This window comes from Brachyistius frenatus, unplaced genomic scaffold (assembly GCF_029030835.1).
Source record: "Brachyistius frenatus isolate BFR_SWC_R1_liver_20210118 unplaced genomic scaffold, ASM2903083v1 Contig_116, whole genome shotgun sequence".
Taxonomy (NCBI): Eukaryota; Metazoa; Chordata; class Actinopteri; family Embiotocidae; genus Brachyistius; species Brachyistius frenatus.
This window is the reverse complement of record NW_027210715.1, coordinates 627,026-768,403: the sequence shown is the minus strand read 5'-3', so window position 1 is coordinate 768,403 and position 141,378 is coordinate 627,026. Positions and strand designations below refer to the sequence as shown.

The window sequence follows — 141,378 nt, the reverse complement described above, 5'->3', positions numbered from 1 at the left end:
GACCTGTACCGGTCCTTTCTCCAGGTTCTGGACCACCATGTTGGCGATTCTGGTCAGATGACCCATGTTTCCTCTCCTGGCTCCTCCCTCAGACCTGACAGTCACAAGTACACACTGAGATTACTTTCATCAAAGTAACAGGACTGCAAACACCCTGATTTCACTTCTTCACTTGGTATACCGGCATCGAGGTATCTGTGGTATTAAAATCGATGGTTATCATACTGCGCACGTGTAAAGTGGCGCGACACCTTTCCTCCTAGACTGCCTGACTCAGCAACGGGCGCCCCACACACACACACACACACACACACACACACACACACACACACACACACACACACACACACACACACACAGAGGCAGCGGAGAAAATAAAACTGATCATATCGCCATCTCCACCACCGAAAAGGTCATTAAAATCTAGGGTGGGAGAACTTTGGAAATTGAAAAAATGAACATGGGGTTTGTCCTTGAGGACGGAAATCTAGTTTGCAAAAAAATATGGACGCAGAGTGATTTCAAAGGAGGAAACACGTCACACATCTTTAAGAATCCCCCCCACACAGATCAAAGTATGCGTCCCATTTATAACTTTAACGGCGAACAAAAAAATTTGATTGTTTCAAAGTCAATCATAAAATGCGCTATTGAAATAACTTTCCACATCCCCGCTCACAAATCCATCTTTTCCAGCTCAGAGGGACGACATCGATGTGAGAGTTTAAAGTACGGACAGTCTGGCTGAGCTGTCGCACGCCTCCAGCACACCGTCAACTTTTTTGATACTTCAAACAATGTAACCGACAATAATAATAATAATTTAATAATAAAATACCATCTGCAGTGATGCCGTATTACCATGATATTTTCTGAGACGGTTACCGTGGAAAAACTCCATGGCAACCCTAATTTCAACAAATGTATTGAGCACATCGCTAAGTCATGTTTATGAGAAGATCTTTACTGTATTTTATCGTTCTCCTCCCAGGCGTCAAGGATCCTCTGAACCAGTCGACATTTCTGGAAGAGCTGAGGGTTCAACAGAAACACACAACGACTGTGTAGTCAATATTTGAGTTTTTGGGCCTCATCTGACAATTTTCAGGACACCAGACCGCTCCGAGCGCTTACATGAGCCACGAGGGCGTTATGGATGGAGGTCTGTGGGTCACTGGTCCTGCCTGTCTCCACTGCCTCCCCATCCGCCTCAGTGTTGGACGCTGCAGGGTTCCCGTCGTGGTTCTGGAGGCTTGGGCCGGGCCGCTCTTCTGAGGAAGGATGGTTCAGGATAGCCGCCACACACAGCTCCACTTGGAAGTGCAAAAAGTTATTCCAGGAGTATTTGAAGAACAGGTCCTATGCAAATGAAAAAGAGACATCAATTGACCTCAATTAACAGCGTGCAGTTGTCAAGATGTGCCGCTGTTACGTGCCAACTTTAAGCATTTTAGTCAGTTACTGAAAACATGAAACGGACATGTTGTTGTTGTTCCCCTCAATCGAAGTTATTCAAAGAAGTCGTAGCAATAATATCTGAGCCAGAAAGGACCTCTCCAGTGTCGCCATGTTGTTTAAACCAGTACTAAAACTGAGGGGTTGAATTTCCGTCCGCTGACCTGCAGTTAATGTTCATATATAAACCTGTTTCACACAAGCCACGCCCACTGCTCTTTGGTCAGTTTAGAAGGTAATCAGCACTCGTCTGCCTCATGACCAACCTTATGCAAGTCTGATGACACTTGGTAAGGTAGAACACACCAAGAGGGTGATGAAGGAGGAACATCTTCTAGCCCAAACACATCTTACGCACTCTACAATGACAAGCAAAAAGGTCCAGAGTGGAGCCAAGTCTAGCCTACCAGTAGTAGGTCCATGGTGGCAAGATTGCAGAGCTCCTGGCAGATAGTGGGCGCGCTGGTCTGCAGCAGGGCAGCCACCAGCCGAGCCATGTGCAGGCGGGCGTTCCCCAGTGGCTGCTCCAGAACGCCAACGGTCGTCAATATTGCACTTTTCTGTGTTAGGATTGAGACGAGCACATAAAGCGGTGCCATCACAAAATGTTGTTTTGATACCAATACACAAAACCACAAAGTTTCAATTCCACAAAAACAATAACACGAGAACAATAACATGGAAAATGAGGCTCCGTGACACAGGAAAAGTGCAGCGGCAAATCAAGTATCCCAATTAGTGACTGCAGTGTTTTTAAAAGACGTTTCTGTTTACTTCCATTAAACTACGAGTGTGCGCTTATATTCAGAATCAATTTTCTTTCACGGGCAACATGTGCGTTACCTTGGGGGGGTCCAGAAGAAGTTGCTGGAAGTCCTTTAAATGGGGCTCAATGGCATTTAAAATACTGCTGCTGACAGTGTAAGACCTTTCATAACCCTGAGAATACAGATCCATCAGCCCTTCCAACCTGAAGACACAAGCACACAATCATGAAATCAGCAGACTTGAAATGATCACAAGATGATCTCAGTTTCCTCCACATTTCCTCCACTTTCTTGATCGCTTACAGAACTAAATACCACAACCATTTACAATGTGACGTTATTCCACGAAGACCCAGGAAGAACGCACCCAAACAGACCAATAAAGCGTACATCATTTACAATCAAAAACTTGACAGTAAGTACTCACCCAGACCTCCTGGTCTCCAGTAAGGTAAGTAGCACTTGAGTTCCGTTAACGATGGAGGCCTCGCTCCTCTCCCCCTCAAACATGTTCTTCAGAAGCCCTGCTACACTCTCCTGCCTGAAAGACACACGTTTATGTAGCAGCAAATAAGACAGCAAACGAGTTGTAGATTTATTTATTTTTTTTCCTGTTACACGAGGAAGCACTACGAAGGAAACAAACTCAAATTTGTACTAAAAATCTGAATTATTGTCGAACAGGCTCCACCCGCAAATGTTTGTAAACACACTAGAATCGGATGTTCTTTTTGAAAGAAATCTCCAATATGTATGCTTTGAAATAGCCCACATCCGGTGATTGGGTGAAAGAGATGCTTTAATCAAAAAGTATTGTAAACTTACGATTCTAGTACAGACAATAGTGGGTCAGCCTCCACATTCTCCTGCATCTGATTGGCCTGGTCTCGACTAAGGCGGATGATGTCACAAAGCGTTTGGGACGCATTTGATTGTCTCTGAAAAATACATCAAGTTAACAGAAGACTCCATTAAGTTCTAATATTACATCAACAGAATCATAGCTTTTCTATCTGACAAAGGGAACTTCATGAGAACACGGAGACGGATAAACTCCCAGCCGGCTTTACGCTCACTCACCTCCTCATCTTTGCCAGTATGGATGAGTTCTGTGAGTCTCTGTACCAAACTTTCTTCATTCAGCCACTGGAATAAAAAAATAAAATAAAAAATAAAAATAACAAACATTAGATGCATCAATGTTTTTTAAAGGCTAGGAGGTATACCAGCGCAGATTTAGATAGCTTACATGTAGGACCTCCTGCCTCAAGGGGGCAGGCTCCACACAACTGATGAGGCGAAGCAGCAGGTCCATCATGGCAGAGGCGTCGATGTGTTTCAGCACCAGACCAATAAAGCCTTCTTTTTTCTTTAGAAAGGTAATCACCTGGAATAATACATAATGTTCAATACTTTGGCTTCTAGAAAACAGACAAAATTAAACATGTTTCATCCTTTTCATTGTACCTGTTCGGTTTTCCTGGCAATGAGATTGCCGATGGTTTTGCTGAAGAAGCTGGCCAGTAAGGGGTTGAGAGGTGGGTCCTGTTCCAGGAAGTGGTAGAGCACCTCGAGGAGAGACTCATCCGCACCCAGCTTATCATTTATGATGGACACGTCTGATGTCAGGAGCTCACAAGCAATATTGGGAAACCTTACCGGAAAAAAAATGTAAAATTACAATGAGAAGTTTCTGTGCAACTAATGATTTCAAAGTGGCATTTCTGTTATGTCTACAGATGATCTGAACCTCGATATGCCTAACAAAGGTAAAAAAAAAAAAAAAAAGTTTTAATAATGTTAAATTAGAATACATGTTGATGTTTGTGGGGAATTTCAGTGACAGCAGAATGTATGGAAATAAAGTATAAAAATATCTGCTTTTAAATTCCAATCAATTACAAAGGTGTAACAATATTAGAGACAAAGTTCTGTGTTTTTAAAATGAAATAATAAGAATGAGTTGAACTTCAAACTAAACAACAGCTGAGTTGAGCACAAACTGCCCTGATGTCTAGAACTTCAAATTAAAATTGCTGCTTTTAAATTGCATCAGTCGTAAGCCTGATGGTATTTACAGTGATCATTTTGTACATTTTAACTTTAATATATTGCATTAATTATTGCATGGGGCACGTTCCGGGTGCTATACTTGAATATTATTATTCACATTATTATACCTTGTATCTCGAAGCAGTATATAACTGAATATATTGACTCTAACAAACTATTTACTGTATTGTTTTTATGAGTCACTGTTTGTCTCAGTGTGGGGTCTCACTTGAAGCGGCTCCTCTCCTCCAGGTCAGCGGGCGGCTCTGTGGTGATGAGGCTGACCAGCTCCTGCATGCAGTGGTCCTGGGAGAGGAAGAGGAGCAGCCGACGGTTTTGGGCTTTGCACTCCTGCAGGACGTCATCCTCCTCCATCAGCTCTCTCAGTGTCACGTCCTCCCTGTCCAGCAGCTGGTCAATGTGGGAGGTGGTGTGCAAGTCAAACTTCCAAAACATGGTGGCCGCTGGGTCGGGGTGCACAGCCCTGGACCGTGGGACGGCAGGGCGAGATGGGAGGTAGAAGAAGAAAAGAAAAACAAAAGTGGAGGAAGATGAGGGAGCACACAGAGGCCCAACAGTGAGCAAAGACAATAGGAGAGGGGAGAGTGGATGTGTAGGTGGGGAAGGAAGCAGGGGAGAGAAACTGATGTAAACAAGTGTGCGAGATGGAAGTTCAAAACAGCACTGCTACTGACGGTATATCCTCTTATACCAACACAATGTACAGGCACTGTCCTGAAAACGGCATCCTCTGACTATATTAACGTAAACACTCAGTCTGAATAAGGGTGATCAAACATGATGTGGCTTTTTCCAATTAATTTTGCATCAATATAGGGCACTTTCAACAAACTCTACTGAATTTTTCATACGAGTTCGCACAAAGACAACAACATATGCTCTACTCAGATCAGATCGTTCGTGAAAAAAGAAAACAAAGAGCGGGATTAAGTCTAATGGAGATGAAAACTGGCGGCTAACTCTGATGTCGTGACGTCATGCGGAGGTGATGTCAGTCAGTCAGTAATGATGTGTTGCTCTTTATGACTCAAATGGAAATGTGGACCTGAACAGCTCTATAGGCAGGTATCTAAAATGTGTATCTAAAATATGGCTTTATTTCCAATAAGGGCAATAGTTGGATGTCGTCAAAGGCTGTACAATTACCAAAAAAAAATGAAATGCCACACAGTGAAGTGTTCACACATACCAGTGGATGAAACGTGGATATCTTTAATCAGACCTCCCCCACGGGCGAGCAGGCATTTGTGTTTGTGCAGACGACAGAGAGTGTGGCGAGGCCTGGCATTTATCAGCATGGGTCTTCTCTTAAAACGTAGGCCTCTTTAGGAGATGAGACGCTGAGAGGCTCACCATAACCTGCACGACATGCCGGTTGATAAATAATCGGAAAGATTTACGAAAACAAATGACATTATGTTAGCATATCATTCAAATGTAATTTTAGATTGGCACAAATATTGGATGTGAATATATACATCGAAGAGGTGTAATGCATTTTTTTTTCTAGCAGCAGCATTTCAGAGCATCGTGAGTCAGTTACCAGTTGGGGATATGCAAGATTCATTTGTCTACAGTCGAGAGTAATATCATAATCAACTGTGAAGCCAAATTTGACCATAAAATTGTATTTACAATACAGCTGGCTAGCGAGTGTATCAACATTTAGACCTGGAAATAACCATGAATTATTATGACCATTTCCCAGAATGACATTCAAAAAAGAATCAAGCAGTTTCATTGTTGGTTAGAACGACACTGAAAAGTACATAGAACCTCTGAACATTGAACAGTGCATGCTCATCTTTCTTTAACTTTGTAACTTTGGCACCACAACGGAGGCTTTTAATTGCCCACAATTAGATATTGCTAGATGAAGACGTCATCCTAAAAAATAGAAAAGTATTTGATACATTCATGACTAAGCAATTGTGTTTGTTTATCCTCAAGCTTTTACTGTGGCAGCTAATCTTGACAATGAAACACACCAGCAGTGACATAAACCAAATACATCTGCTGACTTTGCAAACGCTAACATATCTCTCTGAGCAACATGCTATCAACAGTTGACCATGGAAGTAAAACTGAGGCACAAAGTGCTTCCTCATTTTTTCTTTTCCTTTTCCTTTTTTTTTTTCCTTAGGAGGACTTTTCCTTGCACATACAGCAGCAGCGTCCATCTGGCATACATTTACAGAGTACACAAACGCAATAATAACCCGCTGAACGCTCCCTGTGGACACTAAGCAGGAAAGCAAATGCTTGACTTTGCATCCAAAATAGAACTTACCAGAGAAACAAGTCTCCTGGTACATGTAACCAACGATGAAAAGAGGAACAATGGTAAACAAAAGGTACACATGTGGATACTATGAACCAAACAACAGTCTGTAACTGGGCAAGTTGAGACGCCGTGACAAGAAGTGAAAGGGAATTCTATCCACATGTTTGCATGACCTCTCCTTTACTTGCTGAATGTAAAGACCGATAGCCAATGAATGTTCATCGTGTTGCACTAGAAACCTAGCAACATGCACGACCGAATGATTAACAGATCCACAGTAGTGCACTTCAGAGGACAAACAGAGGCGACAGTAACACGTCCTGTTGCTGCTTACTTTCACTCAGATGCACTGAAGTTGTAAAATTAGTGAACCAGACCAGTCTCTAATGTTTGATACACAGATTATGCTCCCAAAATATGTGAAGAGTTGAGAATAATAGCCAGTAATTTTACTAATACTAGCTTTATACAAGAGTTGTCTGTGTTTCTTCAATCAACATAACATTTAAAAAATGTCCCCTCGGGGATTAATAAAGTAAATACCTACCTAACAGATCACCTCTGTGTTCGTCAGGTGTCAAATTTAAATCATCTAAAATGGGAATTTTATATTATTGTCTTACGTACGGTAGCCAAACATATATGTGTATTTTAAATCAAGCAATGACAACAACAACAACAACAACAACAACAAAAGAAGTATCTGCATCAATCTTTTCTAAACTTTATCTCCGGAAGCGGGTTTGTTACGATGATCTCACACCAGAAGATAAACTGGTGTGCAGCTAAAGAAATGTAAACTGAGCCTTGGCATGAAAAGCACATCAACTGACTCGCAGTAGGAGCTCAGATTTCTGTTTACTTCAACTGTGTCGGAGGCACACAGATCAATAATAATAATAATAATAATAATAATAATAATAATAATAATACAAGTTAAAACAACATTCACGTTGACATCGTTCCTCGATTACAAATTAAACTGCGGGTTTACAGTGTTGTTGTACTCGGTTTCGGTGTCGTCGCTGCTGCACTCAACACCTCTGAGCGAACATCTGCTCGTTAGTCAGCAGGTCGGGAAGAAAACGAAGAAGATTTCATGAAGAACAAAACGGAGATGAAGCCGACAGGCTTCATCTCGATGGCACCAACTGGTAGCAGTTAAACGTACCGTAACGACTCGGTCACGTTAAAGTCGTCCAACAGATAAACATCCTTCGGACAAAGTTGTCCGGTCAACATCCGTCCACTGATCGACGTTATTCGGTAGTTTTGGGGCACAAACCTGCTCAAACTATTTCGCTCACGACAACGTTAGTTCCTCCTTTCCTCTGATTAGCATGTAAGCTAATTAGCTACTAACACCTAACTTGTCCTGAGCGGAGTTGAACAACTTTGTCGACGCAGCAGCAAAGTTAACAAGTTACAACGATTCACGACGATCTTTCCGAACAAAACTGACCTTTGATTCAAAGTCCGCTGCTCCTCCTTCCGTCTCCGTCAGATTGTTGGTGGAGTTTTTTCGTCAAGCAGCTACTAAGTCAGCAGCTAGCTATGAGCTAGCTGTGTGAGCTAGCACACGTTAGCCTGTGGTTTGTTTTGAAGTCTGCGACAGCACAGGCTAGCTAGCTCAACTTAGCTAACGTTAGTCAAATGTGGCGTTGAAGTCTATCAAATGAACAGCTCCCCGGCATCAATGGCTACTTGACATGAACATCAACACGTGTTATTTCAGATGCAGAGTGTATGGTTCGTACTCACGTACAGAGTAAGTCAAACGCGGAGCTAAGTTTAGCATGCAAAGCAGGAAAAACTCAGTCATATTTTTCGAATCAAAATGGCGACATGGTCACGGGAGCGCGCATCAGACCCGCGCGGGAGCGCGCCTCGACTTCAGACACTGAGCTCTGCAAAACGTCTGAGTGCGAAGTGACAGCGACGCTGTCGCTTTGACGGTTGAATCCTCACGACTTTAGACCAAACAAACCTCAGTGTTGATTTAAAGGTATCTGTGTGACGTCGCCTTCACACTTTGTGCTGTTTCAACTCTAAAACGCTCACAGATTTGACGAAATCACGTTTTAAACTTTCCTGTCACACGTGTTATGTGGGTATGAAACAAGTACGTTCACACAAACAGTCAATAGCAAATGTTCCTGTTTAAAGCAGTTCACCCGAAAAACGTGTTTTCCTTTTACCAAACTTGATGTTTATTCACGTTTTTCAGACAGTTTTCAACTAAGTACATTTCTTAATACATGTAGTCCTATGCTTATTTTTATTCTATGTTCTGTTTTCAAGTGTACAACTATTTGAAATAAACAGTAATGCTGAATAAAAGCAACTGTCCGGTTTATGTTGAATTAAACTGTAAAACATACATATGCATTTTGTGTTAATGCAAGAAGTTCGCATTTAAATGTTTCATTTAATTACATAAATGTACCTTACAGTTAAAGTATTGATGTTACTATAGTATATATATATATATATATATATATATATATATATACTATAGTATATCTATCTTATCAGATGTCTCATTAACTAACACACAACCTGAGGCACTGAACAGTTCAAACACCCTTTAAAAATAAGAAAAGCAATTCAAGCGAAGCTACATTAATTCAAATAAGATGTTTTTCAAAAGTACCTATTTCAAGGTGATAAATGAAGTGATATTAGAGAAGAACAAGTCGTTGACCATCAGTTCATAATTCATGATAATACCAATAAAAGAGATTGTCCATCTTATCAAACTTTAAAAAGGGATGTATAAAGATGCGTTTCCTCCCTGGCCTGTGAGCGTCGGAGAGGTTAGCCCACGTCTTGTGTTTCCTCCATCTCCTCATCTCTTTTCCTTCTCGACGTCCTCAGGCCGCTCGTCCGCTCCTCTGTCCCACAATGCATTGCGCGCACTCGTCGGACCATGGACCAAAGCGGTAAGCGAAACGTCGGGCCGATGTTAGCAAACTTCTTTTATGTCAAATGTTTTGTTTTGTAGTTGTTTTTTTTTTTCAATATACAGTTATCGTTATTGTTACAGCAGGTTTGTAGATGACGGGAAACCGTCCAGGCAGACTCCTCGCTTGCTGCGACATCCCGGTGTCTCCCGGAGACAGCGGTAAAGTTAGCGAGGTTCATGCTAGTCGCAACCCGGCTAGCGAGGGGAGCAATGCTCGACTCCCAACAAAACAACAAAAGTTAGGTCCTGGATGAATCTGTCGGTACGCGTGTAATGTTGCACCAGGGTTTGTGTAGGTGCTGCACTGAACTGGAAACGACACACATTTGACATGTTTGTGGGCTTGAACGCCTGCTGAGCTTGAGATGCGGCGCGAATGCTACCTGACGAGCATTAGCATATGCTAACTAATCTAGCTAAGGTTTGATAAGAGCTGATAAATAACGAACAGCATGTTTTGAGAGGATTTGATGAAATTTGTAAAAACCCTTCATAGCTTCTTGTATTCTTAAAAGCTGAACAGCTGAAGTTCTGTTAAATGATTTTCAATTGGATGTAATAACTGAGCTGGTTATTTATTACCCGAAGACGTCGTTAACTTAAAATGTGTTGTTCTTGTAAAGTATGAGTGATTTTCTCCAAAATGTTGTAGTCCAGCACAATAAAGGGACTATTAACTTGAATGATCAGGTTAAGTCTTGTGAACATGCAAATAAACACCGTCACACGACCTGTCACATGCAGTTGCGGATCCTTAGACCATTTTCCTTAAAGCCAATCCAAAACTGTTATCTAATAAAAGAAGATGTGTTAATATGTCGAAAAATGACACGAAAAGAAATCATCCATTCACTCAGATCCAACCCTTTCCGATGCTCGTTTCAATTCTGTGCAATGCAATCCTCATTTGCATTAATGCCATGATGTTGTGGGATGTTCCCTGACTGACTTCACTGAGTGTGTCCGTTTATTTTCCACCGTTGTCCTGAACAGACAATGATCTTCAAGGAAGTGACGGCTCTGGGTGTTTGGGTGGCCCGGATGTTCGCAGAAGAATCCCCATCAAACTCATATCCAAGCAGCCCATAAGGAGCAAACCTCCGGTGCGGACCCAGAGACCCGTCAGCCGACCATGTAAAAGTGAGCCCGGAGAAGATGGTAGGCACACTGTGCAGTACAGCATGCCTATCAGCACGTCACCTTTAAGAATATCAACGTAAACACAATGTCACAGGCGGTAGTTAGTCCCTGAGGTTACACCCGAGGCAGTAGCCGAGGCACGTGAACTAACGTGGACATAAATCATATGTTGGACATGTCCTCGTCTTTGGCAAAGTGTTTTTTTCTGCTGTGTGACATTTATTTGTGTCTCATTTTCTAACAGTTGATGGAAAAGTTCAGGTTTAAATGCTCCTTCTTTTACTTGGCATTCCCTTGACCGGTGATCACTAGAACTATTACAATATTACATTTATAATGAAATCAGAAATTGTAAGAAAAGTATCAATAATAGCTGATATTGTTAATAATTGTAGATGCCATTTAGTGCTTATTAACACCAGAGTGCATCACTGAATTCAATTTAAATGGCATACAATACAATACTTTAATTCCTATATCAAGTGCAGTAACAATGCATTACTTGAACATGTATTACTTGGATGTCTGCTCTTACGGGGGAAAATGTCGCATAAAATTATCATTTTTAACACTCAAGTAATAAAAGTCATGAGGACAACTCAAAGTAAACTTTTTCGGTTGTCATTTGTGGTTTTAATTGTTTCTTCAGTTTCAGACTACCAGTGCATACTATTTTTCATCTGCACAAAGAATGTTCAATCTTTTACGTTGTCATTATTGCAGAGTTATCAATAAGAGATTAACATTTGGTCCAAATCCTATCATAGACCCAACTGGAGAACAAGGCCTCGTCTTTGAGGACAACTGAATAATGCTGATCCAATCAGGCTTTCGGGGTTTTCTCATTGTGTACATTTGTGTCTTTTGATTTACAGATAAATTTGGCTTCAAGCAAGAGGACAGGTTTGATTGTGGCGCCAAATCTGGCGATGTGTTTGCAACTCAGAGGAGATTCCCACAGCAAATGTTTTGGGACTGTAAGGTATGTTAACGGCTCACCGCCCAGTATTAACGCCAAACACTTTTCTTCCTAATGTCAGGAACATAGTAGTGGATGTCTTCCCTGGTATGGGCACTGTATTTGATTTTTATTTAATAGTAGTCACCTGTGATTTTGACATGTTGTGCCTTTTCCAACAGCTACATTTGATTGGTGAAAGAGACGAAGTTCCAATTCACTTCTGTGACAAATGCAGTCTCCCAATTCAGCTGTATGGACGGATGGTGCGTTCTTCGTTCCCTTCTCTCTGCCGAAGTTCTCAGAGTAATTTTCACGTCTTAACACCTGTCCTCTAACCCTTTAGATTCCCTGCAAACATGTTTTCTGCTATGACTGTGCTTTGCTTCATGAGAAGAAAGGGGAGAAGATGTGCCCGGGGTGAGACGTTTTAACTTTTACATTTGTAGGTTAAGTTCCAGATAACAGATCAAAACGTGTAAAAGTACTAGCTACGGATCAATTAGTCGTCTTGGAAAATGGCATCAGTGATTGTAGAAGATCCCTTGAAGCTCAGCGTGCGGACAGCGAGAGGCTTTATGAGCTCTTGTAATTGCTGCTTTTCAGCATTTCCTGAAAAGCGGCAATTACTAAAACTGGTATCTTTTTCTGATGTAGCTCCTCAGATGTGTTTGTGTTTGAGTCTTTCTTTGAGTCTCTCAACCTTTGTCCCTGTGTGTTCAGTCTCACCCTCTATAACTGCACAGATCCAGTTCAGCGTATCGAGCAGTGCCAGCGTGGTTCCCTCTACATGTGCAGCGTTGTGCCGGGCTGCAAGCGCACCTACCTGTCCCAGCGCGATCTCCAGGCCCACGTCAACCACCGCCACATGAGGGCAGTCAAGTCCTCCGCAGGCCGCCAGGAGCCTGTGCACCTGCCCCCTGCATCCGAGATCCCCGAGCGGTTCCGCGTGCCTCCACCTCACTTACCCAAGAACCACATTCACCTCCCCAACCCGCTCCAGCACGGTGGTCACGACCCCTACAGCCAGCCGCCACCACCCAGCGCTCACGACGGCCCGCCCCCGCCCTCCCCTCTGGGTCCCGAGACATTCCGCATCGCCACGGTAACAACTCGTAAACACAGTAATCTCATCACTGTGCCCATCCAAGATGACTCCTCCTCTCGAGAGCCCCACCCTGGTGGGCCTGGCCCAGGTCAGCCCCCCCACCACCACCCCGGGGACTATCCCGGCCAGCCTCCTGTAGTGTCGCACTCTCACCACATGATGGCGCCACCGCAACAGCACTTCGGTCCTCCACCTCCACCCCCGCCCCCTATCAACCACCCAATGCAGCATCCTCCCCAGGGCTCCGGGACACCACACATGGTGTACAACCAGGCCCCTCCTCCCCCCATGTCCTCGGCTCCCCCACCCATCACTCCACCACCAGGGCACATCATGGGCCAGTTGCCCCCTTATATGAACCACCCGCCCCCAGGACCTCCACCACAACACAGCGGCCCCCCTGTTAACGCCCCCCCACCTCATCACTATAACCCAAACTCCATGCAACAGTTCCCTGAAGACCAGGGCACCCTTAGTCCCCCGTTCAATCAGCCAGGAGGGCTCAGTCCTGGGATGTGGCCCGCTCCAAGAGGTCCCCCACCTCCAAGGATGCAGGGTCCCCCTCCCCAGGGCCAGATGCCTGGGCCGCACCACCCGGATCAGGGCCGCTATCGCCCCTATTATCAGTAAACTGCCTACTGAATGAACGGGCAACAGTCTGTCATTCTGTTCCACGCTACTTGTCTGAATATTGTGATAGTAAACCTCAGGGTTACAGGATGTAGGACTTTGATTTTGATATTACTGCCCCGAAGCAAATGTGTATGTGGTGCACATTTTCGTTAACTGTGCTGAACTTCCCATCGAACATACTATTGACTTGAAGAAGAGCAGGAACGTCCCCCTTTTTTAATAGCCAATGGTGAAACTCTGTATATATGTCAGCTGATGTCACACATGTTCTGTATATTGAAATACATTAACTATGTCTGAATACATTTTTAACAGCAGTTCTCATCTTTGTTCCACACGATGACGGACACAGGAACACTTCAGCTGGTTTGTGATCAGTGATCAGGTTACTGAACGTTGAACGTTAAACTCTTCATCTGTCCAAGGAGTCATTTTGTTTTGCTAATTAAAAATTATTTTATGAAATAAAGCATGTGTCAAATGTAGGTGAAACAATACATAGAACCCACATCTTTTTAAAACTAGCATTAAGCTTTGGCAATGACCGCAGGTGTGTTATCTTTAGGACACTTTGTCAGTGTCTTCACTTTGTCTGGTGGTCAGTTGGTTCCCAGTTTTTCTTGGTTGGGCCACCATTAAAAACATAATATATCCTTATTTTATGGCCCACTGCAGAACCTGACCACTCTTATAATGCTTAGTGTGCCTAAAGCAAAGTCCTAATTCTGCTCGACTCTACAGATGATTCTCTCGGTAATCTGCAGTATTTTCACGTCATATTTCAGTATCAACTCAGCTTGCTTGAAACCTCTACGGAAATTATATCAAAAAGAGTTCCAGGTGCTAGGTAAATATCTACAACTTTTGCAGGATGGAAAACTAAATTAGTCGAGTACCATGCTGTGGAAAAGCAGCATTTGTTGGAGCGTTTTCTCTAAATATTTGAAAGTAACAGTTAAATGGACTAAAAATATGAATTCTCCTTCGCACTGGTGTCTGTGAGGCGATGGCGAAGCAGCTGTCTTCTTTCAGCTTTGTTCATCCTGGTTTATGAATTTAGGTAGTATTTAATGTATAGTATTTTGAGCATTTAAAAAAAAAAAAAAACAGCTAATACTCTGAGGACACCACTCTGGGTTTCTACTGCAACACATTTAGTAATTCAATATTTATCACAGTTATTACAAAGGGAAACTTACAGCAAAGTCAAAAAAGGCCAGTTACCGAAACAAGCATTTCAAAATGAAATGTATGGTAGAAATACCAAAATGGAGCATTGCACAGTGACAACACAGTGAATGGAGCACCAGATGGAAATGTCAGTGTAAACAGAATTTCCTTGTAGTCTGTAGTAAAAAGTTATTCCTTATTAATTCCTGGAGACAGATGCTCTTCTATAGTTTGGTGGCTGTTACCTGCAAAACAAAAACAGACTCATAAAAACTGGGCAGTAAAACCAGTGAGTTATAACTGTTTATACTAGATATGATTATTTTCATATACTTCCTCCATCAAGAGGCTTATGTTGCATGACTATAGTATAACTAAATATAAAAATGACTGGTGCAATCAGGTCAGACATGAACTAAGGTTGGTTTTGATTCTGCTTAGCATATGCTGACTTTACCAAATGCTGATGCACTCATTATGTTGAAATTATAGAGATATTTATGCTTTAAATATTTGACCATTTTCAATGTATATTGGAATTAATTTCTGTTTTATGACCCATCATCCCAACCCTGATGGGGTAGAGCTGAGTGCCTCAAGGAAGAAATATAAGTAATGAAAGTCCTTTTCTGTTCTTGTGTTGGCAGTATGAGTTCAACTTGTTTGAACTTTATTTTGCAAGTGATGAATCTTCAGTCACTTCAGACACAAAAGACCTTTTTCACAGCAGACATTTTGATAAAACAGATGTCATTAAGAATGGCTCGCTTCCTTTAAGTATTGCAGTGATCCATGACAGTCAGCACATTCAATTCAATTCAATTCAATTCAATTCAATTTTATTTATATAGCACCAAATCACAACATAGGTTATTTCATGGCACTTAACACATTAAAGTCCTTACAACAGAACTTTACAACATTATACAGAGAAACCAACAATTCAACAATTCCCACATAAGCTAGGAGGGAAAAAAACCTCCAAACAGGTGGGCGGCCATCTGCCTCGACCGGTGGGGGTTAGGGGAGAGCAGAGAGAGAAAAGGACAGCATAGAGATACAAAACATGAACTGTTGGTGGGTCAGACAATCACAGAGCAGAGACATGCAGCTCCATGGCCGGGGATATCTGTAAAATAAATAACAGAAACTACACAAGCGAGGGAACTGAATGGAGAGGCAACAGAGAATTAGCTAAATCTATGGGAGAGAAAAAGCACGAAGTGAACAAGATGTAATGGTGAGATATGAGTGTATAGAGTGAAAGAGTAGGAGGAAAGAAAAGAAGCTCAGCATGTAACGAAGTCCCCCAGCAGCCTCGGCCTATAACAGCATAACTAAGGGTTGGTTCAGGTCTACCTGAGCCAGCCCTAACTATAGGCTTTATCAAGAAGGAACGTTTTGAGTCTAACCTTAAAGCTAGAGAGGGTTTCTGCCCCTCCTACACAAACTGGGAGCTGGTTCCACAGGGGAGGAGCCTGAAAACTGAAGCTCCGCCTCCCATTCTACTTCTGGAAACTCTAGGAACCACAAGTAGACCAGTGTACTGAGAGAGAAGTGCTCTGCTAGGATTATATGGTTCTATAAGATCTCTAAGATATGATGGAGCCTGGTCATGTAGAGCTTCGTAAGTCATCAAGAGAATTTTAAATTCTATTCTTGATTTCACAGGAAGCCAGTGAAGAGAAGATAAAACTGGAGAAATATGATCTCTCTTGTTAAATCCCGTCAGTACTCTTGCTGCAGCATTTTGGATCAACTGCAGGTTTTTAATGAGTAATTTCAACAGCTGTTCCTCCTCAAATTAAAATGTGGCCATTATTAATACTCCTGCTTTTCCTGCTCATGTCAAACCGTCTGCTGTGAAAAAGTATGATGTGAAGCCCACAAGTAGTTCTTTTCTTACCACACAGTTTTTGTTGTCTTTGTGTTTTTCGAGTACATGCAGCACGGCGTCATGCAGCGTTGGGAAGAACATGGAGGTCAGAATATCTTCATCAAAGAACATGCAGCTGTGCAGTTTCTCCAGGATGTAAGCTGTCAACACACATGAACGGTTACTGGATATGTACACTGTATAGACATTTATTACGTTTATAACACTTAAAATGGGGCTGAAACTCACCATCGCAAGACCCAATGTAAACATCCACATCAACTCGGATGAACTCTTTGAGCGCCTGTGAAGACAAGCAACAGTAAACAGCTTTAATTACATGGCCATTACATTACAAATGGTTAAAAACATCTCAACTAAAGTCTCTCATACTTTTATTATATCCACCTTTCATTAACTTGGGGGTTCCTGTGTGGATGGCAGTGGTGGAAGATACACTCAGAGCTTTTATTTTTTTTATGTTATTTAAGTGAAAAGATTAATATCACCATGTAGACTTCATTGAAGAGCTACATTTAGATGTTTACTTATGTGAAGCATTAGTTACATATGCTTAAAGTATCAAAAGAAAAAGTAGTTGTGATGCAGAATCATGACTGTTATATTGTGTTTGTGTTACTTTAATGGTGAAGCTGCTGGTAAAGTTAGGGTTCATTTAAATTGCCAGTACTTTATATATTGCTGAGTAACTTTTAAACCCCCCATGAATGTTAATATAACAATGCCCATATATAATATAATTTGTACACTTACCATTTTCCTGCATTTTGTAAGTCTTAAAGAACGTTTACCTGATGACTGTTACACTAAGATAAATACTGTGTACTTGTGTACTGACACACTATTTTGAGTGCATTAATGCATTCACACTGTCAGGTACAGAAACATGCAGTTCACTACAAGTACCAGGATGATGCACTCAAAACAGCCCAAAAGTGTGGAACTCTGGACCCCCTCCACCCTAAACGGTCACTTGTCTTGTCTACTTAGCGGAAGAGGGGGTCCACATACATAAAAGAAATTTCAAATTAAGGCGTCTGAGGAAGCTACAGATTCTCCTGAACCTCAAACAAAAGTGTTTATTTTTTACTACTGCTGCTAGATAGAAGAATCAGTGTGTTAAACAGAGGAAATGAAAACACATTAATTTCTGGGTAAAATAAGTAAAGCTGCAGATATTTTGGCAGGTGATGTATTTATATGTTGAGGTTATTTCAGGTCAGTGCAGAATAGTGTGTGATTTGAAACAACACGACACTGTCAAAATTCCTGCGCTGCACAAGTAAGAGTCCTAACATGGAAGAGCACTATTTGTTAGTGTGCTAAGGGAAGTTTGCTGAAGACATTTTGCTGTTTGTCAGCAGCTTATTTTAATTTTGAAAGAAAGGAACGCTGCAAGAAAAAGCTGAAATGGTGCAGCTGTAATTACTGATGGAGGGCACTGAAAAACGTTTTACCGTTTTGAGTCCTTTCAGAGCAGAGATGTCCAGGAAGGACACGGCAGAGAAGTCCAGGATCAGGCTGTGGAGGTCCACTCTGGGGACGCCAATGTTGGCAGCAAGCTCGGCGTTCCAGTTCATTTGGAAAGGAAGGTCCTTGAGGTCTGTCGGCAGGTCCAGTTCCTCAATGTTCACATTTGACATATCATCTCTTTGGCAGAATAAATCCATCAACCCTTTCTGTTGAACAAAAGTAGAGAAAAAAAAACTTAAAAAATGAGATAATTAGATAGATAAGAATAAGATTGCATGTTGCAGTAATTTCGATCTGACCTCTCACCTCTATGATGTCATGATGGTTTTTCTGCAGGAGTTTCTTGATTTTCCTGAGGGCCTTGTTCCTCTTCCTCAAAACCCTTAGAGGGTTAAATCCCACCTGGAGCAAAGTGTCAGTGTCACATTCATATTGATTTATACCATGAGAAACACTGAAGCAGTGGAGAGAGACGTACGTACAGCTTCTACCAGCTTGTTCTTAAAGAACTCAATGTTGGCAAAGAAGATGGGCGACGGGATCCGGAAGATTTTGACTCCCATCGGTTCAAATATCTGAGAAAAAGGAAGCATCATGGTCTGCACTCAACTGAAAGCTTTAATTCTCATCATTTATTTTATTTAATTGAACTCACATGCAGGTAGTCTTTGCGATCTCTGTAGAGGTTGGTCCCAGAGATGTTAGCCAAGATGGAGCAGCGCGGGCTAGAGAGACATGAGCAGTGTTCAAAATATTAGTGTGTGTGGGTCAGATAAAGCACAACCTTTAAAAAAGAATATAGAGTTAATTAATAGAACTACTGACATTACCTGTTTAAACTGATCAGCTTTTAGTTTTGCTTGTTTAAGGACGCATCTAATTTTGAAGCTGCTTATTTGGTCACTGGATGAAAAGCAGCCCTCTCAGGATCTATTAGAGCTTCACACACGCTAACTACAGACATACAGTATATTGTACATTAAGGCACCAAATGGAGCCTTGACTACAGTCATAGTCCATCAGACGTGTGCTTGTTGTCTTTTTATGTTTCTTCTTATCTTATTTGTTCTATCCGTCTGTCCATCCAAGTTTGGCACAAACATTCACCTGAACTCAAAGATGAAATGATGAGAATTTAGGTCACACGTTTGTGGCCATAAATTAAGACCCTAATTATGACAATATGTCGCACAAATGGATTACAGGATAAAATGATAAAGTGATGACATTTTATATCCAAAAGAGTCAAAGGTCAACTTCACTGTTACATCCTAATTCAATGCAAAAGCAATTTTCTAGCTATTCTTACAAAGCCATAACTCAGAAACCAAAGGGAAGATTGGAACAATATTTGACACTTGGTCTGATACTGAATTGGTGACACATTTTTTTCCCACCAACAAATGGTGGTGATTGTATAGATCCCTGTGCTGCTAGTCTGAACATGTGCAGGAAGCATCCATGTATTATAATTTCTTTCTTTGCAGCAACATCCATATTTGAAGCATTGTCTATTGTCAACTTTATATTCAATCAGAATCAACTTTACTGGCCAAATTCCTTCAAAGTCTGGCCCACATATGTCACGTGAGTCTGGACAGACATGGATGTAAACTGTACCTGATCGGTTAGTCCAGGCATGCAACCACGAGGTGGTAATTGTAGTTTTTATCTCTTGTGACTCCTTCAACTTTATGAACAGTTCAAATTGGCTAAATAAAACCATTTTTAAGGACAATAAGATTCTTCTCTGCTTTACTGCATTTGGAGTGTAAATAGTGAATACATTAGTAAATTTCCTGCATGCAGTCGGTTTGCGTATTGAGAAAGTGATATCATATGTCACAAACTGTGTAATTACAATTGAGTCCTGAAGACCACAGAGAGCAGTTCCACCCCCAGGCCCACCGCCAGACCAAGATCCAGTCCGAGCAGGATGGCACCGATACACGTTCCCACCCACACCACCTGCGGACATCGTAGGTCAAACACTAACAGTAGCAAGTAAACGACCATATAATAGAAAAGTTATTACATATAAAAGCACTTCTATTTTGGTGATAACCTGTAAGACTCTTACTGAATACCTACACATTCTGGTTTGTCCTTCCTCCACAGGTACGGGATTTCTCTGAACTGCATCAGCATTCCCTTCAGGTTGACCAACACCAAGGCGCCCAAGACAGACTGCAGTTAATCAAATATTAAGGTTATGTATAAACAAAAAACCCTTAGACCTTAAAACATACAATTATAACTCCTGTATAGGAATCAACAGGATAAATTAATATTGAAATTCTAATGTAAAACAAAATTCACATAATTATCTGACATTTGTCATAATAAGAGATGACGCTTACTGTGGGAAGTGGCTCCAGCAGGAAGCCAAGTGCCACTGTTACAATCATCACTATCAGGGCTGAGATCAGCCCTGCGATCTGCATTTGTAAAAAAAAAAAAAGTTTCACATTAAAGACAACAGTAAAGGAAATAAATGTGACGTAAAAGAGAATATAAAATATTTTTTTAAAGAAATCTTTTGGGATTCAAAAGTATCTGCACGTACAGTACGAACCTCGTAAAAGTTCACGACCCAATACACAAATGGACGTTAATGATGAAGTTTGTGTTTCTGACCTGTGTTCTGCCTCCTGAGCTCTCCTGCACAGCCGACCTGGAGAGAGCCGTGCTGGCTGCAAACGACTTGAAGCTCGCACCAAATATGTTACTAATCCCAAACGCAACAAGCTCCTGAGATGAAACAACGACAGGGACTTCTATGACAGTGAACGATTTTTATTTGTTTTGGACTTCAGTGATTCTTTTTAACCTGCCTTTTCATGCAACCCGTGACAGCTCACATCCAACCTTGACATAAAAGTAAACTAAACTTTATATCTTCATAACCCAAATTATGAGGGGTCTCATACTCTCTTAAAAGAATCAGTAACCATTTAACTCTTCTTCCTCTATCAGAGCCAACAGGGATAAAGACTGTTGTTGTATATAACTCACCTGGTTTCCATCAATGGTGTAATCATGTTTGATAGAGTAGACTTTGGCCACAGAGAAGGCGACAGCAAACCCCACGATGGCTACAGGGAAGGCCTCCACAGCACTCTCCTGGAAGACTTCAACACTGGGCGCAATGGGAGACTCATACCTGAAAGATGATTGTGTTTAATTGTGGGTTTAAATAATCTGAATTACTTGATAGAACATCAAACAAAAAAATATGTACAGAGCTTCAAACTTACCCACTAACCATTTGGCCAACAACATCAACACCATATGTTTGCTCAAACTTGAAGCCGTAGGAAATCCCACAAGCAATGACAGTCTGAGAGAAAAAACACCTTTTAAGGGTAGTCATATGTCATACTTAATCTCAACATATCCTGTCTCAAACTGATAATATGTTTGTCCATCCTTCAGTATTTTTTCTGACTGAAAAAGATGGGGACTGTAATTTTGATCAAATGCCACTCAAACAGGAGGAAAGAGTGTATTTGTTTGGTACTATTTTCAGTGGCGGACTAACTAGTACAGTATTTGGTGTTCCAGGCAGCCGAACTGTGCGCTGACGGTAATAATGGAACATGTTACCCAGAGCAGCAAACAATTTATTGGACAACAATGGAGCTCTGTGGCACTGAGGACTAATAGTAAAGGAGGCTGTTGAAACATTATATAGTACTTCTTGTTAGTGGCATCAATTCATTGTTGGTTTTGGATTTTGTGTGTTACTTTCTGAAGTATATATTTGGCAGACTTATTTTAAGCAACAGTATACATGTTGGTATCCATCCATAATGGTATAAAAATCAGACTTCAATTTGTCTTTTTTTGTGTGCAAAGGTTACTTTGCTGTTACGTGGCAATTCATTTTTTTGAGAAGTTCCACCCAAATGCATTGGCTGCTTTCCTTCACTTAACTGCATTACCACAAAATTGGTGTTATTTTTGGCAAAATAAATAAAGGTATAATGATATTTGAATAATACAAAATGGATTGCATGGAGACATACTCTAAAGTGGATGATACTGAAGGAGTGTCTTTAAGGTTTTCTCACCACGATGACCTCTATGGGTATGGGAACAGGCAGCTTGGCTTTGTATCGGTCATTCAGTTCCTTCACAATGAACACCACCACTATGATCACTATGGACATCACCAGGTCACAGATGTTGGTGGAGGTGATTTGGACAAAGATCTTCTCCAAGGTCTGTACAAAAGTAGCACATAAAGATACGAGTGTGATTTAAAAAAAAAAAAAAAATCTGTTGACTCTGTTCAAAGGTTTTATTTATAAGTTGTAACTAGCGGCTTTATAAGTAGTTATTATTAGTTATTTAAAGATCAGAAATAAGCCTTTGTAAGAACAATTTCGGGTTGTGAAAAACCCATCATGCTTTGTCTTATTATTTGCTCTTCAATGCATCAGAGAGACCCATTTGTTGGCAAGTCTGACCACTTGTGAAAAAGAGCCGAACATCTGATCTGAAATCCATCAACTAACAACATGCTGTATATTGACCACTTCAGGCTTAGTTGGTAAAACTCCACTGTACCACCCTGCTGTGGAGCATACATAACATACTTTGACATAATAAAACCCAAGTTAAGACACATGAGTAAGCTGCAGAAACCATAAAAGGTACGTTCACACAACAGCGAATTATAACGAGTTATTATACACAGTGTACAGGGAGTAAATATTTTGGTATTCGGTTTTCATAAAACATCAATATGATTCACTTTTTAATTCAATTCAATCCAATTTCATTTGTATGGAAGCATATGACAACAAAAGGGCACTTAACATAGTATGGTCCCGTCAACAGGACTTTACAACAGTTACAGTGCATCATGAGAGGTTCTCCAGTAACCTTTTGACCTATATCAGCATAACTAAGGGATAGTTTAAGGTTGCCTGAGCCAGCACTAACTATAAACTTGATCAATCTTTATAAAGTTTTATTAAGCTTTATCATTTGTGGATTGTACCAAGTCACAGCTGTTTGAGGAAGTGATCTATGTTGTACGTATTACACTGTACAGACTTGTGTGATGAGTAAAGATTGCTCTGAATGCCTTGACACACAGCCTGCAGTTTACATCTAGGATGAACTCTGACAACAGAAACTGATGAGGATCTGCTCAGGAGGCCAATGAATAACCTACAACTTAATAACATTATATGATCTATAAATTAAAGGGCCACTTCACCCAAACCACAATAGAACGTCTCATTTTCAAGTAGTGATACAGTGTCTAGCCATGTGTAAAGGTTTGACTTTATGTCCCCATTTGATTACATCTTTACATGTGAGACGGGCCAGTCCAATAAAAGGGAGAGCAGTTTCACATTTACTCGAGCAGTAATTGAAATTAACTTTAGAGTGAACATTTACAAATTTTAAGTCTTTAGTTTGCATATTCATACTTTAAAAAATTTCCCCTCGGGGATTAATACCTACCTACCTACCAAACACTAGCTTCATTTCCTGATTTAAAAGAAATACTTTTCAGAAATGTGGTCATTTTTTCACGTCTTGCCACTAATAACTTAGGTTTGAGGGTTGTGCAGTTGTTTCTGCATTCAGACCATTTTTCCTCTTTGAGCGGCTCACATTTTCAAAGTTACAACCTGTCGTCTTTCCCTGTTCTCCCTTAGTCTCCTTTTCCTTGAATAATGAAAACAGTGGGAGTGGTCTTTCTCAGCTTATTTCAAATATATAATTGCATTGACAGTAATAATTTAAGATCTGATCAGATATCTGCCGGACTTACATATATGATGGAGAGTGGACCGTTGATGCCTGGAACCTTCAGCCCCAACACAAACTTGAGCTGGGACACCAAGATGTGGACTGCAGCTGCTGTGGTGAAGCCGGAGACCAGAGTGTCTGACAGGTACACAACAATAAAGCCCACCTGCAGAATGCCCATGCCGAGCTGCATGGGAGAGAAAAGCAAAGAGAAAAGAAGCCTGGTGTGAAAATTCCTCCAAGAACATGATCCACAGAGACAGAATCCAGCCTACCTGGAAAATCCCCATGAGGAATGTGACGGAGGAGGCCACCAGGACTCTCTGCTGGTCCTGGGAAAGACCCTCAAAGGCCGTGATGTTTGCTGGTGGTCCAACGTCCGGGACCAGACGGGTCACCACGGCTCCCACCATCAGGCTCAGGACTGGGAAGGAACCTGCAGGGAAGGTGGGTGTGGTGGGATGAACCAAAGTCATAAGATTCAAAGCTTTTCCAAAACAACTTCTGTAATTGATATAAATATGCTTGAAGACAATGAAATCCATTTTATGACTTGGTGACAGTTTGTACAGGAAACACTAGGGATGAGTGTTAAAATATTTTATTTATTCCGGAAACTGTATATTAGGTCAAGTGTTTCTGTCATAATAAGGAAAAAACTGAAAATAATTTAGAGTTTCTATAACCTACCTACAGAAATGTGTCTTGATGTGCCGAGGAAGAAGTACATTAGAACGGGGAAGAAAGCTGTGTAGAGGCCGTAGCTCGCAGGCAGCGAGGCCAGCAGAGAGAAGGCAAGTCCTGCCAGAGACCACAGGAAAACAAACAGAGGGAAGATTTTAATAGTAATATAAGATTGTCATAAAGTAAAATAGAACAAAGTATGAAAATCATGTTATGCTCGTAGTAAGTTGATATGTTATATCCAACACTTAATTTGAACATTTAAAATTGAACAATATTTTGTATCTTCGCAAAAGCTCATAAATGATGCAAGAGTCTATTAAGACTACTTCTCCCACCGACTTTTTTTTGTATTTCATTTTGTTGCTGTGACAATCATTTCCCTGAGTGTGAACAAGGAAGTTTGAATTACTACAATACAGTAAGTGATTTTAGATGTTACACACAACCATACAAGCATACCTACATATAACACTTTCTAAAGATAGCAAGATTCAGATTTAAAAAACGAAATATCCGATTGAATGTCAATGGCAGTAAGAATCTGATCGCACATTCAGAGTGACAGTCTCTTTCAAGTTACAGAGATAGACAGTGTTTTTAAGTCAGTGATTTACATTCTTTGGTTAATAGCAAATAATGTGGTACAGGCAGCAAAAGTAAGGAATGATAGATACACTTCTAAATCAGTAGTCAGCATGTTTCCTATTGAACCACAATCTTTCCCAAAAGGAAGCCACATGGTTTTGTTATGGTTGCCTTGAATGCTCCTCACCTTGCATGATGGCCACCATCCCGGTGCTGAGCCCAGACACCACATCACCCAGCAGCCACTCTCTGACTCTGTAGGTCCTCATCCAGCCGATGATGGGCAGAAAAGACAGCACGGCATTCTTGGCACGTTTTGAATCACAGCTGTCGTAATCACACAAAAAAAGAAACTCTGAGGACTTTTTCTCAGCTGCATTAAAAATACTATCACAAGGAGACTTCCAATCAAGAGAGCAAGTGATTATTTCTAGTCAAAGATCCATATCTACGAGAGACCAGTGCTAACTTACGACAGATAGTCTTTGACATGGTTGAGGATAGTTTTGCGCTCCCTGTAGATTTTCTCATGGTCTTCACCAAAGCTGTCCTCAGAGTACACAGGTCTGGACACCACATACTGTTTCCTCAGCGTCACCATCCTCACACCTCAGGTGTTTGAAGAAATCAACTTCAGTATGTAAAAACACTCAAGAGACACATCCGTAAAAGCACCTTTACTTGGTGTATCTAATCTGAGATCTAAAGTCAATTTCATCACGCGCTGGTTTTGTTCTCGCTTAGTTCAATCATTAACACACCCAGATTTATGATTTACTCTTTTGCAGTTTTTCTGAATCGCTAAAACACTAAACCGCATTCTCTGAGCCAAACAGTTGGTAGCCTGACCCCATTTATTGAATTTTACAATCTTTTGGCAAAACCATAAACAATGTTCATCTAGTTCAGGCCTGGCCAACCCGTGGCTCCCGAGCCGCATGCGACTCTTTGCCTGGTTTCATGCGGCTCTTACGTTCATATCGAAGTTTGTGTTTTGTTTTTTTCTTTTAAAATCTTTTTATTGATTTTGCAAATACTTTATACAGAGAGGTAGGACAGGATTACCCCTCCAAAAAAATTGGGATATACAGAATAGTACATTCAGTTGTAAGTCTCTTGGAGGTCGTGTTTGTGTTGTTTTTAATGTGCGTGTTCGCTTCGCTTGAGTTCAATACGGTATTTTCGTCAAACACGCATGTGCGTGAGATGAAAATACCGCAAAGTTTCCCAGTAGGGGCAAGATCATCTGAGTAAACAATTTGTGTCCAGTTCACTCTCAAAATGGCAGGAAAAAAATGCACAGCAAAACGAAAATATGAAGAAAGAAACAATGATGGCTGCATTTGCGAAAGCAAATCTGCCCACACCGAAACTAACTGTGCAATAGCCACGGATGGAGCGCCGGCCATGATCGTATAAGTGAACAAGTCTGTGTTTTCTACCCTGAAACACCTGAAATCAAAGCATCGATCTGTTCTGACTGACACCCATGTGAAAGAATTGCTTCGAGTGGCAACAACAGAGTACAAGCCAGATTTGAAGAGGATTGTTCAAGGCAAGGAATGCCAGAAGTCCCACTAAGCAACATGCATAGTAAAAGAAAAACGCTATTGTAAATTATTATATTTTTGTTTGTGGACTTGGTTGTGTGTGTGTGAGACAGTGCACACAATGTTCATTGTTGAAAATGACTGGCCTGTGGTCTTAGTACTGTAGGAGTCAATTTCTGTCATTATCATGTTGGTGTATGACATTTACAATAAATCTGGCTGAGCAGAGGTCTGTGTGTGTGTGTGTGTGTGTGTGTGTGTGTGTGTGTGTGTGTGTGTGTGTGTGTGTGTGTGTGTGTGTGTGTGTGTGTGTGTGTGTGTGTGTGTGTGTGTGTGTGTGTGTGTGTGTGTGTGTGTGAGGAAGGGATGGGGTGATGTTCATGTGTGCCCATGTGTATGATGTGGCTCTTTGTGGTAACACAGTAAAAAATGTGGCTCTTAGTCTCTGACTGGTTGGCCACCCCTGATCTAGTTAGACATAATTTGCAGATCTCTGACTCTTTTTGCAAAAACTCTAAACACATTCTCTCTCATTAAAACACATTTTGCACTGTGATGCACTTATGATGCATAATGGTGGCAAAAGCTGAACACAATTAAAGCACAGGTGTCATACCTTAAACACAACAATTCAAAATTGATGACACTTGTTGCAAATGATGTAATGAAACCAATATTTTCTCAGAAGCTGTCGGAGAGACAGGAAGAGTGTAAGAGGCGGGGCACGTGGAGGAAGAGGAAGGGGGGGGGGGCGAGAAAGCGCAAGACAAAACAAAGCCATTTTGAGCTGCTGTAACAAACCATGTTCTTGTTCATAGAAAGACGGTGAAGGAAGCAGGACGAAGAGTAAAACCCAACATCAGCAGATTCTCTGTGTTCACCATAATTCAGAGATTCAGACAAGAGAACAGGTAAACATTTCTTCTGTTACAGTATTGAACATTTACAGTATATACTGTATGTACAGATGTTTCAGTGCATCACTTTGCAGATTCGTAGATTTTTGTAACTAAGCGTTCACTTTGTGTAGAATTGCAAGATTTCCATGTGTGGGTGGAAGGACAGGGATGTTCTCCCAGCAACAAAAGGCCGTCATAGTTGATATGGTTCTTCAAAACAACACTATTAGACTGAGTGAGAGACAGCAGAGAGTTAACTCTGAGCTTCAGAAGCATTTAAAATGGTCATAGTTATTACATGCTGTTTATCTGATGGAGTGCTGTTTGTCAGGGCTTTGATACACACACAGTACTTAGTAGTAGAATTAACTAATTCGTGGTTTTAATTTTTTCGTAGGATGTTCGAATTATGAGCATTAAAAGTAACACGATATAAATGAATGAAGATCTGGATTAAAATCTGAAACACAACCCATCTTCAAAGCAGGTTCTGAAGATGAAGAAATGAAGCAGGAGCCTCCTTATGGGTCCCAAAATGTCAGCTATCGTGCCAGTTAATCAAATTATAATAATCAGCTGAGACTTGCACACACCCCTACTTATTGTACGAAATCTAATTCAGATTCATTCTGTCGTTTCGATAACCTGTTTATAAAACAGCTGGACTCTGCAGGCTGAATAGAGCGTTATTGAGAGACTGTTTTCAACTGTGGATGAACACACACATTTGGTGCTTTGTTATATATTTACAGCAGCATGATGGTGTATACATTATATGTGTGTGTGTGTGTGTGTGGGTGTGGGTGTGGGTGCGTGTGTTTGTGTGTGTGGGTGCGTGTGTGTGTGTGTGTGTGTGTGTGTGTGTGTGTGTGTGTGTGTGTGTGTGTGTGTGTGTGTGTGTGTGTGTGTGTGTGTGTGTGTATGTGTTCATGGTAATGACAGTACATATCACTAAGAACAACAATTTGGCTCCATGATGTGTTTTTAATAACATTTTTAACATAATTGATAAAATATTGATTTCAATATTTCAGCCATCTCACCTACCATTTCCAGCCCATCCACATTGTTTTTGTCCTAGAGAACTTAACACTGAGAACACCGTGGCAAAAAGTTTATTTATTCTCATTGTCATAGAAATATAACATACAACATTTAAAATATAATGCACCAAAACTGTCTACAAATTCACTATGTACAGTATAAAAAATATGAAGAAGCTTTTCTTACATTAAAGTAAATACTGTGTGTAAACTTAAATTCAGTATCTCATTATACATTATATAAAGTAAGTATACAGCATCATCTGTTGAACATTTACTCTTTTTTTGTCTTTGGTCTCATCAGCTCATCATCATCTCCTCACTCTGAAGTTAGAACCTGGTTTCTCGTTCTGGAGCCTGTGGGTGAAGAAGGCGCTCAAGTTCAAGTCCAGTTCAACTTAGAACCATGTGGAAGTATAAAAACTAAACTTAATGCCGACTGAGAAAGAAATCCTTTTAAATGATGCTTGGCCTCCATACTGCAGTAACTTAACGGAACATTTCAGGTAGTTTTCAGTATTTATCTGTTGATCAGTGAGTTTTGTTCCATAATGATAAACTAAATGAAACAAATAATTATTTCCCCAATGTGAAGCATGACAAGTAGGACGTGGCTGAAGTAAAGAAGATGACAACAATAGCAGGTTACTGTGGCTCAAAAACAACAAAAATATTAAAAAAATACATACTTACATTTTTATCTCTACTTCTCAAAGTGCCACCCGGGTGGTGAACTGTGACTGTTGTTATTATCTGCAGAATAAATTGAAGAGTTTGATATTTTCCAGCACAAATATATGACCAAAGAATGTGTTTCACTAGATATAAAATGAAGACTTCATTACCTTTTCATTGTCTGATATCTTTTTCGTAGGCTCCGGATGTATCTCCAGGATGTGCAGCATGGCGTCATGCAGTGTCAGGAAGAACATTGATGGTTGAACTTCATCATCAAAGAAGCAACAGTCGTGAAGTTTCTCCAGGATGTAATCTGCCGCCGAGGAGAAAGACGATAATTAGACATGGCTGATTATCTATTTAAGTCATTTTTCAAGCAAAATGCCCAACATCTGATGATTCTAGCTTCCTAAATGTGATAAGTTTGATGCTCTCAACATCAAATATCAAAGACATTCAGTAAACTGAATATGTTTGTGTTTCAGAAGGGTGTCGTGAAGCCAGTTTGGGCATTGAACAGTCCTGAGGGGAATTTTTCATTATTTTATAAACTAAACAATTAAGTAATATGTAATAAACTACTGTGAAACAACTGCCAGCATCATGAATAGTTTGTCACCTTTGTCAGAAGATCATTTTGTTTTTACATTTAAATCACTACTTTTAAATGGTACCCTGAAGACAAAGCACAAACATAAGAGCGCTCCAAAACAAGGAATGCAACAAAAATGAAAACACCTGCTCTCTAAGCAGTTTAGCGCACAGCTTATGATTTTCATCCTCGTTGTGTTACATTTGTACATTCGGAGCATTTATTTTTGTGCCTTTATTTTTGTATACAATTTATGCACAAAGGTCACCCCATCAGTTTTTATTCTTAAATAATCATATCCTAAATGAAGATGACCCACATAACACAGACTGTCCACTCTCCAGCTGGCTCTGGTTGTAAAATAAAAAATAAAAACTTAGTATGTTTTGTTTTGAGTTTCTAACAGAAGTGACACATACAAAGAAACAAAATTAGACTTCACTGATGAGTTTTGCTCATCAGATTCGCGTATTTTTTTTTTTAGTTTTTTTTTTTTACAGCTCTTATTTTACATAAAAAAAACTCCTACTAACAAATAAAGATTTGACAAATTAGTGGTGTCATGACAATCTGCATTATTAATGATTAAATATTGAGCTGTAACTGTTGCAGTTTCACACATACGATCACAAGCCACAATGTAGACCTCAACTTCCACACGGATCAGCTCCTTCAGCATCTGCAAAAAGTTAGAGATGATTCATTAAAAGAAAACAAAAGCTACAGTGGAATAACTGATGCTATTGTTGCTATGAATGAACAACACACTGTTTTAAGTCCCTTCAGGGCAGAAATGTCCAGGAAGGAGACAGCGGCAAAGTCCAGGATCAGGCTGTGGAACTCCACTCTAGGAACAATGATGTCGGTGGGAAGCTCGGCGTTCCAGTCGATCCGGACAGGAAGGTCCTTAAAGTCTGTTGGCAGGTCCAGCTCCTCCGTGTTACTCTCGTCCTCTAATTCCTCAATGGGTCCACATGAGGTATTCAGGAAGCCTCTCTGCAATGGAAAAATATTGTTTTAGTAATTTGACTTCACAGATGGCTGCAGCTCATTACAGCAGGCACAACTACATTTACACTGCATTCATGGCTACAGCCAGTTTACACCAGTGTAGTCGAGATTATTTAAAGTCAGAGCAAATGTGAAATGTAACAATTTACACAGTTGGTGTGTTCCAAATGGCGAACTTGTTTACTAACACTCACTATTTTGAGAGGATAAGTGCGGTCACACTGTCAATGAAAAAAGATGCAGTGCACTACAGCTGCTTGGATGATGCACTAAAAACAGGCCCAAAAAAGTGGTGCTTTAGTTAACAAACAAACAATAATCACTGTATATCAGATATGTAAGATCAGCAATGCACTTTTGACAGTGTTTGTTCGAAAAACACATTGGAAGAGAAAAAAATCTGAACTTTTAAATGTTTGCCTCCTTGGACAGGAACCATCTCCCATTCACCCACCACCACCACCACCACACAAACACATTTACAAGGTACTGGCACAGCTTTTACATTTCAAAAGATACATTCATAGTCTAGTCTAGGTCATATCTTGCACCCTCTCCTAACAAAATGCCGTCACTTAGATGTAATTATAACATCACCACATTAAAAATGTATTGTTAAAGAATAAAAACTTTTACTGTGCTGACCTGAACAGAGTAAACTGATCAAAGCAGGAAGAGATAACCATGAGAGTGTAGATATATATATATTTTTTAATCACTTTGTGAAAGTGTTGTCAGAGTAAAAGTGTGTTCTTTATATCAACAACATGATCTTTTCTTACTGATGTCCACTGCAGGTCACCCTTCTTCAGAAGTTTGCGGATCATCCGCAGCGCTTTGTTCCTCTTTCTCAGCACTCGCAGCGGGTTAAACCCGATCTGAGAAGAGAGAAGTGCACCTTGAATCATAAGTAGAGAATGAGTTTGTTTTATTTGCCTGTTAACAACATGACCTTTTAAAGATGATTTTACGGCATCTTTATTGGATATATTACATCCCATGCATATTGTGGATATAAAATACAATTCCATTCTTTTACTTTGACACTCGACAGCCAGGTGAGACTTACAGCTTCCACCAGTTTGGTCCTGAAGAACTCAATGTTGGCAAAGAAGATTGGTGATGGGATCCTGAAGATCTTCACTCCCTCTGGCTCATATATCTGGAGACATCACGATACCCAAATGAATGCAATGTCATTGATAAGAATAGTTTATCTGTTCAAACTAAGATGCAAACATTTAACAGAGAAGGAGGAATGCAGGGTTGATTATTTATGAGCTCTCAGGTAAGACTTACTGTATAAAAATACAGGCCCTGCTTGTGGAGATTATAAAAATAAAATTCTGGCACTTTAAAAACACTTTTATAATGCCTCAACTCCTGAAGAGTCTAAAATAATGAAATAAAAGTAAAGTTAAATGAAACCTGATACTGTCATGGGCGAATGGAAAATCCTTACATACCCTGGTGGACCTTGATAAATAATAAAATATTATACAATAGATGTTTTCAAGGAATACTTTGGCACATTGGGAAAGCTTATTACCAGAGAGGTGGATGAGAGGATAATTTTTTTTCTCTCCAGAGCATGATATCAATCTTCTCATCGAACTATCCACCATCCAAGTATTTCTTTAGCAGACGTTACCATAGACACCAAGCCAACTTACATCGATGTAGTCCTTTCTGTCTTTGTAGATGTCAGTTCCCTTTATGTTGACCAACACACTGCACCGTGGGCTGAAACATAAACAGACATAAATACTTCAAAAATATTGCTCTGAGATTGTGGTTTAAATTTAAAATCAAAAGACTCACCTGTGTTTCAAAAGGTGAACTTGTGTACTAACACTCACTATTCTGAGTGTATAAGTGCGTTAACAATGTCAAGTACAGAAACACGCAGTGCACTACAAGTACCAGGATGATGCACTCAAAATGGTCCAAAAATTAAGTACGTAACACTGGACAATTTCCACCCTAAACGGTTGCCATCTTGGCTACGTAGAGGAAGGGGCGGGGCTACGACATAAATCATTTTTTCAAATGAAGGCATCTGAAGAAGCTGCAGCTGTTCAAAAAGACATTCAATTTAGACTGTCCAGATACTAACAACTGAGTCCTGAAGACGACACTGATCAGCTCCACACCGAGGCCTGCAGCCAATCCGAGATCCAGCCCCAGCAAGACGGCTGCAAAGCAGGTACCCAGCCACACCACCTGGTGAGACACAGAAGAGTTCTTTAAAACAGCAATATGACTTTTCTAATGCCAGATAACACAACATGAACATAGTGATTCCTCAAGTGCGGAGATTTGTGTCTTTAAAAAGTGTGTGACGTCTTACACAGTCTGGTTTGTCCCGCCTCCACAGGTATGGGACATCTCTGAACTGCATCAGCATGCCCTTCAGGTTGACGATGACCACAGCACCCAGCACGGACTGTTAAAACAAAGGGTCAAAGGTCAGATTCCAAAGATTTAAATCATATAATGACGTCCGAGTGTCCGTAGAATTTGAGGTTTACAAACCTTTGGTAGTGGCTCCAGAAGGAATCCAATAGCCAAAGTGACGATCATCACTATCAGAGCTGAGAGTAAACTGGCCAACTGAAAAGTACAGATGAGATATGGAACTGCAAAAACTACTGACATAACACAACAAACGAAAACATAATATGACAATTTCTGTTGCTTTGGTTTATAAATTCGGTTTAAATGACAAATATTAGCAGAGTAATACCATACATTGCTCCCGAGAAAACTCTAGTGTAGTGTTGTTTTGAATTTTTGCTGGTTCTCAAAACCAACAAAGTTTTTTTTAATTGAATTTTTTTAAATTTACCTAAGCCACTCTTCCATGCAAAAATGTATTCAAAGTTTTGAATTTGATACATCAAGTGGATATCCTCATAAATGTCAATCTTTTTATTACAAAATTCCCTCTTTTTTTCCCCAATCCACACCGAAAGAAATGATTATACTGAGCAAAACCTGTTTCAGTGTTCATATTCACACCTGAATGTTGTTTTAAGACAGACTGGGAAAGTTGTAAAACTATTCTTTAGTTGTAAATTGACACATCATACTGAGTAGTTACTGAGCAGTTTTTCACTACTTCATGATCAGATAATTAACCTGAAGTAAAGTAAAGCATCAACATGCAAACAACTAACACAACTACCTAAGAAGAAGCTACTGAGTTTTTACAAATAGTTCCTTTACAACAAACCAGACGAAAGGGTAAAAAAATTATGAAGTGATTGGTAATGAATGCGTAATAGTTTGTGCTGCTTATCAGCTGGTTAACAGTTAATCAGAATGTCCTTATGAAAAAAATATATTGCTATTCCATTTCACAGATATGAATGATTATTATGATTCATTAGTAATCTCCTAGTCTGTTCTTTAGCCATTGATCAACTGTGAACTCCATGAATCTGAGCTGTTCAGGAGCTCCCCATCAAAACACTTTATTAGTTATCAGTTCATATATGATTGATTCCTCCCTCATTCCTCAAAAACTTTGTATATATTTTGTGCAGGATCTTGTAAAAGTATTATCCAATGAGGGAATAATAAAACACATGATTTACTAGTTTACCTGAGTTTTCCCACCCGTGCTCTCCTGCACTGCACTCCTGGAAAGAGCTGTGCTCGCTGCAAAAGATTTAAAGGAAGCTCCAAAGATGTTGCTGACTCCAAAAGCTATCAGCTCCTACAGCCGGGTCACAGGGAACACCTCTTTATCGCATAGATCACACACCGGTCCTGATTAAACCTGGAGCTTTTACCTTAATGTTGTGAATGTTGCAATGTTTTTACATACCTGGTTTCCATCGATGGTGTAATCATGTTTTATAGAGTAGATTTTTGCCACAGAGAAGGCCACAGCAAAACCCACTATAGCCATCGGAAATGCTTCCACTGCCGTCTCCTGGAAGATGTGCAGGTTTGGGGGCATCGGAGACTCATAACTGAAATTATACAAGTCTGTCAGACTGATGTCTGTTTCTAATATTAAACTCATTGATTTGACATTTACCTCCAATGATAATATGACACAAAACGTTCTTCTGAGAAGGTTTTTACAAATTGGAGACATCAGGAAACTTATCTTTCCTCTAATAATATATATTTTAACAGTGTAAACCTGTCGTAAAAAAATTCCAGTTCAGTGGTTAAACTTACACCGACTGATTTTTGGGGCATTAAGGGGAAAGTGGTAACAAGCTATAAATACAACACTATATCCTATATTATAATCATAAAGTAACAGTTAGCCTACTTATACATCCAGAACTTGCAAAGTCGTATTTGTTTCCACCTGACAAATTTAAGTCTAATTGTCAATCTCCTGTTCACTCTGCTTTACTCCACCAATGCCGAGAAGAAACATTGTGTTGCTCAATTGCTTCACTAAATTTAAAGTTGCTAACTTTGTCTGTGTTGTTTTGTGCTGGGTGGGCAATGTTTTCTAAGTTTATTCAACCTTTTTTGTAATTGAAAACAGCTACATGCTACTGCTAAAAAAATATTCTTTTGAGAGTGATGAGACTGAACCAAAATAGTAAAAACATTTTTTTTTTAAAAAAAGAGCTGAAAGACACTAAAAACCTGTGTAAAGATGGGGGAAATGTAGAATCAGGTGCTTACTCTCGAACCATACCTTTCACAAACAGTACAAGTCGTTATCCAAGTCGATTTTTGCAGCTTTATCTTTTAATTTAATGAAAGGACCAGCTTGCCTAAATCATAAGAAAGGCTTTTTTTTTCAACGTGATTACAGAATAGCATGATAGTTACACAGGGATGTACTGAGTAATCCTTTCACAGCACAGAAAACAAATGTTTAGTGGGTCCTTTGCTTTGATTATCACCTCTTACCCCTTTGGAATATGGCCAACAACATCAATGCCATATATCGTCTTGAAGTCGAATGCATATGAGACTCCACATGCAATAACAGTCTGAAAAAGAAACGACAGATATGACTAAGTGACAGCTGGAAATTGTAAATTTAAAAGTTGAAAAATGAAACACGTTCATTAACTGCGAATTGTTTCTTTGAACTGACATGAAATCTTTCTTTTCAGTACCATTAATGATACCATAAATCAGTTTAATGATTGTTAACTTGGTTGGGACTCATAAAAAGTCCCAACCAAAATGACTGTTTACTGTTACTGTTTATATGATTAATAATCCTTTAACATCTCAGGTTAGGACAACATTAATAGGCTTTATGTCGCTGCTCACCATGATAACCTCTATTGGGATGGGCACAGGCAGCTTGGATTTGAATCTCTCATTTAACTCCTTTACAATGAGCACCATCACCATGATCACCAGGGAGATCACCACATCACAGACATTGCTGGAGGTGATATTGTTAAAGATGATCTCCAAGGTCTGAAAAATTAAAAAACAAAATAAAACAGGAGTCCAACCCACAACCTGCACCCTCCATGGCTGTGATAAGCAGACAGAAAGCTGGTCTGTACTCACATATATGATGGAAAGCGGTCCACTGATGCCTTGGACCTGCAGACCCAAAATAAACTTGAGCTGGGACACGAAGATGTGGATGGCAGCTGCTGTGGTGAAGCCGGAGACCAGAGTGTCAGACAGGTACATGACAACAAAGCCCACCTGAAGTATACCCATTGCCAGCTGGAGGTGACAGAAAAAACAGAGAAGAGACAATCCTGCTGGTTCAAACTGAATTACAAAATTAAAAAAAATCAATAACAGACAAAATAAAGTAGGAAACAATAAAAAAAGAAAAAAAGAAAGAGAAGTAAACAAACAATATCTTATTGTGCTAACCCTTTTTACACTACACATCTTATTTGACATCAGCTATCAACTTTTTTTTTTAAATCATACTTAATTTCTCATTTTAAACAGCCTTTGGGTATTGTCACCCAATAATTTAATAATAATAATAATAATAATAATCTTTTGAGGCATTTTTTAAGAATGACATTTGGATATGTATTTGTTTTAAATGTATTTCCTCATGCTCCTACTGCTATGAAACTCACTCATCTGAATGAGATGCATTGAATAGTGGGAGCAGAAAGTAACATACACGCCATGGGCACTACTCTTTTCTTTTCTTGGTGGATGTTTTGGGGCCACTATATAGAGTGCATATACAGTAGATACAAATACAATGGGGTAATATTTGATAAATATAGGGTGCCATGTTGTAATTAGGGGGTGGGTTGGGGACAGCACAGCACAGTTTTCGGTGGATAAATCATAAATCACTTTACGGTTCACGCCTTGTAGAGACACAACGTGACACTGACATGAAGGTCCTGAAATGGACAGGTGCGTGTATTACATGCTTTGGCGTGATACCAGGTTGCTTCACTATCTCCACCAAACTACAGAATGGTCTGGTTGCATCCATATTTTTTTCTTCTATTGGGGAGAAACACCTTGGCTTGTTTTTATTACTTTAGACCAATAGCAATCGTTTTGGGCATCAATAAGTCTAGGATGCAGTAACGGTGTTTGTGCAAAATAATCTTGGGTGGAACTTGTTTTAGTGTACACACACAGCTAGCAGAAGGAGAGGACAATCTTGACCAAAATAGTGAGCCAATGGAAAGTTTACACCAACATTCTACCTCAGTGATGTTTTCTTTCACAAGATTTTGTCTTTCTTATTGTTGTAAGTGAGGTGGCTTCAGATAACTTTGCTGCTATATAAATACAATTCACAAAACTTGTGTGTAACTCCACCACAAGTTCAGTTTAATTTTACCTCTATAATACTTTTGAATTGAGAAAGATAAAAGGGAATTTCCCCGGAGAATGTTGACTCTGTTGAAGAGATGAATCGAGTGATTACTGTGAGGTGTTTAACCTGCATGATGCCGGCGAGGAAGGACACAGAGGAGGCCACCAACACTCTCTGCTCATCTCTCGTCAGGCCTTCAAACCCAGTGATGTTGAAGGGTGGACCTTCGTCTGGGACCAGCCTGGTGACCACCGATCCAATCATCAGACACAAGACTGGGAATGGACCTGCAGGGGAAAAGGGAGGATGGCAGATGAATTGAATTGTAGCATTTTGAGAGCAGCAATGGAAAGAAGGAGACTGGCCTTACCAACTGAGATGTGTCTGGAGGTGCCGAGGAAAAAGTAAATGATGACAGGGAAGAAGGCGGCGAAGAGTCCATACCAGGGTGGCAGAGAGGCCAGCAAACAGTAGGCCAGACCTGCAACAAAAACACAGGTTTACAGTATGATACTACTGTTCACTTCACTTCACTTCACTTCACTTCACTTCACTTCACTTCACTTCACTTCACTTCACTTCACTTCACTTCACTTCACAGTATTTTAACCACGTGTTATGTTCAGGCTACAGTAGTCATGGTCATTAAACATGCCATGACAATAAAAGGAATACATTCTTTAAGGTAGTTTGTTACTAAAACTTGGTAAAATATCATGTTTAATGTCTGCGTAGTTAAAAAGATGAGTGGAACTTATCACTACATAGGCATAGAGTGATGCTGTCTCCATTGAGACTGTTATTACAGAAGAGCACACAGGACTGACAGAGACTTTGTCTCATGAAGCTTAATATCAGCACACCAACAAGCCTGCGGTGGACAACCAGAGGATCAGGAGGCTCCTGTCCAGGAAGAGGAAGTAAAGAAAGTGGATTCCTTATCAGTCAAATAAAACAAAAACCTGTACAAGTCTCAACAACAGTCCTGTTTCCCTTACTGTTCCTTGGTTATGATGTTGAACAAAAAAACATATTTTTGCAGAACATTGTGAAGTTGACCTTTGACATTTTGGATTTAAAATACATCACTTCATTATCTCAATGTTCAATTTTGTCATAATTGGAGAATAAATTCTTGGTTTATGGCCAAAAACATGTTTTATGAGGTCACAGTGAGAACTTCACCTTTGATGAAAGAATTCTAATCAGTTCATCCTTGAGTCAAAGTGAATGTTTAATTTGAAGATATTATCTCAAGGCGGTCCTGAAAATGGGACTGACAGAAAGACATACGGACAATCCGAAACATAATGTGTCACCAGTGTGGAGGTTTCATAACCAATATTGAGATCGAGAAAAATAATAATCCTATGAATGCAAAAAAAGAAAGACAGATCAAAAATAGAACTAGAACTGCACAGACCTCAGACAAGGCCAACAATGGACTCTTCTATGTGCAAATCTGCAACTGCAGCCACAGTCTGTTGATAGTGGCTGTATATGTTTCCCATGGAGCGCTCCGTAACAACCGCTTGCTCTACTAAATTTAAGCAAATGTGAATCCCAGAGGATTACCGGCACCTATGTGACATGGAGTTCTTCTTTTTCACATTCTACATTCAAGTTTTTTTGAAAATCAGATCAGTCATTTTTTTAGAATCTGATTGAGAAAAAGACAAAACAAACCACAAAGAAAACTGCGGAAATAAAAATAACAGCTCCGGGTTAATAACCTTAACCTACTTCTACAAATAATTATACTATTCTAAACAAGTGTTAACAGCTCATATAACAGAGGAGAGGCTAACTGTGTCAAATTTGATCAGATTAGACATAAAATACTCAAAGTGTTAATGATAAAATAGAAGGAGAAAGGTAGGTAGGTAGGTATATACTTTATTAATCCCCGAGGGGAAATTTTTTAAAGACGAGAAGCGAGACAAACAACTTATAATGAAACAGGAATAGACATGACATAGTGAACACACAACAAACAACATTTCATTTACCTGAGACTCAAACAAACAGAGGGTAGGATGGATAAGAAGTATGTGTGTGTGTGTGTGTGTGTGTGTGTGTGTGTGTGTGTGTGTGTGTGTGTGTGTGTGTGTGTGTGTGTGTGTGTGTGTGTGTGTGTGTGTGTGTGTGTGTGTGTGTGTGTGTGTGAGAGATGGTGTGAATTTCTGGAAATTTCTGCCCCTGACTTCAAAGTAACAGCCCCATTTTTCTGATCCATCTCCTCCCGTAAGAATGTTCAGTTACAGACTCTTTTTTTGTTGTTGTTTAATTCATACCAATAGTACATGACTACAGTTGCATGGATTACTCCCAGTTCTTAGATCACACAGTGGGAATGATGCTACTGATATCATTTTAATTTCGTAGTCAGATATTCTAACGGTGAAATGATAACTTGTATGAACTGAACTCAACCAACCACAGCAAAAAATCAAAATCATGGTGGGTGAAAATTTGACCTTTGTACCCCAAAATGAAAATATAATTTGTTGAGAATGTTTTGACACTTCTAACACTGTAATAGTGCAAAGACACATCATCCACCCACGTTTGGTCCCAATCTGATTGGTTCTGTCAGAGACATGATGTCACTGCATTAAGTTTAAGTTAATATGCCTCCATTACACCAATGTAATTCAAAGTATCAAACCATTCATTCATATGCAGTAAACTTGACTCTTACCTTGCAGGACCGCCACCAGGCCGGTGCTGATACCTGACACGATGTCACTGAGCAGCCACTCTTTAAATTGATAGACTTTCAGCCAGCCGATGACCGGCAGAAGAGAGAGAGCTGCGTTCTTTGCTCGTTTGGCATCACATCTAAGATGATACATAAACCAAAACATTGTGTCCATGTTAAACAGGAAAACAGAGTTGATGGACGGCTGCATTTAATGAAATATAGATGGAACAGATTTCAGATTTTGACAGTTTAAATGAGATGGTGATTGATTTTTGACTTTGAAAGAGGTGGAATGTGACTGAGTAGAATTAGAGGCATGGAGAGGCAACAGACAATAAGCAAAAACTGTGGGAGAGACAATTGAAGGCTCCGCCTCCCATTCTACTTCTGGAAACTCTAGGAACCACAAGTAGACCAGCGTACTGAGAGAGAAGTGCTCTGCTAGGATTATATGGTTCTATAAGATCTCTAAGATATGATGGAGCCTGGTCATGTAGAGATTTGTAAGTCATCAAGAGAATTTTAAATTCTAGTCCTGATTTAACAGGAAGTCAGTGAAGAGAAGATAAAACTGGAGAAATATGATCTCTCTTGCTGAATCCCGTCAGTACTCTTGCTGCAGCATTTTGGATCAGCTGCAGGTTTTTAATGAGTAATTTGGAAATCCTAACAACAAGGAATTACAATAATCTAGTCTAGAAGTAACAAACGCATGTATTAGTTTTGTCTAGTTCAGTCTAATGCAGTTCCTTTGATCCGTGTAACATCTTCTAATCGCTGTTATAAAATCGTGTGATCAATCGTATCAAAAGCAGCACAAGTACAAAGACAAGTCCATTATCTGAGGCTAATAAAAGATCGTTAGTAACTTTCACCAGAGCTGTTTCTGTGCTATGATGAACTCTTAAGACTGAACATCTTCAAACAGATCATTCCTTTGTAAATGATCACAAAGTTCATTTGCAACAACTTTTTCAAGGATTTTAGAAATAAACATCAGGTTGTAAATTGGTCTGTAGTTTCCTAAAACAGCTGATCAAGAGTCCTTTTTAAGTAAAGGTTTAATTACAGCCACTTTAAAAGCCTGCGGTACATAGCCGGTTACAATAGATAGGTTGATCTGATCTAATATGGAAGTATTAATTAAAGGGAAGACTTCCTTGAGGAGTTTAGTTGGAATGGGATCCAGAAGACAGGTGGATGATCCAGATGAGGAAATAATTGTTGTTAGCTCGGATAGCTCAACAGGAGAGAAATGTTCAAAGTATAAATCTGGTCTCTGTGCCTAACAACACATCAGTGACAGTAACAGGAAGGGCCGGCCCGATTCTCTCCCCAAGAAGAAGTTAATGAAGTCATTACTGCTGAGAGCTGAAGGAATAGAGGACTCAACAGAACTGAGACTCTTTGTCAGCCTGCTACAGTGATGAAAAGAAACCTGGGGTTGTTCTTGTTGTCCTCTATTAATGATGAATAATATAAAGTTCTGGCCTTACAAAGAGCTTTCTTGTATAATATTAGACGATCCTTCCAGGCAGGTGAAATTCTTCTAAATTAGTGGAACTCCATTTCCTTTCCATCTTTCTAGTCGCTGCCTAGCAGAGCGTAGTTTTGAGTTGTACCACGGAGACAACTTCCTCTGGTTCATGACTCTCTTCTTCAGAGGGGCGACATCATCTAGACTTGTAGCAGAGATACTGCAGTGTTTTCTGCCAGATGATCCACTTGTGTGGGACTAAGATCAATGTAGATGTCTTCCACTGCTTTAACACACGGCATCGAAGAGGATAAACATGTAACTGCTTCTTTAAACTTGGCCACGACATCATCTGACAGACATCTACTGTAGTGGGATTTATTCTCACATGCTGTGTAGTCCATTATTGTAACTTCAGATGTTAATAAGAAGTGGTCCGACAAAACAGGGTTTGGAGGAAATACCATTAAATTTTCAGATTCCATATTACAAAAGCAGATGGAGGGTGTGGTTACCACAGTGAGTGGGTTTATTTACATATTGAGAAAAACCAATAGAGTCTAACAATGAGCTGAAAGTAATTATGACTAAGTTTAGGTCTCAGGTTAATCGATAAGCTTGAGTGGAAGATTGCTGCCACTCCTCCTCCTCCTCCTCCTCCTCCTGAATCTCTAGGAATATGATAATTAATATGACTGGGAGGAGTTGCTTCATTAATCCTAACATATTCTTCCTGTTGCAGCCAGGTCTCTGTGAGACAGAGCAAATCAATCTGATGATCAGTTATCAAGTCATTTACTAACAGAGATTTAGACGAGAGAGATTTGATATTTAATAGTCCGCTTTTAATTGTCATGTTTTTTTGATCCATTAAATTGATAGGATACATGTTTATAGAATTTGTATTGATACATCTTTTGTTGAATTTTTTTTAATATAGGTGGTCTGGGTACAGACACAACCTCTATGGGATGTTGAAGGTTTTGGGTGAGTGACAGCTCTGAAGAAGCTGCAGAGGAGCGTGTAAGACTGCAGCTCTGCATCCTGGCCTCAACCCTGGATGTCAGGTTTTAGGGCTGTTTCTAGAAAGAAGAGCTGCACCATCTAAAGCAGGGGTCTCAAACTCGCGGCCCAGACGATATTTCATGGCCCCCACCTTAACATGAAAGTTTAATGTTAGTGCGGCCCGCGAGTTTTCTATGAATGGCACTTTCCAGTGTTGTGTGCGGAGCTGAACGAACCGACCAATCACGGTGGGTATTTGGCTCTCGGGGGCGGGACATCGACCGGGCTGATGCAATCAGAGCAACATTTCTCAATGAGTGAAAGTGACAGCAGCGTTGCCATGGAGAGTTTTCTTCCGGGCCTGGCTGGCTGCCTCGTTTCTATTCGGCAAACGTGGACATCCGTCCCAGCGCGCTGCGTTCACGACACTTCAAAAAATACGTTTTTTAAGTCGCTGCCCAGCGGGACATTACACGTATATATGTCTCTCTCTGACAAAATAAATCAAAGTGATGCGTACGCGGCGAGATAAAAGAAAGGAAATAATGTAGTCTAACGTGGTCTGCAGTCACATACCGACACCTGTCCGTCGGCAATAACAGTCCCCGATAACCCGGACCAATTATAGGGTCGCACCGTTATTTGGGGGGGTCATTATTTTGTTATTTGCATTGCCTCACACGATGAACACGACATATATTTCTAGATGACGTCATAAACACGACAGTGACACCAAGTGGAATTAAAATATATCCCACAACCCCAAACATGTCTTTTTCAAAGCCTGCAGTGAAGAGAAAGGTCGGTGATGAGCACAGACAATCCCAGGGAAAGTGGGAGATGCAATATTTCTTTGTTGAGCACAGGGGCACCCCGACGTGTCTTATTTGCACAGAGAAAGTTGCGGTGCACGAGGAATACAATCTGAAACGTCATTACACAACCAGACATGCTGAGGAGTATGCAAAATACCAGGGATGCTGTGCGAGAGGAAGCGCTGCCAGGTCTCCAGCAGCAAGGAGTAGGCAAGAGAAGCCATGTTCAGAAGAACAGTTCATGTTCTTCAATGTTCCATTCATGTTCAGGACCATTCATGTTCAGAAGAACCCATTGAGGTTAAAGAACTGTTAATAAAGACGTTTAAATCTGAATACAGCAGATATAGAAGACTGAAGAAACCACACAGAGTTGCTGACGAGAGAAATCTAATTATTATTATTTTATTTATTACTGATTTATTTACTTATTAATTCTTAATTTGTTTATTTATTTTTTCATCTTATTTTGTGTTAAAAAAATAAAAATAAAGACATTTGAGAAGATTGGAATTTTTTAAACAAAGCTTTTCTTGTGGAGTACCCGATGCGGCCCAGCCTCACCCAGACTCTGCCTCCAGCAGCCCCCAAGTAAATTAAGTTTGAGACCCCTGATCTAAAGTAAGATGGATGCCGTCTCTCCAGAGCAGACCAGGTTTTCCCCAGAAAGTATTCCAGTTGTCAATGAAGCCCACATTGTTAGCGGGACACCACCTCGACAACCAGTGGTGAAGTGAAGACGTATGGCTAAACATGTCTACATAGTACTAAAGCATGTCTTGAAGCTTTACTGATGCTGGCACATCTACATGAGAATAGGTCCCTGCAATTACCTTTACCTTACCTATTTTACAAGATAGACTGTAACATTAATTTAGCAAATACTGGGACTATTGAAGCTCTACATGAGCCTCAGCCAAAACCTGAAGAGTATTTCTGTAGTTTTTAAACTGTTAACATCTTTTCTTTTTTTTTAGGTAAAAATTTCAGTGTTAATGAGACCTGTTCTGAAGTCCCAAACCTACCAAACCTTTAAGTAATTTAAGGATCTAAATATTTATTCCCGATATTTTCACATACAAAACAGTTAAAGGGTAAAAGAGAGTAGCCAATTTGCAAATACAGTTGTACTACTAGATCCATAAGAAATGAAATTGCAGGGCTCAGTGTTGGTGAGGGCAAAGACAGTAAATCATCTCCCGGGCAGGGAGAATATTACCCACTTTTTAAGTAAAGCCGAGTAAATGTCAGTTTTAAAAGCTCATCATTAACATCAGTTAACGTCTTGATACAAACAGTTTGCTACAAGGGTTTTACATGCAATAAAATCTTTAAGACAGGTGCTTCAAATTAAAAATATATTGAGTATTTTTGATAATTTCTCAGTTTATTTTAAAAGTTTCAGGCCTGAGACCTTCATATAAAAAAGTTTTATGTCTGTGAATAGTCTCATGTTGGATTGTAGACATATAAGGACAGATAGCTGCTGCATTTTAGGTTTTTTCACTCTCCACAAACTGATATGATATTTTTCAGGTTAAATAAATGACTAAATACATTAAACTACAAGTTATTTTTAGACTTAAAATAAATGGAGAGAGAAACAAACATGTCTTTAAAACTTAACCATAATCATCATGACCTGACTTTACTTTAAACTGTAAAATCTTAGTTAAACAAAGAATATATTATAGTATGATGCTACAACTCTCAGGTTTTGTATGCAGACAAACTATAGTTGATTACAATGAGTACGTTAATTTAAATAAATAAAAAGTTTCCGTTTTATATAAATTTTTTCCAAACTCTTTAGTAAGTTAATATTCTTTTCGTTTATAAAGGATTCAGTTTAAAGGTTATTTGGTTGTTAAATGTTAATTAATTGTTAATTCTTCAGTGATCATAAGTCATAAATTGCACAGAAAACAAAAGCATGGCATGTTCCTTACGTGAAGTACTGTTTGACGTGGTCCAGCATGGTTTTGCGCTGCCTGTAGACCTTCTGGTGCTCCTCAGCGAAGGACTTCTCAGAGTACAGCGGCCTGGCCACCACATACTGCTTAGCTCCCGGTCGCATCATCTCGCCTCTGCTGCCTGGAGGGCCACTGGTTCCTCTCTTTGTGGCTCTGAGATCCATTAATCACATTAGATTAGGAAGATGATCCTGTCTTGCCTTTGAACATCAGTTATCAAAGAACATTAACAGCAAACAACAAAGGTCCAGACCTCCTAATACAGGCAAAGTACACAAACCAGGTCAAGACCTGCTCTGTCCTGGGAGAAGATTTATCTGGCTCCATTTGAGCTCTAGAAACAAATTAACACCAGAGAGGGTTGTTTTGAATTTTAGCTCTGAAATTTGTCAGCCTCCTGATTTTCTCAAGATCAACTTTTCTTTTCAAGGTCTAAATCACTCCATGGAAATATTAACAACCTTCAACTGGAGCCCAAACAAGAATCTCTGGTTGGAGTTTCTCCATGCCCTCATTTAAAGACAGCAGCTCCTCACATACCTGACGGTGTCCTAATTTATCTCAAATCCAAAAGTTTCCACGCTCTCCTCCTCCTACCTCCAACACTTGGAGATCAACTGGTGCCTCACCGGGTTTTATCATTAATAAATGCCACCCCTGTTGCTTATCACAACTGTAATTATTAACAGCAATTATGATGAAGTCTCTGTTTTGTACAACTTGCTGGATGCACGCCTTATCATTGTTCTTGCTGATATCCGTAACCCGCAATTTTCAGTGCAGGGAGGATGTGAACAGGACAGACAGGACAGCTCATTGTTATAAAGTGGAAATCAAGTAGTTTTTCAGGTGTGTGTGTGTGGGTGGGGGAGGGGGGGCTGTTCTGAAGGTTTGCAGCAGTGGTCCGTACGCTTCAGGGGTGGAAATAGTTTGTGAGCTGCAGGAGCCAAAACTGTTTGAGGAAAAACTGCTGAATGTAAGTATTATATTTCCAACATGTATTCCTCACACGTGGGATTAGACACTCTGGTACTCTGATAATCATGTCTGCAAGAAAGTTAGAACATTACAATTTAGAATTCATGAGCAGTAGTGAAAGAAGTGATGAGATTCTTCACTTTACTAGAGTTCCCACTATAACAATGTGTAAATAATGGAATATTATTATATATGACATTAGTAGATCATTATTAGTGAAGCATCAGTGTGTGGGCAGCATGTTATTGTTGTTCCAGCTGGAGGTGGAGCTACTTTGACCTACATTATAAACAGTTTTACTGTTTGTAAACTGAACGCAGATCTGAAGTGTTGTGAGATGGCTATACTCTTTGTATTTTAAAAAGTTAAATTATCCATTGTTTCAAATCTTCATTTTATAAGTGCAATATGTCCTCCTCAAATATAGTGAAGTTAAAATTTAAAGTATCACAAAATGAAAATACTCAAGTACAAGTACTTAAATAATCGTACTACAATACTTGAGTCAATGAACTCAGCTACTCTTCATCGCTGTTCATGAGTCACCAGCACCAATCAGTACCAACCAAACTGACAAGAAGGAGCAGGTTTGTGTGTGTGTGTGTGTGTGTGTGTGTGTGTGTGTGTGTGTGTGTGTGTGTGTGTGTGTGTGTGTGTGTGTGTGTGTGTGTGTGTGTGTGTGTGTGTGTGTGTGTGGTGGGGGGGGGGGTGGGGGTGGGGGTTGCCTCTCACTGGTTTAATTGCATTCAGCAGGAATGCAAACATTCGAGGAAAGTGTGTGAATGACCTTATCGAAATGTCTGCTCAGAATTAAGTGGCAGTGATGTCGACTGTTTGTAGAGGCTCAAACTCAGTTCAGGCACAGTTCGTGGGAAAGGTGAGAGTGTTTGTGTGAACCCACATACATGAATACATCCTTTTGTAAAAATCTATGTTTTATATATTTTATTTTAATCAACATGTTTTAAACCAGCAGCGATGGTGTGACATTTTGAATGCTGTCCTGCGCACTCTTGGGTTAACCCTCGTGTTGTCCTTGGGTCAAAATGACCTGTAGCTGTGTTCAACCAAGTTCTATTTTATTTCTATGTTTTCATATTTTTTGGGATCATTGGTGACAAGGATGCTGTGAGGGTTTCTTTAAACAAAAAAAATCCCCAAAAACATAAAAATATAGAAATAAAATAGAACTTGGTTGAACACAGCTGCGGGTCATTTTGACCCAAGGACAACACGAGGGTTAAACTGTGTGTCTGCGATCGGGTAGTTTCGGCCCCCCCTTGCTTTGTCACACAATGCTGAGCGATAAGCGACAGCGCAATAATTTATATCTGATTAATGTTGCAGCAATAGTCTGATAATTGCATCAAGGTCAAACACTTTCCATTTGGTTGAAATTTATTTCCATTAATAACAGAGGCTGAAGAGCAGAATGATGAATTCATGGCTGCGTGGGTGTGTTGTGTTCATGTACTGTATGGAAAGAGTTTTGGGACAACATTTTAACAAGTAAACAATACTCACATACAAAAGAGACAATCTCCAGTTTTAATTATGATTTTCAGTATTATTTCTTGTGCAAAAACTTTGAGGAATGCATTATGTGTCATGTTTTTCTGCTCAGTCATTCAATGCAATCTATTGGCTAATCAGCTACGGCAGTAATCAAGCAATAATTCAAAAGCTAAGGATTAGGATATCATTAACCAACTACACCAGTTCAACAGGTACAGGTTAAAAAAAACAAAACTGTTTACAACCACTACAACCACAGCATAATATTGCAGTTATACTGTGTGTGGGATATTTTCTTAGAAATACTGCGAGTGACCGCTCGCAGCTCGGTGGAGTGGCAGCAACATATCCAGTTCTCCTCATTTTAGTTAATTGCTAACATCAGCATGCTAAAAAACAATTCGTATAATATTGAATTGCAATGATAACATTTTCTAATTCATACTATACATAGAGTAGAACTGAGACTGATGGGAATATCCATTAATGTGTGTTTACCTTCTGGTAAAAGAAAAGACAAAAAGCACTAAACTGATATCATACTGTAGATATCTGTATCTGATATTACATGATAACCCACACAGTCATCGCTGAGATATTTCAGAACCGAAGTTGATAAAAACTGACTGATTATACCAAGAAGTAAAAAGATGTAGAGACATGATTTGATGCAGTCTAAATAATCCTGATAAGCTGAAGTCCACTAAGAAAGAATTTCACAAACCTGTGTGGGTAGTTTTGATTCGCTACTCAGCGTTTTATGACCCATCACCTCTGAAATATGTTTGATTTTCTGATAGTCTCATGCAACCAGAAACATTCAGCTGTTCTATTTGAACTGGTTGAAAAGTAACGATGCATTGTATAATTCTCTGTGTATTCACCAGCTCTGACTTTTTGAATGCAACACGAGAAACACCATAAAAAGTGAAGCTATTTCTTATCAAGATAATTTGGACCTGATGGAAAAACATGAAAAAGCAATGTGATAACTGCAGTGTGAACTTTATAACATATGTGATTCTACCTGTGAGTCCTATCTGGTTTTTTTTTATCAGACAGAAGATAATGTGCTTTTCTAACCTGATAACAAAAAGTACAACAGTGTCAGTACGTAAATGTCTTTTGCTGCAACCTCACCAAAAGAGAACATAATTAATGCTTAATACGTTTGTTTCTTCAAAACTTCGCAAAATTCTAGAGAACAAAAATATTTTGCACACAGTGTGCTAGACTGTCCTGCAGGCGGGAACAGAGTGTAGAGAGACAGATAGGGGATGATGTGCATTCAGACAGAAGTAGGATGGTAAAATCTGATTGATGTTGCAACACTGTGGAGGTCTCTGTTCTAAAATTATGGCTATAAGACTGAGGGAAATGTACACTTTCTTTCAGACACCTCTGAAGGGAAGAGACTGACTACTATGTAAAAGTCAAAATAAGGCTTTTCACCAACTGCAGTCCAAGAGGAAAAGTAGAGAGGAAAAACACAAACTATAGAAACAAATATCTGACAACCCCAAAGCTTTCTAATCATGGCATTTCCACGGTGTGCCGAGGAGCGAAGAGTAATACAGTGAACATCTTTATTGTCACCCTAATGCGTTCAAGGCTTGTGGCCTTCATCATAAAGGTTCTCTTCACACTATAAGAGGAGTTCTTATCTCTTCAGATTACACATTTCTAACAGAAAACACACATTTCAAACTGGGGTACGGAGTTAGACACATACCAGCAGCTAAAACTCAGTGTCTGCTGCATTGGTTTTAACAATGTTTGGGTCTCCCAACTTTATACATAGAAAGGAATAACCAAACCACTGGAGTACCCTTCAAAAATCAGTCCAAGAACTGAGTTGTGGATTTAATTTAACCAAATTCACTTGTGAAGCTTTCACTCTATAATTTGTTCTGTATCATATCATACAACTAATATTATTTATTAACAAATACACAAACTGTTGTGGAGTATTGGTGTATTCTCTGTCACAATAAATTAAGACAATAACTTATCTTTAACTAGCTCATAAAATGTTTTTGAAGTAAATATTCTTTGAATTTTGAATTAAATGCTGCAATAGAGCTGCTTGCAACATTCATGACATTCTTTTCTTTCCTTTTCTCTCATTTCTACTGGGATTCTCCTTGAAAATGGACATCTTATTTAACTAAGAACAATCAGGCAACATCAGTGAATTTACTCGTTACCACATTACGTTACAAGTATAAATAAATACTTTTATATATGTCTCCTGCTAGAGTTTCTAAATTAGCAGGTTAATTCAGTTTGCATTCACACTACATAGTGATGTCTCAACAGGATTTTAGTTTGAAGGTGTAAATTTTGGTGCATATTCTTGCTTTGACTGACATTTTCCCAAGTTGACATTTTGACTTAGTGTGAAAAGCGCAGGTATTAATAATAATATTAATATCTCTGTTTGATTGAAGTGTCCCAGTAAACCATGACAGTGTTACAGTGAGTCAGCATGCATAATATCAGGACCCTGGAATTCAAACATTATCCATTTTCTCATTTTCATGTGTGCATGTCAAAACATCTTCTGTAAAACAATAGGATTGACACTTTTGTTTCCACTCTGTCCTGATAGTACCACAGAAGATAATTCAGAATTATCAAGGTCAGGTGGAAAAACATCACGAGAACCATAAAGCTCAACCTTATCAGATCTATGAAGAAGCGTTTGCAACACTTGTTGCTACACTGTAATATGTTATCTGTTCGGGATTTTGATTTGACAGATAAAAAGTTGTGACAGATGTCACATTCAAGATGCTCAACACTGAAGTTAAGGTGAGTTACAAATGTTTATATTTCACTGTCTGAAAACTGGATTTGACGAAGGAGTGCGATCAGGAAATCCATTAAAAAAAAAGCTCCTTTCAGTACTTTAAAAAAAAAAGTTTACATATAGCCGACACTATCAGCAACCACAGCTTCACACATGAAAGGTTTTTTTTTATGACACAGGCTTTAAACTCATTATGGACTATATGTAGTGACGACCACAGGTGGAGATAAAGCAGGTATAAAACAAAACTATGTACATATTAAAGATTCATCCTGCAAACATAACTGATACAATCAAAGATGAAAGACAATGGACTGATAATGGATCTCAACAGTGGATTTTTCCCAACTAACAATTCTGCATAACTCACTGCAGTTTCTCAGTAACAATTATTAAGTTAATACTTCATAATGTTTTCAACCAAACCCCCCTGATCCAACAGATTTACAGCCACATGAGGATGCGGAGAAAGTTTAAATCCTGAACAATTAAAATGTCACCGACGGATGCAGACTGGTCACTCAACTGGAGATCGGCCTCCAAGCGTCTATTGTTGCTCTGATAAGTTGTTCCTCTCCACTTTATAGCTTTCCCAACTCGCTAGAAACTGCTGAAGTATGTTACAGCAAAAAGTCCATTCACCAAGTCACCACAGACTGCTGTGGTGCACATTTATGGTGTGTTTTCCTGGAGTCGGTGTCAGAGGTCAGAGCACTCTACCGTTAGCGGAACAATGTTGACACTGGACCCTCAGAACTTTCCACCCAGGAATGACTGACAACGAGTGGTACAAAGTTTACAGGTTCACAGGGGTCCTCAAGAATCGATAGTAAAGTAATACAAAGTTCACTGTGGCTTTAAACATGACTGTAAGGTTATGTTGAAATTCCCATCCTAAGATAAAACCATGTTCAGACTAAAGCTATACAATTAGAAGCTCATGTTGTGGGAACAAAGTTCAAACTTACACAAACTAAAAAGATATTGTAGAATCTTCAAGTAATCCTAAAACATTTCTTTAATGAAGCAACACAACAAGAAAAATATGGAGTAAATGTTTAATCAGCAAGACACAGTCTTCCAAACAATTGAAATGGATATTTAACCATCTCAGTGTTCCCAGTGCTCCCTTTAAATTTCTCTTTGAGTAGCTTTAACATTTTGTTATGTAATTTTGATAAAACTGTTAAAGGTCTCTAGTTTCTGAATAATAAGGAAGGAAACTTTTAAGGAAATAACTCGTAAACTTGCAGTATAACCAATTTAGTCAGTTTAATAAAACTTACCATGCAAAATTTATAAATTCATTATAGGCAAGCATACAATTCAGCAAATACAAGTCTTCCAATACTATAATAATACAATAATACATTGGACATGTCCCGATCATGTTTTTTAGCTCCCAAGTTTTATTTTATTTCTATATTTTTGGGGATTTTTTTGTTTTGTTTAAAGAAACCCTCACAGCATCCTTGCCACCAATGATCCCAAAAAAATATAAAAATATAGAAATAAAATAGAACTTGGTTGAACACAGCTACGGGTCATTTTGACCCAAGGACAACACGAGGGTTAAATGCATTTAGTGGAACTGAGTTGATTAAAATGTTCCAAGTTCCTTGAAGGAAAGTTCCTGTGATATAAACGCTACTTTTTTTTCTCTAAAATGTGCCTGAAAGCAGCCAAGAAAGAAAACCTTGAGGTATTGTTTTGATTTACTTTGGTCCTTTCCCCTTTGAGGACTGTTTTATTATCTCCACTTGGACATGATACATGTTGAGCTCATACAACCGGGCAATTTGCTGTCATTTGCATTTACCTGCTTACAGAGAGGTTGTACACACCTGGCACTAACATGCATCCATGATCTGACAAGTGGTCAGCTAGAAGTACAGGTGTGAATGCACCCAGGACACACAGAGGATCCGGTCTGCTCAGACCACATTTTAAGGTGGTCAGGGTCACATAGGGCCACATTCTTTGAGCAGTGTGAACGCAAATGTGTTCTGACCACATGGAAGGAGCACCTATTCAATGATGCGTCTGAATAAGCAGAAATACTGAATGCTCTGTACCACGTTCCTGTGTTTGTGTTCGCGTCCACACCGGACAGTTTGCACAGTTCATTTATCCACCGCAGCGCAGAGCCTGACCCTCCAGAACCCGCTGGAATAAAAAAATAATCTGAGCCTCAACCACTGTGATCAAGTCAGGCTTGACAGTTCATCTTGTGAATTATGAACTCTGGTGTTCAGAGGTTTACAAACGTGAAATACGTCATTAATGTTGAATAGACGGAGTATAAAAATTAGGCCGCGTCGAGCAAGGATGTCTTATTTTGTTTAATGCCTGTTGCTTTGACTCGGGAGCTGCATTTCTACACGTGTTCACATGTTTATTTACGTGTATATTTACATAATGCACGTGTTGAATTGCACAGAGTAAGATCTATTAATGTTAAGATAAGATCTTAACTCTACTACTGCATGTTGTACTTTATCCAAAATAAAGATAAGGAATTTAATTTATTGCAGAAAAATACAACATGCGGCCTGGACAGCAACTGTTGAAACACGCAACACATCAAAACATAATTCCTGCCATTTATCACTTTATAGTTTTAAGTAGCCCCATCATGATTGGGGCCAAAGATCAGCACATCTACCAGGGAAAATGAAATGTTACAGAAATTGGGAAATGAGAATATTTTGAGGAGGCAAAAAGACAGATAGAAGAACCTGTAACAACAATAACAACAATGTTCGTCTAATTCAAGAGCAGGAAATGATGTTTTTGCAGCCACACATAAAGCCTTCAGAAATACCGTATCTCAGACTTTGATATCACACTTGACCAAAGATTACTTCATGTGATCTGAACTCTTAAGCAGTTCAATCAGTGTTGTTGCAGTTCCTTCTGTTAACCAGCAGGCGGCTGTTAAATGATAGGAAATTGTTCCAAAATGCTGAACACTGGAAAACTGCAACACTTTTTTTTTTTTTTAAATCAGAGGTTGCACAGTTGCAGGTACATTTTACTACGTCACACATTCTTCAGTTCCCCAATGAAAGTCAATTGAATTAATTAAATTGTAGCAATATAAACTTTCCTTTTGTCTGCTGTAACCATCCATCCATCCATTATCTATACCCGTGTTATCCTGAACAGGGTCATGAGGGGGCGGAGCCTATCCCAACTCACTTAGGGCAAAGGCAGGGTACACCCTGGACAGATTGCCAGTCCATCACAGGGCCATATAGCGACAGACAGAAACAAAGACCATTCACACCTAAGGGCAATTTCTGGAACCACCAATTAACTTGAGATGCATGTTTTTGGATGGTGGGAGGAAGCCGGAGTACCTGGAGAGAACCCACGCAGGCACAGGGAGAACATGCAAACTCCGCACAGAAAGGCCCAGGACCGGATTTGAACCCAGAACCTTTTTGCTATGAGGCGACAATGCTAACCATTGCACCACTGTGCCGCCTCAGGAGTTGGGATGCTCAACTGAATTTATCCAGCATTTTACACCCGGACCATAACAGTAACGACCGAGTGGTCTACAGTAGAGCCTATGACACAAGCAATTGTCCTTAAGTAAGTACTCTAACTGGCAGAAGGGGGAGACAAAAATCTACATGTGGTAACCTTTGGGACTGAAAGCTGAAACCAACACTAAAATGCCAAAAATTGCAATGTAATTTTTTTTTTTAGGTTGCCTCCAATCTTCATACATGTTAAAACTCCCGACCTTACAGCAGAAATAAACATGGGAGATAAACTGGCTGACCCTAAATAACAGGAAGTGACGGGGTTTGTGGGAAATAGGTTCTTATCATGAGTAGAAAAAGTATTTAGATACTTGACTTTAGTAAAAGCACTAATACAGCAATGTAAAAATACTCCATAAAAAGAAACTGCCTAACCTGCTGTTATGTGGGTGCAGTGGTGACACAATGTTTCACTACGTGCTCTTGAAGGTGATGCAGGAATGCTGTTGCACAAGTCGGCCAGATTTGGAGCACCCCTGCCAAGAGCCTCAGGAGGATATAAGCCCAACCCAGCTCGCTGCTCCCTCTCTCTCCTCACCTGGACCCATCCCTGTCGGTGTTCACACGTTTCTTCTTCTGTTTGATTTTTCCTTTCTTTTCTTTTCTACAATACATTTTCTAATCCGCTATCATTGCTGTGTCCATTCACATTTTTGTCATGACCCAAGAGCCGGGTTACAACACTAGTCCTGCATGAAAAATCTTATTTAACTAAACATACAGAAGTGTTACTTGCAAAATGTAGTTCAAGTTTTAAAGTAAAATAACTGATTTGGTCCCTCTGAGTGACTATATATGTCACTCATGTGTATATATATATATATATATATATATATATATATATATATATATGACATGATTAGATTATTAATACTGAAGCATCAGTGTGTGAGCAGAATGTTAGTGTTGCAGCTGCTGCAGGTTGACCTAGTTTGAACTCCACAGTTTTATAAATAGGGGACACTAGATACATCTGAGGGCTCATGAGGTGATTATTGAGAGTAAAGAAAACAAACAAAAGTTTTCATCCACATATCTGATTTCAGTTTTTGTACTTTTTCTCTGATCTTTGACTTTTGGTGAGATATTGACTCATTTGAACATTTATCAAAATAAAATCACCTGAGAAGTTTAGAGAGAAAAATCTTTGTTTAGTGAAGCTGTTAAAAACTCAGACATTTGAAATGTGACCATTTTAATACACACTGCTTTTGTAAAACATCAGAAGATATAAAAGTTGGAAAGATTTATTTTTAACTTTGAGCCCAGGTTTTTTTTCATGTCATGGACATGGAGGGCAGTGATCTTAGTGGTTTCTCTGTATTGCTCCAGTTCAGAAGCATGGTCGTCTGTGCTGAAGACATTAACTGTTGATATCAGTGTGGTTCACAGCTGTCATTAGTACCATGATAATAACAATGTTGAAGATTATTTAAAAACTGGTCATCGATGTTCTTCAAACTGACAAGCAGTGTATATCGTCACCGCTAGAGGGCGATAAATAACCATCAATGAATAGTCCAATTCCCCAGCATTGACCTGGCAACAGGTACTTTTCCATCTCACTGTCTCTCCCGTTTTTTTTTAGGTCCTACTTTCTATCCTCCACCTCATCCAAAACCGGGCGCAAATCAATTCAATTCAATTTTCAATTCAATTTCATTTATATAGCGCCAAATCACAACACAGGTTATTTCATGGCACTTAACACATTAAAGTCCTTACAGCGAGATTTGACAATATTATACAGAGAAACACAACAATTCAACAATTCTAACATAAAAGCTAGGAGGGGAAAAAAAACTCCTCTTTAAAAGAGAAAAACCTCCAACAGAGGGAAGAAAAACTCCCTCTTAACAGGAGGAAACCTCCGACAGAACCAGGATCAGAGGTGGGCGGCCATCTGCCTCGACTGGTTGGGGTGAGAGGAGAGCAGAGAGAGAAAAGGACAACATAGAGATAGAAGAGAAGAACTGCTGGTGGAGACGACAAGCGCAGAGCCGAGACATGCAGCTCCATGACGGGACATCTGCAAAAGAAAGAAGAGAAACTACACAAGCGAAGGAACTGAATGGAGACAACAGACAATAAGAAAAAACTATGGGAGAGAAGAAGATGGTGAGGTATGAGTCAGTTAAAGAGTAGGAGGAAAGAAAAGAAGCTCAGCATGTAACGAAGTCCTCCAGCAGCCTCGGCCTATAACAGCATAACTAAAGGTTGGTTCAGGTCTACCTGAGCCAGCCCTAACTATAGGCTTTATCAAAAAGGAACGTTTTGAGTCTAATCTTAAAGCTAGAGAGGGTTTCTGCCCCTCGAACACAAACTGGGAGCTGGTTCCACAGGGGAGGAGCCTGAAAACTGAAGCTCCGCCTCCGATTCTACTTCTGTAAACTCTAGGAACCACAAGTAGACCAGCGTACTGAGAGAGAAGTGCTCTGCCAGGATTATATGGTTCTATAAGATCTCTAAGATATGATGGAGCCTGGTCATGTAGAGATTTGTAAGTCATCAAGAGAATTTTAAATTCTATTCTTGATTTAACAGGAAGCCAGTGAAGAGAAGATAAAACTGGAGAAATATGATCTCTCTTGTTGAATCCCGTCAGTACTCTTGTTGCAGCATTTTGGATCAGCTGCAGGTTTTTAATGAGTAATTTGGACATCCTAACAACAAGGAATTACAATAATCTAGTCTAGAAGTAACAAACGCATGAATGAGTTTTTCTGCATCACGCTGAGGAAGGATTTTCCTGATTTTATTAATATTACGTAGATGAAAGAAGGCAGTTCTGGAGATTTGCTTTATCTGGTGTCTGAAGGACAAATCCTCATCAAAGATGACTCTAATTGTATATTGTATGTATATTATATATATAGATATATACTGTACCGTATGTATATATATATATATATATATATATGTTGACTGTGTTTATTGGTTTGTTGTATATAATATATATAGATATTTAATGTACTGTATATATACTGTATGTACTGTGCATTTTATATTTTATATTTATATTTTTTATTTTATTGCTTTTCTATTATATTATTCTATTCTATTATTATTTTATTCTATTGTTTCTATTATTGCTCCTGTATGTATGCTGCTGTGGCGAAAAAATTTCCCCTCGGGGATTAATAAAGTATATACCTACCTACCTACCTAAGGTTCCTCACAGTTTTGGCCAGGCCGGGACAACGTCATCTAGAGTAACTAAGTGATTACAGAAAGAGTTTCTGAGGTGTTTAGGACCAAGTACAATAACTTCTGTTTTGTCTGAATTCAGAAGCAGGAAGTTTTTGGTCATCCAGGCCTTTATGTCTTTTAGACAGGCTTCAAGTTTTCCTAACTGATTAGTTTCATCTGGTTTTATAGAAAGATATAGCTGAGTGTCATCTGCATAACAATGGAAGTGTGTGCAGTGCTTCCTGATGACATCTCCTAATGGAAGCATGTACAAAGTAAAAAGTATTGGACCTAACACTGAGCCTTGTGGAACTCCATAACTAACTCTTGTTTGTCTGGAAGATTCATTGTTGACATGGACAAACTGGAATCTATCTGATAAGTAGGATTTGAACCAGTCTAATGCAGTTCCTTTAATCCTGGTAACGTCTTCTAATCTCTATAATAAGATCGTATGATCAATCGTATCAAAAGCACCACTGAGGTCCAGAAGAACAAGTACAGAGACGAGTCCATTATCTGAGGCTAATAAAAGATCGTTAGTAACTTTCACCAGAGCTGTTTCTGTGCTATGATGAACTCTAAAGACTGAACATCTTCAAACAGATCATTCCTTTGTAAATGATCACAAAGTTGATTTGCAACAACTTTTTCAAGGATTTTAGAAATAAACAGCAGGTTGGAAATTGGTCTGTAGTTTCCTAAAACAGCTGATCAAGAGTCGGCTTTTTAAGTAAAGGTTAAATTACAGCCACTTTAAAAGCCTGCGGTACATAGCCGGTTACAATAGATAGGTTGATCTGATCTAATATGGAAGTATTCATTAAAGGGAAGACTTCCTTAAAAAGTTTAGTTGGGATGGGATCTAACAGACAGCTAGAGGATCCAGATGAAGAAATAATTCTAGTTAACTCAGAGAGCTCAACAGGAGAGAAATGTTCCAAGTTTACATCTGGTCCTACAGTTGCTTTCAGGGCTGCTGTACTTAACATCACATCAGTGATGGTGTCAGGAAGGGTCGGCCCGATTCTCTCCCTAATAGTAAGAATTTCATTAGTAAAGAAGTTAATGAAGTCATTACTGCTGAGAGCTGAAGGAATAGAGGGCTCAACAGAACTGGGACTCTTTGTCAGCCTGCTACAGTGCTGAAAAGAAACCTGGGGTTGTTCTTGTTGTCCTCTATTAATGATGAATAATATAAAGTTCTGGCCTTACGAAGAGTTTTCTTGTATAATATTAGACTATCCTTCCAGGCAGGTGAAATTCTTCTAAATTAGTGGAACTCCATTTCCTTTCCAGCTTTCTAGTCGCTGCCTAGCAGAGCGTAGTTCTGAGTTGTACCATGGAGACAACTTCCTCTGGTTCATGACTCTCTTCTTCAGAGGGGTGACATCATCTAGACTTGTAGCAGAGATACTGCAGTGTTTTCTACCAGATGATCCACTTGTGTGGGACTAAGATCAACGTAGATGTCTTCCACTGCTTTAACACACGGCATCGAAGAGGATAAACATGTAACTGCTTCCTTAAACTTGGCCACGACATCATCTGACAGACATCTACTGTAGTGGGATTTATTCCCACATGCTGTGTAGTCCATTATTGTAACTTCAGATGTTGATAAGAAGTGGTCCGACAAAACAGGGTTTTGAGGAAATACAATTACATTTTCAGTTTCCATGCCATACGACAGAACCAGATGGAGGGTGTGGTGAATGTCTGCCTGTCTGACTGACATCTCTCAGTGGATGTCCTCACACCACCTGAAAATCAACCTCGACAAGACCAAGCTGCTCTTCCTTCCGGGGAAAGACTCTCCCACCCTCGACCTGACTACTACCTTGTACAACTCTCTGTTATCCCGACCCTGACTGCTAGGAACCTCGGAGACACTCGACAGTCAACTCTCTCTTTCTGCCAACATCGCTGCAACGACGCGTTCCTGTAGATACATGCTGCACAACATCAGGAGAATACGTCCAGGCTCTGGTCCAGGCTCTGGTCCAGGCTCTGGTCCAGACACAAATGACACTTACTGATAGAACTTTGTAGTTTGGCTTTCTTGAAGAAATTGTATTTCCTTGATTCCTGTTGTTCTGGGTTTTGTACCCTCATGGTTCAAATGCACTTATTGTAAGTTGCTTTGGATAAAAGCGTCAGCTAAATGAAATGTAATGTAATGTTACCACGGTGACGGGGTTTATTTACATCCTGATAAAAGCCTATAGAATCTAATAATGAACTGAAAGTAGAACTGAGGCTGTCGTTGTCCACGTCAACATGAATGTTAAAGTCTCCCACTATCATCACTTTATCTGAACTCAGCACTAAATCTGATCAAAAGTCAGAATTCAGTTAGAAACTCTGAATAAGGAGAGTCAGACTCTCAAATGATTTATAACTAAGTTTAGGCTTTGGATTAATTGATCAACTTGAGTGGAAGATTTCTGCCACTCCTCCTCCTCGGCCTGAATCTCTAGGAATATGATAATTAATATGACTGGGAGGAGTTGCTTCATTAATACTAACATATTCTTCCTGTTGCAGCCTCTGAGACAGAGTAAATCAATCTGATGATCAGTTATCAAGTCATTTACTAACAGAGATTTAGACGAGAGAGATTTGATATTTAATAGTCCGCTTTTAATTGTCAGATTTTTTTTGATCAATTAATTTGGTTGGATCAATTTTTATTAAATTTTTATTGATACATCTTTTATTGAGTTTTTTTTAAATATCGGTGGTCTGGGTACAGACACAACCTCTACAGGATGTTGAAGGTTTTGGGTGAGTGACAGCTCTGAAGAAGCTGCAGAGGAGCTGTAAGACTGCAGCTCTGCGTCCTGGCCTCAACCCTGGATGTCAGGTTTTAGGGCTGTTAAGAGACGTGGCCATATTTCTAGAAAGAAGAGCTGCACCATCCAAAGTAGGATGGATGCTGTCTCTCCGGATCAGACCAGGTTTTCCCCAGAAAGTATTCCAATTATCAATGAAGCCCACATTGTTAGCACGGTTTAATAAATATATATATATTTTTTTACGTGTGCCATTTTATAAGGTGCGCAAATGCACTTTTACGCACTGTCTTATAAATGAGGCTCCTGGTCCAGCAAAGAGCTGCAGAGTGAAGAGGTTCGTGGGAAAGTGAGGAAGTGAAACTATGATTCATTGCAGTTTCTAAGGTTGCCTCTTCACCACAAAAGAGCTGCTCTTTGTTAGGTGGTGTGCTGTTGTTGAGATCATTATTATTTGAGTTATGATTATGACTCATTGTTTCATCACTGAAGCCTTGTTTACGATAAAGTTGGTGCTTCAAAACAAAGTCTGCAAGTAAACATAGATTTTCTTTCTTAAGGAGACAGAAGTGAAGGTTGGAGACTACCTCCAATCTGTCACTCTATTGCGTTCAGTTTTTATTTTTATCCTAACAGATGAACATGATTGTGAAAATACCGCAGGAAATAGGCCTGTATGAGTAGCCTATCAGTAATACAGTGACCCCTCGCTATAACGCGGTTCACCTTTCACGGTCTCGCTGCTTCACGGATTTGCATCGTGCATTGTGTTCTGCATTCTGATTGGCTGAACAGTCTCTCCGCTTCTTCTCTACCTGTTTGTCAATAACGTTGCGGTTTAATATGTACACGTACGTAAAACAGCTTGCCAAATTAAAAATAATCGATGGTGGCATGTCGGTTTATAAGAATCTTTTTGCCCAGAAGAAAAAAGAGCGACAACAACTACCGATAACTATGTTCTTCTCTCGAAAAACCACACCTGCACCGCCGGCTTTAGAAGAAAGAACCGCTGCAGAGCGGAGTCAGGATGCAGCGGCTCAGTCAGAAGAGCAGTGAAATACACGAGTCACTATTTGTCCTACTGTACTTTGTACTTTGTATTTGTTTTCATAATCATTTTTCATTTCCTCCCGTTCTAATCCAATGACTCGGGTCGCAGTGGGGCGGTGCCGATCTCAGCAATTTGAAGCCTTCAGTTCGTATTGATGATTCAAATTATTATTTCAGTACAGTAGTTATTTGTAAAAAAAAACATTTATACAGTACTTTTATTTGTTAAACAAATGCTTGGGCCTGTAAAAAGGTTTTGTTCTTTGGTTTCAATGTATTATGGAGTATTTCATTGTATAATAATTGTAAAAAAAATAAAGGTTACTACTTCACGGATTTCACCTATCACGGTCTCTATTTGGAACGTAACCCCCGCGATAAACGAGGGTTCACTGTATTGTAGTATGAGTACAGGTGTACTGACAGTGGAGAGCAGTGCTCAGGGAATTTCAGTGATTTCATCATCCTGTTATCGTTCATAAAACTGACATCATGTTGACTTGTTCGCTTTAACACAATTCTCATGAGGACTGCCTGATTTGATCTGCTCTGTGCCCTAGATAATAACTCATTCTGTCGTTTTTAGTCGATTTATAGCAAAAATACAGTTAGATTATGTTGGACAGATTATTACAGTTTTTTTTACCTGCTGAAATACTTTTAATGACCCAATGTTACCATAAAAATAATATAAACTGACATGGACCAACACACTACTTTAGTTCATGAGGCCCAGGGCAGCTGAATAGAAACAAACATATGGCTAAAGCGAACGGAAGAAGGAAAGTATTGCGAGGACACGCAAAAGTCATCCTGAAAAAAAAAAAAAAAAAAAATCCCCCTTAACCCTTCAGAGTAAGATCCCAAAGAAAGCAGCGACAGACATGAAGACTCATGCTGCACTGCTTTAACAGGATAAGCGCGCTCCCGCGAACAACAGTCAGTTGGCTGACAGACGATCACATTTTGACACGACGACTGTGGAAGGTAAAGTTTTCTCTTTGAAGTTTCTTTTACTTTTTCGTTTATGTGGAGCACAAACAGCGGCTGGCGGTGTCACCACAGGACATGTTTGCGTGTTCATGGACAGGCTGCCGCTTCCTCAGTCTGAGTTTGGGTACGCAGTTTGTAGTCTGAGCACGAAAAGAGATCTAAAACAAACAGCGGGGCAAATAGTCCATTTAAGGTTTTTACTGAGGGTCACAGTGGTTCAGAAGACTGAAGTTAATGAGCCGGTCGGGGCGGCAATGATAAGAAATGGCAATGTACTTCAATGCTTTCTTTATAACCTCCTAAAGGGAAGATACACCAGACCGTCCTTTACAAAAAGAAAGGAGATCATGCTGTCCCACAATGATTTGCGGCAGCATATAAAACATATAAAGAGACTTATCACTCAACCCTTCGCTGAAGGATAAGTACAGAAGTTATGTTTGTAACTGTGGCTATGTTCATGAAATCATACTAACGGGGCTTAAGGTCAATACGAGTGGACAGGAGGGTGGGCGTGACGAACAGTGACTGACAGCCTTTTACTTTTTGATACCAGTTCAGTGATCCACAGTGACACGCGGGAAGGTTTATACAGAAAGCGCCGGGATTCAAATCTATTTATTTCATAATGCGCAAGTATGTAGCCTCATTGTGTAGTTTTGTTACTTTCACGTCAGTGATTTTGTTTTGAAAACACAGACGGGGGTTTCCAACTCGAGTGTGACGCAGTTTTTTTGCCGAGTGCTCCACACTGGTAAAGCCAGCCGTCTGTAGATTTTCGTTGCACCAACAGTATTGTAGTTACGGTAAAGACGGGCCGAAATACTGTATAAAGATATACTGTATATATATAAACTCATGGTAGTGTAAAATGGAGCAATGCTTATGAGTGACGCAAATGAAGGTCCTGGAAGATACATACATACATACATACATACATACATAGATAGATAGATAGATAGATAGATAGATAGATAGATAGATAGATAGATAGATAGATAGATAGATAGATAGATAGATAGATAGATAGATAGATAGATAGATGGACAGACTCCGTCTGAGAGCAGGAGAGGGGGGTGAATTTTTTAAAAAACTTTTCAGTCCTGCGGCACATCAAGATGAGCCGATTGCTGCAACTGCTCCTCTCTATGTATATAAATAAATATGCGTATACATGTATACACACACATATATACATGATTTGTTTGGCAAATCCCACATTATAAAAAAGTAAATAGTTACAGTATATTTCTCTGACCTTTGACATTTTACCAAACAAATTTCTTAATAGGTGAGTTCCCTGTTGTCAATGCATCTGCTTACTTCTGTTGTCTTATATTACTGGTTCAACTTTTTACTGATATCTTACTGGACCACCTTGGAAAAATCACACTTCAAACTCCCCTCGAGACCAAGATTTCCACAGTCCTTTTCTCTGAACTTTGACCTTGCATAAAGCAAATTCCTCAATACTTTAGTACCTCCTCGTCATGGTATCCGCTTGCTAATGTGTTCTTCTATGACTGGTCCTATTTTGGTGACATTTTACTGCACCAACGCAGAGAAATCACCCTTCAAAGTCTACTCCGAGCTCAACAGATACAATACTTTTCCATCAACTTTGATCTGTCACAAAGCAAATTCCTCAATAGGTTAGTTCCTCCTTGTCATGGTGTCTGCTAGCTGAGGTCTTCTTCTATGACTGGTCCCAATTTGGTGATATTTTACTGCACTAGAGGGTAGAAACCACACTTCCAAATCCCCTCTAAGGTCAACAGATACTGTACATTTCTATGAATTTTGAACAAGTGTAGCTGAGGATATGGCAATTGAGTGATGCAGTGAGCAGGCTAAGCTGAGGGACAAAGGCTGGTCCAGAGGAGTGGAGCGATATCAGTAAAAAGTTGAACCAGTAATATAAGACAACATAAGTAAGCAGATGCCTTGACAACAGTGAACTCGCCTATTAAGGAATTTGTTTGGTAAAATGTCAAAGGTCAGAGAAATATACTGTAACTATGTATTTTTTTTTATAATGTGGGGTTTGTCAAAGAAAACATGTATATATGTGTGTATATACATATGTATGTATATTTACATTTATTTATATATGTACAGATGAGCATTTGTAGCAATCAGCTCATCTTGATGTGCTGCAAGGTTATATATACATGTTGGAGTCAGGATTTTAAGACAGATTTTTACTCGTTTATTTATCTTTCTTTCTTTGGGTGATGAAACAACACGGTGAGAGTGCACAGAGAGAAGATGTGTTTTTTCCATGACAATGCTGCACGTGACTTTTTTGAGTCTGAAAACAGCACTGAACGTCAGCAATGATTAAACTGCTTCCTCTTAATCTGAAAGGTTCAGATGCCCATGTGTCTGTTGATAGAGCCATGTTTATTATACAGAAATCCACATAGATACATATAGGCCTATATTAACCAAATAATTCAAGGGGCATTGAGGAAAAGTGGGATATTTAAGCTTTCTTTAGTTTTACAGTTTGCCTGGATGTTTCTGTTGTGTCTTTATTTGATGAAAGTATGAAGCAAAACCAGCAGGAATGAAATAATCCACAATAATTTGTTATCAAATCATATCTACAGCTGTGCATAACAACAACTCCTCATGATATCTTTGATTAAATCAGTGTGACCTGCACAGCAGAAAGGATTGGATGGATTAACCAATGAAAATGATTCTTTTTTTTTCCCCCAGAGTTACCAAGATTAGAGGATTAATCTTCTGTTCCATAATTAACTGTCATTGTTGAGCAAACATGTTAAAACATTTCAGCTTTTTTTGTGTGTCATATTTGATGGTAATAAAAGAATCTTTGAGTTTCAAATTGATGAACAGACAAATTATATTTTAGAAAATTGAATGTACCTGCAGAGTCCTCCTCCAACAAATCTCCTGATGAGGTTTAAGACAATAACTTAAAAAGAAACCGGAGGGCCTGTGTGGTGTGTAATGGTGCATTAACACTCACTGTTTTGAGAGCAGAAGTGCTCTCAGACTGATTAGTATGGAAACATACCACATAGTGCACTCAAACAGGCCCAAAATTGAAACGCAGGACCCTTTCCACACTCAACGGTCGCCATTTTGGCTACACAACAGAAAAGGAAGAGGGTCCACCGACGTGAATAATTTTCAAATTGATGCTTCTGAGGAAGCTGCTGCTGTTGTTCCTGAACACAACGCAAAACTTTATTTTTAACTAAGTACAGCCGTACTGCTGCTGGACAGAAGATATCAGTGTGTTTATTGAGTGCGTTCATCAGAGGGCACAAAAACTCGTTTATCTCCGGGTAAAATAATTCAAATCGTCAGACGTGTTGGTGGGTGATGCATTCACATGCTACGGTTATTTAGTGCAGAATGTCAGTGTGGAAATTCCTGCTATACACGAGAGTCCTCACACTATTTGTATGTCATTTGGAACACAGCCAGACACTTTTCTTAAATGAATTACTATGAGAATAATCATTATGGATTTATTTGCTGATCCTCAGATTAATGATTAATATCCATCACTGTTTACTGCGGTGTGTTTGTGTTGCTGACAGGCAGCAGTAGTAACACTGTTAGTGTCTGGTGAAAATCTCAAAACAGCCGACCATTTTTCATCAACAATAATACAGCATTCACACACACCACCACGTGGCAGAGAAAACCATCCTGTAATTTACAAAAAAAAAAAAAAATTGTGTGGAAAGTTTACAGGAAATCAGATGGGAAAATACAGTGGCTGTAAAATAGTGTCATCAGAAACCTTCTGAGAGAGCATCTAATCTAATCATGCAGCTTATCTTTTCACCACCAGAGCGGCCGAAATCCCCAGTGACGACCTGTGTGCAGTCTGTGGTGTAGTGTAGTGTAGCGGAGATTCAACTTTGCAGCATACATGTTTGTTACAGTAACTGAGTGTTTTCAGGGTTTTTCATGACTTTGTTCACCGACAGGAGTCGGGTCGATAAAGAGCCACCATGAGTCCTCCGGTTTCACCTCGGAGACAACTTCCTTTAAAGACGTCGTAAGTCAATATTTTTTCTCTTCATACTGACAAGCAACATGTTAGTAACAGCAACCTGAATCTTTCACAGTCAGAAGTGTTGTTGTTGTTTATGCAGCATTGGAGGAAGTAATCAAATTATTTACTTTTGTAAAAATACTCGAAAATACAAAACCAAAAAATTATCTGAAGAATTGTCAGGAAAATGTACTTGACTTGTTCTAAAGTGGAGAAAAATGTCCATATGTGTATTAATGTTTAGAAAACTGCCTTTAACAATTTGATATGAAGCTCTTAGGTCTGATTATTTCATTGTGGTTTTATCTGCTGATAATTTATTAACTGTGTCCGTCACAGTTAACCAGAGCTCAAAGTGACATCAGATGGGAACAGTTTTAGTTTTCTGACATCTAAAACATAAAAAGCAGCAAATTGATAAAGATAAATAATCAATAATAATGTTTTATTCTGAGGTTTTTTTTATGTCAGTTTCAAGAAGATGTTTTTGTGCATCATGCCATAAAAATTATTATTTTCTTAAAATGTAAAGACTTAAAGTAAAAGCTATGAGATCAATAATGATAATAATAATAATAAAATATGGTGAAAAGTATTTCCTTTGAAACAGTCAAAGTATAAAATACTGAAAATGGAAATACCCAAGTAGAGTATTCACAACTCACACTAAACATACATTGAGCTAAATGTACTGAGTCACTTCTGTATTTTACTAAACAAACACACACATGTAAAACTAATAACTGCATAAAGTTTTAGATTCATGTCCTTTATGTATTTTACTGTGAAACACTTCAGGCAGGCAGTGAAAGCCGTCATCTCTCTCGTTGTCCTCTCGTCTCTTCAGGATCTGTAAGACACTGGACACTCTTGAACACGACTCTGGACTCAGCTGTTTGTCCTTGAAGAGCGACCGCTCGAAGCATGAACCCATCATGTTTAAAGAAGTCTGTCCTGATGTCCAGCTGAGGTGAGCTGATAAAACTATTTATGCAGAACATTTCAGTTTCAAACCTGCAGACACGATGAAATATGTGAAACAAAAGTGTACATTTACAGTGAAGGCTTCAGGTGCACAAGAACAAAACCACTAAAATTATTTCTTTATAAATTAATAATTATTAAATAATAATAAAACTTGAATTGTATATTTATTTCAAAATGACAACATTTACAGAAATAAAAAAGAAAAATGGGGCCAAAGTTGGGTTTTTTTAACAAAAGAATTAGGGTGTACATTGATAAAAAAACAAAAAAAATTGCTTAAAGAACTGTAACTTGTAAAAAGAGGATTGAATATGTATATTTCTAAAAGTCAAAGTATATATTCATTAGCAGTGCAGTTATTAAATATAATTGAATAGAGCTCTACCTTGTGTTAGTCTGTGTGGACACACACAGTGTGAGCTGATTCTTCATGGTTCCTCCACAGAGTGGATCAGCACAGCTCCGAGGTTCCCTGCAGTCAGTCCACCCAGCAGTGTCAGACAGACCTGGACTCCATCTTTATGGTCTGTATATGGACAACAGCTGCTTTCACACCTTCCGTGTTCAGTCATGGTGTAGTTTTTATATCAGTGCATTGTGATTTATGTCGTCTTGCGTTCCAGGTGGTGGAGGACGACGTTATCACGTTTGTAAAGAACGAGCTGAAGAATATTCGGAAGCTTCTGAGTCCAGATTACCCAGAATGCTTAGAGAGTCAGCGGGAGGATGAGAAGGTGTTGGATGGTGAGGATGAGGAGCAGAAGAAGAGCAGCAAAGAGGCATTCCTGAAGATCATATTGCACTTCCTGAAGAGAAGGAAGCAGGAGGAGCTGGCTGACTGTCTGCAGAGCAGTAAGAACGTTTCTCTACATATTTCATCTGCAGGATAAATGGCAGGACTTTTAAATACCGTCCTCTGTGCACATTTACGAACTCGTTTACGGTTTACACTGGCTGGTTTCAGGCTAAAGATGACACAATGTTTATCCAGAAAACATGACGGAGACAGTGGATTTCTGTTCGTTAATCTTCAGTGAACATTATTCACCAAGTCTGGTTCCATTTACCCTCCAGTATGCATCAACTTTTGTACATCAGTCAAGAGGACAAACCTTTTTCTTTAGAAGAGTTTTTTTTTATATATATATATATTCTGCACTCGAATGGTTATGTGAAAATTGAAAAACAGGTTGATGTAGTTTGAGCAGGAATATTTGAAGAGTTTGATTTATAATACCTATAATACAGTGTGCGTTATAATACAGTGATGCAGGTCATTGATTCAATAACATCTTAAAAATGATCGTGAAAGTAGTTTACTGAACAAGTCAGCCTGTTAAATATCAAACGTGGGATTAGGGATGTTCTGGCTGCCCTCTGCAGAGTTGTTGATGAGGTTTTGGGTTTTCTTTTGTTCTGGTAGACTTCTGATGGTTTGCTTTGGTACAGTCTAAGATGTGAAGCTGGAAGTACTGAGAAGGATTTCCTGCCCAACTTTTGAGGAGCACCCTGTGTTCCTGTTTACAGCCCACAGAGTGAACCGATCAGAGTTCACTAAAGTTAAACCGTGTTCATGAAATCCTTTGAGCAAGTTTTGACTTTTTCAATTCAATTCCAGTTTTATTTATATTGTGCACATTTACAACACGACAGGTTATTTATTTAACACAGTTCAGTCCTTAACAACAGAACTTTACAACAGTATACAAAGGAATCCAACAATTCAACCATTTCCATGTCATCGGCTGGGAATCAAATAAAATGGGCTCATTTCCTTGTTTTTTCATTTGTTCATTTGTTTTTTCTGGTGTTAAGAAGAAAACTGGTTATATTGTACTCGATGGGCTGTGTTTAAGTTTCTCACTGAGTATCCTCAACAGTGTTCTTTGTTCTTTCAGAGTCTCCTTCCATGTGCCAGCTTAACCTCAAGTCCAACCTGAAGAAGAAGTTCCAGTGTGTGTTTGAGGGCATCGCTAAATCAGGGAAGCCGACGCTGCTGAATGAGATCTACACCGAGCTGTACATCACAGAGGGAGGGACTGCAGAGGTCAACGAAGAACACGAGGTCAGACAGATTGAAACCGCATCGCGGAAAGCAGACCGACCAGAAACAATAATCAGACAAGAAGACATCTTTAAAGGTTCACCTGGACGAGATGAACCAATCAGAACAGTGCTGACGAAGGGTGTGGCTGGCATCGGGAAGACAGTCCTAACACAGAAGTTCACTCTGGACTGGGCTGAAGACAAAGCCAACCAGGACATTCAGTTCATGTTTCCATTCACTTTCAGGGAGCTGAATTTGCTGAAGGAGAGAAAGTTCAGCTTAGTAGAACTTGTTCATCGCTTCTTTACTGAAACCAGACAAGCAGGAATCTGCATCTCTAACGAGTTAAAAGTTGTGTTCATCTTTGACGGTCTGGACGAGTGTCGACTTCCTCTGGACTTCCACAACAATGAGATCCTGACTGATGTTACAGAGTCCACCTCAGTGGATGTGCTGCTGACCAACCTCATCAGGGGGAAACTGCTTCCCTCCGCTCGCCTCTGGATTACTACACGACGTGCAGCAGCCAATCACATCCCTCCCGAGTGTGTCGACATGGTGACAGAGGTCAGAGGGTTCAGTGACCAACAGAAGGAGGAGTACTTCAGGAGGAGATTCAGAGATGAGGAACAGGCCAGCAGGATCATCTCCCACATCAAGACATCCCGAAGCCTCCACATCATGTGTCACATCCCGGTCTTCTGCTGGATCACCGCGACGGTCCTGGAGGATGTGTTGAAAAGCACAGCGGGAGGAGAGCTGCCCAAGACCTTGACGGAGATGTACATCCACTTCCTGGTGGTTCAGTCCAAACTGAAGCAGGTCAAGTACGACGGAGGAGCTGAGACAGATCCACACTGGAGTCCGAAGAGCAGGAAGATGATGGAGTCTCTGGGAAAACTGGCGTTCGAGCAGCTGCAGAAAGGAAACCTGATCTTCTATGAATCTGATCTGACAGAGTGTGGCATCGATATCACAGCAGCCTCGGTGTACTCAGGAGTGTTCACTCAGATCTTTAAGGAGGAGAGCGGGCTGTACCTGGACAAGGTGTTCTGCTTCGTCCACCTGAGTGTTCAGGAATTTCTGGCTGCTCTTCACGTCCATCTGACCTTCATCAACTCTGCCGTCAACTTGCTGGAAGAGAAACAAACAACATCCAGAGAAGAGACACATTTCTACCAGAGTGCTGTGGACGAGGCCTTACAGAGTCCAAACGGACACCTGGACCTGTTCCTCCGCTTCCTCCTCGGTCTGTCACTGCAGACCAACCAGACTCTCCTACGAGGCCTGCTGACACAGACAGGAAGTAGCTCGGGGACCAATCAGATAACAGTCCACTACATCAAGGAGAAGATCAGTGAGAATCTGTCTGCAGAGAGAAGCATCAATCTGTTCCACTGTCTGAATGAACTGAACGATCGCTCTCTAGTGGAGGAGATCCAACAGTCTCTGAGATCAGGACGTCTCTCCACAGAGAAACTGTCTCCGGCTCAGTGGTCCGCTCTGGTCTTCATCTTACTGTCATCAGAAAAAGATCTGGACGTGTTCGACCTGAAGAAGTACTCGGCTTCAGAGGAGGCTTTTCTGAGGCTGTTGCCCGTGGTCAAAGCCTCCAACAAAGTTCTGTGAGTTTGTTAAGATTTTGTTCAGTCCCGAAGCTTTAAGTGTGCTGATACTGACTGAACCTGAAAAACTGTTGTTCCTTTTTCTGCCTGTTTCTGCCTCCTCAGGCTGAATGGATGCAACCTCTCAGAGAGAAGCTGTGAAGCTCTGTCCTCAGTTCTCAGCTCCCAGTCGTCCTGTCTGAAGGAGCTGGACCTGAGCAACAACAACCTTCAGGATGTGGGAGTGAAGCTGCTGTGTGATGGACTAAAGAGTCCACAGTGTAAACTGGAGACTGTCAGGTAAGATCTCTGATGACAGCAGTCATTGCAGACGGCAATGTGTTTATGGGTTGTCTTGAGGGAATTTCTTCAAATTTGCCACACATGTTACTTCCACAGAGGTTTGTGTTTCGTATGTCTGCAGGCTGTCAGGGTGTCTGATCTCAGAGGAAGGCTGTGCTTCTCTGGCCTCAGCTCTGAGCTCCAACCCCTCCCATCTGAGAGAGCTGGACCTGAGCTACAATCATCCAGGAGACTCAGGAGTGAAGCTGCTTTCTGCTAGACTGGAGGATCCACACTGCAGACTGAAAACTCTCAGGTCAGCAGTCATCATGCTGTTCAAAACATTGACCATTTCAATCCTTATCTACATGCTCACTGAACGTGGTATAATGGTGCGTTCAGACAGCTTGGCAGTGTGGGGGGAAGTGGGGAAGTGATTCTGATCTGGTAACCTCTGAATTCCTAGCTGAGAGCGTTCACACGACAACAACAAAGACGCAACATGGCAGTGCCAGGAAATCTGCTCTATTTCTGCTGTCTGAGTACAGAAAAGTGAAGTGAATCAAGTATAGCAGGGAAGATGTCGAAAGACAATTATGTAATCAGCCAAGATCTGAGTAACGCGGAAACTGTGGAAACACATTATTGATCATAACAAATAAACACCTTCTGACTTCTGTCACCCTCGGTGTCTTTTTCAGGACTGAACCTGTTGGAGTTGAGTGGTTGAAGCCGAGTCTGAGGAAGTGTAAGTGTGTTTTTGGTTTGTAAAAAAATATAAAGCAAATAGTTTTTAATGTATTTGGGTCAGAATTTTATTTTCCATCCAAGTCATCAATAACCCAACAAGTCTGTAATATAGTTTACCATTTAATAATTGGTACGAATTTACTTGATTAAAACCCTACAAGCAAATATAATGGATTTAAGAAGATGCTCATTGCAAAAAATACCAGAAACAAAACAGGAAGTATTAGTTTATAATAATCCGAACTGTTTGTGATGCTTGTCGTCCTCTCCATTAGATTTCTGTGACCTCACGCTGGACCCAAACACAGTTCACAAGTTCCTCAAACTGTCTGAAAGCAACAAAAAGGTGACCGATCTGAGAAAGGATCACGTGTACCCCGATCACCCAGAGAGGTTTGATTACTGGCCTCAGGTGCTGTGTGAAGACGGTCTGACCGGTCGCTGTTACTGGGAGGTGGAGTGGGTTGGGAAGGTTTACATCGCTCTCAGTTACAGAGGGATTAGGAGGAATGGAGACAGCGATGGCTCAAAGTTTGGGGGCAACGATCAGTCCTGGTCTCTGACCTGCACCGATGGGGGATATAATGCCTGGCACGACAACAGTGGGACCCTCATCCCTCTCGCCTCCTCCTCCTCTGTCTCCAACAGAGTGGCAGTGTATGTCGACTGTCCTGCTGGCACTCTGTCCTTCTACAAAGTCTCCTCTGACTCTCTGATCCACCTCCACACCTTCAACACCACATTCACCGAGCCGCTGTATGCTGGCTTTGGTTATGGGGTGAAGTTGAACTCCTCAGCCTTTCTGTGCCCGCTGGAGACCAGCAACATTACCAGAAATGCTCCCGTGGTTTAAAGGTCCTCCCTCCCTCCCTCCCTCCCCCTTTCTCCTCCTCTCAAATGAGATTTTGAGTCTCATCTTGTAAAACCACTTTTTACATTAAGAAGTGAGTCTTGAGTCACTGCAACGTAAGTCTACCCTCAGTCTGGCTCCGAGTTTTGGTTGTTCAGTCAAATTTTGTGTATTTAACTTATATTCTCGTCACTTTATCTAAAATAACATCTCTTGCTGTTACAAGTGTGTGTAAATATAGTCAGATGTGTAATGAGATACAAGTATGTGTGAGTGGAATGACTGAAATAAATGAGTGTAAAGAGAAGTAATAGTAACCAAATATAGTCACTCCTTCAACTTTTTCAACAGTTTTTCAACTTTTCCAACAAACGTTTGGAAGTTTTGGCGCCACCTGGTGGCCCTAAAGTGCAATGTATTTATTCTATAACTCAACTGTCCATATGTTAATAAAATGCAACGATATGCTGATCTGAAAATTATTGCACTCTAACTACACACAAACAAGCCTGCAGCATTTAACCCTGTCACATCAGTATAATTATTAAAAGTAACTGTTTTACACTTTTAAATGGCCACCTTTTAATTTCCTCTGCAGTCTCCCATGTCGCCTGCAACAGAGGACAAATATTATCAACACAAACCTGACATGAAAATTACAGTTTGCCAGGAAACACAAGTCAACCATTGTGCTACAAGTCAATCAATAACAAAAATCAGGTGTTGATGACACCACATCCTCACTGTGTAGGCTCAGCTAGCTGATGAAGGTGAGCGCTAATAACAAGTTGGGTGGTCCCTCCCCTCTTTAACCTGGAGGATGCAGCATCCATGATTTCTAAAAAGAAACTAAAATTTTGATTCGTCAGACAACAGGACAGTTTTCCACTTCGCCTGAGTCCATCTTAAATGAGTTCGGGCCCAGAGATGCATTGTTGTCTTTTGTTTTTACATTGCCAACATGTGAAAAGACGCTGACCTTGACCATTGAACCCCAAAATCAAATCAATTTATCCCTCAGTCATGTGAATGTTTGTGGCACATTTGAAGAGATTTCCTCAAGGCGATCATGAAATATAATGTTTACAAGATTTAAACAACCAGATGAGATATACAGTGACCTTGAACTTTAAACTTTGACTACCAAAATATAATCAGTTCATCCTTGAAGCCAAGTGAAGGTGTTTTTGGCAAGTTTGAAGAAATTCCCTCAAGGCATTCTTGGGATATAACATTCATGAGAACGAAAGAGACAGATGTACAAACCGAAAAATATAATGCTTTCCGACGGCTGTTTCCATTCTTCTTTGTAATGAAGAGCTTATGCACTGAAACCTTCTATAATATCTCTCTTTACACTGTTTGATTACGTCATGCATTGATATTTTCAGTCACCTGTGGAGGAGTTGCTCCTCTGTTTTTCTTCAAAAATCGCACTAATGTGCAATTTCCAACCCCATTTACTGATGTCTTTGATCTAAATGCAGATTCAATTCAATTCAATTCAATTCAATTCAATTCAATTCAATTCAATTCAATTCAATTCAATTCAATTCAATTCAATTCAATTCAATTCAATTCAATTCAATTCAGCTTTATTTATATAGCGCCAAATCACAACACAGGTTATTTCATGGCACTTAACACATTAAAGTCAGCAAGAGAATTTTAAATTATATTCTTGATTTCACAGGAAGCCAGTGAAGAGAAGCTAAAACTGAAGAAATATGATCTCTCTTGTTAAATCCCATCAGTACTCTTGCTGCAGCATTTTGGATCAGCTGCAGGTTTTTAATGAGTAATTTGGACATCCTAACAACAAGGAATTACAATAATCTAGTCTAGAAGTAACAAACGCATGAATGAGTTTTTCTGCGTCACGCTGAGGAAGGATTTTCCTGATTTTATTAATATTCCGTATATGAAAGAAGGCAGTTCTGGAGATTTGCCTTATATGGTGTCTAAAGGACAAATCCTCATCAAAGATGACTCCAAGGTTCCTCACAGTTTTGCTGGAGGCCAAGACAACGTCATCTAGAGTAACTAAGTGATTACAGAAAGAGTTTCTGAGGTGTTTAGGACCCAGAACAATAACTTCTGTTTTGTCTGAATTTAGAAGCAGGAAGTTGACTGGATGTCTCCAGTCATCACCGTTCCTGTATAACACCAGTCAGCTGAGAAGTCTTTGTGACTGAACTTCCACCCAAAAATAAATCCTATTTGAAAGTGAATAGAAAGGCCATTTTCTGTTTCCCATCTTGATACAAAATCACAATCAACTGGGCCTGCTCTCTTTTCATGAAATGCCACAGAGCACAATGTTGACTGTATCACGCAGTGCACTTGTGGGAAAGCATCTCCATTGTTTCTTCAGTTTTTTTAGTGTGTTCTTCCATCTAAGAGGTAATTCCAGCGACCACGGAGTGAATTTGAGTGAAGACCACGTGATATATGGAATGTTTGTCACATTATAGTTTACTGTAACTTCTGTAAGTATCTGTAAAAGGTGATATATTGATGAGGCGAAACATTTTTAATAATAATTTCCCAAAATGTAAAAAAACAACAACAAAAAACGCTGCGAAGAAATGTCATCTTTTGTTAATCAGCGCGCAGCAGTGACAAAAACCGGAACACAAGAGGGAGCGACGTCACTCCAACACGTCAGAGTGAGTCTGCTTTCATCATCCAGCTTCAAACAACCAAAGAGCCACGAAATTAGGGGAGCTCTCACTCTCTCACTACTCTTGTGTACAGAAAAGTATTCGACCAATTTACTGTAGGCCGAGACTATCACATTCATGCAATCACAGAATCCGTCTAAATAAGAGTTAATACCATTTAAGTATTTCAAGATATTACAGATCTACCACCCTCCTATTACTATGGCATTTACCTCAAGTGTACATTTTGATATTGTCAACATTATTGCTAACATCAAAGTTCACTCAACTGCCAAATGTTCACGTGAACTAAAAATACCCTGATAAGTCAGATATAAATTGCATTTGCAAATTTCCCACCTTCCGTTTGCAGGAGGTTCTGAGCAGCCAGTTTGAAGTGCAACTGAAGTTTTGTGTATTCATCATCAGTGTTGGGGAATATCTAGTCAAATGTAGCCTGATTAAATAATACATTTAAAAAAAATCAGTTACAGTTACTGAGAAGAGTGTATCTTCGGCTACATGTAGAATATAACACATTCTGCTGCTTTGCATCTTTGCACATTGCAGCCTTCCATTCATTCTGAGTCTCGTGTTTTGATTGGTTCTCTGGTTTGAATCGCACCGCCTCTTGTTTGTCAATCAAATCATTGGGCACACCGCACCAGGGTGGGTGGCCATGACCTCATCAAACGAAGAGATATGTAAAGACTTATTAAGGAACCAGTGTCTTAATAAGTCTAAGAAAAGAGTTCTGTCAGCACACAGCGTGGAGTCGACCTGAACGTAGACGTGGTTCGAGGTGATGGGAACTCTTTTCAGTTGTTGGTTGTGATTTACATATGCATATGATTCTTTTGTTGGTCGTGCTTAAAGATCAAAACGTCACGTTATATTGAATGACTTTTAGTAAATGTTTGACAGTAATCTGTTTAGCAGCCTATTACCTACTGTAAATCTGTATTTTTCATAAAACTATTCAGCTTTATTGCTTTGTTTTAAAACATTTTAAAAATATATACTTTTCAAATGGGGCAATATGTAATATACATTACTAGTTACAAGTAACTAGTAAAACTAGACACTTAAGTGTAAGTATACTTTAAATAATGGTCAACACATTCCAGTTGGCTGGTCACTCAAAATGTACTTGTCGCAGTTTAACAGGAAAAATAACATAAATACACAACAGAAAGATGTGAATGAGGCAAACAAAAGAACTTTACTTACTTACATGATTTGTCAGCGAGTTGAGGAAGGACACAAGAAGAAACACCTCAGAGGGCAACAGACCAGAACTGCGACAGCTCTGAGGTTTGGTGCTCATCCATATAGACAACTCAATATTTATCCACCAGAATTGGATTCAAGGCCGCAAAGCAGTTTTATTTTTTTTTTTTAAAGAGCAGTAAAGTTGTGAACTAAAAAGTAGAAACAACACAACCAAACATGCCTGCTGGGTTGTGTGATGAGCTGTACAGATGAATATCTGCTGGGCGAGGAGGTAGCACTGGGCAGACATCTAGATAACCTGTTTCTCTTAAACTCAGGTATGAACAATATCTTTCCATTCAATTTTAAACCAACAGCCACACTTTAGACTCATGGATAATCAGAAAAAAGTTTAAATGCAAAACCGCAGTGATAGGGGTCCTTTAATTAACACATACTATAATAAAAAATAAGTTAAAAACTGCAAAATGTATAATAAAATAATAAACAAATAACTATATAAATTTATTGGAAATATGTGACAGAAAGCCATCAAATACCATTTTATATTTGGACCACAAACTGGCCCAACTGCAAGGGGACAACGCATGCGCGAACGTCGTTGCAGGCCGGAAGGTATCAGATATTTCCCACCAGAGTAATTCATCCTTTCAAGATAAACTATCTTTGTCTTATCGTAAGAGGTCGTTACTGTCAGCTGCCCTGAAAGCACGTCGCCCTTGTTAAACTTCAACCAAAGACATCAATTTAGAAATCCGTGTTGTCCTTTAGGCTGCATGCTGCATTGATGCTCAACGAGGAGGACAGAGGTAAGAGACCTGTCTTTGCTAGCATCTCGGTGTTAGCTTCAATGCTAAACTGTGACTAGCGAGAGGAAGAGCTCCGCTGTCACAGAGGATAATCCCGACATGACCGCTTAGTTCATATTTGTCTTGGATTCACATTGAAAACGTAATTTTATTTTATTTTTTTATGTCACTGCACCTCATTTATCTCGACAGTATAAGTTGGTTTGCTAACAAGTGAGAAGAAGCACGAGCCTCAACTGTTTGTGCGTCAGATTGAATCTGAACATGAAACCTGACGAGTCGCGTTTATTTGATTTGATCTCTCAACGGAACTTATGAAGATGGAGGGAAACCAACCAACCAACAAAACGACACCAGGACATCCTTTTCACAGGGCTTATTCTACAGAGGAAATAACCTAATTAATGATCGCACTCAAAACACAAAACCACGTCTAGATTTAGACATGAAGTCGTACTACACATATTTTAAACGGATGTCAAAATTGTCTTGAGTGTGCTTGACAACTAAAAACCTGGAATAAGTTCACTGTACATGCTTTACCAGTCATCAAGTTTACATTAACACTGATGGGTTTTTTTGCCCTTGCAACTATTTCTTCAACCGTCAACACCTCTTTTGTTGGTGTCGGAGTTTTCTGTTGTCACATCTCCATCTGACGGAAAATACAATTCATTTCTTTTAGAGCTGCAATCAGTCGATTAATTGACTAGTTGAGCGACAGAAAATTAATAGCTAACTGTTTTGATAATTGATTAAATCGAAAAAATGCATATATTTTCTGATTCCAGTTTTTTTTTTTTTTTTAAATGTGAATAGTTTCTGGTCCCTTTCAACCTCTGTGATACAAACAGAATATCTTTGGGTTGGAGACAGCTGGCTGCTACAAAACCACAAATCTTTGGCTGCACTTTTGGCTTTGGGAAACACTTGTTGACATTTTTCACCATTCTGACATTTTGAAGACCAAACTTGTGAAAAAAAACCAAAAAACAAATGGCAGACTAATTGACATTGAAAAATGAAGAATGAAAATACCACGTAAAACATGAAGGCATGTTGGTTTACAAGATTTTTGAAAGAAAGGTTTGCTCTGTGCCGTGAAAGATTCTGTTCAGACCTGCCCAGAGGAAACTCTACGTGCTCTCAGCAAACGTTTTCCCAGTGGTAGATGAAATATGATGCAACCTTTGCTGGCCAACGACCAAATATTTACTACAAATCAGATAAAACATTTCCTCAAAACTGATGGCTCTGCAAAATCGACCCAAGTCTGTCATCAGCACAGAAACGAACACAGGCCTGGCTGGTTGTCGTCGCCGCTGCTTGTTGAATTACATGTTTTATTTTTTCTTCTCCTCTCCCCTCTGAGCAGAACAAGGAAGCACAGACAGACGGATATTGGAGCCGTTTAAGGAATGAAAGCACACCAGTCAGAACAAGGACAGAGATGAAGTCGTGGGAGAGATAAACTACACAGGAGATAAAGAGACTCTGATTCGCTACAATCATCCCCGCTGCCTCAGTCATGGAGCAAGAAGAAGAAGCAGCAGCAGCAGCAGCAGCAGCCTCTCGGGAGGACGCAGACTCACAGCTGACGTACAGGATAGAGCGTCCGGTCTACGACGAAGCGTTCATCCGGACGAAGCTTCGCCACCGCAAAGAAGACTCGTCGACCCTCCGACAGAGGCTGGCAGAGAAGTTCCAGTAAGTCCGGAGACTGAAATGTTTCTGTCCATTTGTCCTGCTGAAGTTCTGTCGAACACGTCGTTGAATCTGTGCAGACACATCCACACCAGTCAAAGAGGAAATATTTCTGCAGGTCTCAGGTCTGTATAGTTTTTAATGTATTCCTCATCAAATTAAATCCAGAAGACAATAAAAAGTCGCTGATTCTGGGAGTTAAGTACTATAGATTTAAAAAGTCAAAAGTTTTTTCAAAAGTGCATTTGATGAATCAATAAATTGAACTGCTCATTCAACAACAGTTTTGATGATGGACTTTTAATTTAAGACATCGACTGAACAAAAATGCCAAACATTTTGTCAAATGTAAGAAATTTCAAGACGTGAATGTTTTTCTTTTTATTCCACCATTATATAGAATGAGGAACGAACCGATTGATCTAAAACACAAACTGATCACATGTTTTAGTCTGTAAAAACGTCAGGAAATGTGAAAATGCATGCTAACAATTTCCCACAGCACAGTGACATATTCAAACTTGTTGTTTTGTTGAATTATTATTACAAAGACGCTGAATGATCAACGATGTAGAACTGCATTAGAGAAGCAGAGCCAAAATAATATTTAATTATTTACTTGTTTACTCATGTAAAACATCTGAAATCTCTAAATTTTCAACATAAAAATCTAATTTTTTTTTTAACGATTGTCAGTTTCTAGCAGGATGTTAAAATGAACAAATATCTCTTGTCAGTGTTTACAATGCACAGTGCAAACTTTCTAGGTTTACAGTCAATAAGGAGGCAGGTGAGTGCAGCAGAAATATTCTCAGTAAGTAAGGAAGAGAAGCACGTAGAAGAGCTACAACCCAAAAAACATCAAACATCAAATAAATATTTTCTGTGATGCGACTTGAAAAGCCTGCATTATGTTTTCATTATGGCAAACCGATACAAAATGAACATTTTCCGCCTCATTTCGTAGGTGTTCGTCGAAGAAGGCGAAGGCGGTAGCTCTGAACTTCCTGCCCATTCTAACGTGGCTGCCGTCCTATCCGGTGAAGCAGAACCTCTTCTCAGACGTGGTCTCGGGTCTCAGCACGGGAGTCGTGCAGCTCCCTCAAGGTCAGTCCGCTGCGGTCCCTGTAGTGTTGTTACAGTAGCCACCTGCGGTAACACAAAGGGTTAAATGGGGTGAAGGCCCGGCTGGCCGGTCCCGCCGAGCCGCTTTCGGCTTCACGCGGTGTTTGTTTTGCTATCTGTACTCTGACTTTGTGATGCAATCGCTTTGCTGCTGGGACTGTTTGCTTTACATCTCTCCCTTCCCCTCGTTCCACAGGGCTGGCCTACGCCATGCTGGCGGCTGTTCCTCCGGTTTACGGTCTGTACTCCTCGTTCTACCCCGTCCTGCTGTACACCTTCTTTGGCACGTCCAGACACATTTCAATAGGTGAGAAATTAAGTTCAAGTCTCAGTTAGAGGTTTTGCTTTTGGGTCGTGAATCTGTCCCTCCAAGCTGAAACCGGTGCCGCCACCTGTGGGCGGTGCCAGACTGGACTCACTTTTTCATGGTTCCCAACAGATTTTATTTTTTACAGCAATAATCTTGTAAAGTGGCCCTGTTATTGCTGCAGGTATCTACAGTGGTGCTTGAAAATCGATTTGCATAAATATAACCCAAAATATCATCATTATTTTCACACAACTCCTTAAAGTAGATTTAAGAGAACCCAATTGAACAGATGAGATAAAGATTATTATGCTTGGTCTGTTATTTATTGAGGAAAATGATCTAATGTTACATATTTTGTGAGTGGCAGAAGCATGTGAGCCTTCCCTTTCCGTGTCTGGTGTGACTGCCTTGTGAACAGAGTTACAAGAGTGACAGTAAAGTTTAGCTTTGAAAAAAACAACAACCTGAAAGTGAAAACAGTAATCATCGGCATTGAAATGCTTGAATTGTTGTTGTATTGGCACTGAAACACATATTGACCAAAAAAAAAAAAAAAAAAAAGTTCCCATTAAAATAAAATACACTCTTAAAAATTACAATCTAGCAATCCGTATATCTTATTTTATTTTGCAGCCTTTCAATGTCAATCTTCAGATTTTTTTCCCTTCATGTTTGTCTGTTTGTTTGACGCTGCGAGATCTCCTGCCCTCTGAGGTGGTTTGTGATGTTTGTGTTTGCTGGTGCTGTCCGTGTGATACTGCAAAACATTATATGTTAGAACGCGTTCGGACCTTGTGCAGCAACGGTAACATGATCCCCAAACTCCCAGAGAACAAAAGGCATCAGAGGATGGGAGATCTAACATTAACCACGGCTTAGCGAGCCGACATAATAACTGTTGTTGCCACTTCTTCCAGTAGATCATCTGTCAATAGTCATCTTGAGTCCAGCCCGGTTCGATGTGAAAAACAACCATAGAAAGAAACCAATGTGGGCGCTGTTCCGACTTCCAGCCAGAATCCGTTTCTTGTCATATTCAGATTGTATCCAGATTAATTTTTGAAAATCTGGGAAGCAAAGAATCACATCAAATTCGATTTTTGCAAATCGCAATCGATCCGACTGCACCGACTGTTGCTCACAGCTTCAGTTTTCTTCGCTCTGAATGCAGTCTGGTAACTTGTAGCTCATATTAATGTTTGCACAGCCACCGAGGGCGGACCAATCAGCGACCAGTGTCGGTGGTTACCCGCTGTTGTCCCGTCCCTCCTTCACTGTGATTGGACGGCTGGTGACAGTGACGAGCGCCGTGTTATATTTTTCAACTCTTGCTGACCGAAAAAAATTCCCGAAGAATAAAACGGTCGGCACCTTGTTAGGCTGCTGGCGCTCATTAAAACAATTTAATGAAAATGCTGGAAAAAAACATGATGGTGGACACAGGGCCGGTTTGGGCACATGCTGATTGGTTAAAATTAACCAGAGGTCGACACCCATCACCAGCACAGCTACGTGTACATCGTTACCGCAGCAACCAGTGCAGATAGGCTGGTGAACCCTGGACACACAAAATCTGGTCCTCTCACTTGCAAATATCAGTCCGTGCAGTCTTTCTTAAAGATCTGATTTAAGAAACAAATCAGATTTGCATGCAGTCTGAGCAAAGTCAGGGAGGTGCAGGAGAACTGGTGGTCAGGGTCATGTCAGTCTTCTTCTGACTGGACGGCAGGTTCAGAAGGAGTGATGCTTCCTATAAGTATGCAAATTCTATGTACGTCCTGTACTCCTTGGCCCCCTCAAATCCCATCTATCTCTCCACGGCAAAATGGTGACAGAGAGTTGGAACTGAAAAACAAAAGATTGGCACAGAAACCTGAGAAATTTAAAAATACAAAAAAAACTGTCACTGAAAACAGTTAATTGACCAGATTGACACCTGAAAAGTACATCGTAATGCAAAAAAAAAAAAATCGCAAAATAAGATACGATTTCTTAGATTGTTTTCATGACTTTTATTTTGCAGAGAAAGTTTTTGTCAGCGCCAAAACTTAAACTAAGTATCACTTGTAGCAGTTGATCAGAGACATGTAGCTTTGCAACCTCCCCACTCCTCCAAGAAGGACCAGCAGCACAGAATGAATCGAGTTTCGAAGGAAGCAGTTCATCTACAGAGGTGAGCAGCTCCCAAAACAACAAACAAATGTCTCCGGTTAGACATTAAAAGTACGTATCGCAGAAACAAAATGCAAATACAATTCAGTGGTTTAACCCGGACTTGTTAATTCACAGCAGGAAAAACCAGCGGTGTAGAAAAGAAAACGGCTTCTCACTGCTGCAGTGAGAGGTTCCTGGAGGTTCACATACTTTTGCCACTCCCAGATATGAAATACTGGATCATGTTCCTAAATAATAAAACTAAAAATGAGATGAGCAGGAAATATGTTCATCCAATTGTGATAAGCGTTTTCTCAGCTGACGTGAGCAGCAAGGATTGAGAAACTTTAGTGACCCCGCCCGTCAGCCGTGACACACGAGTACATCTGACAAATGGGAACAATAAAAGAAACCAGCTGATCGAAATTAAACGCAACAAGAAGCAGCTGACTTGATTGCAAAATGGCCTCCGCCCAACATCTCCCCTGGACACGGTGTGGAAATGATGATACCTCAAGTTCTGGCAGTGAGAGGGAATAACTGGGCTGCTCGCACGCACACACACGCACACACACACACTCGCACACACTCGCACACACTCGCATACACACACTCGAAGTTCAGGACTCCACTGAACATCACGACACCTCAAGGCAGCAGGCCTGAAAATAGGAGGAGCAAAGGTCAAGCATTTCCACGATGAGCTGCACCGACTGAAGGTTGCATCAGTGCGAGTTTGCAGTTGTTTTGCAAACTCAACACATGGAGCACACGTGCAGAAGCAAATACTAAATACACTGGAACTGTGTGTGTGGGGTTTTTTAACATGTTGTGTGTTCATCCTGGAAAACTGACAAAATATACTCTAAACAGTCAGTATGTACAAAAAGAAATCTATTTGATAAGTTATGGATGGTGGGGAAACAGAAACCCCTTAAAAGACAAAAATATATTTTTCTGTCTTTTTTTTTCTCGATTATTTGGCAACGTTTTATAAAAATACTTGAATGACAGATAAAACCTGTAGGTCTGAATGGATTCTCATGCTTACTCACATTTATATGCAATAACAAGGGTTGGAGGCGGGAAAACATTTCTGGCTCCAGTTCAGATCAATGAAAAATGTCCTCATTTAAAAGCCACCACCTCATTCTCATATTCAGAGGTGAAGCCAAATTGCCATCTTTCTTTTGGGACTCATTTTAGACCACCGTTTGATCAGCACACTTGGGGAGGGGATTGACATATGTTTTTCTACCTCGGGGTCCAAGTCATCTCAAATGTCAGTTCAACCTTTAAGTCCCGCTGACCAAACGGGCACGATAAACCCAAGCTGTTCAACCTTTCGAAACTAAAGAGTCGATCTGAAAAAGAACACGGCAGCGCTCCTTACTGGTGAATGGCCTCTGTCTGACATCTGGCCTGATTGCAGGTTGCCGTGGAAATGAGGATCTCTTAACTGCTGGCAGAGAGAGACAGAATAACTGGGCTGCTGTTCAAGTGCTGGGCAACATGGCCTTTTCACTCACAGGGATACGACACATGATGGAGTGCAGTCTCACACACACACACACACACACGCACACACACACGCGCGCGCACGCACACGCTTGCATATAATACTGTCCAGAGCCTGGAAAGATGACTGACATGAAGTTGGACAGATGGCTGTTAAAGTGTTTGCGTCTGTTTATGACCTGCAGGCACCTTCGCTGTCATAAGTCTGATGATTGGAGGCGTGGTGGTGAGGGAGGTCCCGGACTCCAAGTTTATTCTTCTCCCTGCCAACGGATCCAACATGTCTGCGGTCCTGGACGTGGAGACTCGTGACTTCAGGAGGGTCCAGGTGGCCGTGGTGCTCACTACCCTGGTGGGAGTCATCCAGGTCAGCCTCCAAACATCCAACACACTCAGCCAGCAACCGCAAGCTGCTGTTCACAAAGACAAAAGGGAAGAGATTGCTCAGAGTGTTTCACACCAAAAAAAAAAAAAGAGTTTACCCAAGAGTTTACCCAAAGGAGGATTATCGGCCTGGCCAATTTTCAGGGCCGATATTTAGCATTTTTACAATTATCCATATCGGTATGTTTTTTAGGCCCTATGATAGGCTGGCGACCTGTCCAGGGTGTACCCTGCATTCGTCCGAAAGTGAGCTGGGGTGGGCTGTGGCCCCCCCGTGACCCTGTTCAGGATAAAGCGGGTATAGATAATGGATGGATGGTACGTTTTTGTATTCAATCACCGATAAAATAAATCAATTTAAAAATGCACTGCTTTGGCTCCGATGCAGCCGTCTCTCATTCTGCAGTCACCACCTCTGGGTGTTGAGCAATGTCCCGCCCACAGCTTTATCTGATTGGTTACAGCTTAGAAGTAATGGCCTATCAATGCTGTAGGCTTCTTTTCTGTGAAGAAGGACCTGTGTTTTCAAAGGTAAGACAGCAGATAAAAACATACGCTGAAGCTGCCAAATCACGTCATATTTGCTCTTTTTAAGAGTTTAAGACACACGTTGGGTTTCATTAAAGTTCGTCTCACACCGTAGTCACTTGTTTTTTCAGGTAATGTTTGTTAGTTTATTTTTTTTTTGTGCTGTCGTGTTCAGCCGACCACATGACAGAAAAAAGAAGCATCACACAACATAATTGAAGACTGGATGGAAGCTAACGGCATTGGTGACTAGCAGGGGGGGTTGTTGGGGCTGAAGCCCCCCTAAACAAACATGAAGATTACAGAACAGCCTTTATGTTTTAATTGCCGTAGAAAAAAAAAACACATTTTAGAATCATGTCTCAAACATTCTGCTCGTTATTCCAAATTTTCATTGGATTCACTGGATTTACATTTTTTTTATTTGAAATGAAGCCGTCACCTCGCAGCTTCGCTACTTCTTGCTTTCTTAATTGTCGTTTGCTTTCTTTTCAGATTGTCTTCGGTCTTCTCCGGTTCGGCTTCGTGGCGATCTACCTCACGGAGCCTCTGGTGCGAGGCTTCACTACAGCAGCATCCCTGCACGTCTTCATCTCCCAGCTGAAGTACCTGCTGGGGGTGAAAACGCAGCGCTTCACTGGACCCCTCTCTGCTGTTTACGTGAGTTTCTAGCAGCTCCTGGAGTGTTTGTAGGAGGGAGGAAGGATTTGCATTTACAGTATATCTGATAAACGCAACAAGTGAATGGCTTTTACATCATCATGCCTCTTATCACCCCAGAGCGTCACAGCAGTGGTCACGGACATCACCACCACCAACGTCTCCACCCTCGTCCTGGGCCTCGGGTGCCTCGTTTTTCTTTATGCTGTCAAAGACCTTAACGAACGTTTCAAGAAGAAGCTGCCCATTCCCATCCCCGGAGAGATCATCGTGGTTTTAGTGTCGACGGGCGTGTCGTACGGTTTGTCGTTGTCCGACAACCACAAGGTGGACGTGGTCGGGAAGATACCAACAGGGTAGGTGCTCGCTCTTTGTCAGGGGAGTTTATTGAGGCGAACATCTGGATGTATTGGAGAACTTGTGTTTTATATTTTTGCTGTCGGTTCTTGTTTCCAACTTTAAACCGTAAAAAGAACCACCACAAGATCTCGGCTGAAAAATCCTTGACACACCGAGGTGGATGAGCTGAAAGTGTTTTCTTCCGTGTTCTCAGGCTTCTCCCTCCTGCCGTCCCAGAGTTCTCTCTGTTACCCAGCTTGGTCACCGACTCCTTCGCTGTAGCGATCGTTGGATTCTCAATGGGCATCTCACTCGCCAAGACCTTTGCCCTGAAACACGGTTACAGCGTGGACGGCAACCAGGTGAGTGTGGACATGTAAGGAGCTGCTGACGAGCTACAGATAAACTCTAGCAGTTTGTTTGCATGCACTTAAGTAACCGGGGTTACAGTTGTTCTGCTTTAAGAACCTCATTTTTTTTTAGACATTGTGTAAAACAGAACATGATTTTGTTTTCTATAATCAGGGTGGAGGACTAGAGAAACTTGATCTGTCCTAGACACAGCTGATTTCTTGCCATGTGAATTGGTAAATAAGTGTCCGATCATGTAAACATGTTCAATGGAAAATATCGCTGACATGGCAGAGCAGAACAGCTGGATGAAAGGAGAGATCATTTCACGGAGTGATATGTTGTTTGATATTCAAATGAATTCCATCTAAAGAGACTAAGACTAAGTGTCCTTTACAAGTCTAGATGAGTTAGTTTCAAAGGCTGCAAGTTGAACATCAGAAAAATTGAAGCATCTGCATTTTCTGTGAGGACAGAAACACCATCAGTATTTATCAAATCCAACTTAATCTGAGGTTAAAATCTTTTTAGACTTTCACCTTAACCTTTAAGCCTGTTTTACACTTCTCTGACTGTACTTTTAGTTTCGGCCCAGACAAAGTGTCGTGTTACATTCCTCCAGTGACAGCAGCGACTGGAGACGTCATGTTCTCAGGTTGTCCGTCTGTCTGTCTGTCTGTCTGTCTGTCAGATATGCGATATCTCAGGAACACCGATAGAGAAGTTCTTCACCTTTCACAAAACCTATTTGTGGCTGTTAACAATGACCAGATTTCACACAAATGTCAAATAGGAAAAAAAAATGATGAAGTGATGACATTTTATATCAAAAAGGTCAACTTCACTGTGACATCATGTTGTTCTGCTTAAACACTTTCCTGCTGGTTATTTAATGCCATAACTCGGGAATAAAAAAGGGAGGTTGGGACATGCTGCGATTTGTGTGTCTCACATTTGGTTGGAAACTAAATGAACTAAAAAGCAGCTTCACACACGTGTGAAACATCTGTGTCTTTAAATGGCAGAAACATCCATATTTGAAATATTGTCAACTGTGAATCAGAATCAACTTTATTGTCCAACAGTCTTCGCTACAGTATGAGTCTGGACAGACGTGGAAGTAAACCTGACAGTTTGGTGGATACGTACAACTGTAAGGCAGTAAAATGTGGTTTACATTGTAACTTCATCATGTAAAAAGAACATGTTTTCTATCATGTCGTTTTTAGTTTTATTTAGAGTGTGGGTTCAAACAGCTGTCAGATGATCACCAACACACACTGTAACAGTAACCAGGTTTCTACAGTGAACGTCAACGTGCGAGCCGATTATCTGCGTAACCTGCTTATCCTGCATGAACTGTATAATGTATAATCTATAATTTATAAATGGGTAAAGTCTTCATCAATGAAGCTGTTTTTCGAGTAAAGGTGAAACATGACGTACAGCAACATGTTAAACAAATATTTGTGTAGCGTGCCTGTCAGTCACAGTATCACTCTCTCTTGTCACACTGTTGGAAGCAGTCCAAGTCATTTTCTGGGAAAGTTGGCATGTTTCAGACTTCAGATCTTTTTGATGTCTTTATCCATGACAACTGTAATTCTTAGCTGTCTGGAAGTGAAAGGTTTTCTCCCTGATTCTCTCTTATTTGAATTAATATACAGTATGTTAAAAGTGTCTGATTTGGCTTGAAGAATGAGCCTCTAGAAAGTCTCTATTCAGTCAGCAGGATTGATCTGTCTGTGCTTGAGGATGTAATGAAGCCTCTCCGGAGTTCACTGTGTCAACATCTTTCTTTATTGACACACTGTAGTTCGCTGGGGTGTCCTGGAGCTATTCAAACACGTTTCCAAACAACATCCCTTTTTCATTCAAACTGTCACGTTTTCTGCTTTCAGGAGCTGATCGCTCTCGGCCTGTGTAACTTCATCAGCTCTTTCTTCCAAACCTTCGCCATCACTTGCTCCATGTCGAGGAGTCTGGTGCAGGAGAGCACTGGAGGGAAAACACAGGTGACACACACACACACACACACACACACACACACACACACACACACACACACACACACACACACACACACACACACACACACACACACACACACACACACACACACACACACACACACACACACACACACACACACACACACACAGAGTTCCACTGCAGGAGTGATTACACTGATATCTAAATTGGTGCTATAAAACCATAATTATCGCCTCGCTCTGTGTGTTCAGATCGCCGGGCTGCTGGCGTCTCTCGTGGTGCTGCTGGTGGTGGTGGCCATCGGTTTTGTCTTCCAGCCGCTCCCTCAGGTGGGTGAAGTTGTGGAATTAATGACCCAGAGCTTCCAGCTTCCTGTCACAGGTGGAACTGGACAAAATCATATTTATTTTGACCCGTTCTGCTGGACAGACGAGGGCTGACAGCTCCACTGATTCTGTTCTCGGTGTGTTTCTGGTTCCCAGACTGCGCTGGCTGCCATCATCATGGTCAACTTGCTGGGGATGTTCAAGCAGTTCAGAGACATTCCTAATCTGTGGAGGACCAGCAAGATCGAACTGGTCAGTACTTCAAATCAACAGGAAACAATCCCATGATGACCTGAAGATGCAAAACGAGCAGGTTGAAGTCTTGTTTTGTGTGAGCAGGCCCTGTTCACTCCCCTGTGATGGACAGGTCTGATTTAAACTGCTCCCAAAACAGCCTGTTACTATTAGTAACATTAGCCAGAACATCAAAATGCAACAAATTATTCAGTGGAGTGCATTTTCCTCCACTGATTTAACCCGACGCTGTGTATTTTACCAGGTGATTTTAGACATATTGATGCACCTTTTCAGGTTCCTGGCAGCTGTTGTAAATATGTAAAAGACATGTGTTTCAAGAGAGAAGAGTTAGTGCTGAATGAATTTGGCTATTCATGTTTTGAATCCAATAAAGAGTTAATTTCCTTTTTATTCAGGAGTCTAACTCTAAACCCATCTGGTTCAGAGGGAATCTTGACAGTAAAGGAAAGTCTGATCTAATTGGGTCAGTATATGTATCATGTACAGTTAATGGGATATACGAATTTAAAGGTTTGCTTCCCTTTTCTGCTTATTTTCAATTAATTAATAAAACAATTGCCAATTTGAGCCTCTAAGGTGCTGAATGTAGTAATTTTAAACATCAATATTATCAGATTAAATGTGATTTCTTTCAACCATAACTAAACACCAGTGAGACGTAGCGACCTTCTCTCACATGCCGGTTGATGGAGGACGTTAGAGCGGTGCGTGTTGTGTTCTCCCTCAGCTGTGAAGCGTCATGTCGTTGTATTTCTCTTTCTTCTCTCTCAGGCCATCTGGCTGGTAGCCTTTGTAGCATCAGTGCTGCTGGGTCTGGACTACGGCCTCATGGTGGCCATCCCATTCGCCATAGTAACAGTCATCTACAGGACACAGAGGTACAGCTGCTTGTCTTTGGCTGGAATATTCATTTATTTTTGTTTTCATCATATTGTTCTCCTATTTTACCTAAATAAACTCAATGCCACCTGTCAGAGCACGGACATACCTTTGCACGAGCACGTTTGGATGCTTGAAGCTCGCTAACAGAGGAGCTTATTGCCATTTCCTTGAGATGTGGACACGGTGTGTTTCTAAGCTTTCTCCTCGTCTTTCAGCCCTAAAAGTTCCCTCCTGGGCCACGTTCCCAACACCGGGCTGTACTGTGACGTGGACGAGTACGAGGAGGTGAGTCTGTGAGAAGACACAACAGGATCAAAGTTTCCCACCACGTCCACTTGGCCTGAATTCAGACTATTTGGGATTTGTGTTTTTGTTCCCAGGTGGCTGAATACAAAGGGATTAAGATTTTCCACTCCAACTCTTCAATCTACTTTGCTAACAGTGACCTTTATGTGAACGCCCTGAAGGAGAAGGTAATCCTAGCTTCTCTGTGTTTGTGTGTGGATATAAGGGTGACGCAGAAAAAGACACCTATCCCTTTAACATCTGTGGAGGAGAGGAACATTAGAAACAACATTTTATCCCCGGACTTTAACTGCTGCTGTTCCCCAGAAACACGTAATTATATGGATGTGAAAACAATGTGGTGACGGATAGACTGTTGAGGATGTGAGCAAACAGTTTTATGGTGAGAGCAACAGGAGGAGAGGAGGATGACATGCAGAGAAATAAAACTCCTTCATCAGGGCCTGGACCTTTTTTCATTACTTAGTGTCTAGCTGGATAGAAATTTATCTGCAGCCGTTGTCTTAGCAACAAGTTTAGGTGTACAGTTTGAGGTGAGTCTCTGGACCCACGTTAAAAAAGTCAAATAGAACAAAGATGCAGAATTACACTGCTGTGAAAAGTATTCAAACCCTCCTGATTTCTTGAAATTTTTTTGGTGTATCATGTAAAACTGTTAGATTTTCAAACTAAATTTAACATAAAACAAAAGGCAACCTGAGTAAACAAAGGATAATATTATAGAAGCAAAAAGGTTTCCCAACACCTAAATCACTGGTGTAAAAAACTTCATTAACTTTCTGATAAGTGAGGAAGAACGAAAGCATGATGTCCTTTTAGCAGATCTATTCTTTGTGACCTTCCAGACGGGAGTGAACCCTGAACTCATCCAAGCTGCCAGGAAAGGCTGGAAAAAGCGGAAGGAGAAGACAAACAGTGGCTACTCCTCTCCAATGAAGATTTGTGCCAAGGTGAATGACCCTTTTCCTTTCTTCTCCTCCTGGTTGCTTGTTGTCTGTCTACACTGCCGGTTTACTGACAGTGTAGATATAAAGCGTGTTGTGCACTTGACCTTTTTTGTCCATTGTGTGTGGGCTTGTGTAAAAAAGTTGTTTCCCAGTATGTTACCAGGGAGTGTGAGACCCTCAAGAGGTTTTAACAGTTGACGTTTCTCAGGACTTTGTGGCCCCAAAAGAAAAAAAGAAAGAAACTTGTGCACTTAGAAATTCTGTTAGGAGACGACACAAAACTGTATTTTGTCCAGCCCTTTAATATCACTGTAAACAAACACTTTCTTTCATGTGTCTCCAGTACAAGGAGGAGGCAGTGACCCATGAGGTTTTACCGGAGAACCATGTGATGGAGGTGCAGAAGAACGGACAGCTGGAGGACAGACGCAGTGACTCCAACTCCGAAGAAGCCGTCTTCCTCGAGCGTCTCTGCGCCGTCCACTCCGTCGTCCTGGACTGGACGTCTGCCAACTTCATCGACTCTGTGGGCGCCAAAGCCATCAAACAGGTGCCTGTCTGTTCTTTAGTGGACTGTATTGATCAGGACGACTCACAGAGCACACGGAGAGGAGCTAAATCTAGAATTCTAGATGTTAAATGCTGCTTTAGTCACAACTGTGTGTGTCTGTGCAGGTCATCAAGGAGTATGCAGCTGTGGATGTCCGGGTGGTCATAGCCGGCTGCAACAGTAAGTAAACATCAAGACTTTCCTCATTATTTCTTCGAGTGTAATTACAATAATTTTGTGAGACATGGAAATATCTACAGCTGTGCTGTTTAATTCAAATTTTTTTTTAAATTTTTTATTTATATAACGCCAAATCACAACATAGGTTATTTCATGGCACTTAACATGGGAGGCTGTGGCTCGCACACTAATCGGAAGGTTGGTGGTTCAATCCCCAGCTCCTCCTGTCCACATGCCTAAGTGCTCTTGAGCAAGACACTGCACTCTAAGTTGCTCCTGATGGCAGCACCTTGCATGGTGATCGTCTCATTAATGTGTGAATGGGAAAACCATGTTAAAGCGCTTTGAGACCGAAAGGTGATAAAGCGCTATACAAGTACAGACCATTTACATTAACGTCCTTACAGCAAGACTTTACAATATTAAACAGAGAAACCCAACAATTCAACAATTCCCACATAAGCTAAGAGCGAAAAAAAACTCCTCTTTAAGGAAGAAAAAACTCCCTCTTAACAGGAAGAAACCTCCGACAGAACCAGGATCAGAGGTGGGCGGCCATCTGCCTCGACTGGTTGGGGTGAGAGGAGAGCAGAGAGAGAAAAGGACAGCATAGAGATAGAAGAGAAGAACTGTTGGTGGAGACGACAAGCGCAGATCAGAGACATGCAGCTCCATGACGGGACATCTGGAAAAGAAAGAAGAGAAACTGCACGAGCGAGGGAACTGAATGGAGACAACAGATAATAAGAAAAAACTACAGGAGAGAAAAAGCATGAAGTGAATGAGATGTAAGGGTGAGATATGAGTGTACAGAGAGTTAAAGATTGAGAGGAAAGAAGCTCGGTGTATAACGAGGTCCTCCAGCAGCCTCGGCCTGTAACGGCAGAACCACCTGACCCATCCTCACAGTAGCATTTGAATATTTCATTTGTATTGAAAGAAGGTGACTGTTTGTCAGCAGAGGAGTTATCTGGTTGAACCCTTAGAGATGGACCGAGTGACTTCAGCTTCCCAGAAATGTCGGTGCGTCGTCTGCGACGAAGCGTTGCGCGGATAATCGAAAGTTGAATTTGGGTCGTAAACATCAGAACTCGCCCTTTCTGACGAAGCCCGTCGTCTCCGTACGATAAAGTGTTTTCAGATAGTGCAGTTTTGAAATCTCGGCTGCCCTCTGTCCGGTCTCCAACAGAGGGCTGACATTACATCCCACTTTGTATGAAAATAGATGACCGTAACGTATATGCGGGTCTACACTACAGCTGAGTTATTAGCACATATCACAGTTTGTATGTTATGAGCGTGAGTCCCTGGTTTTGGACCCCCGGAGTCATTCATGACATTTATTTACCTTCAGGCAGTACACACATTTTTTTCCAAATTGCTGAGTCATACAGTGTCCCACAAACGTGGTTCAGATGTTGTCAAATTCTAGACAATCACCTCTACACAATTATAAAACAATATCTCTGCTGACTATATCTTATGGTGAAATACATGTAAAAATATAACAATTTAAGAATTTATGATATTCCTCCATATAAAGGCTAGCATTCAAAATCTTGTAAATAATGAAGGCTCTGGATAGCCTGGACTGTCCTCTGAGATGTAGGACATGAATACAGCATGAATGGTTTTCCCCTAAAATGACCAAGATATGAGCTTCAAAGTGAAGGTGGTGAAATCACGTTAAAATAACGTTTTCTGGTGGACGATCATCAAGTTCCTTTATGGAACAAAAGAACCCGATGATTCATATGTGCATGCTGCAGTATGAGTTTCTGCTCTGACTGATCTTATCTCTGCTTTGATTTACAAGGAAGCCTATTGGCTGAGCTGGACACCTTGCAGTTCTTCACCGGGGACACGACAACACGCATGGTGTTCCCCACCGTCCACGACGCCGTGCTGCACTGTCAGCACTCCAACGCCCACCGGCCCGCTGCTCCGACCACCGAGGTGACCTGACCGGGAGGAGACGACCTGCAACCGGGGACTAAATCCCACGAACGACGTCCTCAAACTGGACGGGTCCCCACCCCACCCCAAACCGAGCGTAGGGAGCAGCGTGTGCCAGTATAGAGGAACTGTACAATCACTCATATTGAATAGAGGAGTGTTCATAGCTCAGGTGGATGTTTTTTCGTTCTTATGAGGCCGCTCCGTTAAGAGTCCGACGACCTCGGTTGATTCCAAGTACCAAGAGCAGCAAGATTCAAGGTTTTCTGTGACTTTTTTTTTTTTCTGATCACAAATTGAAAAACAGAATTTCCAGCTGACATTCCTGCAGCCTTACACCTCTGCATCCTCTCAGCAGAGCACACCGACATGTCGAGTGTTGAAAAGTTGCATTGTTATTGTCTTTTTGCAGTTGTGGTGAAGTTGTCACTGCTGTGGGGTAGGTGAGGAAGGGGAGAGGGGGAGGGGGGAGGCAGGGAGGGGGGCATTTAACGGTTAGCTGCTGTAGCTCTTTTCTAGTCATTTCTGGAAGGCTGTGGTGTTAATGAATGAGAAACTGACCATCTCATCATCATGCTGGTACTAAATGTACGTGGTTACAGACTAGTCAGGATGGATGTCAGCGTTACTGTCAGCTGTGTTTCTATGTAAAGTATTTAAACCATCAGAGATGACATCACTGGTCAGTTCACAGTATCATGTTACAGTACAATTGCACTACTGTTGAAATGAAACCCGTATAATAGATATTCTGTTAGTGGACATTTTAGTATAATGCCATAAAAAAAGAGATTAGTTGTGCCGTTACTGAATAACACAGGATGCCTTCGAGTTGCTTTATGGTTATTTTACAAAGCACTGAGACTCAAGTCTGGAATAAACTTTATTTGTAAGTGAACAAGAATGACAACAAAAGGGCAATATTTTTTTGGACTCCTGTTTCTTTTGACAGCAAAAAGCCAAACAGGAAACTATTTTTCACGCGCACACACACACACACACACACACACACTCTCAGTTGTAGGTCATGTATCTGGGGGTGGCGCTGAACTTGGCGTAGGACTTGATGACCTTGTTAACGGCCTCCAGGAAGTCTTTCTCTGTAGCGATCTTCCTGCGAGCTCTGATGGCGAACATTCCCGCCTCTGTGCACACACTGCGGATCTCAGCACCTGGAGGAAAACACACATCAGATTCTGCTTGCAGAGGCTTTCAGGATGAACAGGAAAGGACACGCAGACTTTTGAGCCGTTTGTGTGTAACGTGGTCTTCAGATCGAGACTTCAGTCCCACTAAACGGGTTAAACTGCATTTGTTTTCAAGATATTGATCTAAAAAACTATGTTGTACTTTTCATGGCTGAAATATAAACCGTTAAATGCAGAACAACTCTTAAGTCCCTTCTGCTGGTACCGGTTCAGCTTGACTCTCAGGTTTTTTTTGTTTTTCCATTTGGCAAAAGTTGTTGACAGAACCTGATTCTGTCGTATCACCTTCGTCGAGGATCAAAGCGAGCTGAATCGATACTAAAAGATGACAGGAAAACTGCAGGCCACTGATTGGTCAGAAAAAAAAGGTCGTAATCACCGCATCACTGTGCGCAAGACGAGACATCCTGCACAGACCCACGTTTTTAACAAGCCAAGCGACAACTTTTTAATTCCGAACACTTGTTTAAAGGACACCTGTAAAACATCCTGTGTTCAATAGGGAGCTTGTGGCTGCCAACAAAAGGATTCAGCGAGTGTGTGTCTTATTAAAGATGACGTCAACGCAGTTTCATGTGATGTTGATACAGTACCCGCCTGCATTAAGGGGTACTATCTGCAGTGGGAAAAGCAAGTGGAGTTCAGACAGTACTCATGATTTCCCCTGACTCATCATTACTGGCCTGAGAAAACCGTATTTCCAAAACATATTCATGAGTTAATGAAAGCAGCACTTTGGACAGATGTGGTTTTCATTGGCGGATGACAGAATGTCATACTGCCCCCTTGTGGCCACACAGCAGCGCTACACTGGTGAAAACCAAACTGAGGGCAAATTTGAACTCGCCTCCAGACTAACTGAGTCAGTTAATAAATCAGCAGCACTACAAGCACAAAGACGGGCGACAGAACGGAGGGATTGACTGCTGCTGTGCGAGTCTCACCTGTGCTGTTGGGGCAGAGACGAGCCAACAGCTCAAAGCGAATATCTCTCTCCACACTCATAGAGCGCGCGTGGATCTTGAAGATGTGAGTGCGGCCCTGCAACACACAACAAACGGAGGTGAGGTCACAAAAGAGTAAACACGCATGCATGTAGCTATTTTTAGAGAATATACCTCCAGGTCAGGCAGGCTGAACTCAATCTTCCTGTCCAGACGTCCAGGTCTCATCAGCGCCGGGTCCAGAGTGTCCGGTCGGTTGGTGGCCATCAGCACTTTGATGTTGCCTCGAGGGTCGAAGCCGTCCAGCTGGTTGATGAGCTCCAGCATGGTCCTCTGCACCTCGTTGTCTCCACCGGCACCGTCATCAAAACGAGCACCTAACAGGTTCCAAGGGTTATATGGTCATACTCATAATCTTAAAGAGGGGTTTGGTATCTTAACAACAACAACAACAACAAAAAACAGCCAGTATTTTCGTGAAAAGACACCAGGCAGAAACTGTCCATAGAGAAAGAATGTTGCACCAAAACCTGCAAAAATTAGATGAATATTTACAAATAAATGTCTCAGTTCTCTTGATGTTGTGAGCACTATTTTAGCCACTTTTAAAAAAGTGATCACAACACACGTTCTGTAAATAACACAGGAGAGTGGAGCGAACTTTACCCCCGATGGCATCAATTTCATCAAAGAAGATCAGACAGGCCTTTTTAGTCCTGGCCATCTCGAACAGCTCACGCACCATCCTCGCTCCCTGTGAACAAAGACAAGAACAGAAAAAGGGACGTTAATTGTTTTTTTAAGTAATCAACACACAATCTAAACAGCCGCTGTTCGTTTGACTGCTGAGCTCACCTCTCCCACATATTTCTGCACCAGCTCTGAGCCGATGACTCTGATGAAGCAGGCGTCTGTTCGGTTGGCCACGGCGCGGGCGCACAGCGTCTTTCCGGTACCAGGGGGCCCAAACAGCAGCACTCCTTTAGGAGGCTCAATACCCAGATTGACGAACCTCTCGGGCTGGTGAGAAGAGGAAAAAGACAAGTGATCTTCCACAGGGCAGAGAGGAACGGCTTCATTCATGCCTCGCTGTTCTAGGAAGGAAAAGGTAACGGTGACGTGGATGTTGGGAGCGTTTGTGAACACTCACATGGAGCAGCGGAGTCTCAACCACTTCTCTCAGCTTCTCAATCTGCTCCTTACAGCCACCAACATCACTGTAGGTCACATCAGGCTTCTCCTCCACCTACAGCACGACGTGTGGACAAAAGAGTCAATACTCAAAGACAGATAACATTTGTTATTAAGCTCAACGAACTAGATCCAGTTGTACTTTGTGTTTATGAGAGATTCAAACCTGCATCATAGTGACAGTGGGGTCGATCTTCGGAGGGAGAGGAATGTGGATCTGGTACTTGTTCCTGTCCACTCTGGAAAACACAGAGGACACTAAACTGAGTGGACCGTGTCACCGGGTATTTCAAATAAATAACACTTTTACAGATATGTGACATTTCAAATAATACGTCGGCCTCACCCAACTCTCATTCCCTCCTCGATGTCAGTCGGAGCCACCTGGTCGCTCAGGTCCACCACAAATTTGGCAAACTGCTTGACATTGATAATGTATTTGGGATCCTCAGAGTCTGCATTGATGATCTTTGTGCATCTGTTAGAAAAAAAATATACATTTGAAACTACACATTGGATATATTGTACATAAGAGGGGAGCAACTATCATGGCAGAATATTGTAATTTTGTGAGGTCACATAGATTTGACACTATTTTCACAAAGGGTGGATGTTACGAGAGATTTTCAAATGAATCTAGAAGGAAAGAGCCAAATCTGTTTTAATGCAAACATTTAAACATCTTTTAATACATAGTAAATTCACCTATAACATCAGGAAGAAAAGCCAGAAGATACAAGAAGCAAAAACAGTCATATCTACACTTTTTGCCAAAATAATACCGTTTCAACGGTATAATATAGCTTGCTTTACCTTGCTACCTGCAGTGGCTGCTCACTCTGCAGAGTCTGTTTGTCAGCAGCCAGATCCCAGAGTGCAGGTGGAGCCAGGCCTGTGTCTGACTCCTTAATGCCTGTCAAATAAAGAAAGAAAGAAAAACACAACACCACTTCAAGCACAACCCAGCATCTGAAAACATGGGTTTTACTGAGGAAACCCTAGAAACGGAAACCCATTTCCCCGCTGCCTATTGTGGTAGAAGTCTATTTCTGGTTTGATCACCGACCTGTCAGCTCGTTGATCTTTTTGAGCAGCTGCTGAATGTCATCTTCCACTTGTTTGATCTGTCTGGAGTAGGTGCTTTGACCCTGGCGAGAAACAGCAAGCAGCCAATTTAATTAACTTATAAGTTATTATACCCCCCCCCCCCATATCGACACACACACACACACACACACACACACACACACACACACACACACACACACACACACACACGTGTCCAGAGGCTCTACTTACATATGTTTTGAGCAGAGCGATGTCTCCTTCGTCCAGAGCTGTGATGGAGGCGGAAACAACACAAGTGAGTTTACACTCCGGTGGGCCGCCGCCGCCGCTGCGTTGTTGTCGCACGGAGCGGCGCGGTGTTACCCAACGTCGGCCAAAGGATTTACATGAACGGTTTTAACAATGAGCACATTGAAAGTTACGGTTACTAAATTAGAGCAGTTATCTGAGCGAGCGGTGAAACCGGGACCGTTTGTTTAACGAGCCGAGCTAACGTTAGCCGAGTAGCGAGCTAATGGCGACGTTTCCCCTTAAGCAAAGAAATATGATTCTTAAACAACCCTGTTACATATAATATATACCTCTGATAGGGCCGTCATCCTTCTCCTCTTCCTTAGTCTTCCGTTGGTCGTCTCCCAAATAGTCCGGCATATTTAGTTTAGGGAAGAAAACGTGCCACCGAGAAACTGAGCCGCTAAACTGTACAATTACACAGCAGCTTTGGGTTTCCGCCGCGATGCGCCATTCACCGGAAGTACAAGTCGGAGCTATATTAAGGATGTACCGCCTTTAAAATATTTTTGTCAAGTAATAATAATATTTGTCCTTCTTAAATATTAATGACTATATAATTAACCGTGTTACCGTGGCTGGGTTTCAGGCTATCGCACAAAAAAAAAAAAAAAAAAACCAAGGCCAATCCGGAACCTTTAAACAGGAGCCATCGTGACAGCACGGAGTGGTTGCCTATGAGACAGCAGAGCTCGTTGTCGGAGTGGGGCTTGTGAAGGGAGGCCCATGTGGTGTGTCTATGAGCGGGCCACGAACTGGAGCACTTCAGAAAGCTGTCCCTTGAGAATTTAGGCACCTGGATGTTCGTGTAGCCCGTTTTTCTAAGATGTTGTTAGAAGCGTTGGACGGTGATGAAACGGTTGTTTTTAAAGCCGCCGCCGGTGAGTACTGAAAGAGGCCAAAGGAAGGTAGCTGGCTAAGCTACCGATGGTAGATATTTACTGTTGCTACATTGATTAGCCAGGAAGCACCAAGGTAATATTATCAGCTAATTTGAAGCGTGAAAGAATCCTTTACTTTCAAAGCTTTGCTTCCTTTCTGTTTTAGTCCAAATGCTGTTGACTGTGTTGCATAATGTGACCGAGCTGCTGCCCCTCATGGCTGCACTGATTTATTGGAGCTGCTGTCATGAGCGACCTGGAAGTTCTTGACATTAACACGCTCATTTGGCATTTGATGGCCTTTTGTCTCCGCTCATTACCAGGCTGTTACCGATCATTGTTTCCAATGAAGGTGAAACCAGGCGTGAGTTTTAAACATTTAAACTGAACCATGATACGACTTACCTGTTTTAATTCTGCTAGTTTTGCTACAGTTTGCAGATAATTGGCAGTTTTAATCTTTTGCTACCTAATATACCTTTTACTTTGATGTGTGTCAGAGTAAAGAAGGACATTTAACACGTCACCTTCTTAAGACACGTCAAAAAGTGCCATCTCGATCAAATACAATGAAGCAACAGATGTAAAATATGCCGTTATTATGTCTAACAAACCCAAAGGAAACAGATCCTTTGGCCTGTGTGTGACCTGTCGTGTATCCTACAAAATGCAGAAGTGCACACAGATGTTTAAGGGTGCGAGCTTTAAGAACTCTTGAGCCCCCTGAAGGCAAATGAACAAATACTTTATAATTCATCTAAAACCAGCAGAGAACTGAGTGCTTGTAGCTTTAGTGGAAATTGATCAATTACAAAACGTCTCTTAATTGAAATGCTGCTATAACTCTGTTGTATGGGAGTCTGCATTTTGCTAAAGGTTTGCGTGATGTCCAGCTAATATACGCGGACAAGAGCAAGTATGTCAACCCTTTGGAATTACGTGGGTTTTCTGCATTTACTGGTCAAAATGTGATCTGATATTAGTCTAAGACACGCGCAAAAAAAATAAAAATAAACACAAATATGTCTGTGGTAAAAGTAGGTGAACTCTTCGATTCAATAAGTGGTGACATCAACCTCAATGGGTGTTTCTGTTGGCTGCAGATCAGACCGGCACAACGTTCAGGAAGACTTTTGGAGCTTTTCGTCCATCAGAACCGCTTTAGCTCAGCCAGATTCTTCACATTTCTGCCGTCAGCGGCTCTTTTAGATCCTCAATTGGATTAATATCTGACTTCTGATTGGACCGTTCCTTCAAAGTCATTCTGTTGTAAATGAGCTTCCACGTTCAGGATCTTTCTCCTGCTGCGTCACCCGACCAGCCAGCCTGACGTTATCCTTTGAGACACCTTGATAAACGTGGGGAAATGCTGCCTCATGCTGCTCATTTTGTCTCCTTGTGCGTTCTGTCGTGCTTCTCTCAGCCGGGTTTCATTTTCTAGTGAAAGTAGCCAAAAAACAAAATCTTCTTTATTCACAAAGAGTTTGTTGAAATGTGGACTGCTGAACATCTAAAAAAAAAAAAAAAAACTCTTTCAGAAGACTTTGTAGCCTTTTTAGAGTTTTTTTTGCAAATCAACAATTGTTGATGGAAAGTCTTCAAATATATATATATATATATATTTTCTTGTGAAGCACCGTCCACGACATCAGAGGCTTCTTGTGAAGAGCTGTTTGGTTTCTGTCATCAGCCGAGGTTCTGGGGGCTCGAGTAGTTTTTGACCTACATTTTGAAATTTAGAAATGGCGAACTAACTATGGGTGAGAACACTGCACTGATTTGTGTGTTAAAATAGCTTGAATGTGTTTGGACATAATTGTTACAGAGAGAAAGATCTGATCGTAGCTTTAGACAACTTGACAGGCGCGTGCAGAAACCTTCAAAGGGTTGACCTCTTTTTTTTTTTTTTTTTTCTTGGTACCAAGACGTTTGATAACTTGTTCCAGATATATATGAAAGTTGGCAGATGCATAACAAGAAATCATAGTACTAATTTGGCTGCATACATTTCAGGTGGTTTAGAAAAGAACTCTTAAATTTACATAGTATGTCCATCATTTCTATTTACACTGTAACAAAATAGTTCATATTAAAGGCATAACTCTTAAAAAAAATAAAAAATAAAAGGGATCCTTGTTAAAAATACGGGTTTAATTTACAAAGGATTTTTTCAACTAATATCTGATTTAAAAAAACAAAAAGAACAACCGTAAATATCAATAGTGACTTCAAACATCCTGTATCACACAGGCTGTGTTTCAATATTCTTGTCCAAACTACCTGAGGAACAGTGTTTGTTGTCTTCCTCCCGTCTCGGTCGCCACGCAGCCTCTGTACAGGTGCAGGTGGAGCCGGTGGGCCGATGGTTCGAGGCCTTCCTGAAGAGGAGAAACAGGAATGCGTCGACCTCGTTCCAGGAGCTGGAGGAAGAGGAGGAGTCCTCCGAGGAGTCGGAGGACGAGGAGTTTCAGCTGGAGGAGTATTCCATCCTCCGAACGCTCGACCCGAAAGACTGGAAGGTAAGAAGTTCCTGAAACGCTCATCAAACGTCACGTTGTTCACGTCACACAGCAGTCTGACTGAGGCAGGAAATGTCCTTATTTGGCGTTTTTTTTCTTCTTCTTTTAAGCCATTTTAACAGCAGTTTCAGTTTTTACCTTCTCCGTCACTCTCCTGTCCTCCATAAAGCAGATTACTGTAGCGAAAAGAAACATGTCGGCACAAAAAAAAACAAGGTGCTTCATGTTACGCTGCTCATTCTTGTGTTGTTGGACAAGCAAATACAATTCTTCCTTCCTCCTGAAAAAACAGAACGCTCGCGAAGGAAGGATTTATTGCCGGACTGTAATATTAGAGTTTCTAGGATATACACAGTCAGTAATATTAATTAAATATTATTGATAAGTGTTACCAGCTGTATCAGTCAGACTTTGTGCAGTCAGATGGCGTGAATGAGGGTAAACAGTTGTGTAGATAAAACAGTTGTGTAGATAAAACAGTGTTCCACCTGCACAGCGTGGAAGAAACCTTGAGGTGAAAAACTGATCACAGCAAAGAAAATGTGCTGCAGAGAGAGGAGATGTTTTAAAAGCCTTTATGGAGTTAGGCATGTTAGTTAAAACAGAGCGTGAATGAAACACTGAGTCTTCTGCTTCTGACATTCAGCTGCAGATGGTTTGATGGAACTTCTCATATCTGACAGCAGAGCTAATCTGATGCTACTTTCTTGTTAAAGAGCCATCAAGGTGTTTTAAAAACAGCCATATGTATGAATGCACTGATGTACAACTGAGCAGCTTCATGTTAACATGTTTCATAAAGTGATATTTATCTGAGGAAAAGAGGCTAAACAAGAGCACGCTTCCTGCTGTCGAAGGCCTGATGTCCACGTTTGTATGTATATAACAAAGTCAGCCAGAGAGTTGACGGAGGGAAAGTTTCCAGGAAGACGAGGACATGTAGAACTGAGCGTCATCAGCTTATTAATGGTGGCGTATCTTCTGTTTATGCATCATGCGGCCAAGAGGCCGTTTGTAGAGACTGAGGACGGAGTAGTGACCCCTGAAGGACTCCGCACACGGTCTCAAACCTTTTAGAGTGTTAGTGTAGCTTCCTCTATTACACGCCGTTCGTCTTTTGATGATTTTTCTGTTGTGTAGTCGCATCAAAGATCTACTACACTTCAACGTTTCTTATTTCCCCCCCTGAACGTATCAGAATCAAGATCACTATGCCGTCCTCGGGCTCCCACACCTGAGGTACAAAGCCACACAGAAACAGATCAAAGCTGCCCGTGAGTGTTCCTCCTCCTCCGCCCTCATGAATAATCTCCGTGGTTTGATGTGATCTGTCGGCGTCATCATGTTCTCGACTCTTTCTCTACAGACAAATTGATCGTGTTGAAGCATCACCCCGACAAAAGGAAAGCTGCCGGAGAGCAGATTGTAGAAGGAGACAACGACTATTTCACCTGTATAACTAAAGGTACATAGAGCTGCGGATCATTATCATCAGAGCTGGCCGGTGTGACCCAAAATTAACATCATTTTCATAAGATTCTCAGGGTTTTGTGATTTATGAGTGTTTTATTTTTCATATTTATTTACTTTTCATGAGTTGGGCTTTATAGTTATAGGTTTATAGTGGCCTATTATTCTATTAGGAGTACAGTGACTATGATGACATTTGGATCTCATCATATATATTGCATACTTTAATAAATAAGTCTGAATTGTTATTTTCTTCCTTGATCTTGAACATATTTAAAAAATAATATTTTAAAGACTTATTTTAATTCATCACACATGTAACGTCATGGGGGAAACAACTGTTTTCGGTCCGAGTGCAGGAAACTGAATCACTAACTTCTTTTGGTTTTTGACAGATGTCTTAAAACTTCCAAACAGCAGACAAAAAGCTCTGCTGCATCTCCGGTCTCTCTTTGTTCATTCTCCATCTCTGTCCTTGAATGTCCTTGAATGTCCTCTCCTGACGGAGCCTCTCGGCCGTTAACACACGGTTATCCTCCTCTAGCCAGTTTACCCAGCATGCTGTTCAGCAGTGCGGTTTTGCGAATGTTCAATTATTAGGCGTTACAAGTTGCTTATGTGTCACAAACTGTTGTCGTTAAAGAGAGTTAGTTGTGGGTTATTAATTGTTGTTATAACTGTTGATGAGAAAGTTATCCATTTAATAGGAGTCTCCTCTCATTTTATTCATCACGGTGCACTGTAGCGCTTAACATGGCAAAATGGTGCCGGGATGGAGCTTGAGGTCTTGACAGCAGATGTATGAAAAATGAATATCAGGCATGAATTAAAAGCGGATTAACCGGTATACCACCGGCACTGATTGTTATGAACATTAGCTTTATTTCTAGAATGTCCTGAACTGAAGGTCACACTTATCTCCGTGTGTTTGTTTGAACCTCAGCTATAGAGATCCTGTCCGACCCGGTGAAGAGGAGAGCCTTCGACAGCGTGGACCCCACCTTCGACAACGCCACGCCTTCTAAGAGCGAAGGCAAGGAAAACTTTTTCGAGGTGTTTACTCCCATTTTTGAGAGAAATGCCAGATGGTCTTCCAAAAAGCACGTCCCCAAACTCGGAACCATGGAGTCGTCTTTTGAAGAAGTGGATAATTTTTACTCTTTTTGGTAAGACGTGTTTTTTCTTTTTATTTGCCTCAAATTAAGGGACGTTCATTTGAGATAAAAAAAAAAAAAAAAAAAAAAGACAAGACAAATTGTTAAACTGTCATTTTTACTGTTAAAGGTACAACTTTGACTCCTGGAGGGAATTCTCCTACTTAGACGAAGAGGAAAAGGAAAAGGCTGAATGGTGAGCTGAATATCACTGCTGTCCACTGTACTGAAAAGTATTTCCGGTCCCGTGTTGGGTAACGTTTAGCGTCTGATGCACGTGTTTGACTTTGTTTTCCCGGCAGTCGAGATGAGAGAAGGTGGATCGAAAAGCAGAATCGAGCCTCCAGAGCTCAGAGGAAGAAGGAGGAGATGAACAGAATACGAACACTAGTTGGTACAGTCTCACAGAGCCAACACGCACTGCAGCATTTCATTAAACACCTGAACATGATCACAACGCCTGAAAATGGAATTGAAAAAACTCCAATCAATCATGCAGTACACGGTCCACCAATCAGAGGAAGTCCCTTCTGAATATGAATGCAACTGACTGTTTTTGTTTTGCTTTCACTGCAGATACGGCCTACAGCTGCGACCCTAGAATAAAGAAATTCAAAGAAGAAGAAAAAGCCAGGAAGGAGTCTGAGAAGAAAGCTAAAGCTGAAGCCAAAAAGAGAGAGCAGGAAGAGAAGGAGAGAGTAAGTGGTCTGAACACGGACCATGTAAAGACGGACGGCAATATGTTTTCATCCGATCAATCCTTCTAAACGCATCTCGGGGAAACCCTTGATAGAATTTTTATTAGATGTGGCACGATTGTTCGTTTCTCGCAGCAGCGATGTTTGTGGGATTGAGTCAAAATAAACTACAGTGTGTGTGTTCATGTTTGAAAAGAGAGCAGTTCCACAAAGTTTGCCCGTTTACCTTCAGGTAGCCACTTTCTTTCAAGTCGCATTCATTTGGCAAATGTTCACCCGTCCGTTTTCTGTGCGTCCGTCAGGCCCGACAGGCAGAGCTGGAGGCGGTTCGTTTGGCGAAGGAGAAGGAGGAAGGGGAGGCCAAGCAGGCGGCCCAGCAGGCCAAGAAGGAGAAGGAGATCCAGAAGAAGGCCATCAAGAAGGAGAGGCAGAAGCTCCGGACCACCTGCAAGGTCAAGACTCCCATTTTGGCTGTTCAACAGCGATGTAGTATCAAGAAAAAGTATTTTTTTTGAGATGCGTGTTGGCTTTAATCGCTTTTCGTTCATATTTTCTGTCTTTGCTTTATCCACAGAACTGGAATTACTTTGCCGACGATGAAGCGGACAGTGTGAAAATGATGGAGGAAGTGGAGAAACTGTGTGACCGGCTGGAACTCGCAAGGTACAGTAAACTACTAGATTATGTCTCGCAGGAATTTGAATCCTTAAAACAGAGCGGTGTCAGTCGGCTGCTGAAGAGACTGACGGGGTTCAAATGGTATTTTGTGCAAGTAAATGTGTGATTTCAGCATAAATTCAACATCTAAAATACTAATGAATCTATCTGCTGCTTTTAAATTGTTCAGAGAAGTCATGTCAACGAAGTGCAGAGACTTGAGCCTGATCAGTCCGTCAGTCGGAGGCAGTTTGAACTGCAGCCTGGTGTGTTGGTATCCTGGATTTTGCCAGGTGACTAAGTCCATTTAAAAAAAGAAGAAACAATCAATGATCCCACAGTAATCAGCCTCTTTTTCATCAGGTATCTACGCGTTTGTCATTTTTCATAACATGATTGATTTGCAGTCTTAATGAAAATGAAACTGCCACCGGAGAACATAAATAAACACATCAGAAGCTTTAATGTGAACACTGATCTGCTGCCAGTCACCAGAAGTAGATTTTCTCATGTGGGTGCTGACGATGACGATGATCATTGACATTGTTTATAGAAAGTCAGTATGAATATGAAGCAGTTCGGGATTAAAATGAAACTCTATCATTTTCTTTCCTTTCTTGTTGTGGATGAAATGATTTGAACGAGAGGTGTGAAAACACTCTGAGATCTCGGTGCGAGTACATGAGCTGAGATCCTCTTTGTCTTGTAGTGCTTTTGGAAACAGAGCTGTGGGATGTGTGACCGTGTTTCTGTTGTCTGTTTCCAGTCTGCAGTCCCTCAATGAAATCCTGGCCGCGGGCTCTAAAGAGGAGAGCAAGGTAGCGGTGGAGAAGCAGGTAAAAGGACGTTTCAGGTTTCCTTTATATGTGATCCAGGAGATGCACAAACACCTGAAACGAGTTGTGTACATTTCTCTCCAGAGGCATAAACATGTTGTTGTTTCTCAGGTGCTGGAGGTGAACGTCCAGCTGCAGAGGGAGAAGGAGGCCGAGGTCCAGGCCCGGCAGGCGGCCCGCAGCGCCGATCAGGCCAGCGGAGGAGGAGGAGCGGGGGGGAAGGGCTGGAACGAGGAAGACCTCCAGCTGCTCATCAAAGCCGTCAACCTGTTCCCCGCCGGAACCAACGCCAGGTAGCCACTCGCAGTTACAGCGGTTAGAAAGAGGGCTGTGACCTTCATCAGAGTCTTCATCAGGCTGGATGATGTGGCGACGTGTGCTGCGACAAAACGTCGCCTGCTACACTCATTATCAGAAATATTCTTCCAACATTGTCATTTTCAAAGAGACTGTGATCTTTTAATAGGAATAATCAAACAGCCCTGCTTTGTTTGTTGAAAAGTTAAACTATTAAAAGACATTATTTCCCTTTTGTTCTTCCAGATGGGAAGTTATTGCCAACTACATGAACTTGCACTCAACCAGCGGCATGAAGAGAAACGCCAAAGACGTCATCAACAAAGCCAAGAACCTCCAGCGACTCGGTGAGCTCTCGTATGAAGGCCGTCAGATTCACTCCGTTTAGCAGTCTTGGTTAAACGAACACTGTTGCAGCTCAGGACTTGTGAAGCCACTGCTGCCAGTTAAAGGTGCAATACGGAAGATGTAAAAAAAAAAAAAGTTTTACATCTTCCAAAAATGACCTAAACTCATCTGGAGAAGAAATAGCCGTGTTGACGTCATGTCAACGACACGCAAGTGTGTTATAGAGGCATCTAAAGAGGTTAGCATGCTAACCAGCTAGCCCCGTCATCCTGCCTCATAATCCCACCCTGAATCTCAAGACATGACGGTGAACGACTGAAGTGTCCCGTCTGCCCTCCGCAGAGGAAAGTAGCTGTTCTGACCTTGTTGGAGCGAATGATTTAAACACCGTGATGGCGAAACGGAAGCAACACGTTAATGTTTCTTTCCACCACTAGAAACGTCTCCGTATTGCTGAAGTCAGTCTCCGGGTGTCGGGTACACATCAGAGCGTCCTGCAGGCTGATTTTTGTCAATCAGCAACCGGCTCCATAGAATTAAACATTAGTTATCAGCTATAAAAACAAACAAAAACAAAAAAAACTAATGGCAAAGGAAAAATAAGCAGACCAAACTGCCAAAACTCTGAGAGCCTGACTGGATGCTAAAGTGACTCTTAACATTCAAAAGTTAGATTGAAGCTGGAGCTTAACTTTTACTCATCACACCTTTAATGTGAGTCCAGACCATAATGTGGACTTCTCTCTGGTCTGCTACATGTCAGGTTACAATAAACATCACTGCTAACACTGATGTAAATATTGGTAATAATGATACAATACTGTGGGAACAATATTGCTTTAAAGCAAATATAACATTATTTCCAGACCTGGAAAACCTGTGAAGGATTGTAAATATGATTAAAATCTCTCGGCCAGTTCCAGCTTGACTTTAACTCTTACTTTATTTTTGCTGTGAACCAATTTCCGACTGTCAATGGATTTTTCCAGACTAATATGTGTTGTTCCTGTTCCTGTTCTTGCCCTCAGATCCATTACAGAAAGACGAGATAAACAGAAAAGCCTTTGAGAAGTTCAAGAAGGAACACGCTTCCGTGGCGCCCACCATAGACAACGCAGTGCCCTCAGAGAGATTTGATGGTACGTCTTGTTCACCTCCTGATAACCTCCACGTAGAGTCAGCAGCTTCATTCTTGATCTCTGCTCTCAGCCAGGTCACTTTTACAGCTGCAGCATCAAACGGTAAATAAATCACATTTACACTTCTGTGCTTGGTTGCGACTGCGCAGCATTCAGTGTTGCTCTGTCACGAACTCGGCTGCAGTTTAAGGATATGGATCGATTTTAAACCAACGTTTTCTGGGTCACCGTCACGTCCTCTGAAAGGGGTTTAGTGTAGTAAGATGTTGTGTGGTGGTCGCTGTACGTTTGCAGTAGATGGACTCGGCACGTGTCCAGTTTGGAGAAGGGATCAGCTGTACCACCAAAGCTTAAAAAAAAAAGGCCCACCTGAGAGAAAAATGCAGGTGTTTGGTAACATTTTCAGCATCTTACTTTGCCATCAGACGATCCTCTCCAACAGGCAACTGAAGCCGTTATATTTTGTTCTCTTCAAAGCCAGACTGATCTGACAGAAACAGTCATTTTACCTCACAGAACACAGCAGGTGCTGCTTTGTGTTATTGTGACTTTTTGGGGATTTAGTGTTTTAAATGGATCTGAACTGAAACGGGACAATAACACAAACAAGCTACCCAGATGAAGCAGCGGTGGACCAGAAACTGTTTTTGTAGAAGGAAGTCTGCTGGCTTCAGTTCTGAATCGGAGTAAAGTGGTAAAAATATTCTAACTGTACATAAACTTGTCATTTCATTGAGGAGTCTTTTATTTGAGGTGGTGCTGACTTTGTCCAAAGCAGCACAGCTGCTGACCCAAATCTACCGCAGATAATATACTGATACTACGTCATGCAGTCTTAGCAGAGGTGGTTTCTACTGCGATTCTCACGTCAGTGTTGCATCTTGTCAACAGATGATTGTCAAAGATCTCAATAATCGTGGACTCAGCATCTTTTGTGATAATCATTCCCTTGTATTGATTATTGTGCAACAGGAGAGACATCAGAACACCATTCCGATCACAGTAATGCTTCCACTGCCCCAGAGCATGCTGGGAAGCCATCAAACACGCCTGCTCTCTGACAGGTGGCTCAGACAGTTCAGCTGAACCGGAGTTCATTTTAAAACTCCTCAGTGACGCCAGTCAGCTGCTAAAGCTCTGAGCTGCATCCTGGAAGTGGGATTCACTGCTGCTCAAACAACAGTATCATTAAGGGCTTGTTTTGCGTAGTTAATGTAATTGTGTCGGTGCGGTCCCTCAGCCTCTGGTAGTGATGGCAACGCTGCCGCCTGGACCACAGAGGAACAGAAACTCCTGGAACAAGCCCTGAAGACGTACCCAGTGAGCACACCCGAGCGCTGGGAGAAGATCGCAGCTGCTGTCCCCGGGAGGAATAAGAAGGACTGTATGAAGAGGTACAAGGTAGGTTCATGGGCTCCGGGTCTTTATTGTAAGTGCTTTCTCCAGCTAACAGAAATATTTGTACAGTCAGTTTATTAGGTACTTCTATCAAACATGATTGCCCTGATACAACAGTACTGCAGTATTCTCTTAACAGTTGTAGTATTTGCAGTTTTTTGTCCAACTGTAATAAGAGTAAAATAAATAGGAAACACCTCGGTATAAAGCAAAGAAACCTAAACAACACTAAATGATACTGAACCCAGAATCCTTCTGGCGGTCTGACATCTTTCTCTGTTTCTCTGGCAGGAACTGGTGGAGATGGTTAAAGCCAAGAAAGCTGCTCAGGAACAAGTGGCAGCCAAGAGTAAAAAATGACGAGAACCACAAAAGGATAATAGTATCTGTTATTTTAACATTATTGTGTTGGTCTTTATTTTATAATAAAAAAGTAAAGGAGGAAAACAAGACTTCATTATTGTGTTTGTTTCCGTGCTGTACGTCTGCTGGTTCCTCAGCGGTTCTGCTCAGCTTCTCATCCAGAACATCCCGCTGCGGATCTGGTTGTAGTCTGGCAGCTGTTCAATCGGACCTGACACACAAAAACAACTTGGATTTAATGCCGCTGCTAATTACTTCCAACAGGAGTTTGATTTCTGGTGGTCTGGACATCAGTTTTATCACTGTAGTCAAAGTGAGGCCAGATTAAAGCATTTATATATTCTACATTAATATAAAAACTAATGAACCTACATGTACAGTAGGAATCTGAGTCAAATAACATTCAGCTTGTGGCCAAATATTGTTTTATAGTTCTGTTAACAATTCTCTGATACAAAAACAGTTAAAAGGATGACGTGTGTCAAAATGCAAATAGAGAATGGAAAAAACAAAAAAAATGTCTTTGCAGAGGATCAAAGATAGTTAAAAGACAACTGATGATAATTTGGACATAAGAGACAGAACATGTTGTGAAAGGACTGAATAGATTGTGTTTGTGTGATCAGCTGCAGGACTTTCAGCCTCCCAAAGTGACACAATGTCATAAAAGCTGCAGTTTGACCTTTTCCACCTCCATGTGTTTAAGGATGTTCAGCCACTACATACAAGGTAGTATGATAAGTGTCCTCGTCTCGCAGGTCTGCCTGCTACAAACTGCACTAAAATCACCTTTCTCTATGCGTCACGACAAAAAGCAGCAACATACCGACTGCTGCGACGGCCGGCGCTCTGTTGTAGATGTACTTGGTGCAAACGTCCTTGATGGTGTTTGCGTCGATGGCCTGTGGACACATTACACATTATTAGACGGTTCTCCACCACAATTCTCCCACTTTTACACCTTTATTCTGAGTCCTCTTACCCTCCGATGAGAAAAGCTTGATCACTTGGAGCAAAGAAAGCCGACCCATGAAAAGGGAATTTACTAATTTTTTACGATGTACTTAACGTTAAAACTGAACGTTGGTGTCCGAACTGGAAACCAGTTTGATGCTAAATGTGCTGTAACTCATTTTGGCCATTTGGGGGCAGCAGAAACAAACAGCCATGTTGTCTTTTAAGTTGATATGAGCATGTCAGCAGTCGCCCGTGTAGCCGTAGTTCTGACATGTTCATTAGATAACCGTCTGTCTGCGGTCTTCGTGTCTAAGAGGTTTACGTTTCTCAATTCTTATTTATTTATTTTTTTTATTACCAAACGCGGCACCGATTCCACTTACGTCAATCCGGGCCTCCAGCTCGTGCAGAGGGATCCTGCGACTGTAGCACAACATCTGCCTGCCAATGTCCTCGCAGATGGGGGTGGATCCTGGAGACGGCAGATCAACGTGTTGACACCACAGAGCAGATGAACACGTGCGTCTCTTGTCATGCTGCCTTACCGTCAAGATGCAGCAGCATGTTGGTCTTCAGCAGATTCTTGGCTCGAGCCACCTCGCTCTCCGTCACGCTCGTACAAAGAGACATCCTGACAACACGCATGGAATTCAATTTAATAATGTTGTATTTATATACACTAAAGTATTAAGCTGCATGAATCCAGCTTTTTGTGGTGTAAAGGTTTCTACTGTGCGTGTGCGTGGACTCACCACTCCATCTGAGTGAAGTGCATCATGTCGTTGATGGTGCCGGGCTCACACACCATGTAGAGCCCCCACAGGCCCGTGTCGGTGTAGCAGGTGTTGAAGGACTGGAAGCTGTGGCACAGGTTTCCCTGACAGGCCATCTGAGCCAGTTTACTGGACAGATTCTGGCTCGCGAAGGACGCGATCCGACAAGAGACGGCGTGAGACGGGGGACACGGAGGAACACGGCGTAATTAACTGGTACTTTCAACTTCACGGGGTTGTTCGAGGGTTCAGACTTTTTCCAAGTAAATCATTAGGTTTCGGTTAAGAAGCCAGCGAGTACATTATCTAGGACGTTTAAGAGCTTTAATACAAGACATTGACAGGTAGTGTCAAAAGAAGCAGCGCAGAGTGACATCACTCACTGCAGCGGTCAGAAGAGCTGCCTGCTAGAAGACGTACGTAGAAACTCGAGGTGTCTACATTTATGCCGAATCAGCAGCTTTCTTCAGCACTCACCACGCCTCCGCCGAACGAGCGGTCCCAGTTTCCAATAAGCGTGTTGGCCACCATGAGGGGGATGGTGTCGGGGTGAGACCACCCGACCGCCTCCACGGCGATGGCGATATGAGCCAGAGGCATTTTGTCGTCACGCACACGGATCTGAAATGGAAAGTTGTAAATACCTCACGGAAAGCAACTCCGAACACGTCATGTTGTGATCGCGTGTGTCAAGACTTCTTCCTTACCTCACTTCCTGTGAAGTGGCATGCGGGAAGCGCTGGGGCGTCACCTTGATATCTGCCGGGGAGTTTTCCAAAGTGATACTTGGCCAAATCGATGAGCTCGTCTTGGCAAACGCCTGATCGGAAACAGACCACAGAGAGTCCTGAAGGTCAAAACGACCTCTAACTGACCCCCCCGACCCCCCGCTGTGAATTCAGAACTAAGGTTTTGGTGCGAGTTCACGAAGAACAGCCACGTCAACTTATTTGAATTAGTCTTAAATCTAAAAATATGTATCACCACATGCTGATAATAACATTTCACCTCATTAATGTAACATGTGAGGAGACAAACAGCTCTGACCTCCAGCAGCAGCCAGCACGATCCTGGGTCCTTTGTAGTGGGTGGTGATGTACTCGACCAGGTCTCCTCGGTTGATCGTCCTGCATCACAAACACACACACAGCTGAGTCGACGCGTGAAAGGAAGGCGGCCGGCACGTCTGCGGGCCGAGCGGCCGGACTGGAACCCAGCACAGGCGTGCGTGTTTGGTCTTACTTGATGTTCTCGGTGGGGCCCAGGATGGTCCTGCCCAGCGCCGTGGCCTGGTACGCTGTCGCGTGCAGGTAATCAAAGACCACTTCCTGCAGATTGGTCTCCACTTCCTGCATCTCTCTCAGGATCACCCCTCGCTCCCTCTCGATCTCCGCCTCGCCCAGCGTGCTGTTCTGGATGATGTCGGCGAGGATCTCCACAGCTGCCGGACAGAAAACAGACAACATTTCATGATGTTGTTACGTTTCACAGATTCTAGGTGTTTTTTTAGATGGCGTGCGAACTCCTCCATGTTCATCAGATTATGTTATGTTTTTAAGATCTTATTTAAGTGGGAAGTGAGACCAGCGGTCTCATCTCGGGTTTAAAAACTTGATAATGACATCAAATGATTGATTTCATTTTCACAAAACTACGTTGTAACAAATAGAAGCCACCTTGTTTAAAACTAAACTTCTTTTCAAAGCCTTCAGTGGTTAAAGCTAGATGACATAAGTGAAGACATTTTATTTTACTGCACTGCATTCTGGTCTATGAAGATAAATTTGAAAATGAGGATTTGTTCAGATTATTAGGAAAACGAGGACAAAGCGGTGACTCCAGAAAGCAGCAGTCTCTTTCAGGATCAAATCCGGTGTGCACATTACTGCAAAGAAATTGCACCAATTACATCTTCATCGTTGTCATGACTACATCTCAACGTGGCCCAATGTCACTGTAACATTCAGCTCGTCTGGCTGTCTACCTCGAGGAAGGTCTTTAGAGAAAGCTTTGGCGTAGTACACAGTCTGCTCCCGGGACGTGTAGGCGTTAAGGTGAGACCCCATGTTCTCAATCTCCAACTCCAGATCCAGCTGAGAGCGCTTCCTGGTGCCCTGTCACACACACACACACACACACACACACACACACACACACACACACACACACACACACACACACACACAGAAAGAGAGAGAGAGACAACGTTTTACATTATTAATGACAAGTCACATTATTTATTTTCCTAAATTATGAATAATTACATTTCCTTAACTATTTATTCATTGAACCAGCTGAAAGATTCCACCGTGTCCGTGTGACTTTAGATCCACATGCGTTCAACTATTTCCTTCATAATTTTTCATGAGTAATTAACAGACATTGGGCCGGTAAATCCATCCAACAGAGATAAAAACGTTGCAGTGCTGTAACCATCTCACCTTAAATGCCATGTGTTCCAGGAAGTGTGCCGTGCCGTTATTTCTCTCATTCTCATAGCGACTGCCGGCGTCTATCCAGAGGCCCACCTGGAAGAAGGCAGTGGTTCATATTCAGAGACTCACACATACACACACACATATATATATATACATACTGTATATACATACAATGCTGCTGCACCTGAACCTAAAATAAACTCCTGAGGACAGGTGCCCTTTTGTGATTGAGACACTGAACTGTGAAGCTGAAATGGAAATAAATGATTTAGACACTAAAAAACAACCTTTGAGTTGTTGACTAGCAGGGAGGAGTTGGTCCTGACTGATAGAAACTCTGGTGAGCCCAATGCCTTACACCAATCATGTTTCTCACAAAACAACAATACAAAAACTCTCTCTGTGTGTGTGTGTGTGTGTGTGTGTGTGTGTGTGTGTGTGTGTGTGTGTGTGTGTGTGTGTGTGTGTGTGTGTGTGTAGTCACCGTGCAGGTGGTGAGCCCAGCGTCCTCTGAGGCCACCCGGAGTCCGTTTTCCAGAGTGGTCACCTTTGTTTCCGGGACGTTGAGCGCCACCTGGTGAGCAGCCTGAGACGTCAACAGTCTGCGTGGACCAGCTGAGAGCTGCACGAGGAGGACAGCCAGTCATGATGACGCTTCGTAATGACGGCGATGACGTCAGCCGTTATCCGCCCGCTGTAACGAACCGAACCACGTCGCCGGTAGCTTTCTTGCACGACGTGGACTAAACGTCAAACACGACTTTACACATTCATCTTAGAATAACCGAGCATGGCGCGGCTGGTAGCTAACTGTTAGCAATAACAGAGAGCCGCGCTGCGAGGTTTTCCTTCGTTAAACGGAGCACTGCTGACTGTCAAGGAACTGTCGAGGAAGTTCTGAGTTCAGAATATTATTTTAAACACATTATTCTTACCCTGCTCAAAGAGTTTGTCTTCAGTAAACGTCTTTGAAGGAGATATCTCCCCGCAGATGTGAGGTGTTGTAAGGACGCCGCCATATTGTTTACTTCGAACACTTCGCAGGTGCCGTTTTTTATGACGTAACATCCGCCGGAAAAAGAAGTGATGATTTTGTTTTAACAGAATAAAAACCGGAGGACTGAAACAAAAGCTTAATGTCCACAATAAAAAAAAAAAAAACACTCATACAGACCTCGAGACGTTTTTATGGCAACAGAAAAATGCGGAAATGAGAAGCAAAAATCTATGAAAGATGTTTCCACTGGCCTCGAAGGGGATGATATATAATATTTATTATCGACTGACAAACTGTTACACAGGTCCGTGAAAAGCGGAAAAACATTTGTAATACTTCAAAAGGAGGTGACTGGGTTGTAAACAAAGATTTGTAGTATCTCCAGTGCCGATGAAAGAGTGACTAACCGGTGACTGTGAGTTTACGATGTCCATTGTTGCATTTATTTTGAAAGGGTCTCACAGTTACAAGGCGGAAGTGTCGGTTTAGCTTAGCTTTTCTTCAGAGGGTCTCAAGTTGGTCCATTTGTCAACTTCTTGGTCACAGTAAGTGGAAAAACGGAGCAGCATTAAATATCGTCGCATGCAGAGCAGAGAGCCGGCTGCTGCTTCCAGACATTTGAGGGTATTTTTTTAGTCCAGAGTTTGTTTGGGTCTCTGCTAGTTTAATATTAAAGTTCAGCTGGCTCGTTAGCTGCTAATGGTGTGGAGTTCAGCGGTTATCTGAGCTTCTGTCTCCGGTGTGTCTTCCAGACAAGAAATGGCGGATGGCGGACATCTAATGGAAGATGGAGAGATCTCCGGGTCCGGCTCGGATCCTGAGGTGGGGGCCGCCGCACAAGCAAAAGCTCGACTTCGAGCTCCTCCAGCTTTCCGCGGCCAGTCCTTCCAGAGTAGAGTCGCTGCCGAGCTCCCATCCGCCGCCTACCGCAGCACCGGCAGGACGGCGGAGTCCAGCGACAGTGACCCGGATTCGTCGGAAGAAGAGGCGGATGTTTGGCGCCGGAAGCGCCAGAAAGTGTCCAACGACCCGCAGCCGCCTGAATGCAACGCCCGGTTCAGGCCGACCCCCGTGGCCGCCCCTGGTGCCCGGGGTGGCCGCAAGGTGAACAACATTTGGGGCTCTGTGGTCCAGGAGCAGTGTCAGGATGCTGTAACTGCAGAGATCGGCGTATTCGGAATGGAAGGTGTTAGCATGGCCAGCAGAAACGTGGAGACTTATAACTTTGTCCTAGCCCGTAAGATAATGGAGAAGGAGAGGGAGAATGAGAAACGGTCCAAGGAAGAAGGAGACGTGAGCATGCCTGATGCTGAGGAGGGCATGAAGGACCAGGAGTCCGAGGAGAGAGCAGGAGGAGACGCAAAGAGGAAGAGGTCAGCTAAAGAGAGACTGGGGCCCGTCGCTGAGATGGACATCAAGGGCCGGTATGAGATCACAGAGGACGACCCCGATGATAAGGTGATAGATGAGATTGCGCACAGGCTGCAAGAGCCGAAAAAAGAGCTGATAGAGCGAGTTGTTCAAATTGTTGGGAAGCAAAAAGCCATCGAACTTCTCGGAGAGACCGCCACGCTGGAGGAGAGCGGAGGTGTGTACACCTTGGACGGCAGCAGGCGACGGACGCCGGGCGGGGTGTATCTGAACCTGCTGAAGAACACACCCAGCATCCCCAAGGCCCAGGTCAGGAAGATATTCTTCGAAGAACAACGGAAAGACCTGAAGAGCAAAAAGGCTGCCCAGAAGAGGAGGCGGCACGTGGTGGCCAAGAAGATGAAGCAGGCCATCGGCACGCTAAATCTGCAGGAGCACGACGACGTCTCCAGGGAAACTTTCGCTAGTGACACCAATGAGGCCTTGGAGTCGCTGGAGGAGGCTGCAGAAGAAGAGGAAGAGGAGGGTCAGGGGGAGGCTGCTGTGGGCACTGAGGAGACACCGGTGGTCTACAACTCTGCAGACCTGGAGGTCTTCTGAGAGAATCTGGTCTGAGATGTCAATGAAACACTGAAAGCCCTGTTAAAGCAATGACTCCAGAGTCACACTGTGGCGAACAATCCTCTAATTGTTTTTTTTTTGTTTTTTTTTTAATCTTGTCAAAAATATTGTCTTTTTTTTTGTACAGCATGACTTCGCTGGTTTCAGCATCTGTGATTCAAATGTTTTTTTTTGCCTTCTAAATCAAACTGACTGAACAAAAACTCATCTGATTTTCAATTACAGCAACCTTTGTAGTAATTTTCATTGAGATAATACAGTCTTGATTTATTAAATTCATCCCTGTGACTGTATCTGGGAAATGATATAAGAGTGACTCAGATTTGTAAACTGCGCCTTAATGTTGCTTTCTATAATAAAAATATGATTAGAGGCTGTTTGTGTTCTTAAGCATTGTGATACAGATTCAGCCCCAGCATGCTGTAAGGCTGAATTATTGGCTGGAGATTCATAACAATTCTGTTTTGTGTAAATGGAAAGGAAAAAAACCTAAAGGCAAGAATATTGTTGGACAGATTTTGTAGTGCAGTAGTCTTTCCACTAGATGGCAGACAGACCATTTCCTACAAGGACAGGCAACCTTTTGATTTGACAAAAGTACAGAAAAGGATGCAGGGCATTACAAAAAGTAGTTAAACGTATATTTGAGAAAATCTGCACTGGAAAAAGGTTATGGTTGAAGGAATACAAACATTATATATACAAACGGGCTGTACGATAAAAGCTAGATTGACCAATGAATTAAACCAAGGCAAATTACATGAATACTACACTTGCATGAATACAAAAGTAACTCTTAATACATAATGAAATGAAGTGTGTAAAGGTTACAACACGCAGATTTTGCACATGAATTAGAAATCTGTTAACGTCTTAAAGCAGAGAAACTGAACCGCTTCAGCAGATTGTTGCGAAAACAGCCGTCTAGTTTAAACTGCACCCACATCCGTCTGCTCAGTGAAGCTGAAACATTCAACCGTAGAAACGAGAAGAAAACTCAATTTGTTTTAGTAGAATAATGATTTGACCCCACCAACTTTCATGAAAACCAGGCCTGCAGATAAACAGACAAGTGGACCAACCCCCCCCGCCCCAAAAAAACAAAACAACAACTGAAAACATAACCTTTGTGGCAGAGGTGATTACATCCCACCTAATGGCAGGAATGGCAGACCTGCACTTCTAATTATTTCTCATTGCATTTACCAGACACAGCAAGCGGATGGCAGCAAAGGTTTGTTTATGTTTGTGGCGTCAGTGTGAAGTTGACACGAGGGCGGTTTTCTTTCTTCAGGCTGAGAAACAAGTTTGGATGAATGTTTTGTCTTTGAGGAATTTCTGAAACGTGTGATCAACTTTCAACATCTATAAAAGTTGGAAGACATGCAGTCCGTCTGAAACATTATTTAATGTTCCTTACATCTAAATACTGAAGATAAAATTACAAATATTTTTTTAAATTTAATGTCTGTTTATGTTTATGCAAAGACTGTTATTTAAGCTAGTTGAGTTTAAAAGCAGTCCTGGTCTGGATCACAAAATCCCTTGAAACCAAACTCCTTTTAAACCAGAAGAAACTAAACTACCTTTTATTTATTTTTGTAAATATTATTCTTCATATACTGTGTTGAATTGTATGCAGCCTGTAGACACATTCGGTATTTTTGCTGGACACTGACTAAAATACTTTACAGAAAGTTATATTGGCTTTACCTTTACTTGCATTTATAGCATTGGAAGTATATCAATGCAGCACCGTGTCTGCCTTAACTATAGTATGAGCCAAACTACATGTTTCTTACCATAAATCTACCTATATGTAATCTATAGAAAATTTTGGGGAATTTTGTAAAATAAACTGAATCTCGGGGAAAAAAAGAGTAAAGGTGCACCAATCATTTTTGGGGGGTTTCTCCAGTGTCAAAGGAACATCATCTATCATCTTGTTCATTTGTTGCCGCAGGTCGATAACTTAGCCTGTCTTTGGTTTGGTGGGGATAGCTACCATACAGCAGGTTTATCAGAGCTTGTTTTTTACTTGCTGCTTCTGCAAACAGGGTTAATGAGCGAACAAACTGTAAAAAACAAAACAATGAGCTAAAAGAAGGCAATAAATACCTACTAAGACGGAGGAATTGCACAGTGAGGTGATACTTTTCTGGTGCTTCATCACGACATGGTGAACTTTGTCAGCATGAGGTGAAAATACTGATTAGTGCAGCTTTAATGTTCCACCTACAACAGGAGCAGTAAACTAGCACACAGTTTACCATTCGATCTTTGCTTTACAAATCAAAGTTTTTACTTGAGCTAAACATATCTCAGTAAACAATTGCCCCCTGCTAAATCAAAGTGAAAATATACAGTCGCTCAGAGCAGCTCTGGGGAGAATGAAAAGGCTTTAATGGTGGCAGTGGATTTGTCAGCTGAAACGCCTTGGAGATGATCATTATCTCTGCTCATGGCTGACACATGAAAGGCCCGGCGTTCTGGCAGAAACACGTTTGATAATCCCACCACTTATGGCTGTTTTCATATTTGCTGGCGGATACGTCTCATCTGATAAGCCATTGCTGTGTACATCATGATTCCATGCGTCAATTAGGCGAACTGATTAAGGTCCACAAAAGGTGCACGGATCAGGTTTGTGCCGTTGAGTTTTGCTGTCACCTCATCTGCTTGTGTGCAGGGTTTATTATATTTGTTAAGAACAAGGACGCGTGCTGCTCGTGTGCGGGCAAACACACCTCGGTGTGTTGTTTTTAATGGTAAAGGTGATTATCAAAGTCATGTGTGAGTTGCAGGAGGTGACTGATGTTCTGCCTTGTCTTATTCATGTGGAATTGTTATATGCAGTCTCTTGTCTCAGGACTTCTGTATCTGTCACCTGGCAACGAACTTGTTGCCTGGATACAACACGCGGTTTCTTATTTCCATTGGATCAAACAGGACCAGAGTTGAAAGACTTGTATCTCTGGACGCGGTGTGGGGTGCGGTTGCTGCATGATGTCAGCATTCAGAGCGGCTGTCAACAAATATTGTTATTGCAAAAAATGGATTTGTGTTTTTGTGTGTGTGCAGAAGATTAGCATTTTTTTTGAGAGACACTGCATCTCTGAGCATTTGCTCTTTGAGATCCACAATCATCCAGCTGTGTTAAGGAAGAACAACTCCCCACCTGTGATGTCACAAATCAGAAAATCAGAGGAAACTGCTTTTCCTTTCCTCGAATGATGATCACACTTGCAGAAGTAAAATTCAATCTAAGTTTATTGGTGCTCCTCTGCTGACCCGTCACAGCTAATCTTAGAGATGTTGACAGAGAGACATTGAATGTCACCACCACAATTACAGGACAGACAGGCTGTGGTTTTCGTTTTGTCTTTCTCTCCCAGGAACACGTGCTCTACTGCCAGTGGTCACAGGAACAGCACTAAAGGTGAGTTAGATAACATCATTGAGAACACGCAGTGACTCATCACTTTCACTGAAACAAAGGTGATCCAGATAGGAGGAGAGAAGATACGATGGATCACATTCGTAAAGTGTGTCAGCTTTGGGAATGATGTCACTTCAGACTATCTCTGATCTGTACATGGCCTATGTACAACTTAACCCAACTATGCACAAATTTCCAGTGTTCTAATGTTGGTGTGCTTTTCAGTCAATGGTAATGGAGACAGACATGTTGTCTAGTTTTGTGTAGTGATCTAAATTATAATTCTGCACAGGTCTGAAGCTGAGACCTGAACCTGTCCTGGACCTGCATCTTAAAGACCCGACCCAATGGAGCCTAACTGGTACTGTCCTATTTGAAACTACTGTCCCCGAGTGCTCCCTAACATCTGCTTCCTTTATTCAGGTTGAACAGGTACATGTGTTATAGAGGATCACTGGTACAAATTAATTTGATATGAAGTCCTCGTATTCATAGAATTTACACTATTTCATTACTAGATCACTAAATGTACTGGATTTTAAGTTGTATTGTGTTTAGTTAGCCAAAAGACATGTCTGGCATTGTAAATGAAAGTGAAAAATAATTAGTGGATCTGCCCCAATGATCGGATCCACTCCAAAATCTACTGGGCTCTTCAGTGGCCAGTGCATCTCCCTTCCACCAAGTTTCATGAAAAATGACATGGTAGTTTTTTTTTTTTTTGCTGACAGACAAACCACACTGAAAACATAACCCAACAAGTTCAGGCACCAGAACTCTAGTTCACACTGTGTCAGAATGCTTCCAGTTGATCTATTTACACACGTTTGAGCAAAGAGGAGGAACCAAATCATGGATCAAGTTTGGCCGAGGTGAAAGCTTGAAGGCCTTTCAGCCTCTATGCACATGGTCATCAATCTTCTCTTCATTGTAGATGGTTGAAAAGGACGGTGGCCCGCCTTTTTCAGTTCACATCTCTCAACCACCAGGGAAAACAGTTTGTAATTTCTCAACTACTGGTGAGTACATAGTTTATGAATGGTATTACTGAGACAATATTATGATTTGTTGTTGTTGGAATTGCTCAATTTCACTCATCAACCCAAAGAACTTGTTAAACTTTCCAACTTACATTTGAGATGCATGAGGCTTTGCATTAGTAGCCCACAAACCAAAAGATGTCAAAGTGTACAAAGATCTTATTTTGGTGATTACAGATTCCTCCAGCATGAAAAGTGCATAATATGAGTTTTACAGTGATGTACAGCAGAGTGCTGTTAAGCTTCTGTATTAAATTACATTGGTCTTTGTTTTATCTAAAAACAATTATGGTATTCCTTCTCTCTCCTGCTGATGCTCATGTGCTGTTAGTGTGTCCTACATCGCTTTCTGCTGCCAATCAAGATGAGAGATCGAGGTAGAGTCACACTGACGAGAAAATTTCAAGAAATTTTGCAAGATGACTGTTTTTGACAATAATTTCTGTAAAATAATAAAATGACTATTACTATTGCATCTATTCTTTTAGATGCAGAGTGTTAATTTTTTGTGAGGGATATGGCATTTTAATGAAGTGCATGTATGCCCAGTAGGGAGGGGTTTTCAAATTAAATAATTTTAGCAGACTAAAGGCCCTAAAATGAAATAAATAGAAGTTAAAAGGTTGCAACGCCCCCTAATTTGAGAAGTCCATTTCTCCATTTGAAACACAGGCTCTTTTAAAATTGGGGGAGAAGCGGCAGGGATCACCAAGACATAACAATTAAGGAATGGTACAAATGTTTAAAACCCATAAAATAGTCAAAAGTAGCTGCACAGTTAAGAGTATAAAAGACTAAAAGTCCAATGTAATTTCATTAAAACAAGCTAAAAAGAGTTAAAAGTCCAGTTTAAAAAGGAACTACTTAAAGATAAAAAAAAAGAAAGAAAGTTCAACACCAGGTAAAAGCAAGCCTGCCACGGGAGGTGAATAGCGCCCTCCTGTGGCGACATTGGCCACTTCTGTCCTGCCACCACTCACGATTGGTCCTTGAGACGAACAGAACTTTTGCGTGTGCAGGGGATCAGTGGTTACAAGCAGCTTCAATCAGATCAGAAAAGAGTGCCCAATAACATGCCTGATAAAATTGTAGATTATGAAAACATGCAAGTAAAACACCACATGCTAAAACCACACAATGCAAATAAAAACAACCCATGCTAGACCAAGAAAAGCAAACAATTTGAATCACAGCAAAAATGTAATACAAACAATCTACACTGCAAAAAATGGCTCACTCTCTGCCTGATGACATGTAAACATTAAGCATTTATTTTTGGCCTCTCTGGCGGCCTTAGCGTCTATCTATGTGTAGCTGAGAGTTGATTGTCAGAGTAATATACACTGACAAAATGTGGAAACAAAGAATCCTCATAAAGAACTGTGCTAACATCGCTGCTGTTGGTCCTCACTATCCCAGACAAATGAAGTGGTATTTTTTAAAATATTCCCACTTTGCATTGTAGTGGTGCAGCAGCCCAAATGATGTGACAATCTCGCCAAACGAAGCGTGAAATTGATCACGGGCTGACAAGAAATCCTCACAATCAGTTCAAATAAAGTGCCGTCCTTTCCAACCAACCATGAAATTGATCACGGTGGCCAGAAATAATAAGAAGAGGGAAATAATAATGTAAAACGGAAGGCAATAACAGCGCTTATTACACGTGGGAAATAATGAAAGGTCTGTCAAAGAGGGAAATGTGTGAAGTCCATTCCAAGCTTTCAGTGAAGTTGGTGATGCATTTCTGTTAACATTAACAGTTTACACTAATATTGGCTCAAGTGACACAAAAAAAATATCTCAGAGAATTACCACCTGACGTTCCCCTCAACGTTGTGAAACATTTGACCTTTTTCAGCTCATTGTTTAGGTTTTATGGAGCAGAACTAAAGTGTTTTGGTTCACTCTCACTTGTTTCATGGTGCAGCAGGCAGACAGAAGTTCAGATAAACCCACCGTACACCTTGCTGTCGACAGGCAGGTGAACAGTGGAGCATCTCTGAGCCAGATATTTTTCTCAGGAGTTGTGAGATAAGATAAGATTTCATTAATCCCCAGGTGATCCCCAGGCTCTAGGTGGAGGAGATGGGAAGGGTTTCCCTGGATGGTGCTGATTTTCTCCTTCAGTGAGAAAATCACTCCAAAACTCTCCACCGCTGCCTTCAGACTGTCCAGTTTTAGTCCAACAGCAGAGCTGACCTTCCTCACCAGTTTGTTCCATTTGTTTGTTCTGTTCGGTTCTTTCGTGTGATTCCCCACCTTCGATGCCGCCTCACCAATACGCCACAGCAAAGAACAGGTGCAGGTTACCACAGACTGGCAGAACATCGGATCGAGCCTCATTAGAAAGAACTGTCCTTTCCAAGAGGACCTCACTGTTGTCTGTCCAGTCCAGTTGAGGGTCGGGGGCTTCCTGATCTGTATTAAGTCCACCATCATCTCCTCGGTCTTGCTGATGTTAAGCTGGAGGGTTTATTTCCCATGCTGTCGGATGAAGCTCACTACCACCTCTCTACTCCCCCCTTGTCCTCACTGACGTAGCCCACATCAACGCAGTCATCAACCTCTGGAGGTGACGTGTTCCAGAGTTGAAGCTCTGGTAAAGAGAAATGGCTATTGTATGGTTCCTTGGGGTGCGCCGGTGATGCCCACCGCCTCATCTGTTAGGCTGCCCTGCAGCTGGATGCTGGTAGAGACCAAAACAGAGTTAAAAGAGACGTACTGCTGTACTTCACAACTTCAAATGTGTGCTGATGTAATGCCTGCAAACAAGCAACTGTTTGCTGAAACATACACAAGGTCAACTTTTTAAAGTGATAATACCTCGTGTGAATGTTTTGATTACAATTTATAGCACTGCCCTCGAGTGGCTAAAACCACAAATCATGCAGGTTTAAATACAAATGATGTTTGTTCTTGCTCTTACACAACTTCTTTATGGAATAGCAGGTACCACTGATACTTATTATCACTCTTCTAATCTTTAGTTACTTATGAATAGTGGGGAGATTTTTAAAATATTATACTTGTATCAGTGAGTTGTCCAGCAAGACTTTTAAAATCTAATTTTAAGCTATGCAAATCATTATCTGGTCTGTCTTTTAGGTATTTGTTGGACAAAGTTATGATAATAACTGAGTGCTTCATCCTCTCATATAAATGAGTCACATAGGTACAGTTGGTGCCTGGCTTCATCCTTGTTTTTTTTTTCCTCCTTGCAGCTGTTCTCCTGCAGCTCATTTCTAGAATCTTCGAACTACATTACTTATAATTGCTATGTTGCGTGCTGTGAGCCTCTGATGTGCATTTAATCTGGCACATCCTCTGTGGAGGAGGGGAAGCGCTTTTGGTTGATGTTAATTAGGCTGGACACAGTGAGTGAGAGTCCGTGTCAGTGTAAGCAACAATCAGGAAGACAGGGAGCAAAAAGGACATTTTAAAATGATAATTATGCTGCCGTGTTCAGGTTTAGCAGGAGAATATAACTATGAGTAGGTACAAAGCCACTACGTCCAAATGTAGCTCCATTGCCACTGCTTTCTTTTTCATACAGCACTTGATGAACTATAACTGGCATCTTTTGAAGCGTTTGCTTTTCAGTGATGTTCTTCATGGCTTGACGTGGGTTGCCTTTTTTAGTCACGGTTAAGCAGCCAACTATGCCAACACTATTTCTGACTGTTTCCTTTCAAGCGCGTGTGACGTAACTTCAATCAAAGCTTCATCCTGGTTATTCAGGCACACAGTGGGTTAACTACTCTGCTGTGAGGTGGGACGAACTTAATTCGAATTTCATTGGAAGGAGAACTGTTATATGTTCGCTCATGTTAGTTTTTATAAAATATTACAAACCAACTGTGAGTCAGTGTTTTTTCGTAGGTATAGCTCAGTGGGAGGAGCAAAGCATTAACCGCAAAGGTTAGAGGTTTGAATCCTGTTGGTGATGCCTATATTGTAAGACAAATTTGGAAAAAAGATCTCATTGGGATATCAAAATCATAATATAATTAAGTTAGAGTCTTTGATGAAAAGATAAACCATTTAAATTAATGTCATCTTCATATTAGAGGGATATGTGGCGATATAATCCCTTGGCTTCTTCTTACAAATAATTGCTCTAAAGGTGGAGTCCACCTTTCACGTGCTGGATTGTGATTGTCTACCAAGTACAAGGTAATACATTTTAGTATTTTTTGTCATCAGATAAGTAAGTTGAAGGCTACTTGTGTGCAGGGTTGGGAATGTTCCTTTTGAAACTCAACCTGTTAAAATTTAATAAGTAATGCAACTATTTCAATTATTTCATCCAAGTAATGTAACTTATTACATTTGATTACTTTTCTGAGAAATGTTTTAAACTGGACGATAAAGTTGAAAACTTCTAAAAAATAAATAAAAACTAGGTATTGTGAAGCTCGCAATAGTACTCAACACTGATGACTATCAAACTTTAATTGAAGGTTCTTCATTATAACTTGAATTAATATTGGAATGTTTTAATGTCAAAGCACCACAATTAAAACAAATCACAAGTGTTTAGATCACAAAGGACTGTAGTGAAAGAAAAATGTTCCCATAATCTCAAACCAAGTCTACATTCAGGTCGACTCCATGCTGAGTGAAGACAGAACTATTAACAGAGAACTCAGTTTTTTTTTACACTGGTTCCTGAATGACTTTTTAAATACCTCTTCATCTCATCTGACATGGCCAAACCCCTCGGCACGGGGCTTCGAGAAACACAGTGATTTGATTGGTAGACAAAAGGTGACGGGAATTCAAGTGAGAACCAATCAAAAACAAAGCTCACTAATTGAGCTGGTACTGCCAAATTAATGGAGCCTGTTCAGAAGTATGATTAACTTCTATCATAATTTCTATGAAACAGAATTCCTATGAAACAATGCAAGGCAACAGCATGACTATTATTCTACATATAAGCTTTTCACTATATTCAGATGTAACCTCTTTGTAATCACCAACATTGTGAATAGTAATTCTGACTTAATTACACATTGTGATTTAATTACACATAACTAGTTACTCTTTAACACAGCTCGTGTGGTTTGCAGCATGATGTCAGATTGCAGCTGCAAATATTTTTGACTCACTTATTCAAATGTAAGTTTGCTTGGTTGTGCAGTAAACAGCTGCTTCTCTGTTGTGATTGTAGCCAAATTAACCAAGATTGGAAATGTACACATTTACTTTAAACCGTTATGCACGAAAAACACAAACACACAAAGTAAAAGGGTCCAAGAGCAAAATCTTGTCAAAATGTTATGAAAAACCGCCAATTTTTGGGTGGAAGCACTTCTAAGGTGACAGGTTGTTACGTGTGTATTCTGTGCGCTCTGGCAGGATCCTGCCTGCAGCTACCAGCTGAAACCCCTGATTGAACACAGCTGCAGTCATTCTGCTGATTGGTGCCCCAGTGGACAAGAGGCTGGGGAAGCCAGGCGGACAATCCCCGTGGGCCAGCTTGCATGGTACATTTTGTGTGTAGGTGTTTTGGTGCTTGGTGTGCCAGTGCGTTGGTAGGTGACTAGTGATAGTGAGATGAAGCCTCATGAGGCATCGAACCACTTCAGCCAATTGGTTCCAGAAAGGGTTCATTTCTCGAAGCTTCATGTGCACACGAAACCACCTACTGGCCAAGTGTATAATGACAGGCAGCTGGATCTGAACCACGTGATGCATTGAATGTTTGTGTCTGTTATGGCTGTTGGGAATGACTATGAATTACAAAAATGTATGACCAAATAATTTCTGTACATAAATTATCACATATGTGCATAATAAAATATCTTTTGAATGTATTCTGTGTGTGTACATTTTCCCAAAATGGTAGTATCATATGATATGGCAGGTTGTGTAATCATGTTTTTCGGTCACTTTAGGAAAATGGCATGGGCTTAAGCAGACAGAAGACAGTGGAAGTGCTTGTGGAACTAGGAAGAGGGGACTGAATATGCTTGTGTAACTTGGACAATGATGTACAGGACAGGGGACATTTTATTCATTTTTATTCAGAAATAACAGTTTCTCAACAGTTTTTGGTTTTATGGATGTCCACATGTCAGAAGTAAGGCTAACAGCAGCCACCTTTTCCACTTTAGCCTTCTCCTTCTCCTTAGCTGACTCATACTTGGCCTCCACCGTGGCCTTCAGAGCCTCAAGGAAAAAATATATAGTGCTGAACTGTGAGACACAATAAAGTACTCATTTGTTTCATGCATGCACCCATACATACCTGCCCTGTAGGGAGGACATAATTAGGATCCAGTTTGGACACAAATGCCCTGAATCCAACATCATCCACAATACTGAAGGGCTGTGTGTCCTTCACTATCATGGAGACGAGGGCTTCATCCAGCTCTGGTTTTCTGGTGGCTGGTTAAAAGAGAATAAACACAGTGTCTGTTACCTGTCTTTATTTGCACAATAAACAAAAGTGAACAGGGAAAAATTGTGATGGTGCATTTGTAATATTGTAATGACTTACCTTGGCTGGGTGAAGCTCCAGTTTCCTCCTTATTCTCATGCAAGGCACGGTAATGCCTCAGCATGGATGAGGTGTTGTTATTGTACCCCAACTCCTTGGAGCACAATAAACACCTCACCTTTGAATAAAACAAGAAACTGTGAAAAATACAGTTCTTGATAAGCAAACCTAATGTGTCTGAAATAGAGTTAGATTTAGCTTATTAGGAGTTATTAAATCAAAGTGTTCCCACACAGGGGAAATCCTCCTCTTCCTAGCTGGCTCCATCTTATCACCTCCTTCTCTCCTCACTCTCCTACATCTCCAAACTATCTCTCTCTCTCTAACTTCTCCAAACTATCTCTCTCTCTCTCTAACTTCTCCAAACTATCTCTCTCTCTCTAAACTCTCCAAACTATATAAACGCTATCCAAACTCTCAACTGACCTCAACTCTTCACCAACAACCCACATTTTGAATGGAGCCTGAGGGGTTTATATTGCTGTCAAACCTCCCGGCAAAATCTGAACCACTTCCCGAAGCAGTCACGTGGTACAGCCGGCAGCGAAGCTTCGGACGTCATCATTTTTGGCTCCTCCCCTAAATGAAGCAAGCCTCGACACGCGCTTCGAGGAAACGCCCCCTCCGTTACTCGACACACGCTTCGAAGCGTCGGCACATCTCGTAACATCACTATAGGTGACCATTTAGCTTCATTGTGTATTGTGGTAGATTGAGCATTGCTGTAGTGTCACTTTTCCCCTTTTTGGGAAAGTAGTTTTAAGTTTGTGCCTTATATGGTTGTTTGATTTATTGTTAATAAATCTCTTTTGTTTATTCATTTGTTGCCCGTGATCCTTTTTTTGCTAGTTTATTTATTTACATTGTTACTCCCCGCCTCCCCTAGACATCAGTCGGGGAACGTAACACGGGTAACCAAGATTCTTTATCTGTCTTGCAGCTGTTTTATTTTAGATTTCGGTGGACTTTGAGAACACTGAGCCAGGTCAGCTCGGCTCTGGCCTCGGCTACTTCCTCAGGAGCCGGCTGGCAGCTGCCTCGATTTGGTGTCTCTGGAAAGCGGACAGGTCAATCATGGCCACCATCATCGCTGTCAGTCTGCACAGCAGCCGAGTGAGGAGTCGGATCACTCAAGCAGTGAAGAGCCACGACTTTCTGCTTCAGGGTCCGTTTGATTGTCACTCTCAAAGGTTGTACAGACAGAATGCTTCTGCTGGGAAGCTCTCTGGAGTAACATTTCTTCAGTTTGGTAAATGCTTACTTTACACAGTTCTCTGTTTAAAATAAGATAATTTCTTAATGTTCCTCCTGAAAACTTTGATCATCAGTCCAGCTGTTTGGTTAAATCTTGGAGTTTGTTAGAGGTTCAGGGTTGCTCATACTGTACTTAAATGGGATTGTGTTTATAAGAGAAGGGTCCACTTGATGTGGTTTTCATGACTTTGAAAATGAAATCTGAGTTCACGTGCTGTTTTTCAGAATGGTGGAGCCAATAGATATTTTTTTTCTTCTCATGGATCTGTTTTCTACCCTTTTTAAATTATTTGAAACTGAAATACAAAAAAAAATATATATATATATATATTTTTTTTTTAGCAATTTTGTATCCTTAATTGTCCTACCATTCAAAGGCAACAACATTCTTGTGTACAGTGATGAGTGTGAGGACTCGTACTGAATTGTAGTATCAGTAAACTCCGGAACATGTAGTGTTATTGGTATTTGAACACTATTGTTTGGTTCATGTTTAGCACATTGTTTTTGCCTACTGTTAAGTTCAATTTATTTCCTCTTCCTAATCATCCACTCAAAATGACATGCTCTTTGGTGTTGCACAACTTCTGTTGGCAGTTCCACTGGACAACAGGGGCTAATTGTAACACAGCTAAAAGACACCTCACAGCTCACATTTTGAGAACGGTTGTGTGTAATGGTAATGAAGCTGGCAAACTAATAGGACGATACACGTACTGCACACACCGTCCTTTTTGCTGCTTTGGATGTTCTGGACCGAGGGGCTGGCTCCTCCACCATCTCTTCACTCCTTTCATCTCCACTGGCTCAAAAAGGGGGTGTCTCTCCACATGACCAGTCCATCTAAGTCAAAATAACACTATCAGGTGAAACGACTTCATTTAGCTCAGAAAGTTACAGCTTTGAAAATACTAGTACCTTTAGTGTTGTTGATTCCAAAATGTCACTGTGGAATATGCTGAAGAATTTTTTCCGAGCGTCTTGCATGAGGCATCCGGATGTTTAGCGCACTTACATAATTTTGAGCACAGGAACATGCTGAGTCAAGCTGGGCAATTCAGACTCCCATCTTTCAAACTGCTGGAAGCTCTTCTGGCCTTTCCAAATTTAGACCAAATGGATCTAATTCCAACAACATAAACAATCATTTCACTGGGTTTTTAACTTTCAGAAAAATTTACATACCATCTTAGCCACTCCTTTTCCAATGTGTATGAAAAAAAAAAAAAAAAAGAAGCTTTTTTTTACGTTAATGAGTATCAAGTGGTGAAGGTTGCAGTAATGCGTTTGGCCACGATGCCAAAATCAGTCTTGTGGTATCCAATCTTACATTCATTATTTGGCATGGTGTTGAAACCATCTGTTAAAATGTAAGAAAAATCAAGACTACAAAATTTCCCAATTCTCAATATTCTGATTTCCACTCGCACTTGTTGCACACCAGCCACTCTGTAGCAGGTTAGTTGTATCAAGTAGTTTTCTTTATTTTAACGCTCTCACAATGTGTGTGCAGAGGTGGTGGAGAGTGGGTGTGAATGGGTGTGAATGTGAGTGAGCTTCTCACAGTTATCTAAAGACCACTCACTGGCGGCTATCATCAGCGCTGTAACACACATACAAGCACTTGTGTGTGAGAGACGAGGCCGGCGGACTCAACAGTGCAGGACAGACATGTTGGAGAATGAGAAAACCCCGTCAAGTGTGCAGAATGACAGATGGCCCCGGGAACACCATTAACTGCCCAATTCAGAGCCGAATGAGGGTTCATTTGCATACAAATAGTATGCCTATATGAATCAATGATGGATGAGCACACTAATATAGGCTCCATCACCATTTCTACTTTTTTCCTACTTGAAGGACACAAGGAGAAATGCATTACAGAAAAATCCAACGGAAATGGCAAATTGATACTGAAATGATTTCAGTGAATGTAATATCAGCTTTGTTTGTCGGGCCAAGGAACTCCACAAGGTAACATCAAGAAAAAAAAAGGTTTTTGATCATTATTGCTCTTTTCATTTTGAACAGGGGTCCATCGGTGCTAATTATCTGAGATTTTCTCAATCAAACAACTTTCTAACAACAGAATTTTTTTTTTTTTTTTTTTTGAGGCTTCAAGTACTTATTGTTAGCTAAACCAGTGCCATTATTCATCCATTCAGAGGAATATGTCTGGGAAATAGGCGATGTCGGACACTGAATTCCAGACCTCTTGGAAAGTTTTACGTCAGGCCTAATTTTTATTATTCACAATTGTGATGTAGTGATTTTTGTATGTGATATTATTTCAACCCAAAGTTGGACAGGGACAAGTTGCAGTACTCTGTTATAGGTTTATACAACTTTGAAGCATTTTCTTATTATTTTATGTATTCATCCACATTCTGTTTAGAGGCTGATCAGCTGATCGTAGGTCTGTTGGTGCTCTGATACCGACCGCAGGCAGATCCCCCATTGATTTTGTTGATAGCAAAGTGAAAGCTGAAGCTACAGTGTGGATTCAATCGAGACTAAAAACTTTGGCCTCACTTTAATTTTTCACTGTCAGAGTTTTTCTTTCAAACAGTACTAGCACCTAATATTAACAAACCACAGCGCAGAGAGCACCGAGCTCTGGTTGTGAACACTGGTCTGAAGTCAGTACATCAGAGAACCACGTTGACACTCAACTGACAGTCAGAAGCAAATGTGCTTGTTGTGCTACTGAAAATTAATTTAATACTAGCAGAGTCCGAGACTCAGAGGATGATGATCTCAGACAGATTAAATTTGCATTGAAGAAAATGGAGGCAATTGTTGGACTGCAGTTTGAACCCTCATGCTAGCAGGTGAGCTACTGTGGTTAGTAAGCTTGTTAACTGCTTTGCTGCCTACAGGATGAAAAGCTAACACACTTTATTTACAACACATACAGTATTTTAATCGTTTACTCCTGTCTCACGACACAGCAGGGTTTTTTTCAGATTTGGTGATGTGACAGGTTCCACGGTCACAGACTCTTTTAAAACGTTTAGCCTGCTTTGAAAAATTTCCATCAGTTTGTACATATGATTTACAATAAAAAAAAAATCACAATGTTTTTGGGACTCATCTTGTTGTTGGCAACACATGCTAAATTAATTAGAACGTATGCCCATCTACATATGACCAAGTGACCCAGAATAAAATGGAATTTGAGACCGATATAGCCAAAGATGTCAATTTTATTACAGTATAAAAACTAAAACTTATATCCAGTTGACTAGATAATCCAACTAAATTACACAGGAGGTAATGAAGGTTTGGAATAACTATGTGCTTAATACAAAAATCAAATCAACCATAAATTAACAACCAAAGAAATAAAGAATGTGGGGCTAAACTGCACTGTTAGGGAGGCTGGTGGAGAGTAATGTGTACAACAACAAAAAAAAGGGAAAATTAGGCAACTGTAAAGTAGCCAAGCAAAAATGAAACGCCACTGCAAACAAACTAATTGGAACTAAACCAAACTGTTTTACAGCACTACAATATGCTGCAGCTGAAGAAACTCAACAAAACATGCATAAAGACTGCCACCATTTATTCTCCCTGGCAGCACGACTGCAGCCACACTGGAAGGAAATCAAATTGTGGAAAAAAAACAGTGGCTCGCTTCTCTTAGAAGTATCTGGTAAAATAACTTCCAGGCCTAACACACATCCCTGTCACTTCAGCTGGAAACATGGAGGTGCTTGGAGACAAAATCACCACCAAACAAAGGCCTCAGCTTGAGCTCAAATGTGCAGGAAAGAGGCCCAGGTGAGCTTCCTGCCTCCCTTTATAGTCTCTGTCCTCCCTTCCTGCCTGGGTCCTAGTGATAGACTGTTACTTAGCCCTCCACATACACGATGATTTGGTTTGTGTTTTTACAATGTGACACATAATATCAGTCTCCAGATGTTTATAGTGTGTTGAGTTCATATTATTCTTCATTTTTCTGAGCCCCCCACCCCCCAGTCGACTGACATCTCTCTTTACAGCTCGCTCTCTGCTAAATGTTTTCGCTCGGACCAAGCGGTGATGGATGGTGATCTCATTGGTCTGCCAGGTGACTTGGCCCTTCCTCTCTGGCCCTCAGATAATGGGCTTCTATTATATTGTTGTGTGTAATCGCCCAGACTCAGAGTACCTGTAATGCTCTCGGCAATGCACGTCTCACATTTGTCTCCGACATCAGTGAGGATACAGGTCGCTGCTAATGCACGCTGGGAGATGGCATGGAAAAGTGAAGTTCGGCGTTTCCAATGTGTCCAGACCGGACGGTGACCTAGAAAGGCTCTTCCTCCCATTTGACTTTTAGAGACTGTAGGGACCACAGGTAGGCCAAAACTCTGAGAGCTCTATGAGGATAATATGAAATATTTGAGAAAAGAGGGAGGTTGGTCAATAAAAGCTTTGTGAGTCAAGGGAAGAATTTAGAATTCTTGATTTTACAAGAAACCAATGAAGAGAAGCTCATCCAGAAATAGAGAAATATGATCTCTTCCTACATTCGGTCAGTACTCTCGCTGCAGCATTTTGGATCAAGTTATTGGGACATCCTGATAATAAGGAACTACAGTACTCCAGCCGAGCGGTATAAAACGCATGGACTAGTTTTCAGCATCATTGTGAGACAGGATGTTTCTAATTCTAGCACGATTGCACATGTGAAAGAAGGATGACTTGCTTTAATAGAAGTTATATATAAGTAACATTGTTAGAGGTGAGTTCTGGTGGCTGAATTGCCCTGCAAGGTGCTCGCCTGCCATCAGGATCAAATTTCAAATTTATTCAAATTAGGAACTTGTTGATGTTGAGTTTGAGTTTAACCATTAATTGAAGTTCCCTCATAAGGTCAGTGAATATGCTTTTGCAACCTGGTATCACGGTAAAACGTGAAATAGCCACGCTTTGGTCTGTCTTGGCGTGACAGTTACATGGCGTGTCTATTTCACGCTTTTCCGTGATACTGGGTTAGCTTTTTACTTACATGAAGGCAGTGCTGCATAATCAAGTTCTCACCTCAATGCTTCACTTTTATAGAATCTAATGGTCTTTACCTAAAGTAACTGCTTCCTATTAATTCCAATGAGAGAGGAGAGCAGGTACAGTACATCTACATGTTCAACACAATTAAGGAATCATTTTTCACACGAATTGCTCCTAATCCAGCGACTCCTCTGTTTAACATTAATTGGCTCATTAAACCACTGCCAGCAGGCTGACACCAGTGTGAGATGAATAAGTTCCATGTCTGTGATGTGGAGAAATCCTCACAGCTTCAGTGCAGCAGTAGTTTGGCTGTCATAGAGGGTCGTAAGAGAGATGAGTAATGCAGGTAAGAACCCCTAAATTCAACTTTTTAGCACGCTCACCCTCAATTAAGTAGAAGAGCTACAGTTGTGAGGTCAGAGAAATATTGTTTTTTTCCTCACATGAATCACTAGCTTGCACTAAAGATAGCTCATAGAGCAAGCACACCAGTCTGCAAGAAAGCCAGATTAGCTGCTATATTAGTCACTGGGTCTCCACTTCAGTCACACAAGTACCGCTGATTGCTTTTGTTTTCTCCCCCGGAAAATAACTAAAAGCCCATAACAGTGAGTGGGAACATTGTTTTACTTTACAGGGCTGAACAACACAAGCTGGAGGTTGAGAGCAAGTAAGGCTCCACTGCCTTAGTTAAACTGTCACTCTTTCCATTGAGGATGAAATATTAATATTATGACATTCATTTCCAGCATTGGGAGTCATTTTTAAATCCGCCAGGGTTCCCAAACGAATTGCCATGTTACTGTTTTAAAGGGGCATTCCCTTAACTTTCCAAAACAAGATACGTTTTCTTGTCATCATTTCTTGTCTTAATCAATGCAAACAGTTTTATGATATCATCTGTGTCTCTGAAGAAATAATCTTGATGATGTCATTAGGGTATTTTAAATTAAGGAATGTCTGTGTTATGATTCAGCTTGTATCTGTTTGTGTATTTACAGCTGTTGTTTTCATTATGGGACTTTTAGAATTTGCCATTTTACATGTTACGTGTTATTTTTGTAAGAGCATCTAAAGAAAAATGCTCCCAGTTTTAAAGTTTCCCTTCTATGTCTGAGCACCACCTCAGTTCAGTCTGTGTCTTTATTTCAAAAAACAAAAAGCTGCAGAAGAAATAAGTTACTCTGCAAAAATATACTGTATCATATTTCCCACCAACAGGAAATGTTTATTCTCACTCAAATCATTAAATTAAGTAAAAACTCTAAAGAGTAGAAACTCTCCCCCTTTGTCTTTCAGTTTAAAGGAAATATTCATGATGGAAACTTACTGTTTGAGAAATTAAGTCTTTGCTGACCATAATAATGAAAACAGTGACGAAGCCGACTTTTACATTCAGTCCCTACTCAGATACACTCAAGAGTTTAACCACTGCAAACAGCTCTTTATATTCTTTCTACTGACTGAGGTACAAACTGACTCCAGCAGGAGCAGCTGCAGCTGTAGGTTCTTGATGTCAAATGAAGAAATTACTGTAAATGGAAAGAAAATCTGTTTGTCAGCATGACTGAACAGCTGTCAATTCAACTTTGTATCTAAAGCCCAGCGGGGCAACTTGCATTTTTATACCTAATCAGTTTAAAATGACTTCCAGTGTCCTAAAACAAGCACAGATTTAAAATATTATAAATAGATAATAAAAAAAGAAATAATTTTGGTGGACTAGTGGGACAGGGATTAAAAGATTTTCGCTCTGGCTTGATAAGACACTTGGCACTTTGGTCAACTGCAAATTAAATCTCATCTAAACAGTATAAAAAAAAATTGGCAGGAGACGTAAAATGAATCGAAAGTGTTCATTTTATTGTAATACTTTAGTGATTGACAGTACTAGAGGAGTTAATGGAGTGTTCACAGAGGGCATGTATCTGGTCATCACCCACCAATAAAATCAACACAGAAAGACCCATCTGGAGCCTGTCTGGCAGCGTGGTGTCGAGCTGCAGGTCTGAGCTGACGGTGTGGAGCTGCTGGCGCTGCGATTGGACGTGCCTTCTTAAACCTGCTTCAGTAATGTAGCCCCCTTAGTCTCGAGGAGCACAGTGGAAAATCCAAAGTGACTGGAATTATGTAAAGTAACACACTACCGTCTTTTTATAGAGAAGCACTGCCTCCCATCAGCATGGCAAACGGCCACCATAATTGGGCCCCCCAGATTTCCACGTTCGGTGTCATTGCATGTGTGGTTCTGGATAATTGAGGTGGTGATGGAGAGGTTAGAGGATTCGAACGGGCTAATCAACACACATTTTGCTGCTCACTGTTAATAGCAACCGTTCCTTTATCCTCTCTGTCAGCAGCAGGAAGTGCTCCAGCCCTGACACCCTGTTTTCATGCTGCTTCAGCATTTGGCCCGCTTGTCTGATGTCATCAACTGCATGGGATATCACTTTCTTGTCTAATGGTGACATGTTTTTACCACTTCTTCAAACAGAACTCAAGCTCAATGTCTTAAATCAAAGTTTTTGTGGACATGTGTGCCACAGGTCTGACATTTTCTAACCAGCATGAGCGCAGAGAAGGAGACAAAGTCTGTTTTTGTGTGTGTCGATCTGGGCCACTGGGATCTGGGAAATCCTCATGTTGAAGCATGCGACCTACATGTGACTTGTATTTTCAACATTCATGACAATAAGTAAATCTTCATTTACCTGAGACAGCTGTAGTAAAATTACTCCGTGGAGGGTGAAAACAAACAAGACCAGGAAAGAAGACGAACACGGATTTTTGATATTCAAGGAGACACATCAGCTCAGTTAAACTCAAGCTGGAAAGTGATGGAGACATGAAAAAGAAAGAAACAGATGTGGTCGTGCATTACCGTCATTCGCCTTCAGAAAGCTGCTGTCAGGTCAGATTGTCACCGGATACAAGTGACGACAGCAAATGTATAAATAAGGTACGATAGCAGCCTTATTTACACCTATTCTGACTTCCATTGCATGTGTCTGAGCATAACCTTGATTTAAAATGATGTGCCAAAGACATCCACACATGTACACACACATGTGCACGTGCGACAACGATCTTGCTACTTGTGCACCATATACCTGAAACATCTCCCACCAACAGCCTCGTCGACAGTGTCACTGTCTCTTTAATCCCGTCTGCCTGCAGCTCTGCACACATTGCTGCTGCTACTATTCATTACTGCTGCACGGAGCACTTGATAACTGAACACTGATACACCACACAGCCTATTTATTTGCACTGATAAGATCATTTGCAAGCCTAGAAAGCTTCAGAGTGTCATTCAAGATTAAAAAACAACAAAAAACAACAACAGTGTGTCGTGCATTTGGGCAAAAAAATAGCTCATCAACTGGATGAAAAGTGTTTTCTTAAAAGTCCATGCTGAGCCCGGTGGACTCGACCAAAAAATACATAAACAAACAAAACTGTGCTGATGGGAAACGCCTATAGAAAATATACATAATCGTAATATATAACTAACAATCATGTTGGTTATGGCTTCTTTGTTTACTCCAGCATGCGGTCTTACAAAATGATTAACTGTACATTGGCCCAAATTTAAGACAATACTAATTTCCTGGACATCAAGTATGAAAAAGAGGAGGCTCCTTTTATATTTGAAGACTAGACAACTACAGTGCCTTCATAACGTATGCTAACGGTAGTGACATTTTATGTTTTTGCTACTTTAGGCGTTAGAGTTTAGATCAAACATTACAAAGGGAGGCAGCGGCCTTTATCTTTTATTGCCTAAAGAGCGACTTGAAATTTCATTGTACTTTGTTTCGTGAACTTACTTTTCAAGGACAGTGTATGTGTCAACAGCATCATTTATTGCTCTTCAATGGAGTGGTTGTCAACCGCCCCCACCCCCCCTCCAGGAATAATTAGGTTGTTTTTTGCAATTTAGAGGGACCATTATTTAATTTAATCAATCAATCAAACTTTATTTATTTATTTTGCACTTCTCGGTGCAGTTCAAAGAGCTTAGAAGATGATTGACAGGTCAATGCTAAGACAGAACACAAGAACAACAACAACAAAAACATGTCAAATCAATTTGAGACCAAAGAGTAGTCAATTAAAAACTAGAAACTAAAAATAGATGTAAACAAATCAAGGATAAAAATGAGGACAATAAAATACATTTAAGAGATAAACACAGTGATAACAATGAGTTAAATGGGAGCGAGGATAAAAGATTAGATAGAATAGATCAATGTTATAAAGTATGTAAAAGTAACCATATAATAAGATATTTGTCTTTTAACAGGACAGTGAGCCAAAACACACCTCCAGGATCTGTCAGGGCGGTTTGACCTATAAGCAGAGTTACAGATCACATGATCAGTAAACCTCAACAGAACCGAGCTGGTTTGGGACGAGTTGCACCACAGAGTGAAAGAACGGCAGCCAACATCCACTCAGCATACGTGGGAACTCCTTCAAGACGGTTGGAAAAGCTCCAGGTGGTGACCTCATAAAGCTGGATGAGGGAAAGACAACGGTGTGCAAAGCTGTTATTAAAACAAAAGGTGGATACATTGCAAGAGTAAAATAGTGTAAAATATGAAACATATTTTGATTTAACACTTTCTTTGCTTACCACAGAATTCCATGTTCAAACTTGTAAAATGGTCCATGTCTTTTCTCAAATATGCCCAAATTAACAACTGGTTTTCAATGTTAGACGTGAACTTTTCAGAGCCAACTTTAAAGACTGATGATGATGTGTTCAGATTTTTGAAGAAACATTTCATTAAAAATCTGAATTTGACACAATGCACTTCAATGCTAACAATACAATATATAATAATTTTACATTACTTCAACCCGTTACTGTTAAATGAACACAAATACTGTTTGTTATGCACTGATATAAATTAGATCACATATGCAAGGCATTATTTTAGTAATCATTTTAAAGCCTAGTGTCCTGCCTCAGAGCAAGAAAAGGTACCAGAGTTTTAGAAGTCTATCCAAGTGGTTTATGTTTTGATCATGTGGATGAGTCTCTTTGACACAGCAGATAGCAGACATCTCTTTTTGGTAAGGAGTCTTTTCATGATTACCTTCAGTCTAAATCAGCTGCGGCTGCTTGCTGAGTGGAGCTCTGATAGCTGGAGTCATTGGGAGGTTAGCAGAAACAGGGTCGTCACAGCGGACGAGCGCGCCGCCGATCATCCGGGAGACATCACAGGCAGAAATGAACAGTGTTGACAAGCTGCGTGCTTCCTGTCAGACTCTGCTGATTTGGAGTTGAGTGAAGAACATTGATTCTGCTTTTTATCAGCACTGCTGCTGATCTGAAGGCTTTATGGATGGAAGAAATGATTCTGACTCCCACTCCTACCAAACAAAGGCCAGGGTCGGTTTCAATGGCTTTTCACTTTTTGGTTGGGTAAACAGGTAACAGTTTGATCAAGTTGTATTATTAAGCTCATGAGCAACTCTTACAGGGTTTCTCAGCTTTGTCGGGCAGGTCAGTCTTGTTGCTAGGAAACATCTGAATAGATTTTTGACCTTGTGCATTTCTTTGTTGCTGTTAGCATTGCTTATCTGCATTGTTAAAACACCTGCTTATGTTAGGGCTGACTAGAAGGCTGACTCAAATGGTCCATTGCAAAATATGGACCATTAAAGCAGAACATCACCTGAAATGGCAAAATGATATCCTATGGGCCTTGTTTTTGTAAAGAAAGTCTAAACATTCAGTGCTAAGTCGAATTCATTTGATGTCATGTTTAAAAGGTCTTTACTCTCAAATACATTTCCCTTTAATGACATTGTCAAAAAGAAAGATATACATGCCAAAACTGTTGTCAGGTACTTCAAAGTGGTTCTCTGGGTCTCTAGATAAAATATAATACAGTTAATATTAATATTATGAACAAACTCACACAAAAGTAATTTTGCTGTTACTGTTTAATTAACTTATTTTTGTCCATGTTTATGCTCTACATTCATTGCAAGTATGAATGTGTTGTACAACAAAGGATGCTCACCTGTGTGATAACATCCTTTTCAACATGCAAAAAATAATAAGCCAACCTCACCTGAGGCTGGATATGTGGTACTAGTCAAAGGTTGGGACACAGCAACTCAGCAAGCGAGCAAAGCTATCAATGAAAAGTGAAGGAGGTGATGAAGATCTAACATTTAAAATATATTTTGGTTTGTTTGACACTTTTATGTTTACTGAATAATTATATTTGTGTTATTTCATGGTTTCGATGTCTTCAGTATTGTTCTACAATGTAGAAAAGAGCACAAGTAGCCTCAAGAAAACCCCTCAGGCGTGTGGGAGTTTCCAAACGTTTGACTCATACAGTATAAATCATGCATATGAATAAAAACAATGAATTCAAGTTATTTCTAACACATAAAAAA

At 40.9% G+C, this 141,378-nt stretch overlaps 10 protein-coding genes across 19 annotated transcripts in view; 5 read left to right on the top strand and 5 right to left on the bottom strand.

Moving 5' to 3' along the window:
- ppp6r2a (protein phosphatase 6, regulatory subunit 2a) overlaps positions 1-8,463 on the bottom strand; it is a 15,306-nt gene extending 6,843 nt beyond the window's left edge. For 2 of the 8 annotated variants that reach the window (XM_069713155.1, XM_069713150.1), the window contains exons 1-13: positions 8,042-8,462; positions 5,485-5,654; positions 4,504-4,758; positions 3,690-3,876; positions 3,472-3,609; positions 3,303-3,368; positions 3,048-3,160; positions 2,650-2,763; positions 2,299-2,425; positions 1,863-2,015; positions 1,135-1,359; positions 968-1,032; positions 1-94 (exon numbers count right to left, since the gene is read on the bottom strand). The exon at positions 1-94 is cut by the window's left edge and continues 22 nt beyond it. In XM_069713155.1, the coding sequence (XP_069569256.1) occupies positions 1-94; positions 968-1,032; positions 1,135-1,359; positions 1,863-2,015; positions 2,299-2,425; positions 2,650-2,763; positions 3,048-3,160; positions 3,303-3,368; positions 3,472-3,609; positions 3,690-3,876; positions 4,504-4,730 (1,509 nt within the window). In that variant the 5' untranslated portion in view covers positions 4,731-4,758; positions 5,485-5,654; positions 8,042-8,462. Of the gene's footprint in view, positions 95-967; positions 1,033-1,134; positions 1,360-1,862; positions 2,016-2,298; positions 2,426-2,649; positions 2,764-3,047; positions 3,161-3,302; positions 3,369-3,471; positions 3,610-3,689; positions 3,877-4,503; positions 4,759-5,484; positions 5,655-7,750; positions 7,992-8,041 lie in introns of those variants that run through there. The other 6 variants (XM_069713156.1, XM_069713158.1, XM_069713152.1 and 3 more) reach the window with 5 other exon arrangements.
- cbll1 (Cbl proto-oncogene-like 1, E3 ubiquitin protein ligase) lies at positions 7,826-13,852 on the top strand. 3 transcript variants are annotated; one of them, XM_069713173.1, is made up of 7 exons: positions 7,826-7,892; positions 9,457-9,521; positions 10,538-10,684; positions 11,560-11,666; positions 11,825-11,908; positions 11,989-12,062; positions 12,366-13,852. In XM_069713173.1, exons 2-7 carry the CDS (start codon positions 9,509-9,511, stop codon positions 13,378-13,380), a joined length of 1,440 nt encoding a protein of 479 aa, XP_069569274.1. In that variant the 5' UTR covers positions 7,826-7,892; positions 9,457-9,508; the 3' UTR covers positions 13,381-13,852. The 3 variants fall into 3 exon arrangements, with proteins under 3 accessions (XP_069569274.1, XP_069569271.1, XP_069569272.1); XM_069713170.1 differs by having other exon boundaries at positions 7,829-7,892; positions 10,538-10,702; XM_069713171.1 differs by lacking the exon at positions 7,826-7,892 and having other exon boundaries at positions 10,538-10,702.
- Positions 13,853-14,777: 925 nt separating this feature from the next.
- LOC138629481 (chloride anion exchanger-like) lies at positions 14,778-25,568 on the bottom strand. Its single transcript, XM_069713209.1, has 19 exons — positions 25,441-25,568; positions 25,155-25,294; positions 24,386-24,496; positions 23,971-24,131; positions 23,718-23,882; positions 21,997-22,149; positions 21,181-21,263; positions 20,939-21,086; positions 20,561-20,674; positions 20,284-20,361; positions 20,015-20,110; positions 19,785-19,891; positions 18,579-18,648; positions 18,406-18,498; positions 18,230-18,325; positions 17,908-18,129; positions 16,679-16,733; positions 16,460-16,590; positions 14,778-14,798 (listed from the first exon to the last, which is right to left on the bottom strand). Exons 1-19 carry the CDS (start codon positions 25,566-25,568, stop codon positions 14,778-14,780), a joined length of 2,172 nt encoding a protein of 723 aa, XP_069569310.1.
- Positions 25,569-27,127: 1,559 nt separating this feature from the next.
- Positions 27,128-45,578, bottom strand: LOC138629480 (chloride anion exchanger-like). Its single transcript, XM_069713208.1, has 20 exons — positions 45,448-45,578; positions 40,199-40,338; positions 37,868-37,978; positions 37,624-37,784; positions 36,252-36,416; positions 36,003-36,155; positions 35,631-35,713; positions 34,573-34,720; positions 34,348-34,461; positions 33,276-33,353; positions 33,091-33,186; positions 32,857-32,963; positions 32,414-32,483; positions 31,810-31,902; positions 31,523-31,618; positions 30,498-30,725; positions 30,354-30,408; positions 29,305-29,450; positions 29,153-29,212; positions 27,128-27,133 (listed from the first exon to the last, which is right to left on the bottom strand). The coding sequence occupies exons 1-20, from the start codon at positions 45,576-45,578 to the stop codon at positions 27,128-27,130; spliced, it is 2,241 nt and encodes a 746-aa protein (XP_069569309.1).
- A 16,650-nt stretch (positions 45,579-62,228) lies between these two features.
- On the top strand, positions 62,229-73,471 carry LOC138629448 (NLR family CARD domain-containing protein 3-like). The gene is made up of 10 exons (XM_069713142.1): positions 62,229-62,354; positions 66,335-66,405; positions 67,250-67,372; positions 67,835-67,913; positions 68,013-68,241; positions 69,288-71,061; positions 71,167-71,340; positions 71,465-71,638; positions 72,024-72,070; positions 72,348-73,471. The coding sequence occupies exons 2-10, from the start codon at positions 66,359-66,361 to the stop codon at positions 72,923-72,925; spliced, it is 3,225 nt and encodes a 1,074-aa protein (XP_069569243.1). The 5' UTR covers positions 62,229-62,354; positions 66,335-66,358; the 3' UTR covers positions 72,926-73,471.
- Positions 73,472-77,439: 3,968 nt separating this feature from the next.
- On the top strand, positions 77,440-94,878 carry slc26a5 (solute carrier family 26 member 5). The gene is made up of 18 exons (XM_069713159.1): positions 77,440-77,627; positions 79,003-79,334; positions 80,299-80,438; positions 80,653-80,763; positions 84,624-84,805; positions 85,846-86,010; positions 86,131-86,366; positions 86,564-86,711; positions 88,602-88,715; positions 88,944-89,021; positions 89,175-89,270; positions 90,048-90,154; positions 90,374-90,443; positions 90,539-90,631; positions 91,310-91,414; positions 91,755-91,961; positions 92,087-92,141; positions 93,958-94,878. Exons 2-18 carry the CDS (start codon positions 79,156-79,158, stop codon positions 94,104-94,106), a joined length of 2,235 nt encoding a protein of 744 aa, XP_069569260.1. The 5' UTR covers positions 77,440-77,627; positions 79,003-79,155; the 3' UTR covers positions 94,107-94,878.
- An 89-nt stretch (positions 94,879-94,967) lies between these two features.
- On the bottom strand, positions 94,968-99,253 carry psmc2 (proteasome 26S subunit, ATPase 2). Its single transcript, XM_069713181.1, has 12 exons — positions 99,090-99,253; positions 98,740-98,777; positions 98,507-98,588; positions 98,254-98,353; positions 97,787-97,918; positions 97,607-97,679; positions 97,400-97,495; positions 97,105-97,269; positions 96,916-97,003; positions 96,424-96,626; positions 96,250-96,346; positions 94,968-95,269 (listed from the first exon to the last, which is right to left on the bottom strand). The coding sequence occupies exons 1-12, from the start codon at positions 99,157-99,159 to the stop codon at positions 95,112-95,114; spliced, it is 1,302 nt and encodes a 433-aa protein (XP_069569282.1). The 5' UTR covers positions 99,160-99,253; the 3' UTR covers positions 94,968-95,111.
- Positions 99,254-99,486: 233 nt separating this feature from the next.
- Positions 99,487-110,646, top strand: dnajc2 (DnaJ (Hsp40) homolog, subfamily C, member 2). Its single transcript, XM_069713161.1, has 16 exons — positions 99,487-99,680; positions 102,009-102,199; positions 103,398-103,473; positions 103,566-103,664; positions 104,613-104,835; positions 104,954-105,019; positions 105,126-105,217; positions 105,400-105,521; positions 105,824-105,973; positions 106,096-106,184; positions 106,945-107,014; positions 107,126-107,307; positions 107,558-107,658; positions 108,688-108,798; positions 110,039-110,199; positions 110,488-110,646. The coding sequence occupies exons 1-16, from the start codon at positions 99,626-99,628 to the stop codon at positions 110,554-110,556; spliced, it is 1,857 nt and encodes a 618-aa protein (XP_069569262.1). The 5' UTR covers positions 99,487-99,625; the 3' UTR covers positions 110,557-110,646.
- Positions 110,205-115,772, bottom strand: pmpcb (peptidase, mitochondrial processing subunit beta). Its single transcript, XM_069713174.1, has 13 exons — positions 115,663-115,772; positions 115,212-115,349; positions 114,731-114,817; positions 114,274-114,403; positions 113,532-113,730; positions 113,337-113,416; positions 112,997-113,109; positions 112,767-112,910; positions 112,269-112,429; positions 112,062-112,147; positions 111,900-111,988; positions 111,386-111,461; positions 110,205-110,770 (listed from the first exon to the last, which is right to left on the bottom strand). The coding sequence occupies exons 1-13, from the start codon at positions 115,744-115,746 to the stop codon at positions 110,706-110,708; spliced, it is 1,452 nt and encodes a 483-aa protein (XP_069569275.1). The 5' UTR covers positions 115,747-115,772; the 3' UTR covers positions 110,205-110,705.
- Positions 115,773-116,161: 389 nt separating this feature from the next.
- On the top strand, positions 116,162-117,794 carry phax (phosphorylated adaptor for RNA export). Its single transcript, XM_069713183.1, has 2 exons — positions 116,162-116,269; positions 116,477-117,794. Exon 2 carries the CDS (start codon positions 116,484-116,486, stop codon positions 117,693-117,695), a length of 1,212 nt encoding a protein of 403 aa, XP_069569284.1. The 5' UTR covers positions 116,162-116,269; positions 116,477-116,483; the 3' UTR covers positions 117,696-117,794.
- Positions 117,795-141,378: the final 23,584 nt, after the last annotated feature.

Coding starts and splice junctions, on each gene's coding strand:
- phax (XM_069713183.1), top strand. CDS start 116,484: ATGGCGGATGGCGGACATCTAATGGAAGATGGAGAGATCTCCGGGTCC.
- LOC138629448 (XM_069713142.1), top strand. CDS start 66,359: ATGAGTCCTCCGGTTTCACCTCGGAGACAACTTCCTTTAAAGACGTC. Junction 67,373..67,834: donor TGTCCTGATGTCCAGCTGAG/GTGAGCTGATAA, acceptor GTTCCTCCACAG/AGTGGATCAGCACAGCTCCG. Junction 71,062..71,166: donor AAAGCCTCCAACAAAGTTCT/GTGAGTTTGTTA, acceptor CTGCCTCCTCAG/GCTGAATGGATGCAACCTCT.
- LOC138629480 (XM_069713208.1), bottom strand. CDS start 45,578: ATGATGCGACCGGGAGCTAAGCAGTATGTGGTGGCCAGGCCGCTGTAC. Junction 33,354..34,347: donor GCACGGGTGGGAAAACTCAG/GTAAACTAGTAA, acceptor TGTACTTTTCAG/TTGGCCAGTTTACTCTCAGC. Junction 29,213..29,304: donor AGATATCAGACAATGAAAAG/GTAATGAAGTCT, acceptor TTTATTCTGCAG/ATAATAACAACAGTCACAGT.
- dnajc2 (XM_069713161.1), top strand. CDS start 99,626: ATGTTGTTAGAAGCGTTGGACGGTGATGAAACGGTTGTTTTTAAAGCC. Junction 105,974..106,095: donor AGCTCCGGACCACCTGCAAG/GTCAAGACTCCC, acceptor CTTTATCCACAG/AACTGGAATTACTTTGCCGA. Junction 106,185..106,944: donor GACCGGCTGGAACTCGCAAG/GTACAGTAAACT, acceptor GTCTGTTTCCAG/TCTGCAGTCCCTCAATGAAA.
- LOC138629481 (XM_069713209.1), bottom strand. CDS start 25,568: ATGGTGACGCTGAGGAAACAGTATGTGGTGTCCAGACCTGTGTACTCT. Junction 21,087..21,180: donor GTTGGCCAAATGGTTAGTGG/GTAAGTTTGAAG, acceptor ATCATCTTTCAG/GTATGAGTCTCCCATTGCGC. Junction 18,326..18,405: donor AGAACAAGCTGGTAGAAGCT/GTACGTACGTCT, acceptor ACTTTGCTCCAG/GTGGGATTTAACCCTCTAAG.
- cbll1 (XM_069713170.1), top strand. Junction 10,703..11,559: donor AAGTGAGCCCGGAGAAGATG/GTAGGCACACTG, acceptor TTTGATTTACAG/ATAAATTTGGCTTCAAGCAA. Junction 11,667..11,824: donor AAATGTTTTGGGACTGTAAG/GTATGTTAACGG, acceptor CTTTTCCAACAG/CTACATTTGATTGGTGAAAG.
- psmc2 (XM_069713181.1), bottom strand. CDS start 99,159: ATGCCGGACTATTTGGGAGACGACCAACGGAAGACTAAGGAAGAGGAG. Junction 98,354..98,506: donor AAAGATCAACGAGCTGACAG/GTCGGTGATCAA, acceptor TTTATTTGACAG/GCATTAAGGAGTCAGACACA. Junction 97,919..98,253: donor CAGCCACTGCAGGTAGCAAG/GTAAAGCAAGCT, acceptor TTTTTCTAACAG/ATGCACAAAGATCATCAATG.
- slc26a5 (XM_069713159.1), top strand. CDS start 79,156: ATGGAGCAAGAAGAAGAAGCAGCAGCAGCAGCAGCAGCAGCCTCTCGG. Junction 86,712..88,601: donor ACAGCGTGGACGGCAACCAG/GTGAGTGTGGAC, acceptor TTCTGCTTTCAG/GAGCTGATCGCTCTCGGCCT. Junction 91,962..92,086: donor GCGCCAAAGCCATCAAACAG/GTGCCTGTCTGT, acceptor GTGTCTGTGCAG/GTCATCAAGGAGTATGCAGC.
- pmpcb (XM_069713174.1), bottom strand. CDS start 115,746: ATGGCGGCGTCCTTACAACACCTCACATCTGCGGGGAGATATCTCCTT. Junction 114,404..114,730: donor TGGAACACATGGCATTTAAG/GTGAGATGGTTA, acceptor TGTGTGTGACAG/GGCACCAGGAAGCGCTCTCA. Junction 112,430..112,766: donor GCTCGTTCGGCGGAGGCGTG/GTGAGTGCTGAA, acceptor TTCGCGAGCCAG/AATCTGTCCAGTAAACTGGC.